This window comes from Hyposmocoma kahamanoa, unplaced genomic scaffold (genome assembly GCF_003589595.1).
Source record: "Hyposmocoma kahamanoa isolate Upper Pololo Valley unplaced genomic scaffold, ASM358959v1 93, whole genome shotgun sequence".
Classification (NCBI taxonomy): domain Eukaryota; kingdom Metazoa; phylum Arthropoda; class Insecta; order Lepidoptera; family Cosmopterigidae; genus Hyposmocoma; species Hyposmocoma kahamanoa.
Genome location: NW_020654810.1, coordinates 12,508,404 through 12,622,806, shown reverse-complemented (window position 1 = coordinate 12,622,806; position 114,403 = coordinate 12,508,404). Strand labels below are relative to the sequence as shown.

The following is a 114,403-nucleotide window of genomic DNA, read 5'->3' as shown; positions in this document are numbered from 1 at the left end:
AAATGACTTTGGCAAATGCAAGCAGCAAAAGAATCGCTTTCAAGTGCTTCCGTGCGAGTTATATTGTATTTAATTTTGTAGTTACGTTGTTTGTTAGACATGCACATTGCACATGTACTTTTCGTCCACATTTCCAATATACTAACTTTCAGAAAAACACTTTTTACATTGCTATGTTGCCATAATTGCCACAGCACGTGTAAATAATGCATGTTACATAAAAATAGGTACTTAGGTATAGTAAATTAGTTGTATGTTTCAATAACAACGATATAGCCTTATTATTGTGAGTGGCGCTGTCCCTAAATTAAAAAAAGAGGAGGGTCTCAATTCGACTTTTATTTTTATTTTTGTATGTTACGCGGTAACTCGTTGCAAATTTGTGAATCGATTATGATGATTCTTTTTTTGTTGGAAAGAGGGTACCTGTCCCATTTAAATTCGAAGAAAATATTTCACCTCTAAGGGTGGCAAACTGGGGGATGAATCTGGTTTCGTGCACTTTCCGGTAACCGATTTCAATAAAACTTGCCAAATAGATGTAGGTAATTCCACGAACATTTGAGGTCGGTTTTTTTAGTACTTTGTATTGAGATTATGATGTAATTAACCGGAGTGCAAATAAATCTTATTTAGTCCTAAACATGTTCACTTATTTATACGCGAAATATATGTATAGGTAGGTAGTATATTTTAGATAGTTTGAAAAGCAAAAAAAGACCAGATTTCTGATAAATTCAATTCTCAAAACTTTTAAAGAAGAATGAGTAAATTGTTGTGTACACTAGTGTAGGTACATAGACTTCGTATCTAATATTTTAATCAACCTGTTTTCAGGAATTTCAAAGAAGACGTCACAGCTGATACCCGCACTCCCCCGGGAGCATTTGTTTAAACTGCCTTCGCAAGCGCAACTCAGCGATTTATCATTAGTCCTAGCCCTACATCACTTCAATGCATTTTAGAATTTAGATACCACCCAAATATTCAAACAGTCAACAAAAAATATTGTAAAAATATTATTAGGTTCTCAATTATAGATGTAAAATTTAGTTTAACATCGATATTTTTAATGTGTGAGCAAACACGGATGGTGAACGTTTAGGAGACTTGAAACACTGGTAGGCTAAATTGTTGATCTATTGTTGTTATTTTTTTATTAAATGTAAGTGTGATCGTGCATTAGGTATTACATTTTGGTAAGTTAAAAATCACTCAATAAGTAGATATAAATATGAGAATTATTTATAATGTTAACATACAAATATGGGACTTTTGCGGCGATATGTAGTGCTATGCATGTAGAAAGAAGAAAACGTAATAAAGAATCAAATCTCGTGTTCTCTCGTCTTATTCTATCTCGTATTGAAATCAAATTATGCAGACACGTATAACAATAAGTATTTTATTAAATGTTGCAAAATAGGTTTTTACTTTTAGAACTAGTTACCATTCCTTGAGATAGATTTAATCATTACCTTCATATTGTTTTATTCTTTTGATACATATATGGATAGATGAATGTGCTGATCTTGGCTCACAAAGCTTCTTATACTCATGTACTCATGCACTGGAATCTTATACGCATCAAAATTCATTTAAGTTCATTATTCGTTTAAAAGAATATAGTGTAGCCTAATTTAAACCATAAAGGATCTTTTAACCTGTTTCAGGAATTCCTTGACAAGGAAACACTCGCACAAGCTCCCAAATCATATCTATACTCGATAAATAAATAATGCGCCATTTCTAGTCTGTTTTTAATCTATCGTGTTAAATGATAAATGTTACAGTCCCTGTTACTATTGTAATTAAGGTTTAGTGCTCATTGTTGGATCGATTACGACGCCGAACTAAATATCTCTAGTTTCATATATACTTCAGATTTAATCCTCTGTAATATTTACCTCAGGAGGTTCGTAATATTTTCGAATTTGCTTGGAATACTTGTACCAACTTTAAATGTAAACTCTATTTAATATTGTAAACGTACCTAAATACAAGCTTCACCGTCAATGGGTTAGCGGACCTGGCTAGTTGCCTTCAAACTACATAAATCTTATAATTGACAGTATTATCTTGCAGCACTTACACTCGATATCTGTGATTGTGATGCGGTCTGTCTGTTGTGAAGAGGTACGGTTAGTTTTGGAGACATATTGTAGTATTACAATCATATTTCTCTCATCAATAAAACGTGTTTTGTGCTCTATCCAGTTGTTTTATTTCGTTAGTTTACCTCAGGGTGCGAAATCATAATTATTATTGATAGTTGTCATTGATAAATATCACGATAATGTTCTTGTTATTTATAAAATTAACTGAACAACAAAATGCAAACACGCAAATATGTACCCAAATGTGTTAACTGTCTCAAAAATGTCGCGAACCAAACCGTTTTCCCAAAAATTTTCTTCGTACTTATTTAATTAACTATTTGTCATTTTCAAATAAAAAAATAAAGAGACAAAATTATCGCAGCATGTATAGGATAATTATCAAAGAAAATATCTTGATAATTTCGAACCTTAATTTACCTATGCAAGTGTTAACTGTACCTACAAGCAGTTACATTTCCGATAGTGGAAAAGTCTTAAACGGCATATACGTGAGGCGCACTATAAGTTTCCGGAATGAATAAGAAAAAATACTATAAATGGTCAGAAATGAATTTATTGTTTCTCAAAATGTTCTCCGTTAGCGCTAATGCACTTTTTCACACGAATGAACCAATTTTGAAAACATTTTTGCCACTCCTCCGTGACAATCTTTGAAACATATTTTTATAACAGCCTCTTCAGGTGATGAAAATCGTTGACCGCGTAACTGGTTCTTAATTTTTGGTAATAAATAAACGTCACAAGGTGCCAGGTCGGGAGTGTACGCGAGATAGCTCATATGGTCAATGTTGTTCACCTTCAAAAATTCATTTGTCTGTCTGGCATTATCGTGGTGCAAGATGACGTTTACGGCGTTTACGGTTATTTTTACGGAGTTTGTCAATAACTACCGGTAAACAAATGGTCGTGTACCAATCACTATTCACGGTACAACGATTCTCCAAAGCAACAGTAGCCACGTGTCCAGTTTTATTTAAAAAAGGAGCAATCATCCACTTAAAGGCACTTTGCACGCGCGCCTCTTTGGTTGGTTTCGGCTCATCTCGAAAGACCCATGCGCTCGATTGCTGCTTTGTTTTAGGATCGTAACTATAAATCCATGTTCCATCACCCGTTACTATGTCCCACACCAAATTTGACGCCCTTTTGTTCAATCTGATAAGCATGGCATTGCACCAAGTGACACGATCCGTTTTTTGAGCCTCAGTCAAATTGTGTGGGAACTACCGAGAGCACAGCTTTTTCACACCCAAATGTTTGTACAGTATTGATTGTATTTGACTCATTCCTATGCCTAAAGATGCCCGAATCTCATGGTATCTCACATGCCTGTCTGTTTTGATCATACGGCGCACAACATGGATGTTTTTGTTGTTCACAGCAGTGAACAGGCGACCATCATGAAATTCGTCATGAGATTCACACGACCGCGTTTGAATTTTGCAAACCAACTATAAATAAAATAGTCGTCTTGCATGGTGCTTCATCGTCAAAAGCAGTTTGAAGCCGAGCGAAGCTCCGCTGAGCTGTTAAATTACACTTAAAGTCATAGAAAATCGTACTATGAAAATTTTCACGTGCTAAATCCATGGTGATGTAGACAACCAATTTCTAAAATGACGCCACAATGTAAAAACAAGTGACAGTCAGATGAAAGAAACTGTATACTACAGCCAAAGAGTTTCATTTTCAAATGTTGTAATTACTTTTTAAATATTGTTTATGTAAGTGGCCAGTTCCGGAAACTTATAGTGCGCCCTATGTAAAAAAAGTATGTCAGTAAGTATCATCGAAGTATTTACGTCCCGCTGTTCTAAAGAGTATAGGCCACAGCACATACGGGAACTTACACATTTTTGAAGACTTTTTAAACTTTAATGTTACGAGTAGGTACATTCTGTTTGTATTAGTTAGTACCTTCGAAATGCGAGTGTCTGATAATTTCCTTCATCGTTAAAGCCTTTGATATCCAATTGTGCAAGTTCTCCAAGTGCATTGTACTCCAACAAAAGATGACTGTTACAACGCAAATAATTACGTAAGCGATATTGTTTGCATATAATACTGGATGTACCATCAGAATTCTACGAAAGACGGCAGACATTTTAGAACATAAGGCATTATCCTTAAAATAATAACACATAGAAACCTAGCCCGCACACGCTAAGTGAGGCAAGTTAAAGGTTTCCCAACGGGCTCCCAGGAGCGCGCGGGCTGTCAGTGCTCAAGGTCAAATTGCACCGCGAACAGCTCCAAAATTTTTTGCTAAAAATGACGAAATGTGCGGTAAATGGGTGTAAAAATGGAACAGACAAACATAAAATAGACACCAACATCACATTCCACAAGTAAGTAATGTGTTTTAACCCATATTTTTATGTAAATATTCACTAAAACAGAAAAATAATTTCGCGGCAACAATTTTTTTTTCTTTTTTTTTTTAATTTATTGCTGGCCATGGAAACAAAGTCCTTCAGCCGAAAACATAAACGTTTAATTATATTTCTGTAAATATGGCCGCCACAAAGAGGATAGGCAATTTGAGGCGGCGTGCTTGGATTGACTCGGGATTCCTTAGAACGGGCCGATACGGGTATTTTAGTTCGAGATTCGTATAATTTCGCGTTTTAATCTTCGATTAAGGCACGATAGCACTATCCTATTCCACTTTAAACTAGATTTCACAAAATAATTGAAAGTCAAAATAAAAACGACACTTTTCCCTCCAAACGGCCCAGAGCGAATCCCTCGTGTCCCGCATTTTTTACCATAAAAATGGTAAAAAATGCGGCGAAATGGGGTAATAAAGTTTGTATGGTAACTTTTTAACACGTGGTGCGATTTGGTTCATACTTGAATATTTTTCATTTGTATAAAAATTGTACGCGGACGAAGTCGTGGGGAAAAGCTAGTACATGATAATTGTTGATTTCCGATAATTGATTTTTACAACTACTTCCATTATTTCTGTGTTAAAATTGCTTGATAGATTCATTTGCTTAAGAAAGCCCGGGAATTAACGGGAATACTAGAATCCGCAGAAACCTGAATAGACTTGTACTTGACGGTTAGTTAAAAGACGTTATGTAAATATATACTAAAATGTAGGTTAAAGGCGTACCTCTTAAAGTAATTTTTATATTTTATTTAGTAAGTACAATTAATACTACGTAATGTTAAATACAAGTAAAGTAGGTATAATTAAGCAAGAATGCGCATGTCGCCAACAAACTGCACAGCAGTTTGGTGACTTTTACTAAATAAGTTACCAGTTGTAATGTTGAAAATAAATTTTTTTTGAACTTTAAAAATGTGTGTTGACATTTATAATAATATACCACTCGAGATTAAATTATCAGACTTGTGTTTGTTTAGGCATACTTTGGTTACAGTAAACTAAAGAAACAAAAATTCAAGCCATACATTTGCATGTCGATAATGACTTATCGATAGATTATGGTACAACACTAAAGAAATCCGCCATTTGTAACTTTCAAATTTTGATAATATGCACGTTGATTCTGTACTTAGGGCAGCTCCTTTCTTTTATTTTTTTCCATCCTCTAAGCCTCGCGGCAACAATTTTTTTTTAATTTATTGCTGGCCATGGAGACAAAGTCCTTCAGCCGAAAACACAAAAATAAGTTTTACTGTAAATATGGCCGCCACAAAGAGGATAGGCAATTTGAGGCGGCGTGTTTGGATTGACTCGGGATTCCTTAAAACGGGCCGATACGGGTATTTTAGTTCGAGATTCGTATAATTTCGCGTTTTAATCTTCGATTAAGGCACAATAGCACTATCCTATTCCACTTTAAACTAGATTTCACAAAATAATTGAAAGTCAAAATAAAAACGATACTTTTCCCTCCAAAAGGTCCAGAGCGAATCTCGCGGCAACAAGATACGAAAGTTTGCAGAGTTTGCAAAGAAACGAATTTTTTTTTCTCCCTATTTTGCTATTCTGTTTCAAAATAATTATATTACGTAAATTTTAGTGGTGCCTGTAATTTCGATTTATTTGCGCATCTTGAACAATAATATTTACTTGAATAAACATTAAATGTTTTCGTTAACTCCTGTAAGTGATTGGGACACTTAATTATTTTATAATACTTTTAACGGCTCTGCGTTCATGCTTTATTGAATAATTATTTCTTTTAATTTTATTTGAATTAATAATAATAATAATAAATTTATTTCCTTCACACACAATTTCAACCATAATTAAACATTCTTAAGTAATAAAACATTTGTTGACTGTGAAGGCTGGAGCCTAAACTAGGATACCCTGTGCTATAGGTCTCCAGGCCTCCGCCTACGGATAAAGTATCAATAAAACATTGACTGCGACACGAATGATTGCTATGAGAGAACGTTAATCCAAAAATTTAGTTTCTTAATCAAATCAAAAAAATATTCAAACTTGTTTAAAGGGTAAATATGTAAATCACCATCGCAATCCGTTATATAAGAAGGGCCCGAGGAAGCCGAAGAAGTGTTGGGCAAAGGATGTGGACCACGCCGAATAACGGCACACACGATCATGGCGTCGAAGGTCAACTATCCGAGATCGATCGTAAGATGTCTGCGAATGTACCCTCAGGATGGTGTACAGAAAAAAAGTTGTCGTACGGATAGAACTTGCCAATCTCGGAAAAGTTCTCGAGTCGGAAAAAGGAATGGTCGGAATGACGCCACTTTCAAAACCGCTCGTTGTGCCACTTCCACTTTCATTAGAGTCGTCTTTGCTACACCACCTCAGGATGAAATGCAGTAAAGAAGAACGGTTTGACAGGTAGCAAAGTATACCATCCTAAGAACATCAAAATCGGCTATATGACGTAAAGTTTTGAAAATTACTATTAACTTTCGAACACTGTTGGAGAGAAGATTAATATGATTTTTAATATTAATATGTTGGTCAATATTTATACCCAAATATTTGAACTCTTGGACGGATTGCAGAGCGGGGCACCGGCATCCACCACGATTACAACTATCAAGAGAGTCATGAGCAATGAGTGTGTGATCAATAGTAGGCAGCGAATTAGAGCGCATTCCGAATCCCATGTATTTTGTTTTTTGTGCATTTAAAGTTAAAAGATTACAGTTTAACCAACCTAGGATAGAGTTGAGCCCTATTTGAGCACATTGAAAAACTTCCTGCCAAGAGTCAGCTTGGAACGAAAGTGTTGTGTCGTCAGCAAAGGATATCACCATCCCGTTTGGTAACTTAGTTTGGCACAAATCATTTATAAACACTAGAAACAGAGATGGCCCTAGGATACTTCCTTGGGGCACCCCATACGGTATTGAGAGTTCGTCACTGGTGAAGTTTCCAATTTTAACTTGTTGTGTACGATTGGCAAGATATGATTGAAATAATTTAAGTGCGACTCCTCTTACCCCGACGCCCTCAAGCTTTTTGAGTAAAAGTGGGATCGAGACCGTGTCAAAAGCCTTAGCCAGGTCCAAGAAAATGGAAAGACATCTCTTCTTATCGTCCAAACCGCGAACGATAAATTTAACTAGCTCATGAACAGCATCGTCTGTTGATTTACTAGCTCTGAAACCAAATTGCTGTGGAGACAGAATGTTATATTTTTAAATAAAATATAACAAAAAAAAAATTCTAAATATTTCATTAATCGTGTGTTCATGATTCGCTCGAGAATTTTGGATAACGAGGGGAGTAATGAGATTGGGCGATAGTTACAGACACGGTCTCTATCCCCTGACTTGAATATTGGTGTTATGACAGCTTTTTTAAAAACGTCGGGAAAACAGCCCGATGTAAGGCTTAACTGGCAAACATGGGCATTGATTGGTGATAATAAAGCGGCATATCTTTTAAGGAAGATTGTTGGTATTCCGTCCCAACCCACACCACAGTTAGCTTTGAGACCATTAATCAAATTTAATACTTCGTCTTCGTCTGTAGCTAGCAAGGCAAATGATTGTGAGACCTGTGTGCTTCGTGAAGAAGAAGTGGTCGACCCTAAATCCTTAGATCCGATTACCTCGGCCAGAGATCTGCCAACACTTGCAAAGTATTCATTACAAGCATTAACAGACTGCCACAACTTGCAAGCTTTGGGATTTTAGTAATTCAAAAGCGGATTCCCTTGGTGTCACCATGGAGGTATTGGTTTTAATGACTGTCCAAAGTTTTGTATTATTAGAACGAGCTTCTATTATCTCGTTTCTTTGATAGCTACGCTTCAACTTTTTTAATATATCAATTGGAGCTCATATTGCAACAAATTTACAGTATATATTTGTTTCTACTATAGTGTTGGCACCACCAGTACAACTTTGATAGCTTATTATATATCTTTCTTTACGTAACTCAAGCGAAATATTTTATATTGAAATATTTTATTTTCTTAAAAGGGGAGCATTCTTAAGCGATTTTTTAATCTATTGTAACAGTTATTTTCTTTGATGTTTGCTTATGGCATTTTTGGTTTTAAGTTTCCTACTGATCCAATTATTGCTGCTCGTTGGATCGAAAAAATTAGACTCAACCGTAATGACAAGTGTTGGAACCCTGGTAAAAGTACCAAAATATGTTCTATTCACTTCGACCACAAAGAAAAGTATAGTACTAAAGGTGGCTTGTGCAAATTAAGTCGAGGCGCTGTTCTAAATAAGGTTTAAAAAATATTTTCATCATAAATTAGCTGCTTTTTTAAATTGCTGACTTTCTAATAATTCTATCTATATTCTAGGTTCTGCCCATTTTTTTATTTGGAAGACGAAGTTTATAGCGATGAGCTACGAGATCACCACGATCTTCAACTACCGCAACCGGTTAGTTTTCAACGATGCACGAACGATGAAAAAGTGTTATACTCATATTATAATTTAAGTTGTACTAGATCAATCTATGACCTATGATGAGTATTGGTTTATTATAGTTACATTATATTTTTCAGGGTACCTCTCGTGATATTATCAATACTCCATTCTCGTCAGATGAATTAGATTCTATATTCGACACACCAAGAAAGGCTTCTCTCCGGAGAAATTTAAAAAAAAGATCATACGTCTGAAGACACAAAGCAAGAAAATTAAAACGCTTTTGTAAAAAAAATCGCCATTTGAAAAAAAAAACTACACACTACAAAATATTTTAGTCCAGCTAAGAAAAGAAAGATTCATTAATAAGGATATCTCAAACATTTTATCAGAAAATATTTTTGCTGCACAATTATATAATAGTATGTCCTTAAAAATTTCAAAAAATAAAAAACTGCCTATGCCAAAATATACACCACAATTTAGAAAGTTTTGCCTAACATTGAATTTTTACTCGCCCCGAGCTTATACCTATGTTCGAAAATCATTCAATACCTGTCTTCCGCACCCCAAAACTATATACAGCTGGTATAGAACCATAAATCGTTCCCCTGGATTAACCGACGAAGCTTTAAACTTTTAAAATCTAAAGTGCAGTACACAGACAAAAAATTAGTATGTGCTTTAGTGGCCGATGAAATGGCAATTAGACCGCAAAATTTCAAAGGAGGGCATGGAAGAGTGGACTTGGGAACAGGCACATCCAACTGTACCACGAAGGCAACAGAAGCTTACACTTTCATTCTTGTATGCTTGAATGAACACTAGAAAATCCCCTTGGGATATTTTTTGGTTCGTCGTCTATCGGGAGGTCAAAAAACTAACCTGATAAAAATATGCCTTACAAAATGCGAAGAGGCAGGCGTAAAAGTTGTTTCTCTAACATTTGACGCTCACGCAACCAATATTTCAGCCATGGAACTATTAGGTTGTCGAATAAGAAATCCGGAGAATATGAAAACTACATTCAAGCATCCAGCAGCAGACTACGACGTGGCGGTATTTTTGGATTCCAGTCACATGATAAAACTGGTTAGAAATCATTTCGAAGACAAAAAAGAATTTTTAGATCAGGACGGAAATAAATTCAAATTCAAATAGTTTATTTCAGACATAGTCCATATTAGTGTTAGTTACAAAAAAAAAATATAATATATATTTATAAATATATATATATATAAATAAAGTGGACTGGGGATTCTTGACAAAACTCAACGACATGCAAGAAAAAGAAGGATTGCACCTTGCCAACAACCTAACTCGAAAACACCTCGAATTTAGGACTCTATCATGAAAGTAAAATTAGCTTCTCAGCTATTGAGTAGGAGTGTGGCAGTTGCATTGAAGTTTCGTCGAGAAGTATTAAAATTGAACGAATTTAAGGATAGTGAAGAGACTGAAAAGTTTATTATGATTTTCAACAACTTATTCGACATTTCTAATTCCAGAAAGCTAACACAACAGGGTTTTTGTTATCCCCTGTCCAATGCTAATAAGAATGAAATATTTAATTATTTAGATAAAGTTAAGAAGTAAATATACTTAACCTCCAGATTAAAACTACAAGGAAGCGGAAATATAAGAAAAACGAAAATTATATAAAACTTAAAATCAAGAGCTTTCAATCTACCCTTATTGTAAAGTGCTCCTCTGGGTTTAAGGGATTGCTTGTTTGTATAGAGAGCCTTAAGCATTTATTTAATACCTTAGTGGAAGGCACAAAAGAACTCGATTACATTACCACCTACAGATTCAGCCAGGACCATATCGAGCTACTTTTTGGGTCGATAAGGATGCATGGTGGACACAATGATAATCCAAACGCACTACAATTTAAGGGTAGTTATAGAAAATTACTTTGTCACATGGAATTGCAAGTTAGTGAAACTGGAAATTGCGTGCCACTAGAAAATGTTGCCATTTTTACTTGTTCATCTGCTTTGACCTGCATTAACACTACAACGTTTTCAGAGAGATTTGATGATGCAGATGAAGAAATTAAACAGTTATGTAAAACACCAATTGAAGATGTTGTCGACTTTGAAATTTCGTCGTGTAATGATGATCCTGATTATAAAAATCATATTGTTGGCTATAATAGCTGGGAACGTAGTGAGGCATGTAACTAGCCGCGTAAAATGTGTATTTTGTGTGAACAAAATGTTGGCAAAAGACAAACTATGGTTTCATAAATTGGTATGTTTAAGGGATCAAGGTGGACTAATTTATGTATCAAAGGAAGCTTATTCTATATGCAGTGTTGCTGAAACTTGTATGCGAAGTTATATCAAACAGAATCCGAGTGGCAACTCAGAGAAAGAATTAACTGTTCGGGTAATGATCAAACTCATTGGCAGGCCTCTATTTCCTACAGTGGAAGAGCACATAAATTCACAGTATCACGACACAAATTTGACAAGGCTTATTGTTGAGCGATACTTAAGTATTAGATTTTTCTACGAATCTAAAAAAGATAATATTTCTCAAATTGTGGCATCGAAACGACAATTGTTTAGAAAACAGTTACAGCTGCAAGGTTATTAAGACATTTAACTGATATTTTATTGACATAATTATTTTTTATATATATAAAAATTAATAAAGTTTTCCCACTTTTATTTCCTTAGGTTCTTAGGACCTTTAATTTATTCCACCAGCAATTTTTGAGAATAGGCAATGTCGCGGCGGTTGAAGAATTTCTACAAATGTACACCGCCGCGACAACATTTTAGGGAATTTACGATAGCTATTTTTATGGAATATATTTAGTATTTGCCTTCATTAGTTTCATGTGAAATTCATTATTCTTTCATATAGGACTCATTTAAAAAAAATTGTCTTGCCCAGACTCAAAGTTCTTAACTAAACTTATTTCAGGGAACTAACACTGACTAAAAAAGCCATCGTCAGTACTCCTAAGTCGTGTATAGATAACTTTCAGGCTCAGGTTCTTTATTGTTATCATTAGTTTTCATGTGTTTATCCACAGATAATATCAGGCAATTTATATATCCAAATTTTCATGAACTAATTTCGATAGTCGCACTTCAACTAAAATCAAATTCGATAGTCGCACTTAAACTCGCTATTAGGTTTCTATGCGTTATTATTTAAGGAATTATCTATGCAATGACTCATCATCTCGTATAGCAAGGGGTAGTATCGGTTTTTAAGTTGTTTTTTTTTTTTGTTTAGTTCATAAATAATTGATCATTCTTATTAATCGGTAATTCTTGCCTATTAAAGTAACATTGCGTGATTAAATAATGAAAATAGGCCAATAGACATTTTTGGAAAGATATCATTGATTCTTCAGGAGTCTGCGCCTTCATGATAATGGTAAAGAACTTTAGGCACGCTTATATAAAGTAAAAACGCAGACGTGTGAAGATATCCCCCACATATATGCTGGAATCTCCCTCACCCACCACAGACGACCGATACTTCCTACTATATCTTTCTAATTTGTGACCGATACTGACGCCCAAAGAGTATAGTAAGTATTTGGAAACTGCCGCCGTTAGTTGAAAGGGCCTGAAAGCAGTGTTGTCAACTAGATTAAAGCAAATGTAGCTAGCTAGAAGGTTTAAAAGTCGCTAATTTGTCGCTAAAACTATAATTCTACTCGATATGAAAAAATCTTCTCTTATGGTACAGGGTCAAGAGCACGTCAAGCTTTACACTTAAGACTTAAATTCAATTCTATGCGGCTTACGATAAGAACGGTCCAAAATACAAAGTGTGAAGCTTGATAAGGTTCATTTCATTGGCAAGAACTTTATGGTCATAGCACAGATAAGAGACAGCAGCTTGATTTTAATTGTCTCTCCCGATCGGAAACTGCTTCTATTCCGAGTCGAGGCGTATAATATTGGTTTGGCCTACCAGGTCGGATCAATTCCGATTGGAATTAAAATCAGGGCCCAGGCTTTTTTTCTTTCAACATAACTTTTGATTATAATGCCCCTCTCTATCAACCTCTTGATTAGACGGAAAGAAGAGCTCCCAGGTACCTTAAAAATTCAGGTCCTGAACCCAGAACTGTGGACAGGGTTGTCACGGAAAGTTATCACGGACTACATCCGGTGCTCAAAAGATTTCTTAAGCCATTTTTGACAGTCTCCGTGAGGAATATAAATATTCCTAAATGTAAGTAAGGTACGGTACGGTGGACATGTAAATAATAATACAAGTTCTCTTTATATTTTTATCATAACAAGTTTCCAAATGAAGTAAATATAAATATTGCGTATTTATATCCAACAGTCTTAGGGTCGTATTCTAGAACTCTACTCAATGCTCAAGTCAGGATTGCACTGGAAATACGACCCTAATGGCAGGAACTTGAGTATGATTTCGAGTGCTTTAAACCATAGGTACTCAAATCTTGACTTGAGCATTGAGTAGAGTTCTAGAATACGACCCTTAGGGCCGTATTTTCGAAATCATACTCAAGTCCCTGCCATTAGGGTCGTATTTCCAGTGCTTGAAATCATACTCAGATCCTGACTTGAGTATTGAGTAGAGTTCTAGAATACGACCCATAATCAAGTTAAATAAATAAATAACGCGCACACACTCGTCGCTCATAACCTCAGGTGCCCTGGACATCCACATAGACAACCACAAATTACACTCGAACTCACAAGATAAATAAATGTAGACCATACAAATATTTCTCCCGGCCCTGGAATCGAACCCAGGATCTCTTTGTGGCAGTACAGCTTGATAACCGTTCGACCACGGAGGCAGTTAGTTAGTTGTTACTTATTTTTAGATATTGAAATATTTTTTTAATTATGTTTTAATTACTAATGTTAGAGTCATAATGTCCGTTACTTTTAACACTTCAAAAAATGTCTACAATCTTGAGCTTGGTTTGCATACTTCGACTACATTCATAATCCTGCATTACGCGGCGGACGGCCTGCAACGCAGGATAATGAATAGGGTCCCTTTATTATTGTTATTAGCACAAGGGCTGCCCGCACCTCGTGATTGCAGTCGATGTTATATTGACCATCGGCTGAATGTTGGTTACGCTTATGAAATAAATAGCCGAACTTGTTTCATTTGAATCATCATCGTCCCATTATTCATCTAACTACTGGGCACAGGGTCATTGGAATTGTTAATTTTAGAAAATTCCTACATATATACAATAAATTTAGCAGCATGTGAATAAAAAATACAAATAGGAGACTTATTTTAAAGTATTTCATTTGAATTTTATATATATAATCAAATCCGTCAGTCGTTATTAAAATGTCTATATCTAAAAATGTATTTAGAAACTAATAGACCAACTGTCAAAATAAAATAAAGAATACAAAAACGCCATTAGTAATCCTTAGAACTTTGTGATATTCACAATTGGCAAAATTTTACCTAAAGTCACAATCTATCAATATAACTGTCGACAACAACTACATGACTATTTAAAGTTTTACGAAAACTGACAACGCTGCCAATGTAACTTTACTCCAACTTCAAAAAAGACGACGATTGGGCTTGATGGATTTATTCCGATGCCGTAAAACTAATATTTAAAAAGTCTGTATTTGACAGAAGCGGTAAATCGTGTCCACAAATTAGAAAGATATTGTGATCGTTTTTCTTTTCGTTTTCATTTTGTGCAAGTTGCGCCAAAATTACGTAGATTATACTTTTAGAATTTTAATAAATCTAAGTCCTATTAACCGAAAGATATGAATGCACCTCCCACATTCGAGTCATTTTTACTTTATGATGGAGAAAAGAAGTAAGAATTTCATAACACGTACATTGCCCCTTTTATTTTTTAGGTTTTAGTTGTTTTTTATAGATTTTCTATCGTATTCACAGGGTACAAAAAGAAGAAGACACTAAAGTAACAAATGCTGCAATATTTACCGTCAATAAGGAAGATCATACTCTTGGGAATATGATCAGACAGTGTGTATCATTATTTGTTGACTATTGTGCAATGGTTATTATTTACTCATGTTTAAAAGCTTTGTTTTTGTTATAGTCAATTATTAAAGGACCCTAAAGTACTGTTTGCGGGTTACAAAGTACCTCATCCACTAGAGCACAAATTTGTGCTTCGTATTCAAACCACATCAGATTACACGCCGCAGGAAGCTTTCATGAATGCTATTACCGATTTAACATCTGAGCTGTCGCTTTTTGAGGAAAGATTCAAAGTAAGTAAATAATGTTTATTTAAAAACAATGTATGAATGTTTTTTGTTGTACAGATGCTGCATATCAAGCAATTTTTTTTATAATATCAACTAACAGGACGAACAAGTCATGTGACTGATGTTAAGCTACATGCTTGTCCATAACAGTTACAGTGCCACTCAAGAGCTTGAAATCGCAAAGATTTGAGGGGCACTGATACTGCGCCTATCACTCTGAGACAAGTTGACAAGTCCCATATGCCTGTAATTTCACCAGCACCCTTACCCTTCAAAACTGGAACGCAGTAATGTTCCCATTACTGCTTGGCGGCAGAAATAGGTAAGGTGGCAGTAATTCCCTGGACAAACTTTCACTAGGAGCTCTACTGCTGCTAAAGCTAAACTTCACATACAGACTAAATCTTGTTCTGTTTCACTGGTGGCAATATTGGGACATGTATACCTTGATGTGCTAAACAATAAAGTCATTTAGTTCTTTAATTAAATACATACAGTGCTAAAGGGGATAATATCATATTAGGTTTAGATGTCTCTGTTACAACATAGTTGTAATGACCAAGAAATTAACCTATGGTTGTACTATTTTAATTGTAAATTAAGGAATCAATGCAATAAATAAGAACAATAGAATTCACTCCAGAGCAATAGTGTTCTTGATAGCTAGAACATTTTACAACAGTCAATTTCCCAAAATGATCGGGAATTTAACTTGAGAGCTCCTTATTTTTTGCCCTAAGTACAAACTACTACATAGGGCCAACAAGGTTCTAAAAATGTTTGAAATGTTTAATTTTGTTTCAGGAAGCTATAAAAGAAAAGAAAGATGGGTTGGACTAATTTAACACCACACAAATAAATGTTTCATGACAATGTTACTGTTTCAGTGACCTAAATGACATTCTGTTCTCTGTATCTTTTCATATTTTGCTGTAAAATACCTATTTTTATTATTATGTACCTACATACTATTAAAATCTTTAATTCCATATTTTTTTATGGTATATGGTATAACATTATAGATTTTTGAGTTCCTGGAAAAAATATACAGTTACCCCAGACAGGTAAATGGATATCAATCTTATTGATAACTTCCACTAGGCATTGGCACATGCACATGGTGCTCTGCATTCAATCTTAATTTGACAGAATGTTTCAAAAACTTAAATTGGATGCAAATGAAACAACACACACCGAAGTCCTGGCTTTATAGGCTAGTATATTATACAAATAAGAATAAAAGTATTAAGAATAATATATGCTGTTTATTTACTTATTACAAACACTTTAATATTGTATTAAATTTACTGTATTCATATTAAAACAGTATGGTATAATATAATCATGATTGTAGTGTGATGGAAATTGTTTATATTGTGCTACTATAATAAATTCTCATGATGCATTATAACCAGATAATGCATATGAAAACAATTACAACCGTCCACCTCTGATTATTGTTAAAATATCATGCAAAAAATTGCTTAAACATAAAAGATCAAAAATCTTATGTACAAACATCTGCTTATTCTTAGGAAACAACCTATACCACTGGCATGGTACGTAATAAATAATAGTCCACTAAAATAATAATTAATAACAACAATGGTAACATTTAAACTAAATGTTCAATAAATAGGCATTAAAATGTTTCCTCTTCATCACAGTCTTCCGTCGCATGACCGAACACTGTAAACAATAGAAAAATGTATTTAAGTTACGTCATCAAAAAAATGTATGAGTACAATGAAGTCATTAGTCTATAATAGTAGTAATAAAAAAGCATTTATGTTCAAGTTTAAATAATTGTTTCTTAATATAAAGACTGAAATATATATGGTTTGGTACAAACTTAATCATTTGCTAGCTCACAAATACTAAGGGTCGTATTCCAGAACTCTACTCAATGCTCTACGCAATACTAAGAGTATCTATTATTTATTTATTAACCATTGGGTATAGAGCCATCAGGTTAAAAAGTTAACAAATAATTAAAAAACTCAAAACGTTATAATTAAATTTAAAATCCGAAGAGCCTTATCACACTGGCGATTTGGAAACGACGACAGCGCTGCGTGCGCGTAGGGCAACGCGGCGGTCGCTTGGCGAATTGCGAGCGATTTGAAAGCGTTGCACCGCGAGCAGGCCACGCTGTCGCATCGCTTTCAAATCGCCAGTGTGATAAGGCTCTTAGATTTTAAGGGTTTCCTCTGTTTCTCCAGTGAAGCCCAGCAGCTAGTTTCAGTACGCAATTAAATATACTATTTATATAAAATTTGTATAATGTATGACTGCGAAATTTAACAAAAACACTCAAGCTGAGTTAAGGGTTTCCGTAAAATTTATAAATATAATTAATTATTATTATTATTATAAAGCGTGCCTTCACAAATATCGCAATAGGGACGCGGCGGCGGCGGCGGCTTGCGGTTAGGGTTGGCGGGCGGCGCTGGTGCGTCGGCGTCAGCAGCTTGTCGCGGGCAGTCCTCCGTGTCATGCGCGTCAAATATATCGCAGATGTCACAGAAGAGGCGTGGCGCTACTGCGCGCACTTTACGCCCATTACTAAACGATAAAATCAACATTAATTTGTTTCTCTCAAAACTTGTCTGCCTGGCAGTTCCTGGGGAGTGGAGTCAATAACGTGATAAAAAAAGACAACGGCAGCGTTAATTGATTGTGAATTGAAAAAGATCCATAATAGACATCACAAAAACGTTATGAAGAAACAATTTGTGTAATTCAAGACAACTTACAACACAGGTGAATCACTGGTGACTGAGCCACTTTCGAGAGCTTGTACTCGCGCCATCAGCTGTTCATTCTTTCGTTGCATATCCACTATTACCGAATTAAGGAAATTTACTTGGCCATCCAGTTCCTTGTTGTCCACCCTGAAAAGAAGGCGAATATGCTTAATTTGTACTCCTTCTGAAAGCAGTCTTTCCAACTAAGCCAGTTCACACGAATAATAGAATTATTAGTCAATATCTGACATGTCAATATTGTCTAAGAAATTATAATTTATATACATTTATCACAATATGTATAAGTAATACACTTACATTTCTGGTGCAGTATCGCCTTGTCCTAAAACACCCATAGAATTGTTATCGTTTTTGTCTTTCAAATTTTTGTTCTTTTCAGCAAATTCCTTTTGCAACATCACCTTTTCCCTGTCTGCCAACTCCACCTTGGCTTTCTGTTTCTGAAATGTATTATAATTTTGATTTTTCGTACTTACACATAAATGTCTAGCAATTTTTACAACAGATTTTTAAATCTTATTTACCTTGACTTCTTCCTGTAGTTTACATATCAAATCGTCTTTTAGTTCCAAATCTTTGATTTTATGTTGGATATCAACCTTCAAATTGTTAATCATAGCTTCACTATTCGCTATCGCTTCAGCACTAGATTTCCTTGTAGCTTGCAGCTCCATAGTTAATTTTTCTAACACATTGTTATTCTCTAGGTTGGCACTTTGTTGGACAGTTATCAATTCTAATTTCTGCGCCAGTTCTACTAAATTATTTTCAGCTTCTGTAAGCTTTTGTTGTAGTTGACCCTGTTTTTCAATTTCTCCTTTGACTTTTTCTTTCGATTCCTTGAGTTCTTTCTGGTATTCTTCTAATTTAGCTTTGAGGTCGTGTTTACTGCGTTTACTATCCCTCTTATACTCATCGAATTGTGTCTGCAGTTGTTTATTTAAATCTTCGTAATTAGATTTCTGACCATCATTGATATCAGTCAGTTGCTTAATATCACGCTCAGATTTAGCCAACAGTTCTTGTAATTCGACAACCTTATCTTTAGATTGTTGTAACTCGGTAAGTTGTTTCTCTTGCTCTGCGACACGGGTTCGCAAGGTTTTTATAGTATTGTTCAGGGATTCGACTTCATTTTTTAATTTTTCATGTAATTGCGTGTTTTCAGTTTGGAATTTTGCTATTAGTTGTTGGGCTTCTTGGGACCCCGACTGTAAAGAATTACTTAAAGTCATTAACTGAGATTCCTTCTCTTTTATTGCGCTGTCTTTGTTCGAAATTTCTTGTTTCAGTTGAGCAATTTCTCGTTCGAGATGTTTTGTTTTATTGGATTCAACCTGAGTCTTTTCATTTAGACTTTGCAATAAATTATCCTTTTCTGTTAAAGCCTTCTGTAGACTTTGATTGGTAGTTATGGTTTCTTTTACTTTTTCATCGGCAGATTTATATTTTTCTGCCCACATTTGTAGTTCGGAGGTCACTTCAGCAAGTTTTGTATCCAATGTGCTTTTATCTTGGGTCAAAACCGTCAAATCTACTTTCAGACTTTCTAGCTGACGCAGTTGTTCTTTAAGAACAGATTCTTCTGCGAAAGAATTGGCTATGAGACTTTCGTACTGCTGTTTAAGTGTTGTGGTTTCTAAAGTAGCCTTGTTTAATTTTTCTTCCAACTCCTGTTTACTTTCTACAGTTTTATTCAGTTCTTTATTAACCTGTGACAGTTGTCGGTCTTTTTCTTTAACTATTTCTAGATTAGATTTCAAGTCCACTTCTAACATTTCTAGTTTCAATGTCAAATCTTTTATATTATTGTGCTTTTCTTGCAACATTTCTTTTAGTTTGAACTCTTCCGTTTTGTGATAATTCGATTCTTCGCGGGTTGCAATTAACTGGCTTTGTAACTCAGAAATATCATTTTCGTACTGACTTTTTCGGTTATTCATTTGTGATGTAGTATCATCCAATACCTTTTGCAAGGAGTCTTCGTGTTTTCTAGCCTCCTCTAATTTATTATTTAAGTCATTTTGCGCCTCAGTCAGTTGATCTACTTTTTCCATCAACTTTACTTCTGATGTAGCTCCTTCCGCTTTCAAAATGCCAATCTCCTCTTTATATCTTTGAATATTTACTTCGAGCTTCTTCCGTTTAGACTCATACTCTGTGTTTAATTCTTGCTCTTTTAATTTTAGTGTTTCAATTTCCTTCTTCAAAGTTGAGTTTTCGTCTAGTAATTTGTCGTTATTGTTCCCTAATTCTTTCCATTTTTTCTGTAATTCGGCAGAGTGTGTTTCTAATTCTTTAATTCTGCTATCAGCTACAGTTAATTTTTCAATATTTTGATCAACAGACTGCACTAACTGACCACGTTCTTCGGCAAAGTCTTCTTGTAATTTAAAAAGCTTTTGTTTCAATTCTTGTTCAATTCGTCCGTGATTATTGACAGCTTCTCTGTGCTTATCTTTTAATTTTTGAAGTTCCTTTTCAGTGTCTTTTAAATGTTGTGATAGTTGATTAAACTGTTCGTTTGAATCAGTGGCTTGACCCGTGATGTGCATGTATTCTGACTCAATTTTTTCTTTAGCCTTTTGTAACTCATCACATTTTTCTGTAGTGCTGTTCAAGTGCCGTTTCAGTTCACCGAAATCTAGTTCCATCGAAGCTATTTTAGATTTAAGATCATTAATTGTTTGTGTTAATTCGTTTATTGCCTGTTTCAGTCGTCCATTTTCTTCATTTAGTGCTTTAAGTTCATCTACATTTACAAGCAGTTGAGAATTGAGTGTATCAAATTCTATTTTACTCTGGTCTAGTGCCTGCTTGTGAGTCTCTATTTCTTTCATAAGTTGCTCAATTTTTGTATTACGGTCTTCTATTTCCTTTTTATGTTCTTCTGCAATTTTACTGTGTTTAATATTGAAATTGGCCGTCACTTGTTCGAATTCATCTTTTAATTTTATTATTTCCTTATCCCTTTCGTGTATCGTTTGTTTGTATTCAGTGACGAGTTTTTCTGTGGAACTCGATGATGAGCTGGAGTCTGTCAACAGCTTTTCGTATTCTTTAGTCTTTGCTAGAAGATTCTGTTGCAATTCCATAATTTCCGTTTTACTCTTTTCGTTTTGCTGTGACATTTCATTTAATAAGCTTTCATATTCATTGATTTTACTTGAAGATTCCTCTTTAACTTTAGCTACTTCTTCTAGTAAATTTCTGAAAGCTGTTTCTTGTTTTATCTTTGTATCTTCTAGTTGTTCTAAATCTAGAACTTTGGCGCTCAATTCCATTTTAAGTTTTGTGATTTCTTTGTTTAAATTAAGTTCATGTTCTTTACTCGAGCCCAACACTGTAAATAAATTAAAAATGTGACAGTATGTTGGTAGTTCGATGCTTGATATTGTACTCAAACGCTTATTATTTTGTTAAACACTTACCCTTATTCAACTCGAGCGTCTTGTCGTCGACCGCAGCTTGCATTTGCGCTAACTTGCCATTCAAGTCACTAATAGTTTGGCTGTTCTCTTTATTCAATCGCTCAAGGTTTTGTTTCTCTGTTTCCAGCTTAGATTCAGCTAGTTGCAACTTAGCGGTTATAACAGAAATTTGAGTTTCAAACTCAGTTTGTGCGATTGCTATTTTAGTCTTTGCTTCATTCAGCGCCTTATCAGATTCCATCTTGACCTTTGACAATTCGTCAGACATGCTTTTGCCCAATGAATCTTTCTCACATTCTTTTTCTTTGAGGAGAGCGTACGCTTCGTCTAAGAGTTTCTGTAGTTCTGATGAAAGGGCTGTAAACAAATACAAACCTATGCTGTAAAAATCATATCATTGAAATTTAAGCTTTTGATAAAAGAGCTACGAATAAGTATACTTAGTCAAATCCTATTGGTAATGAATAAATAAATAAAATTAATAATGGCCTGGTTACTCACTGTGAGCTGCTGTTAGTTCCTCTTTATGCTGTTCGGCTAACGCAGCAGTCTCAGCGGCACGCTGGTCTTCCAGAGCTCGCAGTTGCGCCGCCGTGGCCTCGGCCCGCGCTGACTGCAGCACCGCCTCTGCTTCCAGCTCGCGGATACGTTGCTCGCGTGTTGTTTTCTCTTGCTGGCATTTAGAAAGTATTTTCATTTAACTTAGAAAGAAATTTCACAGACCAGGCTAAATATCAGCGATGGGATACTTATTTGGCGCGTAGGTATACGAAAGTACGTAACTCATTTTTACTAGAAAAGAAGGTGGATAATTAATTACCTAAGTAAATATCTTAATTACCTATAAAGTAATCTACCCATAAACAACGTCAACGTCATAAACAAAGCAAATATTGACACCAAGTTATTTTTATCTTTAAAAAATGTGCATTACGGTAATTATGCTTAACAATAAAACTGAAACTAAATAAGATTGTGGCCAAGCGTGTGTCTATTATATATTAAAAAAAAAATAAGATATAAAAAAACCGATGAGAGGCGGTAGCCGATATCGTTTCGCTCATTCCAGATAATGTTAATAACTCGAGTTCGCTAAAAATGCCGATTACGTTGTTTATGATGAGGATGGTAGTAATTAGGTTCTATAAATTGCACAAGTAATGTCAGTATATACTAATTTTGATTCGATGTACATAGGTTCTAATAGTGAATGGAAACGTACCTCCATAGCTTCTTTGTATTTCTGAAAAATGAAAAATTTAATTATAACTCTTTATACTTTTAAAATAAAATAATCTGAAAAAAAAAAAAATCTGGTATGAAATAATTCAATATACAGATGATTATAATAAGCGTAAGTTGATGACTTTTGGGTACAGCCTGTTGTAGTCAATATAGTTTTCTCCTCAGAGTTTAGTGTCTAACTTCGATCAAATAAACACGGTTATTTGTAAAATGCTAAGAACCCCGCAGGACTACATTACTAAATTCATAAACAACAACTTTTGTTCCATGATTTTTAATAAGTAATTCACCAAATTTTATTTTAGTACAAAAAAAAAATAATTAGGTTGCTCTATATGGTGATAACTCTAGGCGGTAATAAAAGAAAGCGCTAGCGTAAATACCAGTCCGGTACAAAACGCAAAAGGTTGTGTTTTATCAGAGACGACGCTTTCTCGTTTGAATTTATTACCTTACTACCAAATATAGACCTCAAAAAGTGTCAAAACAGCAAAAAAGTGTGACAAAATGTTTTATTGGGAAATGTATTGTTTTGTAAAAAGACATGGAACAAAAGTTGTTGATTAAGATTTTAATAATGTAGTCCTGGGACGTACAAACAACCCTGCATAACTATGTTCGAAAGTCATAAACTTCATAATTCAATGTTATACTAATAGATGGCGTATCGGGATTGAGCATCATTTTAATAAATGGTATGGTAAAACTTAATAGTATGGGAAAAAATAAAAGGGACATGTTTACCTTATGTATGTAATAAGAAAACAAACACGGCTGCCGTTTTTCCCATAATCTGATTAATTTTGGCAAGCGAGATTGGTAATTTTCTTGGTTATACTATGCAAAAATGTTTTTGCTTGCACGTTATGTATGTTATTTACATCAATACTTGTTAATTTACTTGTTCGTTGTAAGTGGGAAACACGAAGTATTTACGTAGAAAATTTTACTCACATTATAATCCTCCTTGTTGATGTTCTCCTCCTCGCTACGGAACATGAGGTCCTCGACCTTCTGTCGTTCATCTTCCAGCTGCTTGTTTAGCTTGTCTAGTTCCGCCTTCAGCTTTTCGTTTTCAATGTTCGCCTGGTGTACAAATGGATGTAAATTAACAAACACATTAATCGACTGTGAGAATTGGTTCGTAGTGTTTGATACAATTCTGAATATACTGACGTAGCCTTGCAACTAGCTTATTAAGTAAATTATACCGCAATATAAACAAAAAAAATTGTCTAATAACCCAATTACAAGCATATGGGACTTGTCAACTTATGTCTCAGGGTGTCGGGCGCAGTGGCAGTGCCCCTTAAGTCTTTGCGATTTACAACTCTGCCCCCGTAGCAGGGCTACGCATGATAGTCGCGACGCACGCGATAAAATTGTAATAAGCGCGCGCCATTGGCTGTCTCAATCAGAGACATGCGCTAGGCGTGTCACTTACATTGCTGGCGCACGACTTGCTCGTCTCGTCACTTGGTATATTAAAAAAGAAGCACAAGAAGAAGTTACATTTGGTCCATCTGTGAGAATTCAGTATGAAAGTTGAAAAGGATCAAACGTATGACTTTAATCACAGTAATACGGTAATTACATTATTTCTTATCGATAATTAAATAATGACAACAGACCTGTGAGGCTTCCTTCTTTAGTTGCGCAAGCGCGCTCTCAGCACGATCAGCTTGTAGTGACGCTTTGGCGACCTCTGTGCGTTCCAATTCGCGCTCGCGCATCAGTCGTTCCAGGTGGTGCTGCTTCTCTCGTAGCAACTCCTGGAACCATTGCCAATATGTAAACCCCAAATCAACAGTAATCAGTTAACCTTTAACATTGATTATTTATTAATTGTCGTACATATGTTCCACAATATGAATTAAGTATTAGATTCTAAATTATTCAATTATTGTAATTACTTCTATGGTATAGTTATAACCTCGTATACATACATACGTTGGCTAAATTTGTAAACCTCGTAACTTCCATTAATGTGAACTTTTGAGTATGCACAAAAAACAGAATTATCTACTAGAAATAATTGTCGTATAATCTATTTTTATACCTTTATTTTATAACTAAAAGGAGTTTACAATTTCTTTTTGTTTTTATATTTTTTATTTTAATTGCCCGATATTGCGCTTGAATAATAAAAAAGGGATTTCGTATAAAAACGAAGTCACGAGGTTTTCAAATTTAGCCTTACATTATACAAATGATTAGATGCATAAAGCGATATTGTACAAAACATTGGCTCCCTGTAAATAAACAAAAAAGAAGTTGGTGAGGCGGTCCTTCTCACGTAGCTTCTCGAACTCAGCGCTGTCTTACTTGGTGATTCTCTATGGAGAGTCCACCTGGAGACATATACCTTCCGGTCATCAGGATATTCGTAGCTGACACAATGAGGTCCACGACACTGACGTCAGCAGGTTACTGTTGCAGGGAATTGCTTCCATCGGACATAGCAGGCTGGCGAATTCGCTTACTCATGATTACATCCTCATATGCAGTTCATCAGCTCCAGCGTGCGATAATATAATAACATTTTGTTGTTGCATAGCAATTTTTGCGATTTAAAGATCTGAGAGAGAGAGATCAAGTGTACACGGCACTGACCAACTATTTGCTTTGCTGCAACACACACAAGCTGTTGTCATTAGGTTAGGATTTTGTTTTTTTTAAATGTATTTATTTTATATTATATTATAGTATATATTTTTAATTTAACTTCAAAATTTAAAAAAAGTTTGTTTTTATTCACTATTCTTTTAATTAAGACAATAAACGTTTTATGTAACTAACTACACGAAAATGGCAGTCCTCCTCATTCCTAAATCAAATAAGATGGATCTTAGGATCAGGCGCACTGCGACAGAATTTGGGTAGATACGGTTTGTATTTGTAAGAGCAATGTAACATCACTAGATAGAGTCCGTAAGACACCGACGACGACACTGTAACCACGAGGAATAAAACGACTTATAACTATACACTTAAGGCATGTTACAAAATGTATTGTTCTGGAAAAACACTACATTAAGTTTCAACATCCGACAACATATATCGATTTTCGATTAACAATAAAGGATAAACTGGGATCTTTTGACTATTTACAATATAAAAATAAACTTAATTGTTTACAGTTTATATTCACCAAGCATATCATAAACATTTACAAGCGATGTAAAGGCGGACGCTGAGCATTGCGAAACGCAGGAAAACTAATGTCCATAACAGGTCCCAGATTCTAAAAACACGTATCTGCAAATTTAAGAAGTGTTATAAACGACGCAATGTTTTGTACGCGACTAAAACTCTTTTTATTGGATCATTTTACAGTGTAGAGATTATTGCTGTTCATGTGTTTATATTAGTGACGATCAAATAAACCTTGCTAGTATTTTAAATTGTAATATTTTAACGTTGATAAAGTGAAATAAATCAATTTCTCATACATAATATCAATTCGATGACCAAAAGCGTATGGAATTGATGTCCTTTGACCTTAATTTTAAATATATTTATAGATTTGTACTAAAGAGAGTTTGAACAGGTGGTGGAGTTTCACCTAAAATAGGTATAATATTCGTGCCAGCATTAGATCATACTGCTAAATAAACCTCAATATACTAGGCTAAGGAGATTTTCGTTAATTAGAAATAGGTAGATTTACGTCACGTACACTAAATAAAAGTGAATCAAGTACAATAAGTATTTGGTGCAATAATTAGCATACGTTTAAAATATCACCATAACTGTGACGTGACGTAAATATCAGCACTACTGCACAGCTGCAGACGTGCTCTTATTAATCTTCTGCAAAACCTCAATCCAGTTAGGAAACGACCTGTAGTCACTTAAGAGATTAGGCTAAAAACATTACTAGACCAATTTCTGAGTTAGAATTTGTAGTCTTTGGAGGTAGAGGTATAGGTTTCTTTTTTAATTTTTATGTCGTATTGTAGGATCAGCGACGAAATAGAAGTTCGGTTGTTTCAAAAGTTAACAATAGCTCTAAAGGAAATGTAAATTACCAACTTCAAACTGGTCAGACGTACCAACCTAGTGGAGATTTAAGTAGGCCACTCTATACGGATAGGGTAATGTACTGAGAAATAAAGTTCTTCCCAAGAAATAGCACATCTTTTAAAGACATCTTTCCAAATAAAGAAGATAAAGGGAGCAATAACATTATTCATTTTTATGTACTAACGTTATGCGTATTAAGCGTTATGTAATAACGCTCTACTTTTGACACTGTAATACAAGACAAGCATTGTCATACTTTTGTACTATTTCCTCGGGTCATGTAGTTGTTATCAACTTAATTAGGAATGATATTTGAAATGTAATTTAATGACAACAATATTTATTATTAATGAATTGTTAATTTTATAATTATTGTGTATTTTTCGTTGTTGTTTGACGATGAGATCTGACGATATAATTTCTTATATTTTGATTTATAAGTAGTGCAATTTATACTGTATATTATATTTGAGAAATAAGTGAATCTGAATCTTCAGCCTCGCGCCCGAAAATCAGTTTTCAGGCGTAGTTAGACACTTCGTGTTTATATAATTTTCTTCTTTTATTATTGTTCTATTCAGTTTATTATTATTATTATTATTATTCGGTACCTAAACTTCTGTGCGACAAGTGGACTGTCGATTATGAACGTTAACGTTGCCATTTTGAGGATTTACGTAGCTAAGAGCTTTAGGCTCAATTTATATTGCGGCGGAAAGAAGTGGAAGCAAATTTTTCTGACGATATTGTACATAGCATAATGAACTTTATGGTCAATTGTTTAACGTACAAACTAGATACGAGCCAAAATCTTCCGCGAAATGCTCGAGCAGTCTCGAGCATGCGCGAGAATTCCGCGGAAGATTTTGCCTCGTATCTAGTTTGTGCAGTATCCTACACAATCGATCATAAAGTTCATTATGCTATGTACGAAAATTCTTACAAAAATTATCTTCCATTCCGTTCCGCCGCGATATAAATTGAGCCTAATAGATGTTTGTATATTTTAGAATTTGATCGAGATGTAACTATTACTGTATGCTGAATTTATTGTAAGATCGTTTCAGACTTTAAAATATTCGTAAAAAAACTATGTGACTATAGGTTAGTGTTATATAGGTACTTTGGTTCTTATGACACGATATTATCACGTATTGTGTAAGTACTTATAATTTTTTTTTATAACATCAAGTCACGGGACGAACAACAAATTGCCTGTAAAAGTTTTTTTCAACTTTTACCAGTAATTTTAACAGCAAGCAAGATAATGATCAACCGGAAGATATCTACATAATTATAACAAAATATCGTGATTTTGTAATTAGGAAGCGCAAACCGGTTCGTGTTTTATTGCTTATTAATTTGAGAGATAAGTGTTGCACGCGCTTGCTAATCGTGCAATATGTCGTGCGTGAAAGTCGTTAGTTTCTACCTTATTAGAGTTAGCTGGACGTAAGGCCTGAAAGCAGCATATACATAGTAGGCCTGTTTGTATTAGGAATAAGCACAAATTCGCTAAAAATTACGGTACGTTACCAAACAAATTTTTACGTCGATGAATAAGATTTTATCGTAGTACTATCTACAGTTCTGCATGGGTGGGGTCGAGTGTGGAATCAAAAGCCGCAAAAAACTATGAGGTCTTTTTAACGATGCCTACAGTCAGTCCACCCTAGGAAGTTAATTGGTCAAGATACGATTTACAATGTCTTAACAATCATTAATATATGTATAAAAAAACTACAGATTACTTTGTAAACACCTTAAAAATTATGATGAATTTGATTCTTTATCATATGATATTAATATATATTTTACTCAATACCATTTCAGTAATATATTTTTGGTTAATGATGATTACCTATACAAATTACCTACTAAAATATTACATAATGTTTCTTCTGTTAAAATACATAAACATATTGTGTGGATATAGTTCGCATTACAACGAACCTTAGCGGTGTAAAATTCGACTAAAAACAGTGGTGTGTATTATGCCTTATATGATAAATAAATAAAATAAAAAAGCATAATATGGACACGATCGATATCTAGACAAACTTCCACACAAAAACCTTAAACATGTCCCACTTGCACTGAACATAAGTACCTATGTCTTAAATTAATACAAAAGACACTCTTAATAGATTGTGTTAAGCACATTTTTTAATATAACATAATTTATGGTTTGTAATGTAAAGTATAGTATCAACTTAAGTATTGCAAATGGACAACAATATTTTTCATTTTTTATACTTGGGACTTTGGAACTTGGCCGTAGTTGTCGTAAGTAGAATAAAGTTGAATTGAATAAATAAAACCCTTTGTGGATTTGATTGTGTATAGTAGTCAGCTACCTATAGATAGCGCCATTTTGCTCGACCTCGTTTCAGCGTTCAGCATAGGGACATTACTTATTCACAAGGCCAGCCATATTTATCACATGTCAAAGCGAAATCTTTGCATGCATAGTTATTTGAAAAACAACACATTTCAATTGCGCAATCAAGATTTCAATTTTAAATTAACCTATAGGTATAGTTACAACAGGGTATGCTGACGCAAAATCGTGAATTAAAAAAAAAGGAAGGAAGACAAAGAAGTTACAGAACAAAGGTATTACTCGGTGGGTGAAATAAAAAACAGAAGGCTGCTTTTATGCGGCGCTTCTACAGACGGAGGATGGATTAGGTTATCAATATTACTATATGACTATGTTAGTAACACCTACTCGTGTTTATAATGGCTTCAGATAGCGTATTCTCTACTGGGCCGTTTCAAAGCTATAAGGTGTTTTACTGTCCCCACTGGAATAAAGTTATTCCAGCAGCACTATTCCTCGATCCCGAGTATCAAAGCACAACAAATCATGTATGTATGAGTTCCGAAACTAAACAGTTATAACCGTAAGATAATATTTTTACAGATACATGGGACTTTTCAACTTACTTTTAAAGCTTATTTCAGCGTGGATAACAAAACGAACACCCATATACTTTTGAAAGGGCCGCGGGCGAACAGACTAAATCTTGTTTTTTGCGACTAGAACAGACTAAATGGTAACTTTTTACCTGATTAGCCAAATATCAAAAACTTGAGCATGGTCACGCTAGGATAAGGGACGTTGTAGGGAATGTGAACAAGGATAATTGCAATATGTGAATTTGGGCTTACTAATTTCTTGACGAGTTGGAAAATACAAGATGAAAAGTGGGTGATATAATTGGAAACACGACATGTTTTTAATACACTGTGAATGTTTAGTTTGAGTTTGTTGTTGAATTTCATATTGGAACTGTTGTTTACAACATTTCGCACCCCTTATGGAAGAATGGCATAAATCAAAAACGTTTATTGCTCCATTAGTAGTTATATTTTTCTGTAGGAGCATTAAACATGTTTCAAGTAACTCCACTTATGCCATTCTTCCATGAGGTGTGCGATTTTGTGACAATTTGAATGTTTATTACGTTGTACCTACTACACACCACAGTTTAGTTTATATGTGCTGAAAATTTTTAAATGTACACCATATCTACCGCATGATTGCATTAAATGACTTCTATTATTCAATGTGTATTGGATATAAAATAATGATGTAAAAGAAAAATGTAAAATAAGGACTTCACAATTTCTTTTTTAATATTTTTTTTTAAAACAAATGACGAATTTGTTCCAGTATAATGCTTTGAAAAATGGCAACTGTAGCCACCTACTATTAAAACCCGTTAAAAGGATTGCACTAGGTAGGTTAGATTTAAGAACCACTGTTCCGTTTTGTTTTGGCTAATAAATGAAAAACAAAAGGATAAATTGCTGGAAATTGTGATTAATTACTATTTTGAACACGTTGGTCGTGTGCATACATATACCTTCTGCGATATTTTTGTACATTTCAAATTAGTATAATAAAACAACTCGACAGTTAATGTGATAACTTTATTTATCTAAATTAATTAGATGGGTAAAGGACAAGGTAGAATAAATACACAACACTTACAATACATTTTATTACAACTGATAATTATTCAGTTTATTAATTTAATTATCGTTCACATTTAAATTAAAATTAATTAACAATATATTAGTCATTAACATTAACATCTAAATACTATAATTAGGAATGTTAATACTAGTTACAGTTGGAATTATTAAAAAGTGAATATCTATCTAAATCTAAAAAGAGGGAATGATTGCAGAGTGAGTCTTAACAATTATGAATATTATCTTTTCAACTTACAGGCACTGGTCAAAAGTTAATTTAAAAAATATTAATAAAAATATTAAATAATGTATTAAAAGTAAACAGTAAAAAGTTTGTTAAAAAAAGGTTTCAAAATAAATAAGAGTAAAACCAAATATTCTATCACAGTTTTTGTTTCTGAAAATAAATTTCAAAACAACAATGAAATACATTGCTACGTTGAATTTAACTTGTACAACAGTATATTGTGGAACATACGTATAAAAATATAGTTCTTTGTACTTCGTGTGCGTAATTGACGTATTGTCTATTATACTATTGTCTGCGAATTGACAAATAAAATTAAACAATGCTTTGTTAAGGTTTAGTTTGTAAGTAATACAATTTTATTAAAAAAAAACATGTCTTTGTAAACTTTACAATCGTTGTTCGTCATTAGTATCAAAACAAATCGGACTTAATTATTAATGGGCCCACCATCTGATTTTCGATGTTGTTGAGCGATGTTTTTCACTCTACATCATATTATAACATCGTAATTGTTTTGAATTACACACCAGTGTAGAGCCCGTGAGATGCTATAGCAGTCGGTAGCAGTTAAAAAGTGCAAGCCCCATTTATCACCGAGCAATAGTTCCATCGCACTAACACTAAACGTGTGTTAAACTTCAAAAATAACGCTTACAACGCTTTAGTAGAAAGCGCAGCGTTTCATTACACATATAACATTTGAAATGTCAATTTAGATACGTCCAATTTATTATTTATTTCATAATAAATTGAGTTGCAAGTTAACAGTGGCATTGATATGTTCAAGTAATTTTTAATTTTTGTCATTTTACAAATATACCAAGTCACAATATTCACTAGTAAATAGACAATAACAAAGTTCAACAGCTCAATGTGTACAGTGTTCAAAATACATTTTTGACGCATAACACACGATTGTGAGTTGCGAGAGGGTTCTACCGCGCGGCGATGGTGGGGTACTGTACCTGTAACGCGTTCTTCGCCGAGACGGGCGTGGACGAGGCTCGCGGACCACCCATGCGCTGCCGCCGTGCCGTTAGTGACAGTGCGAATGCGACAAACATGGGAAAAACAACACGCGTTAACGCACTCACTCGTTACTTGATGTACAATAGATGCTTTCTAAGTTAGGCGCTATGCAAACGCTGGTCTTTTGCTAGATACAAGCAACCGGCAAGGCAACTTACAGGCCTGCCGCTTAACTGAGTCGGTTCCTGAGGTAGTTGTCAGGTGCGAGAGGAGTGACAGTTTAGGTAACAGTTATGTCGCGCTGCACACGGAATAATCAACAATAAGATTTTTCTAACGATATTCAATAGCAAGTACATTGAAAAAACTACCATAGGGCTTTTTTCAATCAAGTATTGAATATAGTCTTCAGCCTGGTTTATAGGACACGAAGACGTCTCCCATACACCCAGCTGATGACCGAGAGCCGAGTTTACGACAACTAACTTGAAAGTTTCGGGACAATAAAATTTGAATAACCTAAATAAAAGTGACAACTTCGAAAGCATCTATGATTTATGTTTTTCCGTCTGCAAATTATGTACCCCAACATGATACATGTTGGAATAGACAATTCGAAATGTACATCAAGTAGTGGTTTATATACATTGCATTTCCAATATTTTGCTTGGAAATACATTGCGAAGTCCGACAAGGGATGTATGGTATACATTCTTCGTTGGACATATCAGTCAGCAAAATAAAACAAGCTCTATATAAACTCAAACTAAAGTGTCTTAGATATGATTGTGCCAATGATAACACGGAAATGAAACTATACATACTCGTAATTATAAATAAAACCTAAAAATGTGTATTTTTATGAACTATAAATGCAATAGATAATTAAATATCATATAAAATGGAAACAAAGTACTAAAAAGTACAGAAAAAAAAAGAGTTACACTCTAGATATATAAAATTTTATAACGTGCTTAGAATTTGTATGGAGCTTTAGACTAGATATTGTACTTCCGTACGCTAGCAACACCATGCCCGTATAAATAATTACAAAGGCACATAAATTGTGTTAGTAGGCTCGACGGGAATAATAATGGGTTGTTTAACACGCATTATACACACACGGTTGAATAAATATCCTAAAAATAATATCACAGTTGAAAAAATGAGATACTCTACGATATGATCGTTGCAGTCTCTTGAAAACTAGGTATATGGAACTAAAATGGATAAGCATCCTAAAAGCGGTCCTAATATCGATACTTTAGTGAACAAAAAGCTCTGATTCAAACTACAAGGTACGCAAAACATTTTTATAATTGTTTTGCTATCTAAATTTTATAGCGATTTTTGCTAATTTTTATAGTGATTTTTAATAAAAAATGTTATTTGTTGACGCAAAATTTTTCTTCGTTTAAACAGATCGAGAGCCTGGGGTAAAGTATCAACTTTACCCCAACTACATCAATAAGTTAATTTTGATAAAACTGGCTTACACGCCGTTTCTTCCCTGAAGTATCGATACATGGACCACAACTTATAAGTTTATGATTCACTTAGAATATAATTAATAGCCTCTATGACCAAGTGAATCGAAAACTAAAATTAATAAACATAATTACATAAACACAAGGGCCAAACCAAGGGGTGCCAGCTACAGATCAAAACAATCAAACTTATGCTCATGCAACGAAAAGCCTCTACATGAATACCATCACGATTGCGATCTCCCTGCCCTTTCCCAAACTTTAATATCTCTCAACAACATGATTTCAGCTGATATGAAACGCAAATCACCAAGTACACTTTTAAGGGACGGATAGTTATTCACAAATTGAGATTGATTTTATCGGTAATATTGAGATTTATTTTCGAATTGCTATCTAATAGTTTCGTACGGACTACGTACACAATATAATACGAGTCAGACGATCGGCACATCATAAATCACAGCTGATAGGAACGTTTGCATTTATATGTACACGACGTAGGGGTAGGTGAACTGGAAGGGAGAGACGCAAGAGTAATGGTAGCTTTTCCCGAAGCCCGTAAAGTGAGTGCGCGACGGCGGCATCTCCATGTAAATGTCGGTAGCTGCGGCGCCCCCGCGGCTGGCCCTCGTCACCGCGGCCGGCCGGCCCGCCCACCGCACCACTTCGCCCCCGCCGCCCCCCGCGTTGCGGCTGCGGCCCGCGCTCGAGCCGCTGCTACCACTCGACAGACTGCGCCGCGATCGCTCCGACCGGCTAGTCTCAAAACTGAGCACGCTCTCGGAGCACCGCCACGACTTGGGCAGGGTTTCGCTCGCCCAGCGACGTGGGTTCAGTTCTTTGCTGGCTTTTGATTTGGAATTCGATCGAAATATGATATCGTAATAAACCCGCGGTTGCGGCAGAGCGATGATGGCGCAGCGGTCGTACTCGACGTGCTTGATGAGCAGCGTCTTGTCGAGCAGACTCGGCGCGGAGCAGTGCGAACGCGCACGGGGCGGCGGCGGGGTGTGCGGGGTGCGTGGAGTGCGCGGGGAGCGGGACTCGGCCGAACGCGCGCGGGGCTAGCCTACCTGCGCGCCCAGCGACGTCACCCCCAGCCTCACCCCCGCGCGTGACGACGCGATGGACGTGCCCAGCGACGTCAGTGATTCGCGCGAGTTCGATCGGCGCATCGGCGTCGCGCGCCCGTTGCTGTGAATGGCGCATGCGCCCGGCTTGCGGTTCGACGGCGACCGTGATACCTTTGCGATTGGGGCGAACAAACCGAACCTGGGAGCGCACTCGAAATACCTGAAAGTGTGTGTTAAGAAATTGTATAACATGTTGACTTTACGTTGTACATTATCAACAGGTACAATTTGCCTCAGACAAACCTCTTGCTGTCGACGGATCCATCATTCTTTCCCAGAGGGTCATCCAGCTCCACACCCGCCCATATGCCAGGTGCGAAGTCTGTGATGCCAACATACCGAAGTGTACCTGCTTTACTGCCACGACTGCTTGATACTATCACCCGATCTCCTAAACGGAGTTCCCCTGTGTTCGTGGTAGAGACCGAAGCATCTAAAAATTTAAATATTTAATTAACCATTTATGTCAGTATTTAAAAATCTCTACAAGCGTAATTTAATTATTGCGAAACACTTACTCATCTTACTACTAACGACACTGCGTACGCTACCATTGGGCGACAATGTACGGCGTTGTCTTGAAGCACCAGAAGGTGGACGTTCAAACACACTGCCAGCATCGGATGCAGGCGACGCATCGTGTGGGGCGTGGGTTACCAAGGGGATACGTGTCAGTCTTGTAAGGCGCGAGAACACACCGCGCTTCTCTGCACATTGGAAATATCGTGTACCTGCTACGGAACCATCATTTTTACCTGTAGATAAAAAAAAAGATTTAGGAGCATGGCTTTATTTGCGGTCAGTTAATGAACATATTTCTTTACAATTTAACACTTACCGATGGGTTCATCGAGTACGATTCCGGCCCAATCACCAGGAGCGAATTGTGTTTCCCCGATGTATGCGATCTGACCGGGCTTGGTGCCGCCAACCCACACACGCTCACCAATGATGAAACTATCGGTATCCTCGGTCAGGACCACACTGTGGTCTGCAAAGTCAATAAAGGAAAAATAGTATCAATATTTAACAATACAATGATAATATTACAATACATATGAACCCGGAAAATGCAATGTCGTTATAAGTTCACAAAAAAAAGACTGCGGTTCCTCTTGAATATGAATGTCATTATATATGAACAACACACCCCTATTTAGGCCCCGTTTATGATGCACACGTCTCAAATACCGTTCTATGCAAGTGCAACGGCCGGGACGCCATATACATTGCAGTTTGCATATCGTTGCATTGGAGTTTACAGACTTTCGCTCCATTTATATCCTCGAAGATTAACAACAAACTGCATTTGACTTTGAAGGACGGACGGTTTGCGATAAAAATTGTACAAATATAGCTTTAACCTTTTGAACCGTAAGTGAGCAAGTAGATAAAAGTCAACTTGCTAAATGTGTTACAGGCCTTTTTGGCACTAGCTCTCGAACTACTTTGCAAGTAAAGGGGTCACAAGGTTAAATTCTTCTGCGTCGATACGTGTATTAAAAACTAAATACCCATGCAAAAAAAAGGAAAATCGAGCACGTGTTTTGAGTTGCGATCTGAGGTGCATGACGTGAATTGAAACCATTTATAATATGAAAACAAAAAGTACTTGAAATTAAAATGATTTCACTATAAACGTAAACCATTTCACTTTGGTGGTTTGAAAAACCAAAATAAAAAAATAAGTAAAATATATTATTTTTGTTTTGTGCAAAGGTTTACGCGAAGATGCGGCACAAAGAACCCTTATAAAATATTCAAGAGTTGAGCTAGAAATTCTCAATTGTACAACTCAATACGAAATTCGTTTATTGTGTAATCATTTTAATTCAAGAGTGAGTGCTGTCTCACCTGATGACCTCCTCAGACCAGCCTCGCTAAGGCGGCGGGCGTGTTTCTCCCAAAGCGCGTCCATGGACGTCACGCTGTATGTGCTGCTGGCTGTACCACATAAGCGACACGAACACACACATTACTACACGCCACTACAACTGCAAACCTGCGCTTTACGACTTCTCACATGCCGTTACTACCACCATCAACGTCATATTACCACTATTATGTAGTGGCAGTTTCAATTCATTTGTTACATTTTTCAGGTAAACGCGACAGTGTTCGCAGACGTTGCGGCTCAAGCAAACAAACATAAGCATGCAGTGGGTGAACTTGGTATTCATGGCATTTTAAAAAGTGTTTCAACTAAATCACATGCGATTTTCTTAATACGATAATTTCATCTTTTGATAGGGAATTTGAATGATAAATACATTTTAAATTATGTTAACAGACATTTAGCAGTTCTTAATTAATTGTAATGCAATTCCAGACTACTGCATAAGTTTACAATATCACGTTTTTGCTACCATTTCACTTGTGGCGTGTAATTACAAAGCTTTGAGATAAACGGAACTAATTAAAACAATCGCCTCATAATAGACTCAGGACAATAACGTTAATTACGAAGGCAAGATTTCGGGCGTAGGCGCCTGTCGAACGCATGTAGACTGGATCAAGCGTTACACTTACAAACGCTTTATATTTTGCACTGTACATTTTGTTATGTTCCTCCTTCCGTAAGTCAACTTACAAGACTTTGCATTAGTTTTCTTCTTATTAAAATTTCCTATATTATTACCATTAGATATGGTTAGACATTGACATTTACTCATAATCTGTAATAACGTGTTATGGTTTAGTTTTTATTCTCTGTGTTTTTATCAAAGCGCTGGGTTTTAACCCATTTCTGCCCAAAATCGTGCGCATAACGGCAAATACGAAATTTGGTGTAATTTCCATACTTATTTCAAATTTCGATGTAAAAATCTTTTTTAGACGATAAAGCGGTAACTCCACACAATACCCACCTCGTAATCGTGTGGATTGTCACTACTAAGAATGCACAATACGATTCGAGTTTATGAAGATCGATTCAAGTGCATACGATCTAACGATTTTTTGTATCATTTTTATAAGATTCGATATAAAGGCAAATCGAATACTCTAGATCAGAAAGCAATAAACAGTTTTGTAGTAATATCATTAAATTTGAAAAAAACTCGATTCACAACAAATATTTAGTTGTAAATAGTTTTTGCCCTCAATTTCAGGCGTTAATGAGTTTTAACTCGATTTAAGCCCGGTGCCGGGTTGAAACCCGAGCGCTTGCCCATCTCTGATTACGATTAATATGTATACCTCAATAATTATTGAGATATACAAGTAATTACTTGTCGTTACTATTCAGCGTCAAATTATATATGAAATTTAGGAATCAGGTAAAGTGATTAAATGGATCCTCCACCACGTCTACATTCTGTTAGCAACGATTCCCACCATCCTATTTTACTTATGTAAATAGCGTGAACGTGTGAGTGATTCCTAGCAGCGATAACTCACTAGAAGCCTTGCGGTACGGTCGCGGTTTGTCCGGCAGACTGCTCGACACCTCGTCCTCCTCCGCCTCGATGAGGTCTACCACCAATACGGACAGAAGCGTGATATAGTGAACAGGTGATATCATGTACAGTTAGACACTATGGTAGATAGGTGAAGATTTCTGAACATGTGCGCGATAGTCATCTGGAGCATGTGTCATGCTGTGATCATGCATCAAAAACGTCAGTCATTCCTCATTCTTCACACAGCAAAATTATAAACATTAACTCACCTGACAAATGTTTTCTCGACAGTTCGTCGCTCAATTTTCTCACCGAGTCCGATGTGCTGCCGTCTACGACAACAAAAACATAGACACGTAAAGCAAAATTAACGTAAAAAACATGCTAACAAAAAATTTGTTGATGAGGAATTAACAATGTAATGTAACGTCGGCGTAATTTGCGTAATGAAACATACTACACATACTGCAACTAACGTCAATAATAAATAGGCAAATCCAGCAAAAAATTTATGTCGCATAATAGAACAGAGTTTGGAATGCAGTAAGGGCAAAGTTCGATAAAATCACACCTAATATGCGAGACACCCACTGAATGACAACAAGAGGCACAGCTGCGAGTAGGCCCGCGAAGCCTGTGGGTGATAATGTTTTAACTCGGATGGTGATTGTGAGAATTGGCTGTTAAATTCGCTCTAGTTCGTTAAACTTCGTTTTCTTAATGGCTTAATCAGAATGTTGGGCTGAATGATTTAGTATGATATTGTTACAGGCACAATGAGGAAATTCGGGCTTATATGAAACGTAGAGAATGTTTCTGGACATAATAATAGTTTAAAATAAGATCTTAATATAGAAAAAACATTATAGCTCTAGTGCGGGGTCTTAAAAAAAACAAAAACAAAAGTATTGCACCAAATTACTATAAGTATGATGAACATTATACTTGTCCATTATTGTACGTACCTACATCCATATAAATCATATGTATCATTATTTACTTAATTTATATTACGGTGAAGCGACCATAATGATAATTAAAGTAATATAAATTGTAATGAGCGAACGACCGACAATTTGAAATTTATAATTATAACACTGTCGTTTAGTGATTCGTTGAATCTGATCACATAGGTATGGAACGACACTCACGTCACAGAGTATAGACAGATTAAGATCAGAGCGGCAGTAGAGCCGGCCGATTGGTCCTGGCGTATGTCCGGCACTGATCGCTGATTAATCATCAGCGCACGACAACTGCGCAGGCTGGCGGCCTTGCGGCAGCGCGTGGGCACGCCAATCATAACTTAGGAGTAGACAAGAGGCTCATCTCGGGCCCTGCGACGCCCACTAGGCAGTGGACACTAGGAAGAAAGCCTTCCTAGACTTATTGTTAGCCTAGACGTAGCCTAGTCACTATTAGGAGATATTGAAATCGACGCTGTTAGATCCATGAATTTACTTGACTTAAAAGTGTCTGTTTATCTACTAGATACGTGATCAGATTTTACATTAAATAATACTGTGAAAGAAAAAAAAAACTATTTAAAAAAAAAGAGAGTACAGAAGTGTTACATTGGGCACCTGTGTTCATCTATAGACTAAAGAAAACGCACTTGCGTTGTATGCATGACTACGGCTATGCAATCACGCACTGATAATTACACTGTAAGATCTGATGCAGCTTTTCCGCGTAGGAGACTATTATTATTTAATTTAGCCGATCGCAATTATTCATTAACCAATAATAACAGCGTTGTTGTATTCACAAGTATAAATCTTGTTACGTGTCTTCTCCTAATGAAGGTAATAGGAACTTGTCGTGAGCTAAATAAATGCCACTGTTAATTCAAGGCGCAGACAACTTGGTGCACTGCAGGCGCCAATCAATTATGTAATGACGGGTGTCTAACAAGGTTCTGTAGCTACGAAAGCTAGAACAAAGTCTGGATTTAAATATACAATTCGTTACAACGTTTCTCAGGAATGTTAAAGACACTAGTTGTTCATAATGAAAATAATATTGCACGATTTCATTCCGCCTTTCCAGTATTGGGTGACCAGACATAGGCTGGAGTTATACTCCTATGTTGTAGATATTCCCATCGCATGAAGCGTTTCGCTTTGTTCACCATTTATATGGCGAACGGCTATGGAGCAGTTCCCTACCTGCAGACTTGTTTCTTGAATGGTATAACTTGAACTTTTTTAAGGCTAGAGTGAATAGGCATTTCTTATGTGTGCATGCTCCAACGTCGACTTCATCATCATCGTCGATTCCATCAGGTGGGATGGAGGCAAAATGTAAAAAAACATAAGGCGAAAAAATGAAGTGAAAACTGAATAAATAATAGGTACTATATGCGCGAATGACAGGATCAAGGTGAGTTGCAAGTTAACCAAATTATTTCGATGATATTATGTTTAATAGACGACATTAGCGTAACAAATTAGTATTTTTTTCGCGGCTGTCGGTCAGATGATGGAGATCTATTGTCATGGTAAAAAGACATTTGTCAAACTTATACAAAATCTCAGCCGGATAACATGTTTGTGAACGTGGTAGGTAGTTTCAGACAAATCGCAGCTATAAATTATTATGACTTACAAGTTCACTCTCAAAGCAATGAATGTAATGTGTTCCTGACAGATTCTTTTTAAGAATGTCCACGTGAAGATAACCTTAGTGATAGTGTGTTGTTATTAAAATGAACATTACACGTATTGTGTCACAGCAGGTGTCATACAATAAAACAGCATGGAGCTCCCACGCACATAATCGAGCTCTCCTCTCGTCGGATCGCGCGGGGGCGGAGTACAGTAGGACACTTCCCTCCCTTTAGATCACATAATAATAAGGTATGAATCATGTTCGCCAAATTTACGATACAAAATTTTATGGAAAATTAAAATTATATGTTTATGGCTGGGTAGGTAGGTATTTAAAAGTTGTGTATGTACTGAAATGATGTAACTGCCATACAAATACGGCCATTATTTATTCATCTTATTAACGTATGACAAACGAGTGCTTAACAACAAGCTGTACTTGTAAATACGACGGTGGTTTTTGTGGTCAAGTTCAAGTCAATTCAACTCTCAATTTAAAAGACTCGCGTATATTTGCTAATATGGAAAACCTAAATGCTATTTCTAAATCCCATACGAGTTACAAAAATTATTTGATTGTATAAACCTGGTTCATGCCTTTGTAGGGAATGGGACCTAATTTGTTAATTAAGTACAATTTTGTGCTCAATTCACATGTGAGCAGACCGGTCGCATCTCGGCAATCGTGTCACTCGCTCACGATGCACGACGGATGCAATTTTCAATGGCAATTATACACTTTGTCTAATGGACCTCATGAAACCTGTAACATTACGAGATTTTCCACTAATTAAATGACGGTAAGAACAAGCTGTCGACACACAAATGAAAGTCCATTCCACGTCAACTGACTTTATGCTGCTTATTCGCACAAAAAACAGTGCCACAACCCTGGGAGAGAAAGTAGTTCATGATGGTAGTTATGTGTTAATAATTGAATACGAAGGTTATTATTATTATGGCTCAAAATAATCGAATACGTTCTGAATACTGATTGTAGTAAGTGCTGGAAGTCGTATATTACGAAAGTGTAAACGTGCTATGAGGAAGTATTCTACTTGAATTAGTGCGTGGTTCAGTAACCTGGGAACCAAAATACTTTGACCGAGTTGGCGGCCATGCAAATCCTAGCGGTGGCTTAAAAACATCTCGCGACCATCGACCACAGATACAGCGAAGATGTAGCGAGGTCAAGTCAATAAATATCACTGACTCATCGATCTTATAACTCAAGCTATCATTAACGCGTTATTATCATATCTGAAAAATTTATTAAAGGGATTACATAATAGGCACATGTAACGAATTGCTTTAAAGCCCATATGACTCATTTTCTTTTATGGAGATCAATGTTTCGGCGACGGGTAAAATAATAAGACAATACGTGTAGAAAAACATGATACGATAATGTGTACTCTGCAGTAAATAACAATAAAGAGAGATCGTACCGTATTTGGGAATATGCGCGCCTAAAATGGCATTTGGCGACTTAAAGAGAAGTTGAAAGCGATTGTCTCACCAAAACCAATAAGCGGCGTTTTTGTTAAACGCTTTGCTTATTGTCCACGGGGACTAAGAGATTTATCGGTAATTGTTTCCGTAATAATTATAATCTTTTAAGATTGAAGACAATTTCTAAATTGTAGTAATTACCATGATTACAACAAATAATTTTGGACGTGTATTCTTTAGATATCTTCGCAATAGGTTATTCGTAATAACGCGGTATGTCGTATATTCCTTTCTGAGAAATAAAAATACATTTGAATTTATCGGTCTCTAAATAAACATAAATGAAGCGCCTGTGGCAGTTGCGAGTGATTAACTTGAGCTGTTGCGGTTCCTTTGTATTGTTTGCGTGATGTCATATCTATTGGTGTAATAATTTAGTATAGTTAAAAGATGTACTTTATAATTATTATGTTTCAAAAAGACCTAAAACCTAAATTTAATATATTCGGTCTGTTTCGAAAATTTGCTCGAATGAATATATCGAAACATTTGAATAATTCAGTGGTCTTTCGCGAATGGAATTCTCTGCTCGGCAATCTACACACGCCTCTTGGGCCGATAATAGGGCAGTAATGAGGCACAGGTGCGTCGTACCTACTAAGCATGCTAATTGAGGAATTGCTTGCAGTTAATCTGAAAGATAATCCGAAAGCGCCTACGTAAGTAGTTAATGAAACTTGAACTTAATAATGAGTGCGTGGATAAAATACAAATTACTTTTATTTATTTATTTAACGAACAATGACAACAGTAAAATGGTAGAAAACGAAATAGGACTCTACATGCCAATAGCACGTTATAAAAGGCAATTGGATAACAAACTCGTGATACAGATTATTACTTCCGAAGCTCGGATTAGGTCTGGATTACTTCCGAGTAATATTTGAAGATACTTGCAATGAGCAAACTTTGTCCCATGCAATCTTTTGGACGATATGTAATATACATAGTTATGTTTACGCACTTTCGTGTTTATGGATTCTTAGCTACGTGGAAACAAAGTTATGGAAATAATAAGAACTTCAAATAACTTTAGGAAACCGGTTCTGAAGTTTCAATTACGAGATGAGTTATACTGTAAACAAAAACTTTTCTAAGGAAAACATGTCGGATCAATTTTATGCAGAGATTAAAATAAAAAAGCCGTCCTATAAAAATGCTCATTCGGTTGTATCCTGCTATACTAAATGCTGCCGTATATATTAAAACAACGACTCTATTTACAATTTCAGTTCGGCAGGAAGCGGTTAAATTGCTCCAGTCGTGACCAAGCGTAAAGAGGGCACCGACTTGGAAGAATAAATCTCAACTTCTGTCGAATTAACGCTGAATAACGCGGCCAGTCAAGTAGTGTAGGTTGGATGCCTTTTGTTCCTCATACCCGGTTGCAATATCATGCCGACAGCAATCGTGAGCGGTGTGAAATACAACCAATAACAAGCCCTCAAGTTATCTTTAATTTCAGCGTAACTTTAAATTGGAAACGGTATCTGAACGCTAAATTCCAGCTAGAGTACAACGGACATTACTCGGCTTAATATCTTAAGGCTTGTATCTGCCGTGTTCTTGAAATAAGCGTAGTGTAGATCTTGGACAGTATGTCTGTATAGCAAAAACGTTTTATCTTCAAAAATTATGTTTTTTGGTTCTCGTAAAAGAGAGTGCATTGTCCTGTGTCTACTTAGAAAGATGACATCAGCCTTATATGGGTTTAAACAAAAAATCCCTTTGATAGCCCTTTTGTTAAAACTCTGAATGGGTGTGCGTACGCAGTAAGTAAACAGGTGAATCAGCAGTGTTGCGATATTCTTAAGCATATACAACTACATACATTCCATCTGTGTACACAGAACTAGTGGACATGGCTTGTCTCATACCTATCACGAATGGAATATTTTTTCGGTGTAGTAAAATTGAGACACGCGATAAAACAGAATCTAGTAAGCGACGTATTAAGATAATGATGTCTTGCATGACATAAATGGGTTACATTATGCTTAAATATTGTCAGTATTGAAACAACAAGTTGGAGTTTCCCAGCGTGTCACCTTGAACTTGCTAGAGACGCACTCGTCTTTAACATGACGTAAGTTAGTTGGTCAACAAAGTAATTTACACCTGGATGTAGTCGCCTCCGTATAATCTCTTAAGTGGTGACACAAAAATTGAGTGAGTGTAATTAAACACATAGTCTGCGGATTACGGAAATGCTACTTGTACATATTTCGCGAATTACAGCGTAATGACTTTTATATCGTAAAAATATGGTTGAAGATAATAAATCAAAATATAAAATTGATTTTAAACAAAATATTGTGATGCAATATTTCCAATGAATATGAATCAAAGAATGTGACTGTCAATATTATTGACATAATTTATTCTTAGTAAAATATCGATTTGAAAGTCAATCAGAATGATAAAAATTTGCGATATGATAAAAAAAATTGTTATACATGGTTAATTAAATGTTGGTTATACACGCTTAGTCTTACACTAAGCCGAAATTTAGTTGATGCCGCTACTTTAAGGTATTTGTGGACACGACATGAGGTCACCACAGTTGTGATCGGTTTGACGGTGTTATAATATAACACATATTATGCATATTATTTTGTATAATAATTCGCGAGGGCGGATTGTCACAGCTATAAAAGGCTGTTAATGTTCATTATGTTAAGGTAAACGTGTCGTTAAACTGTTCTATGGAATATTTGAAGTACCCTTCTGCAGCCCACGTCAAATAAGATGCACGGAACGTTGCCGACAGGTCAGCAGTCTTAATTAAACGTAAATACGTATGTAGCCTTGCGAAGTGGTAATTCTAAGATGAACGTGTAAAATTCTTAGCTTAACTTGTAAGAATCCAAAATACAATTTTTATTTGTCTATATTATCCAAATCAAACAATTCATTTCTTTATGATACACAGGTTATAAAGGCGTTAATTATTGCACATTTATAGGATATTAATACGTCGCTGACGCATTTTTTTATGATACCAAGTGACGGGACGATCAGGTAGTGCGCCTGATGGGAAGCGACACGCCTGTCCATAACAGTTGCAGTGCCACTGCGGCTGTGACCCTGAGACATAGGTTGATAAGTCTCATGTGCGTGTCACCAGTACCGTTACCCTTCAAAACCGGAACGCAGGAATGCTCATATTACTGCTTGGCGGCAGAAATAGGTAAGGGAGCAGTACTTCCCAGGATGAACTCTTTCACAAGGAGCTCTAGTACTACAAAAAAATATTTTCTAGACATTCAGGATTTCTAACATTTGCCTTGGAAAATTGTATGAATCTACGAGGACTACAGTTTGAAAGTTTTTTTTTTTGTACAAAGAAGTTACAAAAACAATAGATATTTTAAGTACTGGATGCCGTCAGAGCACCTATCTCTCATAGGCATGAACAATAAAACACGTATTAATAATAATGTCCTAGAAAGTCCATTAAGTAATTTATGTCCTAGGTATTAACCAAGTACGCAGTGGTAATTGCTCAATTTCCTCAATGATCGCTAGATAATGTGCTGATGGAGCCAGCAGGAGATCGAGACACCATAAATCTATCCAGATAAAGCAATCAACGGCGCTATCATCGACTGCTGCCTAGCCTTCGGAATAAACCTTTAGAAAGTACAGCAAATTGCATTAAAATGAAAGCACTGGCAATCTATTCAGTGCTTAGACAGGTATACCGAAATCACGATAATAAATTAACAACTGATGTACACAGATATGTTGACATCAAGATAATCTAAAATCTAGTGATATGTATTCCACATATTGCAAGGGAAGTTTTAAAAAATTGGTCAAAACAGACAGAGTGGCGTCTGGAGGCTGGGGCAACGGCTATAAAAATGTCTCTAGAACTGAATGTCACCGGATTAAAGCAGGGAATAATTCGCTATCAAATATTTCATCTGGCATTAGTCCAAATATTGTACACGATAAGAAATGAAAATGTTGTATTGCAGTTAGTTTACCGTGAACCATAATGAGATTCGCGATATATTTTACTGGTACGAAAACAAACTTCTGCGGTGGTGTACGACTCCATCTTGTACGTTGAAAATGAATTACTTTTTACAATTTGTACTTTAAACTTTACCAACGTGTCATAAAATACCGAACAATAAGGATATAAATAACAATATCGACGTTCAAACCGCTGCAGCTCAAACGTTGTCCACAAAAAGAGCCTGTCAACCATACACCACAAATAATTTGTTTTTAAATCTTATAGCACTGCGCAAAAACGTGTTTTACATTAACCTTTAGTATTTTGGAGCACGTACATATATATATGACGAGTGTCGTGATATTGTCTAATACATTCTGCGAATCTCTTTGCTCCTAAGAGAGTTGGTAATCTACGAGGAAAGGTCTGCGAAATAACGTGTAACCTCGACGATGCGTGTCTTGGATTAATAGAGGTGATAAATTGCTTAAAGATACTGGAGACAAAATTATTCTTTTTTCTTGTAAAAGAAAATATGTGTTGACTAAAACAGAACCTAGACATCCATTAAAATATTTCCAAACGATCCTATATGTACATGAGTCAGCATAAATTTATAAGTGACTTTGTCAGGTCTTGTCGACGACATTGGCGCCAGATTAAAGCAAAAAATGTGAATGATTGACGTACGATCCCACTGTGGTAATTTAATTTAATGAATGTTGAATTATGTAAACAGGTGTACCACACAGGTTGTAACCTTCCATTATATACTGTGAGTGGCGTTCAGTTTTAACTATCTCCTAAAACAGGATCTCTAGCAGTAATTTTCGTAGCTGATTTTGAATTTCTCAAGAAAATCATTCGTTATTTGTGTCATAAGGTCTGTGCACCCGTCAAGTTGTTACGTGTAGCAGCTGAACGTCGGCGCCATAAGCACCTTCGACTCCGCACATAACTATCTACTTGTCTCAATTTTAAAATAATACTTTAATGTAAAACAAAACGTCTCCATCCATGATTGATTACCGAGACATGTTTGGTTCAGTTCGATGCGCACGAGAAGAACCGCCATCGATACGAAATCGAAACTGAGGTTCAAGGTGGCATTGTAGACAGATCGATTTATAGCAACTGACATTCCGATTTATAAATCTAGACAGTGAGATTATATTACAACAAAAAAGGCGATGTCGAATCCATAACTAGCGCGGTGTTTACGCGTTGACAAATGTGCTGAAGCTGATAGTATACGGAAGTCACGTAGGTGTGCAGGTCACACCTGTCCAGCAGTTTCGCTACGGTCGTCTGACAACAATGCCAGTCATAATTGAGCAATTCCGACGCGAAGAGCACATCTCCGTTAAGGCTGAGATACAGGAATCCATCAATTTCACGTTGAAATTTACAACTGGGCTATGTATAGTCTGGTAAACCACAATTTTTTTTCTGCTAGAAACTGCAGAAAAATTTGCTTTTTTGCAAAGTTCGATTAGAAGACGAAGTATACTAACAACTCTAACAACGTATTTTCAATAATGATGATAAGGTGTGCAAATGTCAAATTTATATAGTTTCAGTAGCCATTTAAAAAAGTGGCCTTCGATTCGAAACGCTAGCATCAAGTAAAATTCTTATCGCATCACGCGGTTTTAATGTTTTAACAGCCAATAATAGCAGCATTGACACAATCGTTAGGTATTGTGCGACAACATGACGTGTCTCACGCTATGAAACAGAAAACCATAAATAAGAAATATTACGCAACCAGATACTAACACAGAAAAGTACATAATAAATAGTATTATGTTACAAAACAAGAGAATCAAACACATTTAAACTTCAATGTTCCAAGGAAAAGTTAAATAATGAACAGCACGAAGAGGATGCAAGACGGAAAAATTTTCGGTTTAAAAGTGCCAATATTTATAATATTTTTCGTGTCATCATGGATTCTTCTTCTTATTCCCATAGGGGTGCACAAAAGAAGCCTCCCCGACCGACGTACATACCATTCCTATCTTGTACATCTAGTGCACACTGTGCAACGACAATTTGGCCTTCGAAGCGAAAAGGGGCACAAGTAAAATTTTTGTAAAAACCGAGTTATACAACAAATTCAGCCGTCAGAACAAAAAAGAGCACAACTAACAATTTTCAAAATTGAGTTACATACATTATTCTGAATCCTGAAAACAAAGGCTGTCTACCTAATTTTCTGCAGAAACTTATCTCAATTATTGTTGGATACATAGGCAAAAGGCACAACTGACATTGATAATCAGATTTTTACCAACATTTGAAGTTTACATAAGAACATCGTAAAGGAACTGAATATTTATTTTGCAAAATTAGGAAACGAACAGTATCTGAAAAGTTCATTATTCACAACCCGAACCCACACATTCGACACAGAAATTGCCAAGAATATAGAATTTACGAAGTTTTTCATGAAAGGTACATTTCAGCTCGTAAGAAGTACACAGAAGACGCTGACAACCCACACAAGCACACTGTTCCCCGACACCACATATTTTGCTGTTGACCTGGAAAAAGTAATAATGCTTTCCCGTGTGGAGGAGTTTAAAACTGTAATGTTTTGTTCGCGGATAATTGTTTTTAACCGAAGTTTTGTTCCTATAGGAGATAAACAGAGACACGTAGCGGGTCAAACCTTTCAGCTATTTGCACCGACGCTACTTCAGGGCGAAAAAATGAGTATAATAAGCAGTTGCTTCAGAGCTTTAGAATTTATAACTGATTATAGTTGCGGTATCTAGAAGTTGGACATTCATTCATGGTAGCAGATGAGTTTCACAGAGTCGAGCTATCCCTTAAAAAAATGAAACGAGTGTACGACTTTGCTGACTTTAGCAAAGCTGTATACTGGCTCAAAGACCAAAGTTAAAAATATAACATTACATGACTTTTTGAAATTGGAGACTGCTCATCAATATATAAGTCACAACATTCCCAACCTCGTGCCTATAGGACTAATATTTGTGAAGTTACTTTTCGAAGAGGATTTCAATCACTATCGTATAAAAACGATCACGGCACAGAAGAGCGATTTGAGTTACATTTTCTGAAACTTAAGAATATTAAAACTGGATAACCGCCTCCACGACAAAAAGCATGTTCTGAGAGGTGTGACATCAGAAAGGATGTCTGCAATACTGACTAAGCTCTGTGCACTCATGCCTGCTAATAGAAAAATGTTTTGGGAATTTTCACCTGTTAACGATGGTTTTTCTGACCTCAATCAATTTCATGAGTATCGGATCTTTAGACTTAGAAAATAAAAAAGGCTCATTATGATTTTATTTGTGTTGCTTATTATTAAAGTGATCTTTTATTATGATACTTTTTAAATTTAAAAGTTTGTGCCATGTTTCTACTCTGATAAGTTATCAGAGTAGAAACAGGACTAATATCTATTTTTTAGTGTAAGTCAAGTTTATTAAAAATACTTTTAATAAACATCTTTCGGTGTACACACATCGAAAGATTTTTAGCTTAAGCATACAATAACAATGTGATAAAAAATCGGATACTTAAATAATAAAAATTGCCACGGAAATTAGGTAGTGAACAATTAATAGTCCGAGAGTAGCCGTTAAGCTTTTATATACAATAATAATATTTCATATGTATTTTTTCTATTAAGTTAAAAGGGAAAATTAATATTTGCTTAAAAACGGGAAATTGAACTGCAATAAAATGTCTATACTAAAAAATTTATGTGTAACTACTTATTATGAAAAATAAATTTTAACTTTTCATTTTGTTAAAAAAACGAAGTAAAACTTTAAACACATCAACCGACTCCAAAAAAGGAGGTTCTCAATTTGACTGAATTTTTTTGTATGTATGATACGCGATAACTCCGGCCGGAAATTTTGATTCTTTTTTTGTTGGAAAAAAGATACCTGTACAGTACTGGTCCCATTTAAATTTAAAGAAAATATTCCACCTCTAAAGGTGGTAAACTAGGGGATGATTAAGGTTTCGCGCACTTTCCGGTAACCGATTTCAATAAAACTTGGCAAGTAGATGTAATTTCACGAGCTTTTGAAGTCGGTTTTTTTATTTACCTCCGAATTTTTAATTTGCTAGTTGTGCCCTTTTTCGATCCGATCGATGTCAGAATTATTGGATATCATACAGTGAGGAAAGTTAAACACACTAATATCAAAGGACTTTCATGTAGGTGAGGATAAGTGTATGCAATTAAATTGCAATAATTACTTCATAAACAACACTAAAAAGGCATAACTGACAAGAATTGTGCACTCTAGGTCTGTCATAAGTCAAGTATCAAAAATAACATTTAAGTTAGTTATGCCCTTTATATGCTGTAATAATATTTTTTATAAATTTTTTTACTAAGTTAATACAGAAAATAATGGCTTTTTTGAGTGGCTGATTTGCATAAAACATGTCTTATGTATATTTAACATAAATAAACCACTTAAGATCAGAAATACATTTTAATCACTCTTTTGATCGGATACGCTAGAAAATATTTAAAGTCATTGTTTTATCTTCGAATTTTGAATTTGCTGTGAAGTCTACAGTACGAATCTCGTGGCGACATTACCTATGGCTGTATCATCATTGTCAACCCATTATCCGTCCCACTGCTGGGTACAGGTCTCCTCTAAGGAGAAGGTTTATGCCATAGTCTGACACGTTGTCTTTTGTCATCCGAGGGCAGTATTTCGAAGGTAAACAATTCACATTCAAGTAAATTGATTATACTCGTAAATGGAATTTGAATTAAATAAAAATGAAACCTATGTCCTTTTTGGTATAGTGACATAGAAAATATTTCCTTTGAATGAAAACCGAACAAGGTCGGGCAGGATACAACACTGCGTAATGGCATGTGAAGTTGGAACCAAACAAGGTTAAGCTTTGCTCACTACATTAGTACTAACACTGCGTGATTAAGAATCGTAAGTGTAAGCAGAGGTCATGGTGAACATCTCACAGCAAAGGAGGGCTTAGATAACCGACATCAGGTTGCTATCATATGCAATGGTTAGAATTACTATTGAACGTGATTGCAACCCTACATTGTACAGCCTACAAAACAACCAATGTAAAATACAAATATCCATATTTAAAATATTTATAAAGCAATTTGGTAACGGTAACGGTGATAGCGCAGGTTTTCGGAGTTTGAAGGTCAGTTCGGGGGGAGCACAGCCCACGAGGGAGGCATACCTCAGCCAGTATGCGGTTTTAACTTAATAAATATATAAACGTTACGCAATACAAGAGATTGATAAACGAGTCTATAAGAAAGTAACAGGGGGTTTAGTTAAAAAGTTGAAGACAGCATTATCAAAGAAAAAATGTGTTATTGAAGTAAACAAATCCCACTAGCTCTATATAGCAGGATAAAAGACAAGCGAACATCCTTTGGATTTACAGGAAGACGGCTCTTGACAATTGCAGATGCACGATCCGATATAGCAAAAAGAGAAAACGAACCTGACGAATAACTTTTCACTGTACGTCCTTTTAAGGATAAGTGAAATCGTGACATTTTTAGAAGCGACTCTAAAGATGTTAGATAAATCTGAAGAAATTACTACCCAAATGGTTTTCATTTATGTAAAGACTGTTTATAAAGAACATTGAACATATGGATGAATTGAAATGAGTAACATAAATTAAATAGACCCCACAACTATGAGATCATCAAGTCAGGTTTCGAGGCATGCAAATTTAAATTTAATAAGCAAACTCATACTTGTTTGTTATTGTGATAACAGGACAGGTCAAAAGTGTATTTAAAAATGAAATTATTTAATTAAACTATGATTTAACTGTGTTAAAGTTTCATTATGTTCACTAAGCTGTGCAAGCACAGTCACCCGACTGTGATCATTGTTTTTTAAATGGAAAATTTACTAGAGAGACTTTCCAGCTATCACGTTACATGATTTATTTCAAGGTCTTTCTTAATACATTATTACATAATATGCAACGACGAAGGAACCCAATTTTTCAAAGATCGCAGATGGTACAGAATTATTTTGTAAGAGAAGTAAGACGCAATTCTTTATCGTTGACTGTGTGGACTTAAGGCGTACAGAAGATCATGACACTGTCTTGAGTTTATGGCTGTTTTTTAGTTTCGTTTTCCTCAAGTTAATGGTCATAATAGCTACAAAACGCAATTAATCGAGTTCTTCAAATTGATTGGATTTTAAAATTTAAATTTCTTACAAAGTTCGAAGTATACATACTGACATTTCCAGATCTACTTTCGCCTTATAATCAGAACCGTAAAAACTGCTCAGGATTATTGATTACCGTTTATTCATTAGGACGGAATTTAAAGACGACGAGGACTTATTTAGTACGTAGCCATGAATATTACAACATCCTACACAGAGCACAGTAACCGGGTGCTAGAACTCGCTATCCATTAACACAGCTTGTTAACGATACGTTAACTAGAATATTTAGAGCTTAACTAAGACTAAGACTCACAAAATCCTGCACACACACTAATTTTGCAAGATGTCAAAATATTTTAGCGTCTCATAACACAGTTAATAAATTGTTTATTTAGAGTTTACGAGAGAAAAACAAAGCTGAAAGTAGAACTAAGTAACTTGACAACAAGGCAACTAACTCAGTATCATGGCATGATTCGTGTTATCTGTTGTTATGATTTCATTGTTATTGTAATCTAATAGCGCCAAATGATTGCCAAATTATCAGGTAACATTCCTTGGCTTGAAAATGTATATGTACATATACGATTTTTACGTTGACTTAACACTTGACTTGCAAGTGAGTGATTATGTTGCAAGGAATTTATTTTAAGAAGAAATAAATAATAAAATTGAATGCTACGTAAAATTGAATTTCGTAACAGAAAAATACCTTGTAAAGCTAGTTTACGTTTAATAGATATTTGTGAAACGGTCCGGATGTAAGATGGGGGAGTACTCACCGGAAAAGCTAATTTTCGTTTCGACTGGCATCTTAAGCGAGCTTTTCGGAAATTGGTCAGCAGATTAGTTTAATATTGCAGTCAGCTCTCCTAGCTGGAGTAAAATAGGCTTCAACCCCCTCGGGTACTTTAGTTTGTGTATATTCGCGTTGTGGATGTGCGTGGCGTGCGCGCGCGGTCTGTTCGATCGCCAAATGTGCACTGCCGCCTGCCTGCCGGCGTCAGCCCGCACCGCCCCTCGCTCTATCAGCCGCGCTGTTTTGTTTTCCCGGCGACCCCGCCCGCGCCTGCCTGGGGGTGGCTCTTCGTAATTTAACAATGTACTTAAACTATTTAATTTGCAATTGGACTTTTACACGTAGCCATATTTACCGATTAATACATTGACTTACAATTATATGGACGTCGGGTCCGCGCTAAAATGTGTCCGAACTTATAGGGCGTTAAAATCGTATACAGAGCGTCATTCAGGCTTTAGTCTTCGTTTGTTCGACTGACAGCGAAGCAAGCAAAATTAGACAGTACTGCGATGACATTACAATTTAAATTCAACGTTTTAGCTTTTTCATATTCCTTTACATGTCACTACGTTTAAATAGGTTGACTTGGGACATTTTTTTCGTGGTTTGTGTATTAGACCCGTCGTCCATTTATTTTTAAGTCAATGGATAATACGATGGAATCAACTTATTATTTTTCTTCGAATTATGTGCCAATTTGCTCATACTGCCGACTGTAAAGGCCATACAATGTTATCTTTGTTTCAAAAATAACAATATTATTAGCCGACTTGAAAAAAGGAGGAGGTTCTCAATTCGACTGTATGTTTTTTTTGTATGTTATATGTTACGATATATGATTCATTTGTGAACCGATTTTGATGATTATTCTTTTGTTGGAAAGATGGTACCTCAGTAGTGGTCCCATTTAAATTTGAAGAAAATATTCCATATGTAAGGGTGGCAAACTAGGGGATGAATCCGGTTTCGCACACTTTGCGGTAACTGATTGCAATAAAACTTGGCAAATAGATGTAATTCCACGTACTTTTGAGGTCGGTTTTTTAGTAATCTGTATTCTATACCTAAAACATTTCATATTATTTAAATGTAAGCAATATAAATGCAGTTTAATACGTATTCACTAAACTGCAAAGTAGACTCCAAATAGTTCTAGAAAAAGATAATGGTATGTAGCAATTTGACAACAGCTACAGAAGAGAGGTACGTGTGTTGCCAGTTATCTTATCAAACGCAAAGATAACGAGCGCATGCCACAAATTCTTGTCTCTACGGTGAAGGACTGAAAATGTTCTGTTCACTATTGTTTGCTCATTTTGAAGTGGCATTGTACAGAGTAACCTCATCTATTGAGTAGGGTCAATAGTAATAAACTAGCTACACATAGACGGCATCAAAATGCGACCTAAATCCCCGTCTTTATGGTATCGTGACAGTGTAGCCGGTGACGGCTAAACGAGCCACGATTTCTAGCGGGTCAAAGAAAGCGAGTGGCTAAGGTCGCTTAATGAAAAGAACAAGTGAATCAACCGCATCCTGCTTGCCACACGCGTGTTTCAGAGGAGCTTGAGGTCGCGCTTGTGGTTGATCGGACACCTTTAACACTTATCTCTCTCCTTTCACTTGATATTTTACACAACACAAGTGACCTAACAAAAGCTAGTTTGTAACAGGAAAGTAACTTGGACATAGCTGAAGTAACAAATTAATCTAGCATTAGAGCAATCAGAGCTTATGCAACATAGGTAGCGTACAATAAAGTTCATCGTCCTTTCACTTGAGGTTTTAAACTCCGCACTGTATCTTTGAAGGTTTGCCTAAGTGTGCACATTATGCTTTATTCAGGTATGTTTGTGATTATTAAACTATTTTATAAGCGATAGTGTTTTTTTAACGGCGTCAAAAATGTCAGCCACATCTAGTAAATCAGATGCAGTTTACACGTATTTTTTTGTATTATGTTACGCGATAACTCCGGCTGGAAATTTTGATGATCTTTTTTGTTGGAAAGAGGATACCTCCGTATTGGTTGGTCCATTTAAATTTGAAGAAAATACTCCACCTCTAAGGGTGACAAACAAAGAAATTATTAAGGTTTCGCGCACTTTCCGGTAACCGATTTCAATAAAACTTGGAAAATAGATGTAATTCCACAAGTTTTTGAAGTCGGTTTTTTTATTTACCTCCGAATTTAAAATTTATAGGTTGTGCCCTTCTTCGTTCCGACTGACGTCAGAATTATTGGATATTATACAGTGGGGAAAGTTAAACACACTAATATCAAAGGATTTTGATATTGGTGAGGATAAGTCCCCGTATTATGTAGTTAAATTACAATAATTGCTTCATAAACAACACTAAAAAAGGCATAACTGACTAGAATTGTGCACTCTAGTTTTATCATAAGTTAAGTATTAAAAGTAACATTTAGTTAGTTATGCCCCTTATATGCAGTAATAGCATATTTTTTTAAATTTTTCTACTAAGATAAAAGAGAAAATAATGGCTTTTTTTAATTGGCTGGTTTGCATAAAAAATGTTAATAAGTTTTATTTTACTACTACTTAAGATCAGAAATATATTTTAACCATTTTTTTAGCGGATACCCGAGAAGACATTTAAACTCATTATTTTATCTCCAAATTTTGAATTAGCTGTGAAGTCTACAGTACGAATCTCTGTGGCGGCATTACCGGCTGTATCATCATTGTCAAAGTATTGTCCATACCACTGCTGGGTACAGGTCTCCTCTAAGGAGAGGGTTTATGCCGCAGTCTGACACGTTGTCTTTTTTCATCCGAGGGCAGTATTTCGAAGGTAAACGATGGACATCAAGTAAATTGATTATACTCGTAAATGGCATATGAATTAATTATCATATTATAACCAAATCGGTTCGCAAATGCTGTGTGAACCGATTTGGTTGATTATTTTTTGTTGGAAAGAGGGTAGTGGTGCCTTTAAATTTGAAGAAAATATTCCAATATTCCACCTCTAAGGGTGGCAAACTAGGGGATGAATCCGGTTTCGCGCAATTCCCGGTAACCGATTTCAATAAAACTTGGCAAATTGGTGTAATTCCAAAGCTTTGGGGTCGGTTTTTTTAGTACTACGTAATGAGATTATTATAACTTTGTATTTCATTAGTTAACTCTAATCTCTCATAATGTAACTCTCATAGTGTAAAAAACTCCAACAATGTTTAGTGATGGATATACCTGTAATGATTTGGTAATTTTTATGTTGAACAAGTAGCAGTAGAGCCCCTTGTGAAAGAGATCACGGATGTATTGCCACCTCACCTAAGTATTCTGCCGCCAAGCGGTAATGTGATCATTACTGCGTTGTAGTATTGAATAAAATTGAATTGAATAAATTTGAAGTACAGGTGCTGGTGAAATTAGTCATGGGGCTTGTCAACGTATGTCTCGGGATGACAGGCGCAGCGGCAGTGCCCCTCAGATCTTTGCAATTAAAATCTCTGAGTGTCATTGTATCTGCTATGGACAGGCGCTTACCATCAGGCGCACTAACAAATCGAATTCAATAGATTTTGCGGGATTCGCTTGGTAAATTTAAATGTTATCATTTACAATTATTTGAATCGACATACGGCGTAGGGTTAATAGTCAATAGTGATCGAGTGTAGGATTTACCAAATAACTGGTTTGTATCTTCGTGATATTATTACATTTTACTTTTTAAGCGGACTGTTTCACGAGATGCCTTGATGCAATACGCAATGGGCTCATTCAGATCGCTTATTTGTTTAGGCGGTATCGTCAAGAGTCACGACTTGTACTAAGTATCTTACTATTGGTACCGAATGTTTATTTAATGAACGACAGGACACGTTTTCGTAAGACCTGTTTTGTCCCAAAGTGTTATTCTGCGAAACAAAACTATATTGTTGGAGACTTAATATACTAGTTTATTATACTTGAAAAAGATTATGGTTTAAAAAAGCTGTGATGTTGTATTCTAACTATACCATTTATATCCGATTGTATTGCATACCGGACATATACGAGTACTTGTATGTAGTAATATAAAACATGTCCTAATTTATTAGCGGACATCGTTTTCATCGAAAAAAACAGCTGTAAATAATATTAATTACCTCGTTATTAGTCGTTCGTCGTTATTAGTAGGTCCCCATAGAAAAAAGTTGGTTGGTTTCATGCACTGTACATGGCCTTAAAAAGATTTCAGCTACCAAATTTTCAATCGTAAAAAAGCATATAATCCAAATATTGAAATAAATGGCATAATGCAGTAATCAACTTACATAATGCTAGTGTTGATTTATTAGCCGCGGGCAGTGACCACTAGATCACGATCGTGTCGTTCGATAGCGCCCCTGTGCAGCTCGGGTTTACAGCGGAAAGCACGTACTATTGCGAATCGTGCTCATTGCTTATCGAGGAACAATTTAAATAAGGAATTCATGGAAATTCGCCGCCATCAACCATATAAAACGCGTGCAGGTATAAACAAAACCATACCACAAAATAAACATAAAGTCAGCAAAAATCCTTTATGAACAATGGAAGACAGGATTAACAAGTAATTGTTTTAAAGGATTTGCACGTCTGCTACGACTTGACAAGAGTGTCGGGTTCGACGTATCGAGTAATCGGCTTTACGTTTTCAGGTTTCGTTTAAAGCCTTAGCTTATTAGCACACGTCAAGTATTATTTCACAAAACCGTCTGGAAAATCACAGTATCATATTACTGTGACTTTAGTGTTTGTTTTGGCTGTAGAGCGCCGAGGTGTGACTGCCGCCAACTTCGCCGCTGCCTGTCATTGATATCCAACTTGTGAGCACGTACAAAAAAAGGTCAAAACAACATAGAACGCAATAGGAACCCGCAATAATCGACAAACGTTCGAAAATATCACAAACAATGCCAGAAATGTGTACATAATTTTCCGACATTAGCAAGCATAGAAAAGTCAATATAGTCGTTTTTAGAGTGAATACCTGTATATGATTTCACAGAGAAAAAAGTATGGTAAGTAAAATATCGTAAACACATGTTGTTTGTATAGTCTGTTCCAAACCATTTTGAACAAAAAGTAAACAAACCTGTTTGGTTAAAATTGTAAAGCAATTACTCAATAAGTAACAATCGAATAAGTAACACTTTCACGAATATTTCGAAGATTTCGGCTTGATCGTCACTTTTTCCAACAATATTCATTTGAATAGCATCGTAAAATCGTATTTGAAAAATGGTAGTCCAAAAGTGAGGTTATTATTCATCTATACTTCTATGACTTGCCTGTGGTTGCATAGTACTGTTCGAAAAAAACATTCGGTTCAATCAATTAAAGTTTAGTAATTGATTATTACATCGAACATTTCAATCGCAATCGAACGAGTACCTGAGTGTAAGGATTTGAAGGAGGATTTGAATTGATATTTTAAATATGCTTATATAGGTTATGTAAGGAAAACCGCTAGTAGGTATAACTCAATTGAACAAATAGATTCATTCAATTCGATTAAAATCGATGTGTAGTTGTAGAGTTACAATTGGCCATCACTAAACCGTCTATGGTTGTTTGTTTACTTTTTGTTCAAAATGGATTGAAACGAAGTATAGTTAGCATTGCAATTAGTTTTAAAAATTATACCCCTTTCGAATGCAACGTTATTTTAACAATATATTTAAACAAGTTTTGCCTAACTAAAATTTGTAAAAACAAAATTCAAAAGAATGCGTTGTCTCTGTATGGAGTATTTCTACCAGTATCAACCAACATATAACTGATGTCAAACACCGTTGCGTAAATAAGTCTGCAGTCTGCGAGCATGTCATGGATAAATCTGCACATTCAAATAAGTACGGCAAATGTTGCTGAAGAGATGCTGTGAGAGGCCATTGAAATTAAAAAAAGCCTAATTAATTTCAACAGGGAAGATGGTTTCTCAGTATCACCAGATTGGGGTCCAGTAATTCCTTTGATGGAAAACCCTAAGCTGACATAAAACAGCATTACTAATGATTATGTTTTAATTTATTCTGATTTCCGTTATTAATTAATAATACACTGAATTTAATAAGAAATATACGCGATTTAGCTCTGAAAAAAAGTTTCATTTCCTATCCGTAGCTAAGGTTTTCACTGATTGTCTTTCAACATTGTGCAGAAAATATACGATATATGAAAAAATAGAGATGGTTAAAATGCATTCAGTTCTTTGACGGATGTTTAATGTATGTAAGGTATTGCATATCTCATAGAGATCTAAATCAATATAATTGATATGCGAGCCGCACACGAGGTTTTCCACACCTGCGCCGCAGCGGCGATGGCGGCAGACCGGAACACTTTCCAACAATGGTATCAACATACATACTCGAGTTTCAGGAATATCGGATCACCGTCAGTTTAAACCCAGTATTATTGAATGCTAGGTACGGAAGAGCAGGATGTGATCTGCTGAATTAAATTACATTGGATACTCATTAAACCTAATCACCAGCCAACCAGCCTCATGTATAAATAATAAAATAAATATTGGACAACATCATATACGTTGTTCTGATCCCAAAGTAAGCAACTAAAGCACTTGTGTTATGGAAATCGGAAACAACGACGGTACCGCAAATACCCAGATCCGAGACAATATGTGAACACTTTATTCTAACATAAAACAAATGATACGACAACTACAATTAGAAAAAATGTACTAATGCGTGTCTCCTAAAGAGATTTACTCCAACTAACCTATGAATAAATGAGAAGATATTTAGATGATTATTGAGTAACTAATTTATTGAAGTGCACCTTGACTTGAATAATAAAAATAACTTATTTCAAGTATCTGGTTCAAAAGAAGCAATTACAATACATAGGAATAGAATTGTGGACTTAATTCCGAGAATGGCAATGATGTCACATGTTATGTTATGAGACGGTCATACATTAATGCAATGCAACCTTGGACTAGTGTACGTATAAAGTATTTTCTTTGTTGGGATTTGTCAAGTTACATATATAACGACTTCGGTGGCCTAGCGGTTAACACTGTGGGCGCTATATGAGAAGGTACCGTGTACGATTCACAGTAGGACCAAATCCTGCCCTGGGTGTTTTGGTTAGAGCGCGGAGTGCATTTCGCTGCTCTGTAGGGCTACCTCGGCAAGGTGCGACTTACGCGAGAGCGACAATACGCGGATTCTCTATGCGAGAATAGCAGTATCTCGCTGTTGTAACCCTACTGGTACTCACAATACAGGAAATTCCCTAATTAAAGACCAGGTAACTTTTGTTTGACATAATACTGACGTTTATAAGTTTTACAGAAGTACGTAGAGAACTATCCACAAAACACTATACACGTATCTAAAAAAAGAAAATCACATTTAAAAATTTAACTGCTTCGTTATAGTAAAATTCATGATAAGGGGCCCTTGCCCCTTATCATGAATTTTCATGATAAGGGACAAAACTTTTCATGAACTACCACCCCTTGGTGGTAGTTGATTGGCACATTATTAAGGCTGAGATTTATAAAACAAATTTGACTTCAGCTAAGCAAAAATGGCAGTGTAAGCAAGTTTTCGTATTTACAAAACGAACTTTGACTAATTGAAGCAAGAAATTAAATTAAATTTTGAGTATATTTCGTAATTTCTTGCTTAAATCTAGGCAAAGGTTTTCGTTTTGTGAATACGAAAAACTTGCTTAGCGCACCATTTTTGTTTCGTCGAAGTTATAGTTTGTTTTATAAATCTCAGTTGAGGTTTTCGACGAATTTACACATTAGGTATTTTACAAGAGTATATGTGTTACTGTGACAACTAGTCCGTAACTAAATAAGCAATTGTATCCATTGATGCGATCGTGTCCTGTTGACATAATTTTAAGTGGGCACCGGGGACGATGTTTTGTGAATTAGATCACTAGAGAGTAAGTGTCGCGGACGGACGATTGACGGAATACGAAAATCGATCTTATCATTGACTGATTCTCAGAGTTACAATAGTTCTGTAAATGTTCCAAATCACAGAACTACGCAACCTGTGATTACGATTAATGACAATTGCATAACCGTTGCTGAATTACGTTACGTTATTTAGTCATTTTAAATACATAATCATATGTTACATTACTTGTACCGCCTATTGTAAACCATATTTTAAGTAAATAAGTTTCATTCATTCATTCATTACTACGCACTTTTGACCTAGTGTATATTTCTCGAAAGGTACAAAATGGATATTGGATAGGCGCACTGGCAATGTCCCTCGGAGGCACTGTAACTGTTATAGACAGGCGTCGTGGGCCCAAATTGATAATTCTTGGACATAGGAATAACTTTTGGAGTATCGAGCTAATGTTTTTATGTGGATAGATAATAACATTCCTAACAAATTTTATTCTTGTATAATTTCTTGAAAAGTTGATAGTTTCAGAGAGAAAAAATTATACATTTTATTTTTTGTCCTAAATATAAGAAAACGTAATGTGTGTAAAAATAAGTTATTTTTATTAGTGTACTTACAGTATAGTTCCAATCATTTTCTATGTAGAAAAAAATAATCCGTCTGCATGCACTTGTGGCTTTGTAAGTAAAGGTGCTGCTAATAATAGCTAACTCTTTTATGTACTTTTTTAACAACATAAATGAGCTTCGACTCAAAAAATAATTTTAGTGTAATTTTGAGAGTGTTAAACAATAACACGAAAGTTAAGTAGACACTTAGTATATTGCGTTAAAAAATAAATAACAAATCTAAAATTTTGACACCTTTTTACTCGTAAAGCCGCAAGTACCTGCAGATGGTTTATTTTTTTCTTGATAGAGAATGATTGGACCTATACTGTAAATAAACCACACACATTACATTTTCCTACATTTCGTGATAAAAAATAAAATATTTAATTCTCCAAACAAAAAAACCTAAAAATATTTTTTGCTCAGTAACAATCAGCTTTCCAAGAAATTACATGAGAATAAAAGTTAGGAATGTTATTATTTATCATATCATATCAAAAATCTGCTCAGTATTCCTAAAATTTTTCCCATGATTAAATAATAATTTAGCCTAAAATGGATACTTTTTATTGCCGGCATTTTTTAATTACCCTCAGATTAATTTATATTGGGGGTTGGGCTTTATGCACTGTTTGTAATAGATGACATCCATTGATCAGTCATTTGTTTTGTTACCCATGTAAGTGCTTAACAAGAGTCATCAAGTGAAACGTGAATTTCATGAGGCAGGTTTGGGTTGAGGTAGGTAGGTAGGTTTTCAAGAGTAAGAGACCACTGTGACGATGGCGGAATTCGAAAACTGGCCAGACCCGCTCGCAATCCTGGGTTCAGATATGTAGCGAGAACTACATATTAAACAGCCCTTTTCAGGGCTTCAACTAAGACAGCTATTGTCTTCATCACGACTATCTGTCGTACCTGTGTCGTGGAAGCCTTTTTTATCGTTGAACGAATGTCTTGTCTGTTCCCACTAAATGTGACGACAATTTATCGGTTCACGGCAGCCGTCTTGTCGTTAATACAGAATCGTTTGAAGCTGCGATTATCATTTGTCACATTTTTATCGTGACGTTTTATTTATCGTCTGACGACTGTCATTCTTCCCATTGTTACGACAGCCTGTCATCGTAATGTCATGAACGACAGTTAATCGTGTTGTACTATATGTGAACAACTTCATATAAATATACAAAACACGACACTTCAAACTGCACGACTATCTGTCGTCACAATATAACGGGAACGCGCCCTAACACAAAGAGTATCCTATTATTAGTAGCAGTAGGCTCCTTGTGAAAAGTTCGTCCAGGGAAATAATGGTTTATATAAGATATTTATATGTCACAAGAATACAAATTCACATAGCGAGAAATACCAGGTATCATAAAGTATTAGTAGTAGGCCATGCCACCTTATCTATTTCTCCCGCCAAGCAGTTATGTGAGTATTACTGCGTTCCGGTTTTGAAGGGTAAAGGTGCTGGTGAAATTACAGGCACATGAGAGTTGTCAACTTGTCTCAGTGTGACGGGCGCAGATCTTTGCGATTTAAAGCTCTGAGTGGCACTGCAATTGTACTTACCACGAGACGCACAACTTGTTCGTTCCGTCACTTGGTATTATAAAAATAATAATAATAATAATATACGTTGCTGAGAATCGAGACAATAAGGGATTCTTTCTTGCTGACGTTGTTTATACAGGGTATGCATTTAGATAGCGGAGATGTACATTGTTATTAGCATTGGGCTCAATAATTTAATTTAAATTTAATTAATTATTATATAAATACCACGCTGCGTTTTTTTACTACAATATCTTAAATATATCTTGTTCATTCGAATTCAACACGATTATCACCATGTTGTTGCTACTAAAAATTACCTAAACGAACCATCGTGCATGACTTTTAAATGTAATTGTTCATTATTTTCGTTACGACAATTAAATGCAGATTTTGTATAATGATATATTGTGAAGTGATACAATATTGCTGTTATGTAACAGTCGCAGTGAAAGTATCACCAACAGTTTGTTTATTATGCTAAACAATTGTTTAATGCGCGAAGTACTTGGATTGTCTTGGAGTTCTTGAAAAAGTAATTGCGTAATAAGTTATTTGATGTAACATGCGATATAGTTCTTATTTTATTTAGTAACTTATTTTTTACTTATCGAGGTTTTAGGTTTTCGTGATTGCTACAAATTGAAAAAGAAACTGTTTTTTAGGATCTAAATTGCATACTTTTGTTTTTTTCAAACAATCCTACGTTTCAGGCGGCTTACATAGTCACTGTTGATTCCGTTGCGAAACGTTGGTTTGTTTCAACAAAAAAAGGCAAATTTATATATAATAATAATAAATGTTTATTTGCTTTTAACATAAATATACAGAACTGTATACAAAATAATCAATTACAACATAAGGTCAAAGCAAAAATTGTACACTGCAATTTTTCTAAGCCTTTGCAGCCGAACTAGGGTTAGACCTGTATCTCAGCATACAGCGAAATATATAACTTTTATAGCAAAAATAGTTGGCCCTTTTGTTTGTTAGGATGAACAAGTCGTGCGCCCGCAGTAAGCGACACGCCTCATAGTGGGCCTAGAGGTGGGTGATAAATAACGTCACGATGAAAAAATCACGATGATCCGTCGTCAAACAGTATCACCGTGACTCGTTCCAAAGGAACGACGTTCCAAAGTCACATAGGTGTTCCTCCGTTCCAATAGCTATCCCCGTCACTCACATCATGACATACGTATTTGATACAATGCGCGATCTCCGTTCCGTGGTGACTGAGCGCGCCACTCGTTGTAGTTCTTTTCAAATCGGGCCATTTCGGCGATAGGAGTGATCGAAATGGATGATTTTCTTGCTCACTCACAAGTGTCGTAGGTGTTTATTACTACTAGAAAAGGCGGGTGAAAAAATCTGCAGCAGTTATTATAAACCTATTTATGAACAAAGTAAAATATTTTTGTATATTTGTTTTATTATAGGAAGAGTTGGTATTTTATATTTATGTATAATCTACTTTGTGTATTCTACTAGAAATATAATTACATTACACTTTATGTCTATTTTTAACAATCCGAAGATTCGCATTAAATAAGTAACAAACAAAATCACATTAAATACAGAATCAACTTTTTGAATGGAATTGAAACTTATTACAAAGGGAGTAAAAACTTCAAGCAAAATCATTCTATAAAAAACGGCTATAAGTATTAGAAAGAAGCCGCTGGCTAAAACCGTATATCGTGATGTAAGTTATAGGCGTGACAAGGTCACGGAAGTAACAGTCGTGACAAAATCACGATGATTTATCACTGTGATTTTTTTGGAACCAGAACGACAGTCACGGCGATAGAAATGTAACGCTATTCCCCATGTCTAAGTGGGCCCAAATTGATAATTCTTGGTGACATAGGAATAATTTGTGGAGTATCGAGCTAATTTTTTTTATATGATAGATAATAACATTCCTAACAACTTTTATTCTTGAAAAGTTTATAGTTTCGAAAAAAGAAATTTTTTTTTGTATGGAGAAATATACATTTAATTTTTTATCTCAAAATATACGAAAATGTAACATGCGTGGGTTACTTACGTGTAGTTCCAATCATTCTCTATCAAGAAAAAAATAAAGTATAGGTCCAATACTGTAAATAAACCACACACATTACATTTTCCTACATTTCGAGATAAAAATTAAAATGTTTATTTCTCCAAACTAAAAAAACTAAAAATTTTTTTCTATGAAACAATCGCCTTTTTGAGAAATTACATAAGAATATAAGTTATCAGGAATGTTATTACTTATCATATGAAAAAAATCAGCTCAGTATTCCTAAAATTGTTCCCATGATTAAATGATAATTTAGCCCAAAATTTATACTTTTTATTTCCGGCATTTTTTAATTACCTTCAAATTCATTTATACTGGGCGTTGGGGTTTATGCACTGTTTGTAATGGATGACATTTGTTGATAAGTCATTTGTTTTGTAACCCATGTAAGTGCATAACAAGAGTCATCAAGTGAAACGTGAATCTCATGAAGTAAGTAGTTTAATTATTGTAAAAATGAAGATTCAGTCGGACGTCGCTACACACTGTCCACTATTTTTAAAGCTAACTCCAAACATTAGATCAATAACGACACTCAATACTATAAATGCTCACTTTAATTATTTTTAGTAATTTTGAGTTATGCATCCTGGCCTTGTTCACAAAATATTTAAATAAATCGGCCTGGTTGTATACTAAATAATTATGTATTCAATAGGAAATGAAACTATTTTTCCGGATATAAATCGCGTACATTTCCTATGTGTAACAATCGCGAAAACCTAAGAATTCGATATGTATTCAATGTTATATATTAAGTTGCTTAAAGTATGTAATGGTACAAATGAACTGAATCGCTCGTGTCACAAATCCAAAACTTTGATCAAATTATAACCCACAACGAGGCTGTTATATATTTCTGAGAAAGAAAGTTTTAAGTAACATTGCCTTGTAAAGAAAAATTAGTGTATACTACTGAATCGTGCGTTTTTCAATTTGTAATTTAGAAAATATTGTAGCCCTGAAAACAGGCTGTTTTAGTTGTAGCCCAACGACAAAAGCTGTCTTAGTTGAAGCCCTGAAAAGGGTTGTTTTGTATGTAGTTCTCGCTACATATCTGAACCCAGGATTGCGAGCGGGTCTGGCAAATTTTCGAATTCCGCCATCGTCACAGTGGTCTCTTGCACTTGAAAACCTACCTGGTTACCTCAACCCAAAACTACCTCATGAGATTCACGTTTCACTTGATGACTCTTGTTAAGCACTTACATGGGTAACAAAACAAATGACTCATCAACGAATGTCATCCATTACAAACAGTGCATAAAGCCTTACAACCCAGCATAAATTAATCCGAAGGCAATTAAAAATGCCGGAAATAAAAAGTATACATTTTAGGCTAAATTATTATTTAATCATGGGAACAATTTTAGGAATACAGAACTGATTTTTTTTCATATGATAAATAATAACATTTCTGATAACTTTTATTCTTATGTAATTTCTTGAATTAGTTTTTTTTTGTTTGGAGAAATAAACATTTTATTTTTTATCTCGAAATGTAGGAAAATGTGTGGTTTATTTACAGTATAGGTCCAATCATTATTTATCAAGAAAAAAAGAATCCATCTGCTGGCACTTACGGCTTTACGAGTGAAAAGGTGTCAAAATTTTAGATTTGTTATTTATTTTTTAACACAATATACTAGTTTCTACTTAACTTTCGTGTTATTGTTATAACACTGTCTAAATTACACTAAAATTTATTTTTCTTTATTCGAAGCTCATGTATTTTGTTAAAAAATAAATGACAAATCTAAAATTTTGACACCTTTTTATTCGTACCTGTACATGGCTTATTTTTTTCTATTTCATTCCTAATATTACTCATTAGACAGTTTGTTTCGTACGGATGTCGGACGGAGATCGAGAGTAGACCCCCAGGGCAGTGCCCGGGACGTAGACGGGCCGTGCTAGTATGAAGCTGTATGAAGTCCGGACCCGTCCCGGCGCTGGTCCGGACACGGACTTATTGTGTGAACGAGTTCATGCGAAATATACGCAGCGAATTTTTTTGAGCCCTTGAGACAGTGCACGGCCTGTCCACGTCTGTCCCGGGCACCGCCCTGATGTGCGTTATTCAGTGTACGTCAAAAACTCTTTTGAATATTACTATATACTACGTTACAATTTCACCTCAGGACGCGTTCCCATTGTGTCGTATTTATTTCATATGTATTTTATTCCAAATCGTATAAGGTACGATACTACGGTATCTAATTGACATTTCGTGAAAAGATCATGCGAAACTAAAACGTTCGATTGTAGAATGTTCGCGGTGAAGGTCGACCAGTTGTAGTTATAGGTTCGGGTTTAGCATTTGAATTCAATGCAATTCTGCAAACCATTGGTGGGCTGCACACGCAACCATTATCAATGAAGTCGAGTGCATTATGCACTAACATAAAGTAATTCATCTAATGTTAACACGATTAAAACTAACTTAATACAAACTATTTATATTAAGTACCTATTTTTTTCTTTTTTTTATGATATCAAGTGTTGGGGCGAACAAGTTGTGCGCTTGGTGGTAAGCGACACACGCACCCATAGCAGTAGTGTCACTCAGAGCTTGAAATCACAAAGTTCTAAGGCGAAATTAGGTGGAAATTACGTATGTTCCTAATAGCGGCCGTACAACCGCAAACAAGCGAACGCTCGTACTAGATGAACTCTTCAACATGAGAATATACTTAAGTCCCTGCGGTACGGGGTCATAGTAAGGAAATTTGTTATAAAAACTTAAAATTCGCTCCACGCGCATCAGTAGCGTCGTAAATGCGATCTGACACTGAAACGTCACTCATGAGAATTAATGGACGGCGGAACAAAGGCCAGTAGAAAGCGTTGCTGAACGTCCAAGTCATACACTATCAACTTTTCACTACGAATTATTTGAGATTGTAAGCTGTCTGTTCTATACGACTTTTGTTTAAAAAATTCGGTGCTAGGATTTTTTTATCAAAGTTCACGATGACGCGGTATATAACATAAGTAGGTAGTAAAAACCGGTCATTTTGCGTGCCTACGTCACTATTGCTGCGATTCACGTGGATTAGATAATTACTGCATATTGCTTAGTCAATAAGTAATTTCTAATAATAAAGACAATAAGAATAAAAGATAATAAGTAATCTTTGAAGGTGATCGAAACAGTTAAATGATAACAGATTAAGATGTTAGTTCTAAACTATATTTGACAGCCATGGTCATATCTCTTAAAAAAATAAAGGAAATGATCTAATGCGGATGCCGTTCCTGTAGTTTTGCAGCGAAGTTTTTTTTAGACACCTAGAAGCCGGATGCTAGTTTGCTAGACAAATAGTTTTTAAACGAAGGAATTTATGTAGTGGTTTTAGAATTATCTAACGACAGGGATCAAAATCAATTATGACGATGAGTTGTAATTTGTAAAACGTCTAATATCATACCAACATTAAAAAACAGTTTGAATTGCTTTTCATTTGGAAGCGTTGTTAAAGCCCTAATGGACGGAGTGAGCGTGACGAAAAACGCCTGGGTCTGCGCAGCTCGGAGAAAGTGATATGATAACAGAAACAATGGGTGACAACGTGAAGGCCTTAGTCAGAATAAAACACGATCAGACAATTCATCTTAAAGTTTTACAACGACGGTAAAAATAAAATAAATAAGAAGTCCTTTTTTTTGTTCGTAACGCCATAATCGTTATCTCGATTGTCAATATATTTTTTTTTAATTTTGATAAGTAATTACTTAACTTTCGAAATTTTGATTTGTCTTTTAAATACATGTCGCATTGTTAATACAATAGTGTATATTAACTAAAAAAGTAGACTTTTTCAGAATCGATGAAAAACGAATTACTTCGCGCAAAAAATCATTAAAATTTATGTATATATTATAGTTTATTATAGACACTTAAACAATTTCCCAAATGTATTTAAAAATAAAATGGGAAAAATATTTTCATATTTTTGAATAAGGATTATTTTGGCCAGAACTAGCTCACATAAAGTGTATCTCATTTTGAGTTAAATAGATAGGTAGCTTTTGATTGTTTCTTACAATATTCTAACGACGGTTTTTTTGACGTGTAGTTAAATTTTACATTTTTTGACTTACAACACTATTGTAATAGCAGTGCGATGTAGGTATATAGAATCCATGATCGCATTATTGAATATTGGACGTAATTACATTTGTTTGATTCTTTATCTCATTACAAATTTAGTTGGTGTAAACTACACACGACTAAAATTAAGTGTAAATTAAAGTAAATGTACGAGCTCAATAGTAAAGTTCCACATTCATCTCAATTTACGAAGACCATTTCCTCGTGGTTGGAGCTGTAATCAAAGTAACGGCATTTCTAATATATTGTACCGATTCTTGAAACTCAAGGTCGTTTTTGGAACTGGTTATTGTTGTATGCTGCTATAATTATAACAGGATTTTACTTTTTGCCGTCATAAAAACAATAAACAGAGCCTTTAAAATGGAACAATTAACTGTTGGACGTTTAAAAACAACAAATGAAACACGTGGTAGTACGTGACACGGCCGAAATGTTTTGTATAGAGTCAAAATGTAATGTTATCAAAATTTATCTTTATCTGACATGTGTACTACGTGTAAACTCACGCCTAGATCTCTCGTTTAGCTGAATAAGATAGGAAGACTACAATACATATCAGATTATTTGTGACAGACTTTTGTGTTCAACTGTTACACAATTTTCTAACAAATTAATAACGCAGCTAGTTAACTACAGATTAATCACGCAATCCATTATCTTAACGCTGCCATTCAAGCTTAAATCAAGATTAGATTAATATAAAGTTTTTTGAATCATAACGTATATACACCTCGATCGTTCACGAACAAATGTTCACTACGCTAATTTCCGTGGCAATTTTCATTATTTAAACATTCGAGTACATTTTCGTGTAATTATTCAATAATATTTCACGATACAGTACTCGAATATTAAATAATATTGCACGATAAAAAATTTAATACTTACTTAAATAATAAAAATTACCATGTAAATTGGGTAGTGAACACTAGTCCGAGACTGATCGACCTATACGTTACTTACCTACGTATACCTATAACTCACTAGTAGCATGATAATTTTTGTTCAACAGCGATTTTCATGGTTCGTAAGACGCGAGTACCTAGCTAGATTATCTATCTCAAAATGTAGGTCAGATTGAGCTTGATTTAATTATGTGCATTAAACCACAGTTAGTTAACAAAATAACACAATAGTGTCTGTGATTCATCGAACGTTCGTTAATATCATTCGTTGATGAGAAATCGGTAAATAGTCATTGGCACTGATCGTCCGATAATGCGGCGCTAATCTACCATCAGACAGTTTCAGGTGAAACTCCGAAGCATGCCATTGCCGGCACCGACACTGTGGCACTTAGCCAAGAAATATTATGATAGGTATATGTAGGTATAGGTAGGTACCTACTACCTAACTTAATTGATATTTGTATATATTATTACTTACGCTACGCATTAGTAAACTAGAAAACAAGTTTCTCATCAAAATGTTCTTCAAGGCCAAATGTTCGAGGAATGCACGCCATTAAAGACATTTCGTACGGACTGGTGTCGCAAGTGGCCTCACAGCTCTCGCGTGCACTCATCGATATAATAAGCAATGATGATCTAAGCAATGTAAAAATAATTCAAAGAATTTATTATATTAACCAAAGTTGTTATTATTACATTTGCAATAGACTCTAGGGTTCATACAATTCATAACAATTCTCTTGGTAAAAACACAAATGAAAGTGGGATTTAAAATCAAATGTGTTATTGCATTACAATCGAGATATTGCGCATGACTACACCCAAAACCGATGAAAAAAGGATACACTTAGAACACTGGAGGACAAGTACTAAGGGTCGTATTCTAGTCTCTATACAACTAGTAACTCTATTCAATGCTCAAGTCAGGATTGCACTGGCAACACAAGCACTGGAAATACGACCCTAATGGCAGGGACTTGAGTATGATTTCGAGTGCTTTAAACCAAAGAATACGACTCTTAGGGTCGTATTCCAAAACTCTACTCAATACTCAAGTCCTGATTTGAGTACTGCAGTGAGCAATGAAAATCATACTCAAGTCCTTGCCATTAGAGTCGTATTTTCAGAGTTTGTAATCATACTCAAGTCTGCTCAAATCCTGACTTGAGCATTGAGTACAGTTCTGGAATACGACCATAAGGCTCGTATTCTAGAACTCTACTCAATGCTCAAGTTAGGATTTGAGTATGGTTTAAAGCACTTGATATCATACTCAAGTCCCTGCCATTAGGGACGTATTTCCAGTGCTTGTGTTGCCAGTGAAATCCTGACTTGAGCATTGAAAAGAGTTCTAGAATACGACCTTTAGTGTCTTAATACAGTAACGGGTCGTTATGCCGCGATGCGTTATCGCAGTGCATCTGCTTAAACCAGTACACTGTGTTGTAACACTGAGTCTAAACTGGCAAAGATAATCTTTGAAAAATTTACTCTAGCATAAGTAACACCTCTATAAATGAATACAGAGTTGTAAGTAATTTGCAGAACAAAATGGTCTTTAATTATATTATCATCCTTAATAGAAAGTGATTACAATAACATCCATTCTACAATAATGTGCCCGTATTGTGTACTATGGAACTCATGGTAAGGTGCTTGATGACCTCATGACTGAATAAGCTACATTGGAGATAATGAGATTAACACACATTGGATAAAGTCAAATCCATCAGTCATTAATTGACAAATGTTCAGAATTCCAACTCTGTCCTTTGATGTTTGTAAAGAAGTTCACAAATTCAGCGAAATAAAAATAGTAGAATAAGAACTGTAATAGTTTGTCAATTGCAGTTTGTAAAATCGAAAAATAATTTAGTTTCATGTTACGACTACTTAATGTTTAAATAACTAAAAAAAATCTACTGAGCTAAAACCCTTAGTCAACTTTAGTTTATACTGAAAATATCTTTATGTTAAACTAGGCTTAGGCTTATTAACATAAAATTGTACAAGTTAACTTTCATAAATTTGATTTTTAGCTCAATAGATAAAGTGAAAGTTGCAAACTCACCAGTTCTTGGAGAGATGGGGACGGCCGGCTTAGGTGCAGAGTTAGAACATAGTCTGCCAATCTTGGTTGGAGGTTTCAGGCCGGATGGTTTTGGCAGAGACGACGGTCTAGGAGTTGCATGCTCTGAAGGTTTTGTAGAAGAAATTGCCAATGTTGCTGTGGTGCTGGAATCTTCTATAGCCGTAGGAGTTGATCCCGGTGTTGTAGCTACTGCTGCTGCATCCGGCAGTATGGTTTCTTGAAGGTCACTCATTCTTGATTCACTTTTTTTTTCACAATTTTAGGGTCGAAAATTTTCACTCCCTAGGGTAACATTATTTCTACGAATTGTATATTGTTTACGGTTTACTAAAAAAAAGTTACTTAAACGCGACGCGACTCAAAACATCGTACGTGTAAAATCTAAAAATATCACAAATTCCCGCGCAATACGGGGACACGCAATCTGGATCACGGCCAATGCGAACTAATGTAAATAGATGAACAATATTTTCCCAAAGGGGCCAATATTTCATCATTAACATATACCAATATTTATGTATACTAATCAGCAAGAAAATATAATTATCTTTTGTGTACTAAAGGAAAGTTTACCGATAAATTTTAGGAATATTACAAAGCTTACCTATTAGGTAATCGTCATGAAAATATAATAACGGCATACCTGAAGGAATTGGAGCACAAAAAGTGCTATCCGTAACCTAGGAAAAAACTCGCGAGATTTTTACCGCTCGTCGGGACCAGCTGAGCTTGACAACCATATAATCACCAGCATTTCACTCACAAAAACTAGAACATCTTGAAACCGTAATTAACGCTCTGATATTGTCCAAATCACCAGACAAAACACTAGCCCGAAAGACTCGAGCAAATATCCGAAAAACCGTAAGAGAATCGAATTTTACCACAATACTCGACCACCCGTGTCTACGTTCAAAACATCAGAATTACGTTTTGTTTTTGCTTGCGCCATGTCAAAAGTTTCACATAGGTTATGTTTATTTTTTATTATCACTAAGGAAATGTGACATATACAATACACATGCTGTTATTTTACGAAAAAAATAAGTTTTTACTCGTTTTCAGATTTTTTTCTGAAGCAAAGGAATTTTCATTGATAGTCACTAGCTGCTGGATTAGACAGAGACACACATAATATGTAGTGATATGGAAAAAGTATCGATACTTTTTTGTATTTTACTTTTCATTCCGATGCCGATACTCTTGTACTCGATACTTTTCATTTATAATTGTAAGCCAATGTTTTCATTAGATACTTTTCAGGTATTAGTATTTTTTGACAAGTATCGTATCATTTTGAATAGTTCCTACTTACAACATCTCACATCGTAGCGCAAGGCACCTTGCGATTTTTTTTAAATGACAACCTTCATCACAAATGTGTAGTAAACTTGGCGGTATACTATATACTACCATTTGCCTCCTTATAAGAATGAGAATGAAGAAAAATAATTAGAAACATTTGAATTAACTAGCATACGTTACAACATTATATTTGAGTACCTCGCAATTCCGGCGAAGCTTGTTCCTTCTTCGGAACGTTTGTTCTCAAAAGCAGGCAATACAGTATCAAAAACGAGAAACAGAATGTTACCAAATAAATTTTTGTTTTTAAGTAATTATACAGTGAAGGAGTGGGAAATTTAAATAACACAAATTATTAAATTTAAGTAACTATTGATTGAATTGATCAATCGATCGATTTCAAAGTCTTTTATTATTTACTTCAATTAAATCATAAATTAATTAGAAGACTTATTAATTCACGGGTTTTATTCGGTCTTTATCATCCTTAAAATCGCCTCCAATGCAACGGAACAAGATACGTCAATGTGTAGCTTGATGTGCTGGCGTGTGGACAAAAGTATCGTGTACCTTGAGGTATCGATACTTTTTGCGATACTTTTAAGAGTATGATACTTTTTATGCGATACTACTCATGAGTACAGTATCGACACTTGATTCGATACTGTGTCCCTACATATATGTAATGATTATGGTGTGAAAGGGGCGGATTTCAGAGACCGTTCGTTTCTAATTTTGTGCTAAATTTTAAGCTTGGATTTGGTTGGGTCATGTTATCCATATCATAGCTTTATGCCATACTTTTGTAGTGTCGATCGAACTTTCTCGCTATTAAATTCACTGCCGTTGTCACTTAACAGTTCTCTTAAGACATGACCAGCTACCTTGCTTTCTTCTAACATCAGTTCAAGCTTTGAATAGACCTCAGACTTCTGTTTCATGAAGTATACATAGGTAGCCGTACTGACTATAATCATCTTTAAATGGAACGAAGTAACGATGTCCGTTGTATGAGAATGGGAATGGGCCACACACTATAATATATAGCATAACTGCATAACTTTTCCAGGCACATCCGATCTAATTCGTATTCCGAAAGGTTGTCTGTGCATCTTCCCGAAGCTACAACCTTCACAAAACTTCTTAGTGTTATTCGGTACCTTTATTCCGAGTTCTCTTTCAATAACCTTCTTTACATGAAATTTGTTTTGGTGTGCTAATCTCTCATGATATAGCTGTGAAGAACCTTGGCTTGACAGCACATTGACTTCGACGGATAGGTACTGGTGGTATTACACTCTTCCATAATAAGCCTCCCCTCTTTTTTCGTTCACCTGTAACTTTGACTATGCCGTTCGCTTTCAATTTACAGAACTCCGGTTCAGACTCGAAGACGCTTTTTGGCAATCTGTCCTGTGCTGATAATAATGAGAACCGATTTTTAGGGACGATACACACACGCCATACATCGCATAAGGTTATGATTGCTGTATGATCTCCGATTTTGGCTTCCAGTTTTATGTCACCTTTAGCAGTGGCATTTATTTTCTCACCGTTTGCTGTTGTTACCGTATGCGCCTTGTCAAATTTCTCAAACGTATGGAATAAATCTCTCCTAAACGTGACGTGACTATTAGCTCCACTATCCATATACCAACTATCTCTGTCAGGATATAAGCACGTGTCAGCAATTATTAGATCAATATTACTTCACAATGTTTGCATTCGAACTTGGCTTGAGTGGTCGTCCATCACTCAAACACTGCGCATTTTCGTACTTTGTGTCCTTTTTGACCACATTAGTTGCACTTTATCTTTCTACTGTTGTCCTTGCGGTTTCCTTTCTTATAGAAGTCTTTACAGTTAGAGCTTGGGTACTCTCGCTTGTGGAAAAAATAACTTTTGTCTCTGTTTCGCTCAAAGGCACAGAGTTGAGAGGCTAGTCTCTATAGGGTTCTTTCCTTTTTAGACATCAACAGCCCACTAGATTTGAACGTAAGGTATTCTTCTGGTAAGGTATCTAAGATCTTGCAAATCAGAACTACCTCCGGAAATGAATGGTTTCCTTCAAGCTTTGTGATCTCTTTGTTTAAATTAAACCAAACATTCTTTAGCTTTGAAATGTGGGTTGCCATATTATCGTTCAGTTTCTTCTTGTACTCGAATAACTTTAAGCAATTATCGTGGAGTAAATCATCTCCATCTTCGTCAAACAACCTCTTGAGTTCATCCCACACTTCTTTGGAAGACTCGAAACGCATAATTCTTTGGACATTGTCTTCTGTCATATTGCTTGTAAGAATTATTAAAATCTAGCTGTCTAGTTCTAGAAACTCCTTATTAGCAATGTCACCAACTTTTTCTGATGGTGATGCCTCCTCACTGATTGGTTTTGTGATTGATGTACCATATCTACCTTCTAATTTGTCTAAGAGTTTTGGAATACCCTTCAGTAATATAGATATTTTGTACTCCCATACCGACCAGTTGTGCCATCTAAGTTTCCGATTTTGAATCTTGTCTTTTCGGGTTTGGTGGCCATGTTGACTGCTTGACTACTATCAACTATTTGCTTTTATCGATTTTTAACTTTTCATACGCTTTGCTACCATGTAGCAGGAAAAATTAGTAACAAATAAAAAAAAAAATGTTTTCAATCAATTGACGTAGGTATTTTTATTGTACACTTTGACCATACTTTGACATCCTATTTTTTCATGTATCCAATAACAAGATCCATAACAATACAAAACCATATCAAAGAGATTTAATAGCAATCTTCTTTCAATAGTGTCAAGCTTGACGTACACTTGCCCTTGTAATATGCGTTAGCATCTAATAGTCTGTGATGTGTGGGAATCTGGGAATGAGGCACAAATTTATGAAAATATTTTACTAGAAGCAATATTTTCTGTTTTTCGCGTACAGTTTAAATCACTCGATGTTTCAAAGCACTGCTACGTTTAATATTTTATAGTATTTTTTTTTATATAACAACAAGTGATGGGACGAACAAGTGAATGATTATTTTTATTATTCCTAAACGAGAACTTAGCTATCGTCAGCTATCGTGGACAGCAGTGGACAGATTGAATTTATTGTGTTATTTTTAATGTAGTTTTTCTTTGCCCTATTTTACCAAAATGCTTGAGAGGTGATGAAACAATTGCTTTAAAAAGATAACGAAATGAAGCTCCTCTATAAAAGCATTGAGAAAGATGGGTGTGGGTAAGTGTTTTATGGTAATAAAATTTGAAATGTTTTGGTTATTTTTTGGGACCTTAGATTTCTGATTTACGTTGTTTTATATGTTATAGGAGCATTGCTTTAATGCCCGAGGAGCCAGAGGATATGTGGCATGCTTACAACTTGATTGCTGAAGGTGATGCTGTGACAGCGTCAACAGTTCGCAAAGTACAAACTGAATCATCTACCGGGTCTTCGACAAGCAACAAAGTGCGGACCACACTTACAATCAGTGTGGAAAACATCGATTTTGACACGCAAGCATGTATGTTGCGACTAAAAGGTCGAAATATTGTTGAGAACCAATATGTGAAGGTGAATAAAATCATAATTTTTTAAATTATGATAAAACTGCTTCATGATCTTTTAGTTTCTTTATGTAACGGTTAATAAAGGTTTATACTTGATGATTTCCAGATGGGTGCATATCACACACTAGATTTAGAATTGAACAGAAAGTTTACTCTACAAAAAGCATTATGGGACTCTGTAGCTTTAGAGCGTGTAGAGATGGCTTGCGACCCTGTGGCAAATGCTGACGTCGCCGCAGTCGTTATGCAAGAAGGGCTTGCGCATGTCTGCCTTATCACTCCTTCTATGACTCTAGTCAGATCAAAAATTGATATTACAATTCCAAGAAAACGGAAGGGATTTGCTCAGCAACATGAAAAGGTATATGTGTTATGTAACAGTGGAGCTCCTTATGAAAGAGTTCGTCCTTGGAAGTTCTGCCACCTTACCTATTTCTGCTGCCAAGCAGTAATGTCAGCATTACTGTGTTCCAGTTTTGAAGGGTGCTGGTGAAATTACTAGCACATGGGACTTGTCAACTTATGTCTTAGGGTGACAGGCGCAGTGGCAGTGCACCTCAGATCTGTGCGATTTAAAGCTCTGAGTGGCACTGCAACTGTTATGAATAGGTGTGTAGCTTACCATGAGGCACATGACTTATCTGCCAAGAAAAAAATTGGTCTAAAAATGTTCATGTATTTTTTCCCCTAATGAATTTTTCTTATTTATTTCCATTATCAATCATCACCATGCCTGTTGATATGTATTAGCACTGCCAAACAAATAGCATTTGTTTCTTCATCTGAATAAAATAATAAATATTTTAATACATTAATTATGTTTATTTCATATATTTCTAGGGCCTCAACAAATTCTATGATGCAGTGATGCAGGGTATCCTCAGACACATAGATTTTAAAATAGTGAAGTGTGTGATAATTGCATCACCTGGCTTTGTCAAGGACCAATTCTTTGAATACATGATGCAACAGGCCATCAAGACCGACAATAAGCTACTCATTGAGAATAAGGCTAAGTTCTTGCTGGTGAAAGCTTCATCGGGTTTCAAATACTCTTTGAAAGGTTTGTATGTGACTCCTTGCAGTTCATAGTTCCTGGAATATGTAGTACAAACAAACAAAAATAGTAAAAAATAATTTAATTTTGCTATGTATACATAATCATAATAATGCCCCTATTGGAATTACTGCATTCTTTGGTTACGTTGCTTATTGATGGCCCCACTGAATAAACATGTATTATCTACATAATAGCATTAATCATCTATATACATATACATTATATTATACATCTTTCCTTAACAAATTGCTTTAATTAACTTTATAATATTACAATTATTTTGCAGAGGTTCTTCAAGAGCCAGCAGTAATTGCGAAAATATCAGATACAAAAGCGGCTAGTGAGGTGAAGCTATTGGAGAGTTTCTATACCATGTTGCAGCTTGAGCCTGCTAAAGCATTTTATGGGAAGAAACATGTACAACAAGCCAACGAGGCTCAAGCTATTGAGACACTTATGATCTCTGACAAATTGTTTAGGTGAGACTAATTATCATGTGACAGTTAAAACATTTATGTTGATTAATTAATTGTTCAGCATGTAGGAAAGTTCAAACAATATGTCAGAGTATGTAATTGTGAGATGATTATTTCCAACAAGATATCAAAAATAATATTATTTTTTGTAGGTGTCAAGACATACAACAGCGTAAGGAATATGTAGCACTTGTCGATTCTGTACGTGAAAATGGTGGTGATGTTAGGGTATTCTCGAGTATGCATGTTTCTGGCGAACGTAAGTATTTTATGTGTAATTGAAGTATCAAATTCACTTGCACACTTATTTCTCTCGTGAATTTGGATGTGATTTGTGGTTGTCTATGTGTGTCCACTGCACCCGTGACACAGGGTTTCCCTAGTGCGGGGCTATGTTTAGTGTGTGCGTTATTATTATTACTTGTACCTACTTGGTACTTGGTACTTGGTGCAACGGGCTGGTTTCCGCAACTCGACGACAAAGCGCCTATTTTGCGTGTGGTGGGTGCAGGGTCCTACTCGTGCCACCCAAGCTCCTCCAGGAATCTCAGCAGCCTCCTTGGTTTGCTGAAGACTTCGGGGAGCGACCTTGGCACTCCAAGGCACTTTGCCCTGTAGTTGACCACGCCGGAGCACTGGAGTAGGATGTGCGCAGTCGTTTCCTCCCCCTCCATGCACGCTCTGCATAGAGGGCTGTCTGTGATACCTAAATTGAAAAGGTGTTTATTGTATGGACCATGACCCGTTAGGGCGGCAGTTAGAGTGCGAAGCTCTTGTCTTTTAAGTTTAATTAGTATTCGAGATAGACTGGCATTGAGCGTTGGGAGTGCTTCCCTCGCCTGTCTACAAACCGTAAGGGTGGTCCATGTATTATTATGTGAAGATTTTGTACCTTTGTGTATAGTTGTTCTGGACCATTGGCAGGGGAGGGACACTATCGGTTCTGGTCCTACAGCGTCCGTCTCCGACCCTTTTCTGGCTAGTTCATCTGCTGCATCATTGCCACGTGAGCCGCTGTGTCCTTTAATCCACTGAAGAGTTACGTGGTTTTGTATACATACCTCCATGAGTGCTTGATGGCATTCGTAAATGAGCCCTGAGTTTATGTCATAGCTATTCAGTGCTTGAAGTACTGACATACTGTCGGAGAGTATTCGAATGGAGTAGTTCTTTACTCTTCTCGCTATGATTGCTTCTGCCGCCAACTTGATGCCCATGCATTCAGCCTGGAATACTGTGTTGTGGTCACCAAGCGGTGCTGATATCCTAATATTGAGGTCTTCTGAGAATACCCCAGTACCTGTACCTGAGTTTGTTTTAGATTCGTCAGTGAAGACTCGGACCTCTCTGGGGTTCAGTCCTTCGTTGGGATCTTCAAATAATTGTATCTTGTGTTTTTTGTCAAAGATGTATTGCTTTGGGATCCTATCCACAACCGCCTCCAGTAGCGGTTCCTCATTGACAGTCTTGTAAAGGATTTCTGTGTGTGGGGTTCTCATGTGCTTCCAAAGGCCGGCTCTGTTTAGACGCACTGCTGTTGACGCCGCTTCCTGTCTGATGAACAGTGGGAGGGGTCGAAGGTCCAGCATTGCTTCGAGGGCCGCAGTTGGAGTTGTCCTCATGCAGCCGGTCGTCGCCATGCAGGCGAGTCTTTGGAATTTGTCCAGCTTGTCGGTTGCAGTTGTCAGCTTGGTTAGTGGCCACCATACTACCGCGCCGTAACTGATCATGGGTCTTATCACCGCGTAGAGCCATAGTGTTATCTTGGGTGAAAGTCCCCATTGTTTACCCACCATTCTACGGCACTGCCAGAAGGTGATAGTAACTTTTTTAATTTTGTTGTCCAGATGTTTGTTCCAGTTCAACTTGTTGTCCAGTATTACTCCCAAGTACTTGACTTCGGTTGATATCTGTAGTTCTGTGCTGAAGAGTTTGGGTAATCGGTAGTTACCTAGTAGTCGTTTGTTTGTAAACATTACTAGTTCCGTCTTTGTTGGGTTTACCGATAGTTCATGTGATCTGCACCATCTTTCCACAATTCGGAGAGCAGCTTGTGTAATGTCGCAGAGTGTATTGGCATAGATTCCAGTTACCAGTATAGCTATGTCATCAACATATACTGTATAGAAATGTTCTTTGTTGAGTTTAATGGTCATTTACGACCATGTTCCACAGCAGAGGCGACAATACTCCTCCCTGAGGGCACCCCTTCGCTACTATGGCCCATGGGGTCTCATTTGCTGTTGTTTTTATTGTTCTTTGTTTCAGCATGTTGCTAATCCAGCTAATTAGCACTTCATCTACTTTGTGTCTTCTCATTGCTGATTGTATGCTGGAGAAGTTGGTTTTATCGAAGGCTCCTTCAATATCTATAAAGGTGCCTAGGCAGATTGCTTTGTCTTTAAGGGCCACTTCTATCTTGCCCACAACGGCATGCAGGGCCGATTCAGTGGATTTTACTTGTACCTTTATTCTAGTCATCTCATTCAATAAGTAGCATTTTAATGCGTAAGGCATAATAAAGGCAACAACGCATTTCTAAGTGCAAACAATAGTTTAGCGATTGCAGTAATTTTTAAATTACTGCAATCGCTAAAATTATTGCAGTAATTTTTAAATTACTGCAATAATTTGTAATACACACAGTTGACTTACAAAATTTTATCTTCCTACAGAATTGGATCAACTGACAGGTATAGCAGCTATACTTCGCTTTCCAATGCCAGAACTGGAAGATAGTGATGCAGAACAAGGCAGCGAATCTGATTCAGATTAACAGACAATGTGCTTATGAATCCCGAAACCAATACTCCATTTATCATGAACATTAAGCATTAGGGAATTTTATGCCTCACGTAACTGTGTGTACAAATTGGCAGGAAGAATAATAAATTATTTGAGGTGTACATTTCATTAAACAGTTACAGTATGCTAAATAAGTGAGATATGTATATTGTATAATGCAAAATGTGAAACTTTTACTTTTAATTTTACTGATGAATCTCTGGGACAAAAATTCCATTACCATATTTGCTCAGAGTAATAATTTATATCTTATAATGAATGTTTATGGATTTTTGTAAATATGGACGAAAAATAAAACAATTGTTATACAAGTACAGGGTTTTATTTAGGATCTAATTTAAGCAGTTGCAGCCTCAAAAGCTTGCAATTTTTGCTTTTGTTTTTGGGCCTTTTTTTCTTCTATAACCTTAGCATCATGAAGTTTCCTCTTCTTATTTAGTAGCCAGATTTCTTTCCTTCGTTCTTCCCTGCCTGCTTTCATGCTCTTATAGAGATTGCGATGCTTTTTCCGAACAAGCTTCTCTCGAAGTCTGAATGCCTGCTTGTCTTCAATCTGCTTTTGGTAAGGGTTCTCTTTAAAAGGCACACCTGTTGTTACAGCCATTGCCTTTTTCTGTAAATTTATAAATATGTGATGTTAAAGTGTGAATCAAAAGCTATCAGTATCAAATGTGCTGACAATCTAAATTAAGCAAAGATAACAAAATTATTTTTACCTTTTCCTTGGACATTTTCTTTTTCTCAGCATTTAATTCATTCTGATCATCATCATCATCTTCAGAAGGCGAATCCTCCTGGACCTCTTGCTGGTATTGGCGAGTGAGGACATCATCCCCATCAACATCAGAGTCCTGTTCCTCATTCTGTTCTTTGTTTTCATCACTAGCTTCTTCAACTTCACTGTTTGAGTCATCATCATCTGCCAAAGAACATTACATATTAACAATTTCTTTTGAGTTTAATTGCTACAAATAATTGTTTCTTGAAAATTGGGAATAAAACTTCAAAACAGGATGTTTTTACTTTGCTGAAGTTTGTTATACCGACCTAGAGGTTTGAAGTTAGGATCATTAAGTTCTCTCTCCTCAGGAGGCATGTACACTTGATCTTTAGTTTCATCCACAAATGGAGAAAGATGTGGAGGAAGGACAGCACCCATCAAATACTTGTTGATGGGCAGCAAATTTCTTGTATTGACACTGTCAAAGACCCATTGGGGTTGCACATAGTAACGGGAAAGATACTGCTTGTCTACATTGGGCCGGTCCACAATTTGGTATGAAATACTTTCATCAGACTCATCAAAGGTGGCTCCCACAAAAAGGTCTCTGTCCCATGACACTTCTCCACCAAAGCACCTGATAATGAAAACTAGAGGTTCCCTAGGTACTTCTCTGTTGATGAAGAACTTCAGGCCTTTGAAAAGGGTTTTCAGTTTCTTAACTTTCTCTGCTTCCAGCTTTGCGTTTTCTAACTTTTGAGGGTCTTCATCTTCTGCATTAAAAATGTCAAGATCAGGCAGTTCTTCTGCCTCATTCGCTCCTTCAATTTTAGCGAGAGACATGTTCAAGGCTGCTATTCGCTCCGAAACATAGGATTGTTCATCAACAAGGTCTAACTCACAGTCTGTCGAGAGACTTGCATTTAATTTTGGAGGGTACACCAGATTAAGCGAATGGAATAATTTGAAATTCACAAAACCAAGCATCATGGTATAGAATTCTACAAATGTTGACATAATTTTGAAGTCTACTTCGTCTTTATTTTGTGGCTGAAAAGTAGGAAGTATATTTAAATGATAATTGAAATTTGATGATGATTATTAAGTCTACTTTAATTTCTTAATTATCAATATACAAAATAACATATTTTATTTCGAGTTCAAAATATTGAGATAAACACTCACCTGGAATGAAAAGTGGTGTGGTGTTATCCAAGTTATAGTCTGTCCTTCAAGCTCAGCTTGATAATAATATCCTTTGACTGACACAAATACTTTGCGGAGTGCTTTAGCTGCAATTACAGCATGCATGAACTCTACAGTAAGTCGTCTACACAGCATTGACTGATCTCTGGGAACTCTTTTGAGTGAAGGGAAGGTGCTGAACAGGAAACAAAGAGTTAGACAGTCATCCAAGTCTCTTAGTGCATCAACAAAAGTTGGGTAGCGCTCCTTCACTATATGGTCAATGTTGATTTCTGGGTAATCACGTAAGTACTTTCTCATCTTTCGATATTCTCGCATTGCTCTTGCTTTGCGGATACGTTGTTGATATACCTATAATAAAATAATATCAGATTAGCACATTATTGCCAGTTATTCATTATATAGCAAAACCAATAGTACAATTTAGAATTAACCTTTAACTCTCTGAGTTTCCAAATTATAGGTTCGTGTAGAAGAAATTTTATATCCTTGGTATGATAAAGTGTTTTGATGCCACCCTGGCCTTTTTGAGCTCTCTTTCGATTCCGAGGTTCTCTGGGGTAAATGCCTTTTAGAATACAAATACGCCTGAAATCTTTTAAAGACAATTGTAACTTTTTAAGCGCAGCTTTTCTGGTCATAAACTGCGCACCTTCTCCAGATGAATACTGCAATGAAATATTTTTGGTTAGTATGTAAACACGTGTTGGGAGTGTTAAGAACAGAAATTTTGACACATACCTTTTTCTTTTTCTTAGAAACCATTTTAATCTATTGTATTATATTGTTAAATATAGCTTAATATATGCTTTTTGGGTGAAATTATTAGAAAAACTATTGTTTTTCATTAAAATTATACCACAATACGCACATCGCACATCAACTGTCAAAAAAAGAAATTTTTTTAATTTTTTTTATTAAGGCTTTGGCAAAGCCATCAGCCTAAACATGAAGTTTAAATATTGTATGGCCGCCACAAAAAGGATAGGTAATTTGAGGCGGCGTGCTTGGATTGACTCGGGATTCCTTTAAACGGGCCGATAATGGTATTTTAGTTCGAGATTCGTATAATTTCGCGTTTTAATCTTCGATTAAGGCACAATAGCACTATCCTATTCCACTTTAAACGAGATTTCACAAAATAATTGAAAGTCAAAATAAAAACGACACTTTTCCCTCCAAAAGGTCCAGAGCGAATCCAAAAAAAGACATTTTGAGCCGATGTTTCTTTTTTAATTTATTAAGGCTCTGGCAAAGCCATCAGCCTAAACATGAAGTTTAATTATGTTTCTGTAAATATGGCCGCCATAAAGAGGATAGGCAATTTGAGGCGGCGTGCTTGGATTGACTCGGGATTCCTTAAAACGGGCCGATATGGGTATTTTAGTTCGAGATTCGTATAATTTCGCGTTTTAATCTCCGATTAAGGTACAATAGCACTATCCTATTCCACTTTAAACTAGATTTCACAAAATTATTGAAAGTCAAAATAAAAACGACACTTTTCCCTCCAAAAGGTCCAGAGCGAATCTTTGAGGCGATGTTGCATAGATCCAAATAAAAAAGCTACATCGATTATTGTATAGCGCTCTTTTTTCAGTATTAGTTCTTCTCATAATTTTGTTGAAAAAAGTATAAAAATATATAATAAAAAACCTAACCAAAGGATTAAAGTTTGTTGCTTGTTTAAGCAGATGGCTTTAAAGCCATATAGCCAATGCTCAACAAATAAATAAATAGTAATAATAATAATATAAAAATCGTTAGATCGTATGCACTTGAATCGATCTTCACTGACAATCCACAGGATTGACAGGTGGTGGGTATTATGTGGAGATGCCTCTTCTTCATGTAATAAAAACATAGAAATTTGTTACAAGTCATTATATATTATGTTGTTAGTGTTGGAATTATACCAAATTCTGTACTCTTCGTTTCTGCCCTCGATTTTGGGCAGAAATGGGTTAAAACTCGGCGCTTCGGGTATAACCCTGGTGAAAACACGGGTGGGTTGATTGGGTTTTAACTCACTGCCCATCTCTGGTCGTAGCAGGGGGTCTACTCTCGATCTCCGTCCGAAACAATTATTGTCAAATAAGTATGAAGATTCATTCGCATCACGCGTCTTTTCATTTGGTCAAGTATTGCTTTTTTGGCAGTAATTGTTTCGGACGGAGATCGAGAGTAGACCCCCAGGTTTTTACAATACCGAAAAGAAAGCAACTTTGTATACCGTTTGACATAACCCTAATGGAATTCTTTTTAGTAGCATTGGATCTACCCAAAACTTTCTTTTCTTTGTTTGCTTCCTCTTCCGCATTATTAACAAGTAATACATTATTAAAATTTCGTTTTCATCCATTTCGAGCGAACACATATTACCGGCTTCCAAAAGAACATACAAGCAACTGCAGTGCATCAAACGATTATGTCGTGCAAACGACAAGGAGGCTGTCGTGAAACGATAATTTGTCGTCACGGTCTAGTGGGAACATCTAGTTAGGACAGTCGTTCAACGGAAAAATCGTCCACGACAGACAGTCGTGATATGGGAACAGGCTAGACACGACAGTCGTCTAACGATAATAAAACGTGACGACATAGTGGGAACGCGCCCTAAGGTTTACGGGGTGATTTGAAAACATAAAAAATTTAATAATAAAATCTGTAAGATTTTATTATTACATTTTTTATGTTTTGTTACGTTTTGAGTTTCTTTTATTTCTTACATGTTTAAGCTGATGGCTTTCCAATGTTCAATAAATAAATAAAAATCGTAACCATTAAATTAATAAAAATTCAGTTCAGTTAAAGTTCAATAACTGCCTCTGTGGCCGAACGCTTACCATGCCGGACTGCCACGAAGTCGTCTCAGGTTCGATTCCCGGGCCGGGAAAAAATATTTTTATGGCCTACATTTATTTCTTTCGTGAGTTTGGGGTGTAATTTGTGGTTGTCTATGGGTGTTCATGGCACCCGCGACACAGGGTTTCCCTAGTGCGGGACTATGTTGAGTGTGTGTGAGCGAATATTATTAGTATTTAGTATTATTATTATTATAATACATAAAAAAATCCACTATAAACGAAAAAAATGCGGATTTTTGTAGTTAACTATAGATTTTTTTAAGTGTATTTCCTTTTGTGTTATTTGTCAATAAATAACAATCATAGCCGTTAAAAATGGCAGGTTTTTGTATATAGTTCTTACACGAATTAATTTTTAGTTTAAGTACCCACATTTTATTACGTTAAAAGCTGAAGGCTCTTCTAATGTTCATTAAATAAATAAATAATCTTAATTTGTAGATTTGAAAGTACGCTTAAAAACGATGTGCACTTAATTTTATTTAATAGATGGAAAAAGGAAAAATTAAATAAATAAATACAATAACAGATATCTATACAGTTTCTTCAGAAGCAGCTGGAGGACTTGCAGTTGTAGTGGGCTGTGTTGCAGGGGCAGCGGTGGTTTGGCTCTGAGCCCATGCATTGGGGTCCATCATTACATATTGCACCGGGTATGGGTACGCGTAGGGCCACATGGCAGCAGGTTGGACTGCTTGTGCTGTCGATGTCCCTGTTTCACTCGTAGCTCCTGCTTCCTTGAGAGCACTGCTCATTGCGTGTGCAAATGCTGCCATCATTTGCGGGTAGTAGAAGGACGAATAATGCGGGTATGCAACAGAGGTAGTCGGATTGTCTGAGCATTCTGTTGAGCTTTCACTTGAAGTGGCAGTAGTTACTGGTGCCGATGGTAAAGCGTAGGGGTATGGAACCGTGCTGCCTTCAGGAGAGCCTGACACGGGTAGGGCATAGGTGTATTTTATAGCTGGGTTGGTCAGTACAGCGCGTTTTTGTGGCGCTGCAACGGATTCGTCGTGTGGCAAAGCAGCTGCAGTAAGGCTAGATAAATATGATATCGGCAGAGCTGCGTGTTGAGCCGCTGGAGTTGGCAAGAAGTTCACAGGCTGGTCAGTCAGCCATTGCGCTTTCACGCCGTTCTCTTCGGTGGCAGCCACATACAAGTCACCTGTAGTTCCATCCGTTGAAGGTTTGATGTAGAGCTCGTGAACTGGATGGAGATGGTTCGGAGTCCCCCAGTAAGCACCGTGGCCTTTAGCAAGGTTAAAGGCTAGGGCCAAAAGTAGAGCCCTGAATTTTCTCATGTCGAATGAACAGAACTGGGATTATTGAATAAATTGAAAACCAAACATCTCCATTTATACTCTACGAGTTTATCATGGAAACGCATGAAATCGGTATTTAAGATAAAAGTTACCTTAATTAATCATGTCTTGATGAGAATATACTTGAGATTTGACACGTTGTTTTACTGCATAACATCACGTTCTTACGAAGAAAGTTACGCAAATGATTGTGATGAAAATCATAAACTTGTCGTTACAGATGTTAAACCTACAATATATTATTTCACTGATTGTGTGGAATATATTAAGCCTATAATATTCCGTTAGACTTTCCCCATAAAGGGGATCATTTGCTATAGAAATATTGTGAAGTAACATTTTCAATTATTAATATTTTCAATAATAATAATTTATACATTTTTCACAGTTTAATGCAATTTTAAGAGAACACCTGGGGGACTTTTTCTATAATATCAAGTGACGGGATGAACTAGTCGTGCGCCTGATTTTAAGCTACACGCCTGTCCATAACAGTTGCAAAGAACTGAGGGGCAATGCCTCTGCGCCCTATACCTTGAGACATAAGTTGACAAGTCCCATGTGCCTGTAATTTCACCAGCTTTGCACTTCAAAACCGGAACACAGTAATGCTAATATTATTGCATGGCGGCACAAATATGTAAAGTGGCAGCAGTACTTCCCTGGACGAACTCTTTCACAAGGAGCTCTACTGCGACTCTTTGAGTTGATGACAGTGATCAATGTGATCTAAATTTATATTTATATGTTATTATTCGAATACATAATAATCAAAATATACAGTATATGGTGCTGCCTTTCCCTGTTAGTATGTCCCATAAAGCTTTTAAACGACGCTTTAGAAAAACATAATTGGTACTCACAATGATGTTACAATTAAGATGTGGAAATATAAACAGGAAACATAAAATATTGATGTCGGATATTATGTGTAGCGTAAAATGCAAAGATCAACATTGTTGCTGGCAAAGACGATTGTCGTCATGGTTGTGAAATATATACAACATTTTGTATATTATGCAGTTTATTTCTCGCTAATTGCACAACGCATTCCAATTTACAATTGTAGGTGTACGGGACTATTTACGGGCACGAATGGAGCATATTTGTACTCGTAAGTAGTCCTATACGTGGTTCATGGTACACACAACTAAAATATAGTAGTATTGATGACCTTTTAAATTAGGTTATTTTTCATGTGAAAAACCAAAACCTTTTGTACTAATACAAACTTTGTTCAGCCTACCATTGTTCAGTCTAATGGAATTTCATTATCTATTAATTACAATGAGATGAACAATTCATATATTTATCAGGTACCCCAATATATTGCAAGGTTGAATGGTAAGTGGTTACGTTAAACTTAGTTAGGAAGAGACTTGTTAAGTAGTCTCCGAAGGTGGTGCCGGAGACGGCAGCCACTAGTGGGTTCGCGGTAACGTGCAATTGCGTTCCCCGCGTTCCCACCAGAAGCTAGGCGAAACACCGTCAGGTTTCAATGGATACGAGTCCGACGTAAAAAAATATATCTATATTTTTACTTGGGAATAAAATTTCCAAGCAATAAATTCTTACTTTTTTATTATTATAATCGTTAGATCAATGAAAATTTTATGTGCCCATAAAAATCACGTGTAAAATACAGAGCATAGAATACTGACTCTACAATGGGCTTAGGCGATACATTGGCGCATGCTGTTTTTCTATCGCATTTACACGTACTATACAGTTCTAGGACATCAATATGTACTCAGGAAAATCAGGAATTTTCGTTATGCGACTGGAAATGTCCACCCACTTGTGTGAATTTGATATTAATGAACACTGTAGGTGTGTGGTGTCCATACAGATGGGAATGTAATGTGGGTTGCCGGTGTTCCGCAGGGTTTATAAAAGACGAATATTCCAAGAAATGCATTTTGGTTCAGGATTGTCCCTGTAAGTACGTTTTGAAAAACTTTCTAAATTTCTATATAAAATGGTAATGGCATGTTACTTACTCGTCAACAAACTTTAATTTGATCTACGTTTTAGTTTATTTATAATTTATGTTATATGCATATTAATACAAGAATGCCGTCGATGTTTTTTGTATGGTAACACAGAAATATTGACGGGAACTGCGTCTATTTTCAACAGAATTAAGTAAGTAAAATATGTAGCGCCTCCAAGTGCCTCACATTAATTATTATTTCTTCGAATTCTCATTTATCACAATTGGTTGAGGTTACAGAGGAGATAATGTACCATTTGCATTAAATTGTCGTGTCAAGAACTTATTCTCCACTTGTCTTTATAAAACCATTTAGACAAGTAAAAACTTTGATAAAAATGTTAATAGTTGAAAAAGAATGTTCTATAACTGTGTTTTAAACAATGTAAAACTTAAAAGAATGCGATCAGTAAACTCGGAAGAATCAGGCTTCATTGTATTCAACTGCTTCCGTGGCCGAATGGTTATCATGCTGCTGGTCTGCGACGTCGAGGTCCCGGGTTCGATTTTTCCGCGCCAGGAGAAATATTTGTATGGCTTACATTTTACTTCCCTCGTGAGTTTGGGAGTCATTTCTGGTTGACTATGTGTGTGTCCATGGCACTCGCGACCCAGGCTTTCCATAGTGCGAGGCTATGAGTGTGACGTTAATCTTATTATTTAATTTACTATTATAATTATGAATACAAATATCACACAAACAGAAAACGTTTTCGTCATTTATTATTGTTGATTTCGCATAGCCCTGCCTACTAGTATTGGTTTACAGAGTGGTCTGATCTTCAATTTAATGATATTAGTGTTGCTTCTTCGTGGTATTAAGTCGGATAAATTTTACCCTGTCTTCGTGTGTGATGTTTCGAAGGTGTTTCTTTATAAATTACAGTTTTACTTTATTATTATTTAATTTATTTACTTATAATACAATATTTGGTATTTAGGTACTTGGCACTCTTAAACCTAATAGGTTTGTTTGAGTGTTGCAACTGTTCACAACGTTTATACACACATAATCTTTTATGATCACACAGACAATATTTTGTTTAAACTTGGATCCCCTACATGTCAAATACCTTACTTTTCTGAAAATATCGATATAATATTTTAATGGTAATGTAGCATTCCGTGTAGTATTAAAACTCGGGACGAAAAACCCGAGTAAGCAGAAAAATCTCGGTCGATTAAGTAGATTAAAGTAAGTAGGTTTGCAAAATTGGTAGGTTTGCGTTCTTTATGTATTCAAAATTGGTTGCGAAATAATGTATAAATATTAGTGCGCTGTCAAATGCTTAACACCGCAGTTGCAGAATTACGTTCCAAAATGATGGCAGTGATATTAGCGTGTGTGTTCGCGATTTTGACCACAGTAGTAACGGCGGCGCCCGCTTTAATTCAAGGCCAGTTACCACAGGACTCTCCAATTCCAGAACAGCAACAACAATTCTATCGAGACAAACGTTCGAGTTATCCACCCGCGTTCTACGCGCCCGCTCCGTGTGCCTCGGCTGGAATCCCAGCTTACGCGTCGTTGCCCGCTGTCGCTCCCGCTGCCGCCTATCAAGTAAACCTTGCTCCAGCTCTGCATCACTCTGCGGCAATTACGCCAAATGGTTTTGGCTACGGCATTCCACAATATCGAGATGCAGACGAACAACACGAAATGATGCAGGTCTCGGACATGGACCATATGATGTCTGAGCATATTCCAATGGCGCGGTACGGTTATGGTACCCCTGTAGCGGGTCCGTACGCTGTGGCGCCGGCAAGTATAGCCAGCGGAGCTGCATTATCAGGTGTAGGCGGACAGTTACTGTCCCCAGCGGCGGCGGCTGCACCGTCAATCGGCGTATTTCCGGCTGGAAGCACTGGAGGATGTAGTGTGCCTCTGTTGCTGAGCTGTTCGCCGACAATAGTTTCTGGGAGAATAGTGCAAACTCATGCGCAGCAGCCATATGGCGCAAGTGCAGCGGCGGCGACGAGCGCGCACATCGGTTACCGCGGCGTTGACGAACATCGCGAGGCCCACGAGCTGCAGAGTACACTCGAACACCCAGTGGCCCACGAACAACTGCCGCACGCTGCACACGAGTCTCTCAATATTCATCAATAAACAGTTTAGAAGTAAGGGTAGGTAGAAATAAGATAGTGTAACTTTAAGCATTACCAAATTGTATCTGTTTGTTGTACAAACTTTAATAAAATTTAAAAAGTTCCTGGTTGTATTATTTCGACCCGTAATAGAATTACATAAAACAAATTAGATTATTGCAATCTCTTTTTACGAATTTGTACGTAGGTGGCTGAAGTCAACGTTTTATACAGCTTTATGCGTTATTTTTCCATTCTCTAAGGCTAATTCCCTTAGAGCATGGAAAAAAACATAGTCTAACGTTAATACTCTATATTTTTTTTAAAATAATAAACATGACAATCAAAAAGAGATTGTAAAATATTGTCAATAACGATTTAAAATTTGAACTTAAATTCTAGCAATATTACTTCTAATATAATTTGATAAAAAAAAAACAGATGAAGACAGAAAAAACAAGCGAAACAATGCAAAAACTGTTTTATATTTATAAAACAGTTTTTGCATTGTTTCACATCTGTTATCTGGTTTATAATATTACTCATTATGAATTAAAGTTCAACCTCTATGGGTAGGAATCGCGATTTATATCTATAATATTTTATTGGATTGAGATTAAGCCTTTATTAGTAACTACAATATACAACAACATATATAATATAACGACGTAGGTGCCTACCAGTATTTGATCTGTGGACGAATTATAAGTATATTACATACTTTACGATTTTAATTAACATTAATTTATGATAATACGGTTTATTTTTGAACATAAAGTGCATGTGAATGTACCTGTACATTTATAGTTAAAAATAGAATATTTCGAAATATAGTACTGGAGACTCCGTGAAAATCGCGTTCAATCAGATAATCGTGTTTTGATAAAAATGGATTTGAAACATTTATCATTTTGGATGCTCATTGTGTTCTCTGTTATGTATTCCAGTTTTGAAGTAGTTACTTCTACAAAGGAAGTTCAGTGTCAATAGTGCGGTTTTACAATAATTATTTATTGCATTGGTAATGAAAACATTTTATCGGATCATATTTCATTTATTTGTGAAAACACAGGTACAATAAATGCTAAAATATTAGAAACTAAAACTAGGACTACATTATATGAATAAAATTGGGTCCCCGCGGCAAGGTGCTCATATGTTGGCAGCGGTTCCCATATGTATGGCTAAGCTTATCGAATCTAATTTGCGTTTTTTTTGTTCCTCAAACAAACCAACTTTGGGGGCTCTTTACATGTTCCAAGGTCAAAGTAGTTATACGAGTATACATATATTTGAAAAAAGTTTCATTTTATAATATGCAGCAATTAAGGAAACCTAGAACTCGATATGCATTTAACTTGACACGCTCAAAAAAGTCGTGGTAGCCTAATAATGGTTTGACCTAGCGCCTCTCAAGCAAACGCCGTGGGTTTAAATTCGGGCTCGTACCTATCTCTGAGTCTCGGAGTGTATTGGAAAATTTAATTTGAAATTTACCATGAGATTCGGTGAAGGAAAACATCGTGATGAAACCTGAGCAGGTTCAGAAGCCTCGGAAAACGGGTGAAATCACCAACCCGCATTAGGGTCAGCGAGGCGGACTGAGGCCTAAAACCCTCGCCAGAGAGAATACTCGTGCCCGGCACTGAGATGTATAAATGGGTTGATGGTGATGATTGATACGCTCTAAGTAGGAAAAAACAAAGCCAATTGCATAATTTTATTTCTTAAAAAATGTGGTTGTAGTATAGATTTAGAAAGCGCCATGGTGATTAATATTATAAGTAATTTTAAAGAGTTTTAATTAGTGATTATAAAATTAAGATTAATGATTATACGAAGATTAAAATATTATAAAAAAACAAACTCGCAAACGCTACACACACACGTTCTGGCATTGTCACTGAGGTCTATTTTTAACCGACTTTAAAAAAGGAGGAAGTTCTCAATTCGACTGTATGTTTTTTTTTTGTATGTATGTTACGCGATAACTGGCATTTGTGAACTGATTGTGATGATTAATTTTTTGTTGGAATTTTGAGGGTATCTCAGCAGTGGTCCCGTTTAAATTTGAAAAAGATGAAATGACTTTTGAGCTTCTTGTAATTAATAATAAATAATAATTGATTTGAATTCGGATGTTATGTAATAACTACTATTGCCTGCTATACCATTACAATCAGATATGGATTTAAGCTCAATATTTGAAAAAAATCGATTGAAGTTGTGTATTTTTACGCTTAGACTTTAATTGTGACGTCCAAAATTGGACATGTGCGTGTAAAATATTACATTACACGTAGAAAAGGTAACAAATATACTATCTTGTGTATTAACTTCAGTATTAGAGCAATTAAAGCAATGGTTATTAGATAGAAAGATGCATTATTTCACACATATGACAAATGCTTTAAAACCGAATATTGTTTAAGTTGAGTTAGCGTGTTTTTTACAGAGGATACAGATATATGTGTCTGAACCTTAGGTAAATATATATTCTTCGAGAAACTAATCATAGACCAGGTTTTCTTAACATTTTTCTAGTCATGGACCCCTCTCAAAATTTCAAAGACCTCGCGGACCCTTTTCGAAAAGATGAAGAAGAAAGGCTCGCGGGTTGCATTGAGTAAATGAATGAATGGCCGTCAAACGGCGCGAAAATTTAAAAAGGTTACGCGCTTAGTACCTATGTACTCATAACATATTGTATACCATTTTTATATTAATGCATTATGTTACGTAGACCCAACTAGGACCCCCGGCGTTCATTACAGGGGTCCATGGACCGCAAGTTAAGAAACCCTGCGGTCGGTGTACCTGCATCGAGCACCCTTATAATTGGTTTCAAGCTCACTATTATGAACACGTTCCTCCTTAATGCATGTAGGCAATAGGTACATATTACATACAATAGATACAACTTATAGAAAAAATAGTTACATTCATTATATAGATATACAATAAATATATAATATGTTATAGCAAATACTCTTGATATAGACAGGTATATTTGATTTACATGATTGAGGTACATTTATTACGCTAGACTACTATGACACTAACTTTAAGAAACTCAGCACATTTTTCAAATGCCTGACTCTAGAATTACGTGCGTTAATGCTACATTTCATCTGTAGGCATCGTTCTGCTACCTAATATTACTATAAATACTAGATGAATTCTCGGCTTGTCACATTAAAATTTTACATCTCACAATGCGAGGTTTTCTGGTGCTAGCTATCGTGAGTGCTGTCGCTGCGGCGCCGACTGGAGATACTCAAGATAAAAATTTCCTGGAAGAATCGCAAAGAACGAAAAAATCGCCTGCATATGGCGGCGGTGTCCAATCGTACGGGCTATCAGCTTTACCTTCCGCGGTGCCAGCGTACGCGGCTCCGTGTGCGGGCGGTGCCCCTCTTGCACCCGTGACTTTCGTTGCTTTAGCACCTCAGGCTGCCCCAGCCCAAGGCCCTTTGCACTACAGAGAAAATGAACACATGGATCATCAACAAGCACGAGCGAACGAGCACGGTCGAGCCTACTACGACGCCTCAGCCGCTGCGGCTTCTGCGAGTCTTGCCGTAGCCGCGGCCAGCACTGCTGTCAGCTCTGGAGCCGGTGCGGCTGGTCCGGCTGTTGGGGTGTTCCCTAACGCCAAAGTGGGTGGATGTGCTGTCCCTCTTCTGCTGAGCTGTGCTCCGAACGTGGTGTCAGGTCATCTCGTCCACCAACCCTCTTATGCTGCTCCGGCTGCCTCTTCATATGGCGCCTCATCAGTCGGTGCTGCCTCCGTCGCCGTACCTCTGGCGCCATCAGGGTACAGAGCCCAAGAAACCAGCAACTTCGAACACAACATCCGGAACGCCAACTCAGGAACGGCCGGTGCTATGATTTCTGAGCCAATGGCGGCCCATTTCTCGGAGCACGCGTTACCATCCGTGCAATGAAGTCCATGAATTCAAGCAACCGTGGTCTTTGAAATAAAAAATATTTATGAACCTATTTATGCAAATTTTATATGTAAGATTTTTTTTATAAATTTTGTACTGTAATGAAATATATAATAAATGTTTAAAATTTCTTTTCTTAACAACTTACTTTTAGTTTATTAACTTAACCTTATATTTTCTTAACAACTTACTGTTAGTTTATTAGCTAACATTATTTGCCTACACTTATTTAGTTACCGTACAATTCGTAGAACGCTAATTCAAGTTTCATGATACAGGCTTAAGAGCACGTTAAGCTCGATACTTTTAATATTTAAATTCAACTCTAATATTCCGCTTACATAAAGGTATTATTATTTTGGAAGCACGAGAGTATGACCAGTCTGTCATACATGTATAACTAGAGCAAATCAAATTTATATTCAACAATTTGTATACCTTTTCTTTTTTTTTTTAAATATACAAATTGTTATCAATAATCATATTATATAATATTGTATAAAATCAAATTTATATTCAACAATTTGTATACCTACAAATAGCTTAAACAGATAAAATTAAGCAAAACAGCTAGATAGCTCGCTAAAGACTGTTAACTTCACTAGTAAAATATTTTTGGATGACATTCCTGAAGCTAGGATATTTATCACTAAAAATATCCATTTTACAATTTTGAATAATTTTATAGTATTTTCTCATAGTGGAGTAAAGTGGAGACATGCTACCATAATTGGTTTTTCTCAGTTCAATACCTAAAGGTTTGTAATTATGCAGCCTAGCTGACATTCTAGGTATTTTTAAGTTTATTTGGGACAGAAGGGACGGACAATCTATACCATTATTTAGTAATTTCAACAAAACATTTAGGGCCAAAGTCTTTTTTCCATGTTTTAATAATAATATATTAAAATGAGTTAACCTTCCAACATAGCTTCTGGCCGTACGGTAAATGCCATCTACATAAGAAACTTTAACACCTTAATGGTGAATGAAACTATTTTTCCGGATTTAAATCGCGTATATTTGTTTTTTCAAACAAACCGACGTTTCGGGCCCTTTACAGGTCCCATGGTCACGGGTCACCTTAATGGTGATCGTAAATAATTAGTGTTTCCCTTTTTTACTTACCTAGAAATTACGAGTATTTGTACAAATTAATATAGCGAAAAGACAACGGATTTACGTCATTATGTCCTATAAGTGCAAAGATAACTTTGTATCTACGTACTGGAGCGCTTAACTGATCGATCTTGGCTCATTCATTGTCAAAATATTTCGAATGGAACGCATTAAAATGTTATAACTAGATAACACATAAACATAAAACCATTGAAAATATTATACCGGTAAATACGGGTGTATTTTGCTTCACCGCACCGTAGTCGGATTATAAAGAGAAGTTTCAAATGTATAGTTTAATAGTCAGAGCAAAATATAGCCCTAAACCTAAAGGCCTGATTGGCTGGAAGGCTCTGAATTTGGATTTCACCGGCCCTTATGCAAATTTGCTTAGCGGTCCTTTTGTCATATTTTCGCCCAAAAAAACAAATATTGCAATAAAAATTGGAAATCAAGAGGACCTACCTTACAAGTATAAAAAACTATAATATACCTACCCTAAAAAATATTGATCACCAGTGAAATGTACAGTAGGTTTCGTTGTTGTGCATTTAGTATACAAGTTAGTGTTTTTTTAGTGATTTTATAGTGATGTGTAATTACTTGTCAATAGTTCTATCGTTATCAAATCGATGGCGTTCTTATTAATTTTAAAATTTTTGTATTTGTATTCAATAATTATATTTGTTGGAAGATTTTTATTGTGCTTAAAATGCATTTCAATTATTTTTTGTATGGTAGCAAAATGTGATGACAAGAAAGCTTGAAAAGTAGGTGTCAACTAAACTTCATATTATTCAATATATAACGTCGAGTCTAACAGATTTGGATTGATTTAATTAGGCTATTTCACTGAACGGTCAAAAATACCCGTTGTAAGACCCATTATACGAAGTTTACATTACATCTTATGATGTAACACAACATTATTATCATGTTGGGTACGTCTTTTAGATTCTCGTCTCATTAAGGACTAAAAGATTAATTTAGCATTGTTAAAACGAGTGAGGTTCCCTGGCAATTTTCTTTGAGTGGTAATAATTAAATCATAATTATTTTATCACACTAAATAAACGAGTTCCTAAACTTTTTGCCCTATAGTACTGCCAATACTGGCATATGGTCTCTACTACGATGGCTTAACGCATATATAACTGACATAGTATCCTTCTTTGTGTTCTGTTCTTTAAAACAAAATGTAACCGTGGGAGTTCCTTAAGGTTCTAATTTGGGACTTCCACTATTTAATTATTATTTATTAAAGACATTCCACAATGCTTTATTTACTCAACAGCGTTTATATTTGCTGATGATTTAAAATTGGCAGAATAGTTGAATCTGAACGTGACGTAAATTCGTCCAATTGGACCTTGACATCTTGTTTTATTGGTGTGACCATTATAAGATGTGATTATACAGGATGTAATCGTTAAGTGTACCCAAGCGATTATTCCGTAAACATAAGAAACATCAAAAACTTTTAAATTGATATCAAAAGTATGTTTGCCTAATGAGTAAAACGACATCAATAACTTTAAAAAAATAAAAACTAGAAATATCCAAAATTTTAACGTTATACGGCCGCTATACATCTAATATGGACATTCGTAGAGGTTTTAATTTCGAACAACTGCTTTGAACACAAAATTTTGTACTTACTTAATGTGTAAATTTTTGTATCATACCAAGTGACGGGACGTACAAGTCGTGGGCCTGGTGGTAAGCGACACGTCTGTCCATAACCGTTGCAGAGCCACTCAGAGCTTTAAATCATAAAGACTGCCACTGCGCCCGTCACCCTGAGACATAAGTTGATAAGTCCCATGTGCTTGTAATTTCACCAAAATATATTATAATGCTCTGGTATTAGTACATTGCCTCTTGAAGTACGTACCATAGCATCGTGTGGTGTAAACAACTACAGCAATTATCTGGTCTCAAGCTAGGGAATTCCCTGTACTATGAGTACCAGAGCAACGGAATTCACCCAGAACACCCAGATTTTACCAATTTAGAAAAGTTGGGTTGTACTTCGTCTATTTCCAGACTATGCAGTCTGTACTATCAACAAAGTTGAAGCCTTGTCAGTTTTGAAACAGTTTTCAATTTTACCTAACCTCGTACATTGTTTTATTGACCTGTTATAATGAAAACATTTTGTTTTATAATTGTAAGTCAATGGTTTATAACAAAAATTTTTTTTGCTTTGCATGTGATTGGTTGACAAGAACAAGCAAGCTGCGGGGGGTCGTTAGTGACCGTAGTTGCCTGCACGCAAAAAACCCATAAGGTGATAAAGTGCTGAATTTGCTGACAGTACAACGACTGCAGTGGGTTTGTGGATACTTTTGGTGCATCACTATCGTGTTACCAAAGAACTGCACAAGACTTTGTTTGCATTACGTGAGCAATAACGTGGCAATGTCTGCTTTTGCAATATAATAATATCTAGTTATGCATGTAATATTATTAATACTCGTGTTTTTACTCCTCGAACGGATATCTCGTATCTTACTCAAATTAAATACATTTCTCACTACCTTGAATTACATCATTGTGTTCACGTGTATGTATAGTAAATCGCAGGTTATATGCTTAGATATAATATGAAAATATCTATCATCATCCACTGAGGGTTTCCATAGTCTGCCATGCTGGTCCAGTGCAGATTGGGGACTTAATGATAATAATAATAATAAATCATTTATTTGGACATCTATGGCCCACTTGTTAGTAATTACTTAATAAATAAATTAATTAATAAATACCAAATGTTTGATAGGAGTTGTTTTGTCAATTGGAGGTCGACGGTCCGAGTTACTGTGGCGACATATATGACTATAATTTCTAAGCTACGTAAATTTTTGAATGTTTAGTAGCATTTTCAAACCTTTCTAAACCTATCTCCAGAAAAGTTGTTATTTTGCAAAAGTGACCCTTACCAAGGGTACGACATTTTGAAAAAGATAAATAACGTTACGATTAAGTAACTTTATTATAATAATATATCCTGAATACAGGATGTTAGATGGCTTACTGCAATCTAAAACAAAACAAATCTTTAACAAAATAGAGGATTTTATACAAAAAAAGTACAATGCTCAATAAATATAAAATAATAAAAATCTTGCTGTTATTTTTTCAACTGTATTTACAAATGGAATGAGTATGGAAAGGCAAATAATTTTCTTAAAGAAAGCTATTATTTTCCTTATAAGTATTATATTATTCATTTACTAAAACTAACAATATCATACGATGTTTGTAATCAACTACTTAACATTCTGTATAATACTTCAATCCCATGGTAATTAAATATTATTCAAAATCTAGCCAGATTGTGTCTCTTCACAATCTACTGATGCAGCGTAGCGTGATGCGGCACAAAGCTGGCACAGCATTAATTCATTGCATCACGTGTGTGTGATTAGATCGATAGGCACGTACTGTTTAGTTTTACATCTGGGAGGAGAATTTGCTTCAGTATAAATAGTTTGTGCTCAGTATCTTCAGCATCACAAGCAGCGACAGAAGCACACGATGAACACACTCGTGGTGCTATCTGCATTGGCAGCTATAGCCACAGCAGCACCGACGGTGCCTGAAAACCACTATAGTGGTTACAGGCCATTGTCGTATCAAATCACGCCCACTTTTCGCCGAGAGAAAAAGTCACCTGTAGAGGCTCACAATGACGCTGTACCTGTGCTAGAAGTGCCTCAAAATTTACCTCGCACCGAGCCCAGCCATATGTTTGAAGTATCATCGAGAACCTTTGGCTCGAAGAAACCTATAATTGTCAAGAATAAATTGGGATACCACTTGTATCGTGACTCCGACGAAGAGCAAGCCCAGGCTGATTCTCAAGAAAAATGTACAAAGGAAGTCAAAGTTAAGCTTTGTGATGAAGATAATCTGCAAGCTAAGTCAAGTAACCTGAACGAAAATTTCGCAGTCGGCGAAGTTAATGTACACCAATCACAAAATGAAATGAAGCATAGTATCAACATGGCGAAAGAAACGGTTGAGAACCTTCAAAAAATGTCTCATTGGAAGCACAGCGAATTTGGTCCTGACGCAGAAATACATAAAGATATCGAAGTAGCGAGACAAGCACTTGCACACATTCAGCAAAATTTCGGCAACTTAGAATCAATGAACATGCGAACCGCGATTTTAAATGATGCAGAAGCTTTGCAAGACGCTCACTCACAAATAGCAAAAGATGAACGCATGGCACAATGGCAGGAAGCTATTGACAACATTCAGAAGAACACCGAAATAGCCAGAAATTTAGAAAATAGTTTTTCATTGACGAACGACCATGCACATTGGTCTCATATTCAAAAGCCAGATATGACAACACAAGAGAAAAGTAGCGATGTAAAGAACGCTGATAGTGTTAAAATGTTAACGAAGAAGAACGAAAACTTAGATTTTCCTCCTAAAGAAGCTAAAATCGAACATGAACCATTACATGAAGAAAAGAAGGCTGCATCTGAAATCAACGAGGTAAAAATGATGACTGAACATGAACTCAAAACGATTCCTCGTAATGATATGCCAGTAAAACCATTCGAAGAATTGTCACAAGATACACTATTTAGGTCTAAAAGTGATCTGTTAGGACAGAATATTCATACAGAAATGCACGAGGGACCTAAGGACTCTGACTTTGATTCTTCTTTGAAGCGCCCCGTGGCTGCAGTTCTCGACAAAGAGATAGAAGCCAAAGAATCGTCCGTAAAATCTACAGAACTCATAAAAATGGATGCTGACAAAGTTTTAATATCTACAAACGACAAACTAATACCCACAATGAAGTCAGCTGAAGTGAACCATGACCCAAACCAACATAATGCTCATGAACTTGTTATGGAAGTTGAACCAAAAGCCCTGGAAAATAATTTGAAAAATAGCAAGAGTGTATCGATTGAAACTGATTTAGAACACGTTTCCGCAGTTGATCAAAAGAAAGCAGAGCTAAAGTCTGATTCATTAACACATGAAAAGATGACTAAGTTTATTTCGTCAACGTCTGGAAAATCTGAAGAGCATCATGGAATGGACAACCTTCACAAAAAGTCAAATGAAAATAAAATACACTTCCAGAATACAGCGGCAAAGTCTGTTGATCAAGCTGCACACATGAGTGAACAAGTCAACTCAAGGGTTTTGGCACCAGTTGTGCACCACCATTCCGAAACTGATTTAACTGCGAAAATGGTGGAACATCTCGACGCTGAACATCGACACCAGTTACATAATCTCCACCCGCAGCCGAAAGCATGGCAAGCTGGTCAGATGGCTTCTATGAAAAATGCTGCAATTGAGCAAAACTCTTCAAATTTCGATTCCCATCCGCAGCCGAAAGTATGGGAAGCTGATCAGATAGCTTCTATGAAAAATGCTGCAATTGAGCAAAACTCTGCAAATTTCGATTCCCATCCGGAAGCGAAAAACTGGCAAGCTGACCATGTGGCTTCTATGAAAAGTTCTGCGATTGAGCAAAGCATTGCAGATTTACATAACCCGGAAATGCAACGAACAACTAATTTTTCACCTATGTCGCACCATTTTCCGACACAACATCAAACACATTTCTCCGGCCAGGCTCATCATCACCAGATTCATCATCCTTCACAGCTTGGTCACTTGCACACCATGCATCATGGATTGCCATTCAGAGTTGCTGAATCATTAAAAGAAAAGGCTGCTGAAATGGATAATTCTGTACAGTCGACGCTCCAGGTGAATACTAATGAGCCATCTGGAAAAACTGCTCTAGAACACAATGTCACTTGGAAGCAGCAGCAGGTGGGCGCTGCCAGAGGAGCTTACGGAGCTTATGGATTGGGTGGTGCTGGTGTTGGGGCCATTGGTGCCAGTATTGGTTCCGTCACCGGAGGGAGCTCAAGTGGACCCGGTGCCATTGGTGTCTTCCCTCATGCTAATACAGGAGGCTGTGCTATTCCATTGCTTCTTAGTTGTTCACCTTCTGTTGTGTCTGGGAGCCTTGCAAAGGCCCACTCTGGCTATGGAGCTCCCGCGTACAGAGCAGGGGAAAATTTCAACTTTCACTCTAAAAGGGATACCAAGAAGAGTAATGAGATCACCGCTGCTAAAGCCCAGAGGTCTCCTACCAAAGTCATTCAGAAGATTCCTTACGCTACAAACAAGAAGAATTAAGATATTCAATTGAAACTAAAGAAAGGACTGTCTAATGCTATTTTTGTACGTTTATTTATTTTATTTTGTACTTTTTTGTAGTTAGATAAAAGTGACACATCACAAATAAAAATGAAATAATGATTATAATAATATGTGTATTTTTTAATAGTGTTAACACGTACAAATGGTGTACTTGTACACCTGCAGCGATTATATCTGACCGCGTATCCGTATCCGGAGTAGTAGATTTATTTATCATTTTTCAACATTTTTCAAGTTAAATAAAAAAAAATTAAATTAAATACAAAAAAAGTTAAACAAAAATAGCTAATAAATACAAATATATTATTTTTATGACACTAAGTTACAAAAAAATATTTGCTTTTTATAGATATATGCATACGAACAATAATGCGAAAAACTTAATATTTAATTGACATCGAATACATTTTTGATGAAACGGTTGATATGATAATGAATACCTATAGTCATCATTCGTTATACACACATATGTCTCGTTGCAGGGCACCGGTCTCCTCTGAGGAGACAATTTAGTTCATTTTCTACTATCCTGCTGCTGGTATGTTGGGGACTCCAAACGCATTCGACATGTTATGCAATAAATTAGCTTTAATAAATCGACACCAGCAAGTAACACTATGTTAACTCGAATTATATCGATTTTGCGTTTTTGGTGACACAATATTCCGCTAATTTAAACTAACTTTAAATTTAAGTAAACAAACAATAATAATAACCATTTACATTATAATCTATAATGAAGTTGTAGTAAAAAAGTAATTAATACGTACACGTTTAAAATTAAAAAGTTGTTGCAAGTTTCCCTTTTATAGGCTCTGGTAAAAAGTTGCAATTTTTAAGTTAATTGTTCGTGTTGAAATAATTAGTTTTACTGCTATAATCATGATAATGATGATAACTAAGTTTCAAATGTGTGATACTTAAAATATTTGTAGTACAGTGTCAATGATTTGCTGAGCATGTTGTAATTTGATTACCCAGTACACGAAACAATTTGCAGAGACTTTATTCTCGTCATATATATGCAATTCTTGATTCGTTAAAATTGCATTCACTATGCCGCACGTCACTATTTACTTGTTATTTATTTCATTAACATTGGCTTTATGCAGCCCCGTAAATCAAGAAAACTGTAGTGAAAATATCGTAGAATTAAACGCTACAGAATCAGAAGAAGGTATTGATGATGTGAACGGCAATACAACTAAACCTTCAAGATCTTGTACAACAAACGTATTGGAAGATAATTTGTCGCCGAGTTCCAGTCAAAGCCAAGAACATGAACCACAAAATCTTCCTGATATAGGAAAAGAATATAGACACGTTTTGCTTAACGTTGGACCAGCGTACCAAAGTGATACGTCAGGAAATTTAAAATCAATGGGAGTAGAAGTGAGTAACTCCAGAGGTGTCCTGTATCCTCACGTGCATTCAAAGCTTTTTGCCATGTACAATGCTGGCTACAACGTGAACTATCTACCTCCAGTGCATTCTACATATATTCATGGTTTGGTCCCTGAAGAAGATCTACAAAAAGCTAATTATGAATTGGACGTGTTAACTTCCCAAAATGCGATGTTCACGCCGGAGCAAATCAGAATGACAAGGATGATTCATTCGCAAGATGAGGAAATTTTAGCTCAGTTGCAACATGACGCAATAATGAAAAATATATTGCCCATGATGCCCGTTCCGTCGGCTCGGTTGGCCGCGGCGTCTACGAGTCCCTCTTCTACATATTCGTACGATTCTGCACCGGCTATAGCAGTGTTCCCATATGGAGCTGGAGGTGGCTGCGCTCAACCCATCCTGCTAAGTTGTAGTCCAAAAATTACCTCAGGTACTTTGCAGCCACTGGCTCCAATTAAGAGTGCAGTTGCCACCTCACCAATAGCGTCATCAGCTTACAGGCAGCCAGCGACGGACCATGAGAGTAAAAGTGACCATAAACAAAGTTCTCCGGGCAAAGTGAATTTAAGCTCTTAAATAAGCCTTAATTATACTTATTATGTCTATATAAAATAATCTTACCAGTGAAAATAAATACAATTGAAATATCTTTGTGAGTGTTATTCTATTAATAAGTTTGTCCTTGTAACATATTTGGTTATAAAGTAAAATTATTATTAGATAGGTACCTATTAATAGACAAAATAAATAAAAGTGGAAATTGGAAAGGTTTTTTAATGGGTTAATGGTTTCTATGAATGTGTATGTGTAATGTACGTATATAATATAATATATACGTACGTATGTGTATGTATACATATATATAATATAATATAAGGAAAATATATAAGAAACGTAGGTAATATTAAATTATGTGCTTCGTTTTCTTGTCACAATTATTACAATATAAATACAGAAATGAGAACACATAATTTGTAACACGACGTAAAGGCAAGGTATCGAGTTATTTTATTAGGTTTTCGCGATTGCTACGCATTGGAAATAAATCTATTATTCCGTTATTAACATGTTTCTTTTTATTTCTATTCGCTTTTTAATTACTAAATGTAATTTAGTAAAAATACATTTTTTATACTATTTTGCAAACCGTACGTAATGTAATCTGGAATGTTTTTTTTTCTATTTCAATTAATAACTTTTAACTATAGTGAACTAGGTGGTTTACACTTTTTTTTTATGGCACCAAGTGACGGGACGGACATGTCGTGCGCCTGGTGCTAAGCGACACGCCTGTCCATAGCAATTGTAGTCACACTCAGAGCTTTAAGTCACAAAGATCTGAGGGGCACTGTCACTATGCCAGTCACCCTGAGACATAAGTTGATGAGTTCCATGTGCATGTATTATTTATATTTATATTATTTCACCAGCGCCCTTACCCTTCAAAACCGGAACGCAGTAATGCTCACATTACAGTAGAAATAGGTAAGTAGTAAGTAGGTAGTACTTTACTGGACGAACAGTCTTACAAGGAGCTATACTGATGTTAAACTGAGCCCTTTTAAGGGCCCGAAACATTAATAATAATAATAATTCACATACTCAACATAGCCTTAGAGGAACCCTGCGTCGCGGGTGCCACGGACACACACATAGACGACCACAAATTACACCCAAAGTCACGAGAGAAATAAATGAAGGCCATGCAAATATTTCTCCCAGCCCGGGAATCGAACCTGGGACCTCTGCATGGCAGTCCGGTGTGGTAACCGTTTCGCCACTGAGGCAGTTAATTAATTTTTTTTCAACCATTGATTTGTTTCAAAAAATAAAAAACAAATATGTGTGATTTAGATCCGAAAAATAGTTTCATTTCCAATGAGTAAGATAAAATATCTTCTCTTCCAGTGACCGATAAATGTCCACCAGGCCACATGTTAGGCATCAACCTTCAATGCATCAAGAGACGCAAACCTATTGATATCACCAGCACCGGATGGGCAGAATACAAGGAATTCGATGAAGTATCCTTTAATTTGGAATCCAAGAAGATTAAATTAAATGGTGGATCAACAATTAACAGCACCTCTATAAGTAACGAGACTACTCACGATCATGATAACAACTCTGAAAATGGATCGGTATCGCAGGAGAGGAAAAGGTATCTTTAAAAGGTATTTTTCAAGCTACATAAGGCCCACTATAAGTTTCCGGAACTGGCACTTACATAAACAATATTTAAAAATTAATCACAACATTTGAAAATAGAACTCTTTGGCTGTAGAATACAGTTTGTTTTATCTGACTGTTATTTGTTTTTAACCGACTTCAAAAAAGGAGAGGTTCTCAATTCGACTTTATGTATGTTTTTTTGTGTGTAAGTTACGCGAGAACACCGGTATTTGTGAACCGATTTTCATGATTCTTTTTTTCTTGGAAAGGGGGTAATTCCATAGTGATCCCATTTCATTTTGAAGAAAATCCTTCACCTCGAATGGTGGCTGTTCACGCATGAAGATTCATTTTTATTAATAGCGCCTAAATTTTACTAAGGAGCAATTATTTTAATGGTTGATGTTTCTCCAATTCAAGGCGTTTTTCTCTTCATATACTTTGAGTAGTGAGAACCGATTTTTGTTATCTCCAATGTCAAGTCCTGTATAGTGGCGAATTTAAGGATATTTCAATAAAACTTAGCAAATAGACGTAATTCAACGTACTTTTGAGGTCGGTTTTTTTAGTACTCTGTACTGAGGTTATTATATTGTGGCGTCATTTTAGAAATTGGTTGTCTACATCACCATGGATTTAACTCGTGAACATTTTCGTAGTCTGATTTTCTACGACTTTAAGTGTAATTTTACAGCTCAGCGGAGCTTTGCTCGGCTACAAACAGCTTTTGGCGATGAAGCACCTTGCAAGACACCTATTTACAGCTGGCTTGCAGAATTCAAACGCGGTCGTGTGAATCTCAGTGACGAATTTCGTGATGGTCGCCTGTCCACTGCTTTGAACAACAAATACATCGATGCTGTGCGCCGTATGATCAAATAAGACAGGCATGTGACATACCATGAGATTCGGACATCTTTTGGCATAGGCATGAGTCAAATACAATCAATACTACACAAACATTTGGGTGTGAAAAAGGTGTGCTCTCGGTGGATCCCACACAATTTGACTGAGGCTCAAAAAACGGATCGCGATGCTTACTAGATTCAACGAAGGCGCGTCAAATTTGGTGTGGGATATAATAACAGTTGATGAAATATGGATTTATAGTTACGATCCTAAAACAAAGCAGCAATCGAGCGTATGGGTCTTTCGAGATGAGCCGAAACCAACCAAAGTGGCGCCGGCCAAAGTGCCTCTAAGCGGATGATCGCTTCTTCTTTTAATAAAACTGGGCACGTGGCTACTGTTGCTTTGGAGAATCGTTGTAACGTGAATAGGGATTGATACACGACCATTTTCTTGCCGGAAGTTATTAACTAACTCCGTAAAAATAACCGTAAACGCAGTGTCATCTTGCATCACGATAATGCCAGTTCTCACACGGCCATACAGACAAATGAATTTTTGAAGGTGAACAACGTTTACCTTATGAGCCAGACTTTTATTTATTTCCCAAAATTAAGAACCAGTTACGCGGTCAACGATTTTCATCACCTGAAGAGGCTGTCGACGGGTATGAAAAATATGTTTTAGAGATTGTCACGGAGGTGTGGCGTAAATGTTTTAAAAATTGGTTCATACGTATGAAAAACTGCATTAACGCTTACGAGGAATATTTTGAAAAACAATAAATTCATTTCTCTCCATTTATAGTATTTTTTTCTAATTCATTACGGAAAGTTATAGTGCGCCTCACGTATATCTACAAATAAGTAATATAGACTGAATCTTAATTCTTGTAGAGCAGTGGTGAAAATAGCATTATATGACAAAATGCCCATTGGCATTTTTAAGAAATATGTGAAGTACAGTTCTAACACATACTTAAAAAGAAATAGTATACATATATATATTATATTTATTTTTAATATAATATATTATATTTATTTTTAAGTACGTGGTTCGTAGAACAGTGATTCACATATTTCTTGAACATGCCAATAGGCATTGTGCCATAAAATGCTATTTTCACCATATATAATACATTTTTTTTGTGGTGTTGTGCACGTAAGTCCGTTCTTTTAATTATAGTGTCCTGTATTTAGGTCTGCATGTAGAAAATTTCTGTTGTGAAAACAAGAAGAACCTTCTGTTTGTATTTTCCTTGTATTAATTGTGACTTTTTGTATTTTTCCTGTACAATAAACTATTAAATAAAAAATAAATTAATACAAATCATCACGCCTGTCTTCCACCGGGGTAGGCAGAGACTAAGGACCTCCACCTGCTACGCTCCTGGTAAACCTTCGCGTCCTCCACTCCCATCAGTCTCTTCATACATATCCGTTTATTCTTGATGTTTTTAACCCGGCCATTTTTAAGGATATCCCCAATTTGACTAAGATATGTACGCCGAGGTCTACCTTTTCTCATGTAATATAAATTTGTGCCGTCAATCTACCAACATTCATTGTTTCTACTGACCAAACCCCCATCTTTATAGAGGGGGATGCTCCTGTTCTTCATACGAAACGATTACGGTCAAATAAGTAACACTCGACCAAATCAAAAGACAATGTGACGCATGAAGTTTCATTCGCATCATGCATCTTTTAATTTGGTCGAATATCTTATTTGACAGTAATTGTTTCGGACGAATGTCGGACGAAGAACGAAAGTAGACCCCTGTCGCCTACCATAACCATTCCAAAAACATTCTTATTTCTATGTAAGCTTAATGTAAGCGTATTGTAGGTAATATTACTCATATTCGTATCATGACGAACCTGTCAATCAAGTAATGTATTATTGCAAAAGTGATTGAAAGAACGAATGATTTCCCAATGTTGTCTATTCCTTACCAAAAATAGGAAAGAGATGTCGCTATGTGGATCATCTAATCTCCAAATCAATCCATCTCTTTCTTTTTTGATGTTCCGAATCGTCTTATCGTAGTATAATGTTTAAGTGCTTAATGTTAGGAAATGAAACTATTTTTCCGGATTTAAATCGCGTATATTTGTTTTTTCAAACAAACCGACGTTTCGGGTCCTTTACAGGTCCGATGGTCACGGTTGACTGACCTGTAAAGGGCCCGAAACGTCGGTTTGTTTGAAAAAACAAATATACGCGATTTACATCCGGAAAAATAGTTTTATTTCCTATGTGTAACAATCGCGAAAACCTAAGAACTCGATACTTAATGTTATTTACATTCAGAAAATTTTGACTAATAAGAAAAGTATGTAATAATAAAATCCATTAAAATTACGTTGTTTTCAATAATTATTCCATATTTACATGAAGAAAAATAATAAAACAAGCTGAGTCTTGATAGTCACGTTGTGAATTCGGAACTATAGTCTAGTGTCAACTGTTAGTTTCGCCAAGGAGCATATAGGTGGCGCTGTTATAATTTTACGAAATAAACATCGCGTATTTTTATATAACGAAAATATTTATTGCTGTGTGCTATTAAATAAAAAATAAACAAAATATTGAAGAGATATATTTTATGTAAATAAATAAGTTTAACTTAACTTTTAATCATTTCAAATCAATATTAAGACAATACAACTGAAAATAATATTGTTTCCATTGCATCCGTGTAACTATTTTAAGATTGCTAAATTTGACATAAGAGCAAAATTACTTTAATGTTAAAGTCACATCATAGTACAAACTGAGTGAATGAATAGTCACAAAGCTGCCAATAAAACATTATAGTTTTAACATTACAATAAGCTTACGAAAAATCAATGTAAGGTTAAAGTAATATTATTTTAAGAGGTTGTGGTAGGCCCCCTGATCACTACTTCATCTTTCATATCACAACGCTCTCTTGCTACACTGTCGGCATTCTGTCTTTAAGACTAATGCGCACATAATGCGCAAAGTTCTCGTATGTACAGCATGTTTTTTCTGCCACACCCAACACTCACTACCAATAGTACCAATTAGGGTAGGGAACAGCATGTCTCGATAAACAGCCAACCGCGTCTGTCTTGTGACAATCTGGCTACCCAGTAAAGTAAAAAGAAATAGAATTGTATTGCTTTTGTTCTATCTATCTATTGTTTCTGTACACGTACTAACATAAATATTTAAGTATAATTGTTTTAACACTAAATGGATCCATGTTACTTAAGTAAAATTGTATTAATTAGATATTATTAAAATACGTACTTAGATACGAGTATGTGTTTATCACTTAGTACTGTACGTCCTTCAAAAGGTATTTACTGCTTGCTCTATATAAATTAAAGAACTTTATATAATTTATATCTTGTTTCTTTTTCAGAAATAGCTAATATTAATGTATCCAATTATTATAAAGATTAATTACCTAGCCACGTTTTAACTTATACATCGTCGCCTATTGCCTAAAAACCTCGCATACGCGTTTTCACATAGGTAGTTCGTTTTTACTGATTTTTCTTGAAGAAAAACTTATAAACTTCTCGCCCAAATATATTATTAAAGTATTAAAGTATCTGAAAAGAGGTACAATTCAACTAATTAAAATGTTAACTACAAACATTATTGCGTTTACTATATTTTGTACCAATCTTAGTCTTGAAAAAATACTTACAAAACACATACAAGGTTTTCACTCTAAGTCGACGATATACATATTTATATGTTTATTATGATATATATATTTATATGTTTCAATTACATAAGAAACCTAGTGACTAAATCTCAAAATATTGAGTTCTAAAAGTACTGTTTATTCTTTATCAAACGAGTAGTATGGTAGGCACGTGTGTCAATACAGCGATATATCTAATGTCTGTATATGTTAAAGTAGGTTGTACTTAGCGAATTTACAATGAGACTGACGAACTGGTATTTAGAATACTCGTCTTCAATTACTTCCGATTCTTAGTCTCGTGTTACCCTGTTTGATACATAAAGGTAAATGTAAATAATGGATGGAAAGGCTGGAACTGGGCGGCACAGGACCGGGAGAGTTGGCGTGCTCAGGCTTATCCATCAGTGAATGCGTGTAAACAGATGATGAAATAATGTGCCAAACAATGACACCAATTACCAGGTCTCAAACTAAGGAATTCTTTGTATTATGAGTACCAGAACAATGGAATTCAATCTGGAGCACTAACCAGAACACTCAGACCAAAACTTAGCCCTCCTGTGAATCGAACCTCCTCATATAGCGTCCACAAAGTCAACTGCCGGGCCCTCGAGGTCGTCATACAACTTGACAAATCCTGTCAAACAAATTTGTTTTATGATACCAAGTGACGGGACGAACAAGTCGTGCGCCTGGTGTTAAGCGACACGCATGTCCATAGCAGTTGCAGTGTCACTCGGAGCTTTAAACCACATAAATCTGTTGAGAAGTTCTATGTACCTGTAATTTCACCAGCACCGTAGTTATAAAAAAAACTTGTTAAAAATAATATGTGTCAGACAACCACACCGATTGCCCAGGCAATTAATTACCAGTATCAAACTAGGGCACTCCGTGTACTATGAGTACCAGAGCAACGGAATTCTGGGGCACTTCCCAGAACACCCAGACTGGAGCCAATTTAGAAAAGTTCTACAAATAAAAGAATAATCTAAAGAATCGTGTCCGGGACTTCCACATCCAGCGTCTACAATTAAAACTGTTACGCCATCGAGGTCCTCATCATCATCATAATCAGCTTACACGTATCCACTGCTTGACATTAGCCTCCCCTTGAGCACGCCAACTCTCCCGGGCTTGTGCCATCGAGGTCCTCAATGAACGCAAATTGTGCTCATATTACCGCTTGGCGACAGAACATCCTTGGACGAACTCTTTCACAAGGAGCTCTACTGCTATTTAAAAAACCTTTACAAGTACACAAGCTTCATTTCTGCATTCCATTCACGTATGATTATCCCTGCACCAAGAGTACCAGAGCAATAGAATTCATTCTGCATCATTACCCAAAACACCCTGACCAGAACCAATTCAGAAAAGTTTTATCTCCCGAATTGGTCTTACCGGGCGCTCACATTGCACTCTCAATAAGGAAAATAGATAAATCCATCCACGAGCGGTACTTGCATAACGTCAAATGCTTTTTCTCCGATTTGCGCATTTGTAACCAGCGTTAGTCAAACAAGCACTTATCTCTTAAAATACTTAGTAATCCGTAAAGGCCTACGTGATATAAATTTTTTTGTGGTAAGTAGTACGGCCGGCCTTACTAAACTCTTTGAATATTTTTAGGTATCATACGGAAAAGTTGTCTAGAATCATCACGGAAGATGCTCATTCTGTTTTCATTCATCATTCAAGTTCGTAATAATTACCTACTAATCATAAGTAATAGGTATTCTAGCAAAACCTAAGATAAGAGACAACGTCAAGTTTCCTGTAAGTTTGTATCTTTGACGTCATGCGTCAGTAGGAAGTGTATACAGAGGGGATCGTTTATTTGTATGTCAACTTTGCGGCTATGGGGAGTTGCGTGTGCGTCATTCGTCATTTACGCACAAAATTTGAAAAGACGTATTTGAAAATACTTATTCTGTATTATTGACTGATTAATGTAGTTAAATTAAATTGCACCAAATTCCATACATGTAATTAAAAAATACAAAATTTGGGCTTTTGTGATTATTTACTAAATATATTGCCACTTTTCACCGACATGACGTGGTACGAAACCCTGTTGTTACTAAAGAAAATATGATTTGAAAGAATACTCTTGTTACTAAAGAAAACATGATTTAAAAGTTCAAAAAACTTTTATATTTAAAAATGTAAATATTTTCGTTTATAAATGGATTAAATGTATTAGTGGATAACTAATTATTATGTTTAACTGAATTTAATCCCATTAATTGCAAAAAGATTCATTAAGCCTTTTTTTTAATTTTTAAACCAAGTATTCTCTCAATAATGTAATTTTTGAATTACGACACTATTTGCTTTCATGTTCGACTTATGAAAAAAAAAATAGATGTACATGATACAGGTTTACCTCCTGTGTCGTTTACGTTTTTCTTCTTACGTCTATAGTACGACAGTAAGGTACTTGGTACTTGGTGCAACGGGCTGATATGACAGTAAGGTAACTAATACTTGTTTCTTAAAAATAAAGTTGCGAGTGTACAAGAATATGGCAGTAAAAAGTACTTAAACCGCAGGTGGCATGGCAGCACTTTGGCCACCTAGTCTTGACGTCACACAGCTGATAACATTTCACATTTAAAAGGGCTACCCGATCAATACGAGCATCAAAGCTAACGAAGATATTTGGCCAAGTACACGAACTTCTTTTGATAATTTAAAAATGAAACTTTCAACTACGCTGTTTTTAATCCTGGTCATCGTGATGCTTGGACATGCGAGACATATTCGGTCAAGGCATTTTGCAAGAAATATTGATCATCAACCCGAAAAGGAGACTGTACTTGCAGAGGAAACGCTTGTAAGTTATTTTATTATTATTTGGGTTTGCGTGACTGTGTACCAATTGAACAAGAGATTGAAGAATTCTTATGAGATACAAAAGCAAAACGCGTCTATGTATATATACATATATTCTAGATCTCATAGTAAATAAATATTAATGACCATATACATTAATGACCACAAACCAAGGGGTTTGCTCCCTATTATGCAGGACTATTAGTTAGAGAACAATTTATAAAGTAATTTTGTTATGATTATTTGAATTTGTTATATCATATTTATTTTTCTTTTCCGAAAATATTATTTCTGTAATGATAATCTGATAAAATATGTACACAATTGGTATGAAAAAAATCGTATATAGTAATCGGTTTGTTTGTTGATAAGATCGGTTATAACATCGCATCATCGTGTTCGCTTCTTGCCCGTATCGTAGTTTGATAAGCAAATGTTTATAAATAACTGTCAAAGTAGTATGACAAGAAAATCTTCAATTTATTTTACTTGTGATTAAAAGGAAATTTTTATTTTCAGTATGTGCCTCTACTAACGAGAATAAAGCAGAAT

At 35.9% G+C, this 114,403-nt stretch overlaps 8 protein-coding genes across 18 annotated transcripts in view; 5 read left to right on the top strand and 3 right to left on the bottom strand.

Moving 5' to 3' along the window:
* The window catches only part of LOC113237058 (syntaxin-1A-like), an 8,619-nt gene extending 6,419 nt beyond the window's left edge, over window positions 1-2,200 (top strand). Inside the window, exon 7 of the mRNA XM_026473312.1 lies at window positions 838-2,200. The gene's annotated coding sequence lies outside the window, so the exon portion shown is untranslated. The remainder of the gene's footprint in view (window positions 1-837) is intronic.
* Window positions 2,201-14,567: 12,367 nt separating this feature from the next.
* LOC113237516 (DNA-directed RNA polymerase II subunit RPB11) lies at window positions 14,568-16,380 on the top strand. The gene is made up of 4 exons (XM_026474030.1): window positions 14,568-14,745; window positions 14,829-14,918; window positions 14,995-15,169; window positions 15,971-16,380. The coding sequence occupies exons 1-4, from the start codon at window positions 14,693-14,695 to the stop codon at window positions 16,004-16,006; spliced, it is 354 nt and encodes a 117-aa protein (XP_026329815.1). The 5' UTR covers window positions 14,568-14,692; the 3' UTR covers window positions 16,007-16,380.
* Window positions 16,381-16,499: 119 nt separating this feature from the next.
* On the bottom strand, window positions 16,500-72,692 carry LOC113237515 (CAP-Gly domain-containing linker protein 1). 10 transcript variants are annotated; one of them, XM_026474024.1, is made up of 20 exons: window positions 72,192-72,690; window positions 38,133-38,195; window positions 37,862-37,936; window positions 36,317-36,406; window positions 35,301-35,453; window positions 34,981-35,217; window positions 34,706-34,895; window positions 34,403-34,622; window positions 31,836-31,892; window positions 24,242-24,382; window positions 23,565-23,696; window positions 22,588-22,608; window positions 21,867-22,038; window positions 21,366-21,722; window positions 19,711-21,277; window positions 18,459-19,479; window positions 18,232-18,374; window positions 17,923-18,060; window positions 17,550-17,731; window positions 16,502-16,855 (listed from the first exon to the last, which is right to left on the bottom strand). In XM_026474024.1, exons 1-20 carry the CDS (start codon window positions 72,442-72,444, stop codon window positions 16,809-16,811), a joined length of 5,259 nt encoding a protein of 1,752 aa, XP_026329809.1. In that variant the 5' UTR covers window positions 72,445-72,690; the 3' UTR covers window positions 16,502-16,808. The 10 variants fall into 10 exon arrangements, with proteins under 10 accessions (XP_026329806.1, XP_026329804.1, XP_026329805.1 ...); XM_026474019.1 differs by having other exon boundaries at window positions 16,501-16,855; window positions 18,459-21,277; window positions 72,192-72,691; XM_026474023.1 differs by lacking the exon at window positions 72,192-72,690 and adding an exon at window positions 52,928-53,112 and having other exon boundaries at window positions 16,503-16,855; window positions 18,459-21,277.
* A 3,626-nt stretch (window positions 72,693-76,318) lies between these two features.
* Window positions 76,319-81,645, top strand: LOC113237311 (protein pelota). The gene is made up of 7 exons (XM_026473710.1): window positions 76,319-76,745; window positions 76,835-77,078; window positions 77,181-77,435; window positions 77,915-78,137; window positions 78,421-78,613; window positions 78,763-78,869; window positions 81,286-81,645. Exons 1-7 carry the CDS (start codon window positions 76,705-76,707, stop codon window positions 81,384-81,386), a joined length of 1,164 nt encoding a protein of 387 aa, XP_026329495.1. The 5' UTR covers window positions 76,319-76,704; the 3' UTR covers window positions 81,387-81,645.
* Window positions 81,646-81,726: 81 nt separating this feature from the next.
* LOC113237354 (pescadillo homolog) lies at window positions 81,727-84,122 on the bottom strand. 2 transcript variants are annotated; one of them, XM_026473774.1, is made up of 6 exons: window positions 84,084-84,122; window positions 83,777-84,010; window positions 83,322-83,693; window positions 82,463-83,186; window positions 82,132-82,334; window positions 81,727-82,028 (listed from the first exon to the last, which is right to left on the bottom strand). In XM_026473774.1, the coding sequence occupies exons 1-6, from the start codon at window positions 84,105-84,107 to the stop codon at window positions 81,753-81,755; spliced, it is 1,833 nt and encodes a 610-aa protein (XP_026329559.1). In that variant the 5' UTR covers window positions 84,108-84,122; the 3' UTR covers window positions 81,727-81,752. The 2 variants fall into 2 exon arrangements, with proteins under 2 accessions (XP_026329559.1, XP_026329560.1); XM_026473775.1 differs by having other exon boundaries at window positions 82,132-82,187.
* Window positions 84,123-86,742: 2,620 nt separating this feature from the next.
* LOC113237032 lies at window positions 86,743-87,756 on the bottom strand. The gene has a single exon (XM_026473273.1). The coding sequence runs from the start codon at window positions 87,508-87,510 to the stop codon at window positions 86,743-86,745; it is 768 nt and encodes a 255-aa protein (XP_026329058.1). The 5' UTR covers window positions 87,511-87,756.
* Window positions 87,757-100,221: 12,465 nt separating this feature from the next.
* LOC113237031 (centriolin-like) lies at window positions 100,222-102,870 on the top strand. The gene has a single exon (XM_026473272.1). The coding sequence runs from the start codon at window positions 100,222-100,224 to the stop codon at window positions 102,868-102,870; it is 2,649 nt and encodes an 882-aa protein (XP_026329057.1).
* A 1,060-nt stretch (window positions 102,871-103,930) lies between these two features.
* On the top strand, window positions 103,931-104,979 carry LOC113237214. The gene has a single exon (XM_026473556.1). It carries the CDS (start codon window positions 103,951-103,953, stop codon window positions 104,878-104,880), a length of 930 nt encoding a protein of 309 aa, XP_026329341.1. The 5' UTR covers window positions 103,931-103,950; the 3' UTR covers window positions 104,881-104,979.
* Window positions 104,980-114,403: the final 9,424 nt, after the last annotated feature.

What these genes read in the sequence shown, in the direction of transcription:
- LOC113237516 (XM_026474030.1), top strand. Translation starts at nt 14,693, where the DNA reads ATGAATGCACCTCCCACATTCGAGTCATTTTTACTTTATGATGGAGAA. An exon ending in CTTTATGATGGAGAAAAGAA is followed by an intron (nt 14,746 to 14,828) that starts GTAAGAATTTCA and finishes TCGTATTCACAG; the next exon opens with GGTACAAAAAGAAGAAGACA. An exon ending in TTTTTGAGGAAAGATTCAAA is followed by an intron (nt 15,170 to 15,970) that starts GTAAGTAAATAA and finishes ATTTTGTTTCAG; the next exon opens with GAAGCTATAAAAGAAAAGAA.
- LOC113237515 (XM_026474019.1), bottom strand. Translation starts at nt 72,444, where the DNA reads ATGAGTGACCTTCAAGAAACCATACTGCCGGATGCAGCAGCAGTAGCT. An exon ending in TAAAGAAGGAAGCCTCACAG is followed by an intron (nt 23,697 to 24,241) that starts GTCTGTTGTCAT and finishes TTTGTACACCAG; the next exon opens with GCGAACATTGAAAACGAAAA. An exon ending in GGCGATACTGCACCAGAAAT is followed by an intron (nt 18,061 to 18,231) that starts GTAAGTGTATTA and finishes CCTTCTTTTCAG; the next exon opens with GGTGGACAACAAGGAACTGG.
- LOC113237311 (XM_026473710.1), top strand. Translation starts at nt 76,705, where the DNA reads ATGAAGCTCCTCTATAAAAGCATTGAGAAAGATGGGTGTGG. An exon ending in TTGAGAACCAATATGTGAAG is followed by an intron (nt 77,079 to 77,180) that starts GTGAATAAAATC and finishes GATGATTTCCAG; the next exon opens with ATGGGTGCATATCACACACT. An exon ending in TTGCTCAGCAACATGAAAAG is followed by an intron (nt 77,436 to 77,914) that starts GTATATGTGTTA and finishes ATATATTTCTAG; the next exon opens with GGCCTCAACAAATTCTATGA.
- LOC113237354 (XM_026473774.1), bottom strand. Translation starts at nt 84,107, where the DNA reads ATGGTTTCTAAGAAAAAGAAAAAG. An exon ending in TTTCTAAGAAAAAGAAAAAG is followed by an intron (nt 84,011 to 84,083) that starts GTATGTGTCAAA and finishes ATTTCATTGCAG; the next exon opens with TATTCATCTGGAGAAGGTGC. An exon ending in TCCTAACTTCAAACCTCTAG is followed by an intron (nt 82,335 to 82,462) that starts GTCGGTATAACA and finishes GTTCTTTGGCAG; the next exon opens with ATGATGATGACTCAAACAGT.
- LOC113237032 (XM_026473273.1), bottom strand. Translation starts at nt 87,510, where the DNA reads ATGAGAAAATTCAGGGCTCTACTTTTGGCCCTAGCCTTTAACCTTGCT.
- LOC113237031 (XM_026473272.1), top strand. Translation starts at nt 100,222, where the DNA reads ATGAACACACTCGTGGTGCTATCTGCATTGGCAGCTATAGCCACAGCA.
- LOC113237214 (XM_026473556.1), top strand. Translation starts at nt 103,951, where the DNA reads ATGCCGCACGTCACTATTTACTTGTTATTTATTTCATTAACATTGGCT.